This window comes from Rhinoraja longicauda, chromosome 28 (genome assembly GCF_053455715.1).
Source record: "Rhinoraja longicauda isolate Sanriku21f chromosome 28, sRhiLon1.1, whole genome shotgun sequence".
In the NCBI taxonomy this organism is placed as follows: Eukaryota; Metazoa; Chordata; class Chondrichthyes; order Rajiformes; family Arhynchobatidae; genus Rhinoraja; species Rhinoraja longicauda.
The window spans coordinates 11,215,320-11,359,498 of record NC_135980.1 but is presented as its reverse complement, the minus strand read 5'-3'; the positions used below and the strand labels follow the sequence as shown (position 1 = coordinate 11,359,498).

General features: G+C 42.7%; 2 protein-coding genes across 3 annotated transcripts; one reads left to right on the top strand and one right to left on the bottom strand.

Moving 5' to 3' along the window:
- Positions 1-14,331: 14,331 nt before the first annotated feature.
- Positions 14,332-50,380, top strand: mpnd (MPN domain containing). The gene is made up of 13 exons (XM_078423860.1): positions 14,332-14,494; positions 18,920-19,131; positions 22,021-22,254; positions 25,868-26,024; positions 28,748-28,829; positions 30,185-30,281; positions 31,536-31,608; positions 36,408-36,484; positions 40,684-40,852; positions 43,851-43,921; positions 45,753-45,842; positions 48,189-48,281; positions 49,786-50,380. The coding sequence occupies exons 1-13, from the start codon at positions 14,491-14,493 to the stop codon at positions 49,870-49,872; spliced, it is 1,446 nt and encodes a 481-aa protein (XP_078279986.1). The 5' UTR covers positions 14,332-14,490; the 3' UTR covers positions 49,873-50,380.
- A 12,423-nt stretch (positions 50,381-62,803) lies between these two features.
- sh3gl1b (SH3-domain GRB2-like 1b) lies at positions 62,804-140,759 on the bottom strand. 2 transcript variants are annotated; one of them, XM_078424164.1, is made up of 10 exons: positions 140,484-140,759; positions 114,143-114,211; positions 108,261-108,333; positions 103,872-104,015; positions 102,064-102,197; positions 100,946-101,104; positions 98,831-98,934; positions 79,078-79,205; positions 72,896-72,943; positions 62,804-65,891 (listed from the first exon to the last, which is right to left on the bottom strand). In XM_078424164.1, exons 1-10 carry the CDS (start codon positions 140,526-140,528, stop codon positions 65,695-65,697), a joined length of 1,101 nt encoding a protein of 366 aa, XP_078280290.1. In that variant the 5' UTR covers positions 140,529-140,759; the 3' UTR covers positions 62,804-65,694. The 2 variants fall into 2 exon arrangements, with proteins under 2 accessions (XP_078280290.1, XP_078280291.1); XM_078424165.1 differs by lacking the exon at positions 72,896-72,943 and having other exon boundaries at positions 62,806-65,891; positions 140,484-140,758.
- Between the last annotated feature and the right edge of the window lie 3,420 nt (positions 140,760-144,179).

Here is a 144,179-nt window from a genome sequence, read left to right as displayed (position 1 = left end):
CCTGATTAACCTCTGACAAACTCAGCCGACTTTTATTGTATGGGGTATGACTGCGGAATTTGAAGAGTACCGACGAAGATTCATCAAACCAAAATGTTAACTCTGTTTCTCTTTCCACAGGCACCACGTGGCCTGATGAGCGCTCCAGGCATTGACTGTATTGATTTCAGAATTCTAGCATCTTCAGTTTATGTTTTGATTTTTCTTTGAATTGTTTTCCACCGAGGCACATTGATTTCAGTTTTCCTTATCGCTACCTTGATGCCAAGAGCAGCTGTTCCCACCTCACCTCTGGAATTTAGTTCTCTTTAGTCCACGAAAACAAAAGAAATAGAAATAGGAGTAGGCCGCTTGACCCACACCCTCCCTCCCAACCACCGAGATTGCTCCACAATTCGGGTCAAGAAGGCCTTTGGTACATTGGCCTTCATCAGTCAGGGTATTGAGTATAGAAATTGGGATGTTATGTTACACTTGTATAAAACATTAGTGAGGCCCCATTTGAAGTATTGTGTTCAGTTTTGGTCACTCTGCTATAGAACGGTTGTTTCTTCTCCCTCCTACAATTAGTTCAAAGAAGGGTCTCGACCCAAAACATCACCTATCCATGTTCTCCAGAGATGTTGCCTGACCTGCTGAGTTACTCCAGCATTTTGTTTCTATCTCTGGTATAAACCAGCATCTGCAGTTCCTTCTTACTACATTATGGGAAGGATGTGGTTTAGCAGGAAAGAGTGCAGAGAAGATTTATTTTGCCAGGACTTGAAGGCCTGAGCTACTGGGAGAGGTTGGGCAGGCTAGGACTTTATGTCTTATAGTGTAGAAGGATGTTGGATGATCTTAGAATGGTATAGTATTATGAGGGGAATAAATAGGCTGAATGCACAGAGATTTTGACCCAGAGTAGAGGAAATCAAGAACCAGGGGACATCGGTTTGAGATGAGAGGGGAAAGATTTAGTAGGAACCCGAGGGGCAACTTTTTCCACCGACAGGGTGGTGGGTATATGGACCAAGCTGCCATAGGTGGATGTTGAGGGAGGTACTAGAACAATTGAGGGAGGTACTAGAAGACATTTGGGTAGGTACATGGGCAGGAAATGCTTAGAGAGATATAGGCCAAATGCAGTTAGATGGGAATAATATTGATGGGACATCTTGGTCGGCATGAAAAGTTGGGCCGAAGGGTGTTTCTACGCTGTAGGACTCTATAACTCTGTGGTCTTTTACAACAGTGCCACCTTCCTGCAGTAACTTGAGATCATTTGATTCCTTTGCTATCTAAAAATCTATTGATCACTGACTTGATTATAATTAGTGAGCAAGTCTTCATAGCCCTTATTCAGTACTCTGGGTGTATACATTTCTTGTCACCTCAACCCCGAATGGCCAACCCATTGTTTTGAGATTATGACCCATGGTTCTAGACGTAGCATCCAGAGGAAACATCATCCTTGCACCTACTTTGTCAAACCCCATAAGAATTGTGGGATGATATCTCAGTCCTCTATCCCTCGGGATGAAAGCCCCAGTATACCCTAGATCCTGTCAAAGAACAACCCACCTAATTCCTGGAATCATTCTAATTACCTTTTTTTTGTCCTCCAGGATAGCAATTTATCTTTCCATAGAAACAGTGACCATGCCTCTAAAGGGTATACTTGCCACAGTCTCACCATGTTTCTAATAAAAAATGCCCTTACTCTTGCACTCAAATTACTTTGCAAAAAAAGTCCAACAACAGACCGATTGTCCTTCTAACTTCTTATTGTAAATCCATGTTAACCTTCAGAGAGACGTGTAAAAGGATTCATCTGTCCCTCTGAATACAACACCTTTCAGTGCCTCATCTGTTAAAGAAAAAACGCTTTATGTTTCCACATTATATCCCATCTGCCATGTCTGCATCCATCCATTCATCAAGACTGACTTCCCCCTGATATCACTCTACTTTCCCGCATAACTCATATTTTTGTACTACAAGCAAACTTGACTTAACTTCTTCATCTGAGTCATCAATATGGATGGACTTGTACACCGATGGGTTCACAGCATTAAGTCCATGTGGAACCCCACCAGTCATAGCTTCCCAACTCAGAAGTGACCCATCGATTCTTACTCTGTAAACCAATTCTCAGTCCACACGGTACATTAAACCAAATGAAGAAGGGTCTCGACGGCCCTATAGCAGAAGCATCCATGTCGCGGGGCTGGAAACTGGAAGTGGCCTGAGCTAATTCTGCTACCACCATCGCCTTCTGTACAAGTGATGGCTCCCATTGATTGTCGCCAGAAGCTTGCGCCCTTTTCAGGACGGACAATGACAGCGATGTCAACATTTGAAACATGGATGATGGACACGAAAGAAGAAGAAGAAGAAGGGTCTCGACCCAAAACGTCACCCATTCCTTCTCTCCTGAGATGCTGCCTGACCTGCTGAGTTACTCCAGCAGTTTGTGAAACCAAATCACATGTGCTCTAATAAAAATCTAAAACAGAAAGTGCTGCAAACATCAGCTGGTCAGGCCGCATCTGTGAAAAGAGCAATGGAATTAACATTTCAAGTCAAAGATCCATCCACCATTTTCTGTTTTTATTTCCAATATCGAGTCTTTTGATTTTAATTCCCACGTGCTACAGAGGAAATGCGTAAGAAGGAACTGCAGATGCTGGTTTAAACCAAAGATAGACACAAAAAGCTGAAGGGTCTCGACCCAAAACGTCACCCATTCCTTCTCTCCAGAGATGCTGCCTGTCCCGCTGAGTTACTCCAGCTTTTTGTGTTTACCCATGTGCTGCAATTGTGATTAATAACATCTTGTGCAGCACCTTAACAAAGGCCTTCTGAAAGTAGCTGGTGTCTTAATTTGGTTCTTTTTATTTCAAGGATTCCTGTTTTGCGAGTGTTTATTTTCCAGCGTATTTCTCTCTTTTCCCTCTGTCCTAGGTGACGTACATGGGGAGAGAACAAGAAAGCAGTATCATCATGGGCGGCACGGTAGCGCAGCGGTAGAGTTGCTGCTTTACAGCGAATGCAGCGCCGGAGACTCAGGTTCGATCCTGACTACGGGTGCTGCACTGTAAGGAGTTTGTACATTCTCCCCGTGACCTGCGTGGGTTTTCTCCGAGATCTTCGGTTTCCTCCCACACTCCAAAGACGTACAGGTATGTAGGCTAATTGGCTGGGTAAATGTAAAAATTGTCCCTAGTGGGTGTAGGATAGTGTTAATGTACAGGGATCACTGGGCGGCACGGACTTGGTGGGCCGAAAAAAAAGGCCTGTTTCCGGCTGTATATATATGATGATATGATGATGATGATCATCATATCATATCATATCATATATATACAGCCGGAAACAGGCCTTTTCGGCCCACCAAGTCCGTGCCGCCCAGTGATCCCCGTACATTAACACTATCCTACACCCACTAGGGACAATTTTTACATTTACCCAGCCAATTAACCTACATACCTGTAGGAGCCTTGTGCAGAGCTGAGAGCATCCTCTGTTGGCAAGTGAAGCTCACTGCGTGCATGACGAGTTCCAGAGGATTTTCCATACCTGGTCCGAACCAGGCACGACTCAGCTTTCAAGGCAAACCATTTCAGCGAGGCATTTACAACATCATAATCTTTGAAGTTACTTGTTCCAGAAATTATAGTTGCACTTTACCTTCATGAAAGTTGTGCTGAATTGTGTCTCTTTTTACTTAATCTGTTCTATGTTCCTCAGTCACTGCTGCACAGAACAGTGCAGCACAATAACTGTGGGATACAGAACTGTCAGCCACAGAAATGGGCAGAAAAATGGAACAAGTGCAAGGTGTAGCACTTTGGAAGGTCAGGTGTAAGGGGAAAATATACAATTAATGGCAAGACCCTCAACAGCTTTAAGCAGAGGCCTGAACATGTTCCAGACATGATGCCAAGATCATCACTTATCTACCTGCACATAACCCATATCCTTCCATATCCGTATGCCTATCCGAAAGCCTCTTAAATGCCACCATTGTATCTACCACAACCATCACCCCTGGCAGCAGGTTCCAGGCATTCACCATCCTATGTGTACCAAAAGTTGCCCTGCACAACCCCGTTCAACTTAGCTTTCTCACCTTAAAGCTCGGCCCTTTAGTATTTGATTTTTCCATCCTGGGAAAAAAGGTTCTGACTGTCTGCCCTATCTATGCCGCTCATCATTTTATATATATTTCTGTCAGGTCTCCCTGTAACCTTCAGCATTCCAGAGAAAACAATCCAGCCTCTCCCTGTAGCTAATACGCCCTAATCCAGGTAACATTCTGGTAAACCTCCTCTGCACCCATTCAAAAGCCTCCACATCCTTCTTGTAATGGGGCAAGCGGAACTGCAAGCAATATTCCAAATGTGGCCGAACCAAAGTTCTATGAAGCTGTATCATGACATCCTGACCCTTAATGCCCTGACCTATGAAGGCAAGCATACCATATGCTTTCTTTACCATTCTATCTGCTTGTGTTGCCACTTTCAGGGAGCTATGGACTTGGATCCCAAGATCTCTCTGTACATCATTGCTGTTGCTGGTGGAGCAGTGGTCAAGTTGCTACCTAACATCGCTTGCAGCACCAGAGACTCGAGTTCGATCCTGACTACTGGTGCTGTCTGTAAAGAGTTTGTACGTTCTCCCCGTGACCGTGTGGGATTTCTCCGAGATCTTCGGTTTCCTCACACACTCCAAAGACCTACCAGTTTGTAGGTTAATTGGCTTGGTATGGTTGTAAAATTGTCCCTAGTGTGTGTAGGGTAGTGTTAGTGTGCGGGGATCGCTGGTCGGTGTGGACTCGGTGGGCCGAAGGGCCTGTTTCCGCGCTGTATCTCTGAACTAAACTAAACTCCACAGTAAATACAGGCAAGAAGTATTAATAAATCTTCGGATTTCTTTGGTGTTGCTGGTCGTATCCCTCAGATAATGTAGAACTAACAATGGATCATCCTTAATTCATGGCAGCAATTCTCCAATTTCACAGCAGCATCTGTTACAATAATGTATCAAGGTCATATCATTTAGTACATCCAGTTCTCAGCAGTATAGACACACTCAATGTATACTGCAAATATTTAATTCTGGACTTAAAACAATAATTTAAAAGAACATTACAATTATTTATTTGGGCTTGGTTTATGATAACATTTTGGAGATGGAAGAATTGGCAAATATCTGGCCCCAGTGATACACTGAGCTTTGTAGAACAGAAATTGCCAGTTCCCACGTCAGTTCACTGGGTGACTTTCCAGTCGTTCCTTGAGGTGTGACTCGGTACGTCAGCAAGAACTTCAGGATCTTTAGTTCCTGGTCTGATCCTTTTCCTCTCTTCACACCTGCTTTCACCGTCTGTACCCCTCTTTCTGCTAGTCTGTTGCTGGACGGGTGCTTGGGTGATGTCTGAATGTGGCAGATGTTGTTGCTGCTGAGGAACTTGGCAAATTCTTCAGACACAAACTGCGTACCGTTGACTGTGACCACCTTTTCTGGTAACCCATGAGTTGCAAACTACTGCCTCAGGGCAATCACTGTTGTTGCTGCTGTTGCGTGTTTCACTCGAATGGCTTCAATCCATTTGCTGTGAGCATCGACCACAATCAGCACCCCCTCATGGTCGATGCTGGCATAGTCACAGTGAATTAGACTCCACGGTCTCTCAGGGAACTCCCATGGATGGACTGGGGCTGCAACAGGACTATGCTGACTCTGCTGACAGCTTGGACAACTTCTCACTTGTTGTTCCAACTCGTTGTTAATTCCTGGCCACCAGACGTATGATCTTGCCAATGCCTTCATTTTCACAATGACAGGGTGCGTGCTATGAAGTTCTTCAAGGATTCTAGTACTCATCTCCCGATTATCTGGGATAACCACTCGTGGTCCCCACGGGATTATGTCATCCTCAACTGACAGCTCTTCTTTCTTGCTGGCAAAGGGCTTTACTTCTTCTGGAAGATTCCTTGCACTTGGCCGCCCTTCCATGATGTGGTTCTTCACCTTGGAGAGAACTCTGTCCTTCTTGGTGGCTCTCTTCACTTCCTGTGCATCAACAGGGCGTGTGTCCAGATCGGCTAGCATGTTGATGCCTGTCTCTGGTGCTTCATCAAGCTCGGCGAGCTCCGGATGATTCCATGAAGAGTCCTCTTCGTGGATCGGCAAGCGCGACAACGCATCTGCATTTTGGTGTTTCTTGCCTTCTCGATGGACTATCTGGTAACTGTAGGCAGACAGGATCATATGCCATCTTGCTACGCGAACAGAGGCCATCGGGCTGGCCGGCTTGTGGTCTCCAAAGAGTCCCATCAGAGGCTTGTGATCAGTCACAATGGTGAAAGACCTTCCATGTAACTGCTTGTGGAACTTCTTCAGTCCGAAGATTATGGATAAACCTTCCTTTTCATATTGTGCGTAGTTCACTTCGCTGGGCTTGAGAGTGCGTGAAGCGAAAGCTATCGGGCGTTCTTGTCCATCTGATTCAACATGGCTTATCACAGCACCTAAGCCATAGGGGCTTGCATCCGTTTGGAGCAGGATGGGTTTGGCTGGATCGTAATGTGTCAGCACACTGTCACTCTGAAGAAGACGCTTGGATCTCTGGAATGCCTGCTCTTGTTCCTTTCCCCATTTGAACGGGATCAGGCTTGCTGGTTCTCCTCCCACTCTTTGAATCTGTTGACCTGCACTCTGCCTTCAGCATCTGAGTCAATGGTGCAATCTCCTGTATAAACTTCCTGTAATACCCCAGTAAGCCGAGGTATGCCTGGAGTTGGCTTTAGTTCACAGGCCGCTTTGCTTCCCGCACCGCATCAACTTTGTCTTGAAGAGGACGAAGACCATTCTTGCTCAGTCGATGTCCGAGATAGTCGACTGACTCTTGCATCAGTGTACACTTCTCCGTCTTCAGACATAACCCATTGGTCTCTAGTCTTGACAGGACCGCGTCCAGGTTCCTGAAGTGCTCTTTGTCAGTCTTTCCGCTGATGATGATATCATCAAGGTATGGCTTGCACATGGGAATATCGGCTAGCACACTCTCCATTGTTCTCTGGAACATGGCTGGTGCACTGGATATCCCAAAGGGCAGTCTGGTATACTCGAAGAGACCTTTGTGTGTGTTAATCGTGGTGAACTTTCGAGCTTCAGGGTCTAACTCTATCTGATGATAGGCATGGGCGAGGTCTAGTTTAGAGAACTTTTCTCCTCCTTCTAGTTCCTGCAGTAGATCCTCCAAAGTTGGAAGGGGATACTGTTCAACTTTCAGCACCTTATTTGCTGTGAGCTTGTAGTTGCCGCAGACTCTCATTCTCCTATCTGGTTTCGGAAGAGCTATGATCGGGCATGCAAAATCTGCTGTCTTCACAGGTTTGATAATGCCATCCTGCAGCAAGTCATCCAATGCAGCATCAATCTGCTTTCTAGCAGCATATGAAACAGGAGCTGCCTTGTAAAACTGTGCTCCACTGTTTTCGTCTTGTGGATACACCTTGGCTTGGTATCCCTTCATGGTTGCCGTTATCAAACAGTTTGGCGTGTTTGTTGAGTACTGTGTCCATGGCATCTTGCAAACTGTGCATACTACTCGGTGGACTTAATCTTGACTCTGGCGTGTTCTGGCTGGCTAGATTTGACAACAATCCAGGGTACTTCCTTAACCAGTCTTTTCCTATTAGGCTTGCACCTTTCTTTACTACCACTAGGGTCAGTGTTTCTGGCTTACTGTGAGGTTCGAGCTGTACCTGGACCGCTGCTTGTCTGTAGATGTCAACCTTCTCGCCAGTGTAGGATTTCAGCTTGATGCTACTGGGATCTAGTTTAGGGTCGTGACCGAGTTTGCTGAAGACTTCTTCTGGTACGATAGTCCATGGACTTCCCGTGTCAACTTCTAGTTGTACCTCCCTGCAGTTCACTATCAAAGTGGCATTATATGGTTCAGAATTCGTCAACTTGTTGCTTGATTCATCATCCAAGGGGCTCATGGTAGCCTCTGACGAATTTGAAGCTGCCTCCTCCAAGTGGTTTGCTTTTTTCTGAGATTGTCCTCTCCTCCGCTGGTAGGCTCTAACAGCCTCACACTGACCCTTGGTGTGACCCATTCCCGAGCACCTGAAGCACCTGCCATCTCGAAATGTGCACCTCGCTGGCTCGTGGCTGCCACCACATCTCCAGCATTTCTTAGAGTAGTGACCCTCGTCTTTGGGTGTCCTTGGTTGACTCCTTGTCTTCTGTAGTTCAGACGCCTTCCTTTGAAGCTGATTGACGGAGGTAGTATTCTCTTGAGGCCATCCGATCTTCTGGATCTGCTCCACATCTTGTTTGGCCACCTCCATCGCTGTCGCAATATTGACTGCGTTCTCAAAGGTTAATTTTAGTGTACCCAGCAGTTTCCGCTGGATGTTCACGTCTGCACACCCTATCACCAATCTGTCTCTCAGCTTAGTCTCCAGTTCCTTGAAATTACACCCCTCACTTAACTGTCGAAGCTTTGCTATGAACTGAGGGATTGTTTCATTTGCTTGTGTGCAGGTGTAGAATCGATACCTTTGCACTATTTCTGTTGGTTTTGGTGAGAAATGAGCAATTAATGCATCCTTACATTCCTGATACGTTTTACTTGCAGGCTTAGCTGGCTGCAGCAATGCCCGTAGGGTGTGGTAACCCTTACTTCCTAAACCTGTAGGGAACAATGCTCTTTTCTTCTCTTCTGACGTGATATCGTTTGAAGTGAACCAAGCCTCCAAGACTTCAGTCCATTCCTCAAAAGTATAACCAGATTCTAACTGGGGCACATTCCCAACAATTGGATTAGCCATGGTTACTCTATTAATGCTCGGTTTCACAACAACACTATTTGACCGTTATCACCGTCGCTGCTCTGCTCTCGGATACTCGGATACTCGGATACTCAGATACTCGGATACTCGGATACTCGTCGTCGGTGGCGGTTGCTGGTGACAAAATGGCGGCGGCTGGACTTGGGCCTTGGGCTGCACGGCACCTACGTATGGTGGCTTAGTTGGCAAGCGAACACGATTGATGTTCTGCTGGCTATGGCTGCCTCTGTGTGCTGCACTGCACGGCTACAGCACTGCTTGTACGGTAGGTTGCATCGATGGGTGGACTTGCACTCGCGATCGTGCATTCCATATGTTCCAATTACACACCGCGTCATTAACTTCATGTTTGGTCGTTCGACCGCAATCTGTTCCTGTTAGAGGAATCCCATCCTCGTCGCCAAATTGTTATGTATTTGTGCTGTAATCAGACTATGAATAAAACTCGGAACACACAAGTACTTAAACGTGCCGTTGTCATGTTATCGCCATCGTGAGTCTCTCCGCGCATGCGTACAATCGCGCAAGTCATTTCATATTAAATCAGGTTCCCATACCCAACAATCCATATCCCTCCAAACCTGACCAATCCATGTACCTGTCTAACTGTTTTTAAACGTTGGGACAGTCCTCTGGCATCTCGTTCCATACACCCATCTCCCTTTGTGTGAAAAAGTTACCCCTCAGATTCCTATTAAATCTTTTCCCCTTCCCCTTCATCTTAAACCTATCTCCTCTTGTCCTCGATTCACCTGCTCTGGGCAAGAGATTCTGTGCATCTACCCGATCTATTCCTCTCATGATTTTAAAACATTTAGGCAGAGTTCAGGGTTAGCATCCACAGGAAAGGAAGGGAAAAGTTATGAGAATATAAATTGTAACAACAAGCTTTACATGAACCGGCAGAGACTTGGTTATTTTACAAATCAACATTATCAAACATTCCTTCCCATTGCAGACTGACCTTGCGGTCAGCTCACAATCTGCTGCCTTCCTTACACTGTGACCATTTTGTTATTGTCTTAAAGATAAAGCCTTGCTGTGTTTTTTTTGGCGAGCAATACCACATTTCAGGCAGACTCATTGCCAATTTCTGCGTCACACTAGAGGCCTCGGGCAATAATGAAATGAATAGAGTGGTTTTCTGGACTGCATTTGCATGCAAATGTCCCATTTCCCAAAAGTTATTGGCATAAATTCAGTAACTTTGTTTTTATTTGTTGTCAGGTTTAGAGCAGCAGATGTCAAGGATGATCATTCAATATGGAAAGCTCCATAGATGTTCCTTGCTCTGTCCAGATATTATACACTTGCTGCTGTAACTGCTCCATTCAATATGTGTCCATTAAATAGTTCCATGAGTTGAAAGATAGACACAAAAAGCTGGAGTTACTCAGCGAGGACAGGCAGCATCTCTGGAGAGAAGGAATGGGTGACGTTTCGGGTCTAGACCCTTTCTCAGACTGGGCTGTAATGAATTTATCCACCATGTTTGCATTCTCTGCTGACATTCACTGTGGGGGGGGGGGGGATGTAGAGCTGTAGAGAGTCATGGAGTCACACAGCACAGAATCAGGCCCTTCGGCCCACCGTGTTCATGCTGTTCATCGAGTACCCATTTGTATTATTAACATTTACCGGCACTTAAGGGCAACGGCACCAAAACTCGGGAGAAGGGCATGTAAAAATATCTTCATACTTTTCCAGAAGTTAACACTTTTTCTATAGTTTTATTGGAGGATGAGATGGACAGCACAGTGGCATAGATAGTAGAGCAGTGGCCAGGTTCAACCCTGACCTCGGGTGATGGCTGCGTGGAGTTTCCTCCAATACTTTGGCTTCCTCCACATCTCAAATATTTGGGGGTTGGTAGGTTAATAGGCCATGGTAAGTGCCCCCAGAGAGTAACTGAGCAGTAAAATCTGGCAACAGAGATGGAGGTTTGAAGGGAATGTACAGAGAATAAAATGGGTTAAGGTAGGATCTGTGCAAAAGTTCCAAATCTGGGATAGTCGGCATGGATTCAGTAGGCCCAAGGCCTAATTCAGAATCTTTCTATGACTCAATGAGGATCCAGAATATCTCAGACTGAGTTCAACCCATCTGCTGTCTCTGTGCACCCTGTGATCCCAGCCACGGTGGTAAATCTTATTAATATAAACGGGTTTTCGATGATCGGCATGGACAAAATGGGCTGAAGGACCTGTTTCTGTGCTATGTGACTCCATAACTCTCTCTAACTCTACATTTTAGCCTCAGTAAATGACAACAGAGATTATCCCTCTCCACCCTACCACTGACCACTACAACAGGGAGGTGGCTGACAAGGTTTAACTAGGCCTCTAGAATAAGCAGGCCTCAGATGGCCTGCAGCTGAGGTTCAATATCTGAAGGGGCCTGTGAGCCATTGAGTGCACTTGAAGGGAGGTCACTGAAGCTTTATTTTCAAAGAGAGGTAACCTAATTTGATTGTTTCTCATTTGACATAAAGAGGTGGATCAAACACAAGGGTATTCAAAATTGGCAGTAATTTGAGATGCCAATGACTGAACACGAATTAGTTTTCAGGTTCAAGAAGTCAATGCTGCCACGTTGCAAAAATAAAAACCTAAGGTTCTGGAAATACTCAGCAGGTCAGTCATCTTCTCTGGAGAGAGGAGCAGGGATAAGCCATTGGGCCCTTTGAGCCTGCTTCAACATCCCAATCGTGACTGTGGTCTTTCATCTCTATCTTTCAGCAGTATTCCCATATCCTACATTCCCTTCATATTCAGATATCTATTAATCCTTGTTCTAAATAAACTGAATTTCTAAGCCTCCGCAGCCATCTGTTTAAAGATTTCCAGAGATTTGCCACCCACTGAGTGAAGAAATGTTTTCCCATCTCAGCCCTAAAGAGTCCAGCATTATTTTGGGACTGTGGCCCTGGTCCTAGACTTCCCAGACAATGAAAATATCCTCTTTGCATCCAGCCTGCGGAGCTCTGTAAGAATATTGTAACCCGCAATGAGATCACCCTTTTGTATCTCAAGAGATTACAGTGCCATTTTCCTTAATATCTCCTCATACAGTAAATGCACCATCCCTTGAATCAGCCTAGTGAATCTGCACTCCCTGTGTGGTAAGTCTATCCTGTCTTTGGTAAAGTTAGGATATGAAAACTGTACACTAAATTCCTCGCCAAGATGCAGTACGACATATTTTCTCCTCCCATCAAGTCCTCTTATAATAAAGATCGATATATTATTTGCTTTCCTCATGTTTGTTATACCTGCATGTTGGCTCTCAGTGACTTCATAAGTCATAGGAGCAGAATGAGGCCATTCGGCCCATCAAGTCTACTCCGCCATTCAATCATGGCTGATCTATCTTTCCCTCTCAACCCCATTTCCCTGCCTTTTCCCCTTAACCTTTGACATCGTTACTAAACAAGAAGCTGTCAATCTCCGCTTTAAAAATACCCAGAGACTTGGCCTCCACAACCTTATGTGGCAATGAATTCCATAGATTCACCAGCCTCTGGCTAAATCTAGCTGGACACTTGGATTCCTTTGAATATCAACATTTCCCAATCCAGCTATACCAGTCTGAAGAAGGGTCCTGACCCAAAACGTCTCCTATGTACGTTCTCCAGGGATGTTGCCTGACTCGCTAAGTTACTCCAGCACTTTGTGTCTTTTTTTTTGTGAACCAACATCTGTAGTTCCTTGTTTCTAGCAATATTTTAAAATGGTCATGCTCTTCCACCTTACGCATGGAAGTGAATGACTTCATATTTTCCACATCATATTCTACAGGGTAAAGGTGCACCTTGTGGCTTCCCAACAGTGTAAAGGTCACTTGCTTATCATTCTCACACATACCAAGGATGAGGTGCAGAATTTGAATATAGTAAGTGCATTAATAGGGGAACAAACGTTCAGGGGCTGCTGACTAAAGAAGGAAAATGTCTTTCAAGAAGCAGGTGTGCTGTCCCCAGAGCCTAAAAGAAATCTTCGACCTTCCCTGTACCAGTAGAACCTCTTTCTTTCCCTCGTAGACCTGTCCTCTCCAGTGTTAATGTTTGCTCCATGCAAAGATTGTGTTTTCCTCCCATGGTTCTGATATACAGCTTCATCCGTTCTAAATGTTGCACACTGTCCCCAAGGCTGCAGCTTCTTAATACCTGATTGCCCACTGCCCAGCAAATGAAGGGAAAAAAACTCTACCCAGTAAATTCATCCAAATCTTGGTGCCAGTTCTCATATACTTACTTGAGTTTTCATCTTCCTCGCCTCAATGTTTGCTTTAGTTTAGAGATACAGTGTGGAAACAGGCCCGTCGGCCCACTGAGTACACGCCGACCAATGATGACCCATACGCTACTTCTACCCTACAATTTACAAAAGCCGATTAACCTACAAACTTACACGTCTTTGGAAGGTGGGAGGAAACTGGAGCACTCGGAGAAAACCCATGCGGTCGCAGGGAGAACGTGCAAACTCCGGACAGACAGCACCCATAGTCAAGATCGAACCTGGGTCTCTAACGCTGTAAGGCAGCAACTCTACCACTGCACCACTGTGCTGCCCTTCCATAGGTCGATGGACATATCCGATTAGTCATGGGTCAGTGGACATATCCGAATGAAAGGCTAGTGATCTGATATGTTAACAGTTTCCCTCTCTGCAGACATTGCCTGAACTGCTGTGTGCCCCTTTACTCTTCCTATTTTTATTTAAGATTTCCAGTATTTTATGTAACAAAATAAGCCATTCACAGGGCTATAATTTAACAAGAATTGGCATTGACCTATGGAAGGAGAATTTAGTTTAATGATCAACTGCTAATTCAAAGTGAAATTTTAAAAAACGCAGATGCTGGAAATCTGAAATAAAAACAGAAAATGCATGAAAAGGTCATCAGATCGGTAGAAAGAGAAACAGACATTTCAAAATCAAAGGTCTTGGTTAGTGTTTTCAGCATTTTCTGTCTTTATTTCCAGGTATTAAAGAATGTATTGAAAGGGAATTTCAAAAGTTTAGTATTTGGTATTGATGGTATTCCAATGATGGAGCAATTAAAGTTAGGGATGAACGAAAGACCAGAATCAGTAGAAATCAGAAACATTTGTGTGTGTTTGTGTGTGTGTGTGTATGTTTTTGTGTATGTGTGTGTGTGTGTGTTTACGTATGTGTGTGTGTGTATGTTTTTGTGTATGTGTATATGTGTGTGTGTGTGTTTATGTATGTGTGTTTATGTATGTTTGTGTATGTGTGTGTGTATTTGTATGTTTATGTATGTGTTTGTGTGTGTGAGTAATTGTTTGTGTGTGTTTATGTATGTGTTTGTGTGTGTGTGTGTGTGTGTGTGTTTGTGTGTGTGTGTGTGAGTGTGTTTGTGTGTGTATGTGTGAGAGATGAGACACGTGGGATGTTTGGTGTGTGTCCACGTGATGCGGTGGCAGATTGCTGCACATCCTCGGGGCGCCGGGCTGCCACTGCCTCTCTCATTGATAAATCCGCACCAGCAAACGCCAGCGCTACCACGCCTGTCCTGCTTCCCCCTCCTCACCTCACCACAACAAAAACAACACGAAGACAACAACCCCCCTCAAGAACAAAACCAAGCAACAAAAAAAAAAGAGCCTGTGACAAGAATGGGTGAGTCTCATTGAAATATTCATAATTATGATTAATTTTTTTAATTCCCCATCTGCCACTTTATGCCGGGCCGCGTTCTTCTGCGTTGCTTGTATTTTTAATCTTTGCCTTTGACTTTAGGAGCTTTTGGATTTTTTTCCCCCCCCCTCTCCTTAAATTTAAAAGTGAAAGCAACACTAAGCCCAAGTGCTCCTCACTTTGCTACAAAGGGAAGACGCATGGTGCAACCTAACCTGCTGGGTCTGGGGGGGCTAGTAGCAGACGGGCAGCGCCCTCGACCAATTAGCGTGCCGAGCCCGTGATTGTTACTGTGGTTGCGGCCAATGAAGTTTGCTCGGAGGGGCGGGCTTTCCGTCCCCATCAGGTTAGGTTGCGGCGCAGGCAGTGTGGCGTTTGTTCTGGACCTGGTCTTTCGCATAAACCTACTACATGGGTTTCGACTAAAACATGAAACGTGCCATCCTTGGTTAACGTCCTATTATTAAAAAATAATAATTTATTTCGCAGGGACGCAACTTGCATCCTTTTATTTTTTTTAAAAATCAGTCCATTGAAAGCATAACTCAAGTGCAACTGAAAGGTCATCAACCTGAAATATAAAATCTATTCCCCACTCCACAGATGCTGAGTATTTCCAGCATTTTCTGTTTTTTTTAATTTAAAATTTCCACCATCCACTTTTCAGCATCTCAAGCCTGGCTAATTATACCCAAATAATTTTGGAACAAATTATTTGAAGTTCCCCTTCCTCCATTGCGCGTACTCACTTATTCTAACGGATCAAAACAAAAAATTTTAAAGGAAAATTAAGGTAATTTTTAAAAGTTGCAGTTAATTGCGCTCCTCAAAACTTGACGCTTTTGAGTTGAGAGATACAGTACGGAAACGGGCCCTTCGGCCCACCGAGTCCACATTGGCCATCAAGCACCTGTACACTAATTCTATGTTATCATATTTTTGCATCCTACATACTAGGGGCGATTTTTCAGAAGGCAATCAATGTACATACCTCCACGTCTTTGGAGTGTGGGAGAGGCAGGTACATGGATAGGACAGGTTTGGAGGGATATGGACCAAACGTAGGCAGGTGGGACTAGTGTAGCTGGGACATGTTGGCCGGTGTGCAAATTGGGCCAAAGGGCCTGTTTCCAAACTATCATTCTATGACTCTAAAACCAGAGCACCTGGAGAAATCCCACGCCTTCACAAGTTGAACGTTCAAACTGCACGGATGGAACTCAAGGTCAGATCCAACCGGGGTCCCCGGCCGGCATTGTGAGGCAGCAGCTCGAACGCTGTGCCAGTCTACTTATTTGATTATTTTTAAATGTTTCCTTATAACAACTCCTTCAATAACAGCAGCAGTTGATAGAGCATCTTTTGCACTGTTGAAGTGTGTGTGAAAAGATTATGTGGTGTTAAACTATGGTTGTATTTGTTTAGTTCCTTGCCATCTCTGGATGTGGAAGTTATTTTCGAGTCAAGAGGGATTCTTTGTACGTTTAATTTGCAGAGCTCCACTGGTGAATTAAAAAATGGTTTTGCTTATTAGATGCTATATTAAATTACACTTTTTAAAAGAACAAAGTGGTTTTGCTCAGCCGAAAAGCAACTTTTGGATTATAGGTTACTTTGTTGAGATATTCAATATTTTATTATGATGTAGAAAGAGATCACTTCAGTCTAGTCACAGAGCAATCCCTTTTCCCCAGAACTCTGACAGGTTCCATTGGAATTTTGTCCTATTACAGAGACAGGGCTGCAGCTAATCTCTTATCAGAAAATTGACACCTCTGACAATGTTGTCCTCCCTCACCATTGCAGTAGATTTTTGTTGGTTTAAACAATGCATGTTAAAGGGTAATTGACTGGAATGTTGAATCTGTTCTTACTCAGGTCAGGCAATATCTGGAGAATTTCCAGCCTTTTCTGTTTAAGATGAGTTTTGTTCATCTTGGCATCCCTACTTTTACTGAAGGCATTGACTTTCACCAGTTCAATTCCACAAGTCTTTGAACTGACCACTTTTTTTTGTGGGCTGAGCATAGCATTGTGATAGGAGGGTATGGAAGGAGAGCATGTGTATTTGCACTCCTAAATGCAGACACCTTCCCCAACAGATGTTCCTGGGCAAGTTTATTAAACCCATGATAGACACAAAAAGCTGGAGTAACTCAGCAGGACAGGCAGCATCTCTGGAGAGAAGGAATGGGTGATATTTTGGGTCGAGACCCTTCTTCATTTCCAGTCTTGAATGAATGTGATGCCCTTTCATTTCATCTCAGTGGTCCAACACATATTCGTGTTTATTACATCTAAAGCCTATCTAACACAATGATGAATGTGAACATTATTTTTCTTGATTAAATGCTTTTACGTAAGGTTTAGTGGCTACTGGTGCTGTTGATCCTGGTTGTTGGAGCCAATATAATTGGAGCAGGAACGGACCAATTTCTTTTTGCTTTAGATCTTCCTTGTTAGTCAGCCCTTGTTAATTGAACCAACATATTTTGAGGCTGTTGCTGCTTGCGCCAAACCCAGGAACTGCTCAACATATTGCTCAATCTCAGAGAATCAGTTAGTTATTCTCTCAGCTACTTCCACTAAATTCCATCCCCCACCCATCTCGAAATGTTTCACTGACAACAGTAAAGTGTTGTCAGCTTTGTAAATGGGGAAATGAAGTGGTCAATCCATGCACACGATGCCGAGGTCGATTGGATGAGTCCATTTGCTGGCGAGGGATGGCTGGCAAGTGTCGGGGGTTATGTGTGAGTGTATGGGTGTCAGAGGTTATGGGGAGAAGGCAGGAGAATGGGATTAGGAGGGAGAGATAGATCAGCCATGATTGAAAGATGGAGTAGACCTGATGGGCCGAATGGTCTAAATCTGCGCCATTCATTAATGAACATGAAGTGGGGAGGCTTTCAAAAGTGTGATAACGGCACAGTAAATGTACTGGGGCAGCATATTCATGTAACAGTGAAGGGCAAGGCTAGTGAGTTGAGGTAACCCTGATTGATGAGAGATGTTGATGCTCTGGGCATGAAAAAGGAGGTGTACTTCAAGTATAGGCAGTTGGGATCAAGTGAATCCCTTGTTTAGTACAAGAAGTGTATAAGAATACATTTAAAAAGGCAATCGGGAGGACAAGAAGATGAAATGAAATGAATCTGGCAGGTAAGGTGAAGGAAAATCCTAAGACATTCTACAGGTATATTAGCATAGCTGGTTTTGCGTAGAGCCACAAGAGATGAGAGAGAGATTAAATTAATCTTTCTCATTATTTTTTCTGAGGTGGAGTTCATGGAGCTGAGGAATTGATGCATGTGGGTTGTGATGTCTTAAAGCAGATAGGAATTACCAAAGAAGAGTATTGGCGGTTTTAAAGCACATTCGTATTAACAGTTTAAGAATAAGGGGTAGGCCATTTAGAACTTAGATGAGGAAAAACTTTTTCAGTCAGAGAGTTGTGAATCTGTGGAATTCTCTGCCTCAGAAGGCAGTGGAGGCCAATTCTCTGAATGCATTCAAGAGAGAGCTAGATAGAGCTCTTAAGGATAGCGGAGTCAGGGGGTATGGGGAGAAGGCGGGGAGAAGGCAGGAACAGGGTACTGATTGAGAATGATCAGCCATGATCACATTGAATGGCGGTGCTGGCTCGAAGGGCCGAATGGCCTCCTCCTGCACCTATTGTCTATTGTCTAACATCATTTGTTGTTTCATACAATGCAGTGTTGTCACTATTTATCGTAAAACATCTAGATTATTTTAGACTAAGAATAGGGGAAAAAAGTCAGAACTAGTAAATTATAAGGGGCGAATTATGTATTTCAAAGGGAAAGAAGCTGCATTTGTATAGCGTTTTCATGATTTGAGGATGTCAGCAATGACTCTACAACCAACAAGGTTTGTAAGAAAATTAGCACTCAATTTGTGTACTGGATGATGTTTTTGACAGCAGCATTACAGCTTTTCTGTAGAGAGACATTTTAGCCTGATCTCCTCTGCTATTCAAAGTAGCATTGTGGACCGTCATGAGATAGAATCATCCAGCATGGAAACTGGCCCTTCAGCCCATGCCGACCGACATGCCCCATGTACACTAGTCCCACCTGCCTTGACCCACAACTCACTAAACATATCCTATCTATGTTCCTGTCCAAATGTCTCTTAATTGTCGTGATAGTACCTGCCTGAAACATGTCCTTCAGCATCTCATTCTTGTCCAATGCTCAGGAAAGCTTGCTCTCAGTTGATGAGTGAAATGGCAACATTTATGCTGGTGTCCTTGGTGTGCAGATTAAACGTATCATTCCCTTACTCCCCCTCGAATTGCAGCCTGCAATGCATTCATTTGCGTGATCTTCTGACCTACCAAGACTTGGATGATGTTTAACGTTTGTCCATTGTGTTTGGCCTTAGCTTCGGACCCGTCCTCACCGGTGGTGGAAGAGGGAGTTGAAGACGAGGAGGATGAAGTGGACATGAACATGGAAGAGGCTGAGAATGGGACCGCGGGAAAGATCCACACTTCCCGCGGGACCTTGCTCACTCGCCGTGGGATTACGTTGCGCGTGCTCCTGAAAGACAAAGTTATCCAGGCTGGAGAAGGGCTGCTCTCTATTCACTATTTAGTAAGGGACCAAATTTGCCTAAACATACTCTTCCATCCCTGCCCTCACTACTCCCTTGACCCCAGTCTTCTCCTCACCACTCGTGACGGTCTTGACTTTTGAGGTACGGTTCTGCAAATGTTGTGAGCTCTCTCTGGTATCTCACCCAGGTTCCACTTCTAAACCTGAGCTTGGACAAGAGTACCAATGATATTTTTACTTTTGTGGCCTGCTTGGCTGTATCACAGAAGACTGAGCTAGCTGAATTGGATGTCCCTTGAAGATGGTTGCAGGAATTTTGATGCACAGTTAACCCACTCCTTGTGATTCTAGTGCAGCACCGTAGCGACCTTAGTTTAATTTAGTTTATTATTGTCACGTGTCCCGAGGTAAAGTGAAAAGCTTTTTTGTTGCCTGCTATCCAGTCAGCGGAAAGACTATGCATGATTACAATCAAGCCATCCAAGATTCAAGATTAATTGTCACATATACCAATTAAGGTACAGTGAAATTTGAGTTACCATACAGCCATACTAAGTAAAAAGCAACAAGATAAAATAAAATTTTATGTGGCTGTGTGTCTTGTTGCTTTTTACTTAGTATGGCTGTATGGTAACTCAAATCTCACTGTACCTTAATTGGTTAAATAAAATTTAACATAAACATCACTGTGATTGAAGGTAATAAAGTTCCATCATCTTCCCCTTTGTTCCACTAGATACAGGATAAATGGAATAATGTTTTGTGCAAGATAAAGTCCAGTAAAGTCTGATTAAAGATAATCCGAGGTATCACAAAATGCTGGAATAACTCAGCGGGTCAGGCAGCATCTCTGGAGAGAAGGAATGGGTGACGTTTCGGACCGAGACCCTTCTTCAGTCTCGACCCGAAACGTCACCCATTCCTTCTCTCCAGAGATGCTGCCTGACCCGCTGAGTTACTCCAGCATTTTGTGATACCTTCGATTTGTACCAGCATCTGCAGTTATTTTCCTACACAAAGATAATCCGGGGGTCACCAATGAGGTAGAGGGTAAGTCAGGACTGCTCTGGAGTTGGTGAAAGGATAGTTCAGTTGCCTGATCAAACAGTCTCTGAATCTAAAAGTATGCATTTTAACACTTCTGTATCTCTTGCCTGATGGGAGAGGGATGTTTTGCATCAGAATGATTGCAAAACTGGTAGCTTGCATTACCATGGGGGTTCAAAATGGAACTTCCCGCTGCCAGCTAAAGGTAGCTTCCGTTTGCTAATTGGGTAAATGAATCTGACTTGGGAATTACTGAAAACTGACACCAGGTGCAAGAGAGGGACTCCAGAGTTTCAGATACTGCACTGGAGGAGGATCCAAAGAGGAGAAATGTTCTCTCTCTCCACAGGATGGAGGTGGGTGGGTGGTGTTCCAGTGGCTCTGAAGATGTGGGTTTGATCAGGGCTAGGAATCGGAGAGACCAGTGCTAGGAGTCAGGGAGACCAGTGTTGGGGGTAATGGTGATTTGTACGAGAGGTCAGGGAGTTGAAGATGAGGAGGATGAAGTGTGCATGAACCTGGAAGAGGCTGGGAATGGGACCGGTGGAAAAATCCACACTCCCGAGGCACTATATGCTGAGGCTCTATAGGGCGCTGGTCAGGCCGCATTTGGAGTACTGTGAGTAAATTTGGGCCCAATATCGGAGGATGTGCTGGCTCTGGAGAAGGTCCAGAGGAGGTTTACAAGAATGATTCCAGGAATGAGTGGGTTAGCACATGATGAGCACTTGACAGCACTGGGCCTGTACTCGCTGGAGATGAGAAGGTTGAGGGGAGACCTCATTGAAACTTACAGTATAGTGAGAGACTTGGAGTGGATGTGGAAAGGATGTTTCCACTGGTGGGAGAGTCTAGGACCTGACTTCATAGCCTCAGAATTAAAGGGTGCTCTTTTAGAAAGGAGGTGAGGAGGAACTTCTTTATTCAGAGGGTAGTTAATCTGTGGAACTCATTGCCACAGAGGGCTGTGGAGGCCAAGTCAGTGGATATTGTTAAGTCAGAGATAGACAAATTCTTGATTAGAACGGTTGTCAAGGGTTATGGGGAGAAGGCAGGAAAATGGGATTAGGAGGCAGAGAACAGCCATGATTGAATGGCGGAGTGGACTTGATGGGCTGAATGGCCTAATTCTACCCCTATAACTTGTGAACGTGAACACTTCTATCTGCAGAGGGTGCAGGAACTACGTCAATAATCTCGCAAGCTGTCGCATGCAGTGAATCCTATCAATTCTTTCAACAAAAACTTAAGATTTACCTGTTGAAGGGGATTATCTACAGAGAAAGATGAATATGCCCTATATTCTACCAATCACTGACACACTTGGGGCAGTTTACAGCAACTAATTAATGTTCCAATGGGAATACGTTTGGGATGAGGGGGGAACTCGGAGGAACACCGTGAGGTGAGGGGGAGACTGTGCAAAATCCACACCATCGGCACCAGACCAGAGTTGAACCCAGGTAACGAGAACTGGGGGGACCACAGCTCTATTAAATGCACTTGCCAGTTTATGCGAGTTCATGAAGGAAAAAATGGAATGTGGTGCTGATAATCGCAAACCCAGTTAATTAGTTCTTTAAGCTCTATTTCCTTTTGCAGGAACTTGCCCGCATCCTCAGTTTCAGTTTAGTTTATTGTCACATGTACCGAGGTACAGTGAAAGGCCTTTTGTTGCGTGCTAACCAGCCAGTGGAAAGACAGTGCACGATTACAATCGAGCCGTTCGCAGTGTACAGATACACGATGAGGGAAAAACGTTTAGTGCACCGTGAAGCCAGTGAACCCTAAATCTGTCGGCCTTTTCCCGTAAAGTGATGTGAACGTTTGCTGCATCGTGCTCCGCTCCTCTCACTGCCGTCCGTCTTGGTTTCTCCGCAGGGAAAGACATTCGTGGGAGATCTGCTGCCTGATGGGAAGATCAGGTGGCAAGAAACCAACCAGATCTTCAACTCTCCCAGTGCCTGGGCCACACATTGCAAGAAACTCGTCAACCCTGCCAAGAAGTCAGGCTGCGGCTGGGCCTCCGTGAAGTACAAGGGGCAGAAGCTCGATCAGTACAAGACCATGTGGCTGAGGGAACAACAGCAGCAGCCACAGCAGACCATGGAAACAGTATGGCTCGTAAACATAATTTCTCACCTAGCTACAGCTAACATTGAGCTGTTTCCTTTATCATTGTTACCTTTTTGGCATATCTTTCATTCATCTATATACTAAAACTCTCATTTGTTTGTATGTTCCTGAACTACAGCCAAAATGGTACACGATAGTGGGACAATTTTAGCCCCACCTTACTCGCCATCGTCCCATTGGTGCTAATGGAAAAGGTTTCATTGAAATCGGTGTTATACTTTTTAAGTTATTCACATTTTAAAGAATAAATCTATCTCCTAAGTGGGGGAGGAGGGAGGATAAGGGGGGTTGAGGGTGATGGAGTGGGGGGGGGGGGAGGAGGGGAGGGGGAGAGAGAGAGAGGGGAGAGGGGAAAGGAGAGGGTGCTGCACCAATGCAGGAGAGGTTTGGACCCAACAGGTCCACTTGGTCTAGTTTGTTCTATATCTCTCTACATCATCGTCTATATCTTTCTTTTCCATTTCCTGTGACTTTGGGTCTGAAGAAGAGTCTTGACCCGAAACGCCACCCATTCCTTCTCTCCATGGATGCTGCCTGTCTCGCTGAGCTCCTCCAGCATTTTGTGTCTGTCTTCGGTTTAAACCAGCATCTGCAGTTCCCTCCTACACATAAACATAGTTCAATTTGGTGTGGTATTAGTTTATTAGTGTCACGTGGGCCAGATACAATGGAAAACCTTTGCTTTGCATTCTGCCGAGTCAAATCATTACCATACATGAGTACAATCAAGCCATACACAACTACAACAGAGAAAAATAACCAGAGTACAGAATACAGTGTTTCAGCTGGAGAAAAGGTGCAGATAAAAAATGTGCTAGGGCCACAACGAGGTAGGTTGAGGGATCAGGACTTCACCCTTAGCTGACGAATTTAGGATTTACTGACTTTACCTTGCACTAAACATTATTCCCTCATCCCTTAGCTAATGCTTTTATTGTTGGACTGTGGGTGACTGAATTTCGTCCAAAAAAATCGTTTTTTTGGATGACAAATAAAGCTATCTTGAATCTCTTGAATCTTGAATGAGATGTCTGTTCATTAGTCTAGTTTCAGCACCACCACCCCTGGCAATGTGCTCCAGACACCCCCACCGCCCTCTGTGTGTAAAAAAAACAAAAACAAAAACTTGCCCACCCATCTCCTTTAAACTTTACCCCTTTCCTCTCAAAGCTATGCCATTTACTTTATTTCTGCTTAAAAATGCAAATGTTGTGAAGTTAAAATAAAAGTTGTTGAAGTACGGGAAGTCATCGGTACTTGTTGAGGGAGCTCGCACGTTAAGGCTTTAGGCCAGGGCCAATATAGTCACGACATTGTGGATGTGGATTAAACTCTGCACCTTGGGGTGAAAGGGTGGTGGCTAGTTTAAAAAAAAGACTGCTACACCAGTCATTGGATTTTTATTGGTGCCGGAAATAAAAAGAAGTCGACAATGTAAGTCGTTATAAAGCAACTTCCTCACTTCCACAAGTACTTTTTAATGTTTCTGTTAAAATAGCCGAGAGTGAGAAGTTTCATGCAATTATGAGATGGTTGTTATATGCTAAAAGCACTGAGGTGGAGGAAAAATGGTATCTCGGCTTAAAAAAAAAATCATCTTTGTTAGGTCTGGAATTCAATTTGAATGAGATAGTGGATTGGAATGGGAGCAGAGGAAATTGGGTTAATAGACCATGGTGTCACTTAGCTGTGACGTTCTTGTGATAGGAGCAGAAGTAGGCCATTCGGCCCATCAAGTCTACTCTGCCATTGGCTGATCTATCTCTCCCTCCTAACCCCATTCTCTTGCCTTCTCCCCTGACACCTGTACTAATCAGGAATCTATCTATCTGCCTTAAAAATATGACTGGGGAGTGACAAATAGGTTGCAGAAAGCCATCTACTCTCGCTTCAGTAGGAAGCTATTTTTATTTACAGTCGTCAAAAATCCATGGCAAGGAGACAATGACCTCATCCTGTTTATTCGTAGCAGATGCTGCTTTAGAGATTTCCTGGAATGGCATAAATTAAGAATTCTCAAATTAGTCAACGTTCCAAGTCTTTGCGAAATAACTTCAAGTTTTTAGATTGTGCGAATGAGGTAAGCCTTGCAAACGGTCACTTCCAGCCTTTTGTTTGCACCACGGACAGAACAGTGAGGAGATGCATGTTGGCAATTGCACGGGAACAGGATTGTCCAGCTTGTACTTCACGACATTGAGGCTTTGGTGTCTAGTGTAAGAAAATAACTGCAGATGCTGGTACAAATCGAAGGTATTTATTCACAAAATGCTGGAGTAACTCAACAGGTCAGGCAGCACCTCAGGAGAGAAGGAATGGGTGACATTTCAGGTCGAGACCCGAAATGTCACCCATTCCTTCTCTCCTGAGGTGCTGCCTGACCTGCTGAGTTACTCCAGCATTTTGTGAATAAATACCTTTGGTGACCCTTGCGTCTCGACCCGAAACGTCGCCCATTCCTTCTCTCCTGAGATGCTGCCTGACCTGCTGAGTTACTCCAGCATTTTGTGAATAAATACCTTTGGTGACCCTTGGGTCTCGACCCGAATCGTCACCCATTCCTTCTCTCCTGAGATGCTGCCTGACCTGCTGAGTTATTCCAGCATTTTGTGAATAGATACCTTTGGTGTTTAACGATCAGCTTGCACCATTTCACCTTGGAGCATTTGCTTTACTTATTTTTTCTTCTTAAGCTCACTTGCTTTGACACAATCCCTGCAGCTAGGAAGGTTAAGTGGTTCCAAGTTCAGACTCTGGAATTTGACGGGAGAGCTGGCCTCAGTGGGCTGGGCTGGGAACGGGTAAAATTCTCATAACCTCCTGCTGTCGGTTGCTGTTCTGTGCCTTCCTTTCTAACGTACGGATCAGTCTCAAGTGTCCTGTGCACAAGCACCTGCCCCGTGGCTTGCACTCGATGAATAGGACACGGGCTCTCGGAAGGTGCGTTATACAAGTACCAGCCTTCCTTTAGCACGGAAGCAGCCCTTCCCAGGGTGGCAGTGAAGTGGAGAAGAAACCCCCCATCACTTTCATTGAATGCAATGAAATCCGCACTGGTCTTTAGTTTAGTTTAGAGATGCAGCGCGGAAACAGGCCCTTCGGCCCACAGAGTCGATGCCGACCAGCGATCCCCGCACATTAACACAATCCTACACGCACTAGGGACAATTTACAATTATACAAAACCAATTAACCTACAAACCTGTACGTCTTTGGAGTGTGGGGGGAAACTGGAACAGCCGGAGAAAACCCACACAGGTCACGGGGAGAACGTACAAATTCCGTACAGACAGCGCCCGTAGTCAGGATCGAACCCGAGTCCCTGGCGCTATAAGGCAGCAACCCTACTGCTGCGCCACCGTGCCGCCCCTCATTCTGTGTGTAAGCATCTGTCACGTTGCTTGCACTCAATGAATAGGACACGAGCTCTCAGAAGGTGCGTTATACAAGTACCAGCCTTCCTTTAGCACTGAAACATCACTTCCCAGAGTGGCAGTGAAGTGGAGCAGATAGCCCCCGTCACGTTCGTTGAATACAATGCAATCCGTGCTGGTCATTAATGGACTCTTTTGGTTTTCCCCCCAAACCTAAGAATTTGGCCAGTGAAGGAGAAGATGAGGACATCCATGAAGAGGAAGACGTTGAGAACCGTGGCAGAAAGAACTCGAAACTGAACAATCAGGTGAAGAAGGTGGAAGAAGAGAACAAGAAGCTGCAAACGAAAAGCCCTCAGGACTCCGCTCTGAGAGGTACGTACCACCTCTTGTTCCTTGCTTTGCCTCTCGCTGTGTTCCTGAGATCAGTTTAACGAGGCATCAGTTTAACACAGCAGCACTTACAGCAACGCCGACTGGTGCAGTGCACGCTGACTCATTGCAATCTGTGCAGATACAGCTGTGCACCATGTTTACACATCTGACTGTTTGGTCTGCATGGGAGGATGGTGGCTACCCTACCATTTCCTCTTGTGGCTCTTTATTAACCTAAAAAAAAGAATTGGGTGTGCATTTCCACATCCCCTATTGCCCGCGTTGGGAGAAAGCAGGAAGCAGCTTCTTGCTGTCTGGTTCTACTAAATGTCTGGTTATTGCGCAGTAGTGATTAGAATTGTTTATGTTGCAGTTATTTTGATAACATCAGGGCTTTGTAGTAGTTCATTATCACGTCCAATGATTTGTACTGTAACCTTGCACAGCTGCACAGCCACATTGGGTTGGTTTTCATTATATTGCTGATTTTGGCCATGGTTCTCAACGTGTGGGTCAGTCTCAATGCCCCGTGTGTAAGCACCTTCCCAGAATTCATTGTTTGGCATATTTTAGTGACCAGCCCGTCACCTAAGAGTAGTTATTTCTGATATTCTGATTTGTCTTCCTTTCCTCATCTCGTTTGCTGATCCAAAATGTTATTCCCATTTTCCAAGCGGTAATCCATCTCCCCCATTACCCTGTGAGAAGAACACCTGAGTCCTCTTCAGGTGGATGTAATTTGCAAAGCTCGGCAGCCTTTCAGTCTGAAGAAAGGTCTCGACCACCGAAACGTCACCCATTCCTTCTCTCCAGAGATATGGCCACATTTTCTCTGCCTCAGAAGGCAGTGGAGGACAATTCTCTGGATGCTTTCAAGAGAGAGTTAGATAGAGCTCTAAATGATAGCGGAGTCAGGGGGTATGGGGAGAGGGCAGGAACGGGGTACCGATTGTGGATGATCAGTCATGATCACATTGAATGGTGGTGCTGGCTCGAAGGGCCGAATGGCCTACTCCTGCACCGATTGTCTATTGTCTATTTTGTGTCTACCTTCAGTGTACTCCTGCATCTGCAGTTCCTTCCTACACATAAACATAGTTCGGTTCAGTGTGGTATTGGTTTATTAGTGTCATGTGTGCCAAATACAATGGAAAACCTTTGCTTTGCATTCTGTCTGGTCAAATCATCCCATACATGAGTACAATCAAGCCATGCGCAACTACAACAGGTAATGCAAAGAGAAACATAACCAGAGTGCAGAATACAGTGTTTCAGCTAGAGGAAAAGTGCAGATTAAACATGTGCAAGGACCACAATGAGGTATGTTGAGAGATCAGGACGTTAACCTTAGCTGACGGATTTAGGATTTACTGGCTTTACCTTGCACTAAACGTTATTCTCTCATCCCTTAGCTAATGAGATGTCCGTTCATTAGTCTGAAAGAGATGTTGCCTAACACCGCTGAGCTACTCTGGTATTTTCGGTGTAAACCAGCATCTGTATTTCATTCCGACACAGTCTTTCAGTTTAGCAGGACCCCACCCCCTCCCCTGACATCTGTCTGAAGAAGGGTCTCGACCCGAAACGTCACCCATTCCTTCTCTCCCGAGATGCTGCCTGACCCGCTGAGTTACTCCAGCATTTTGTGTCTACCTTTGATTTAAAACAGCATCTGCAGTTCTTTCCTACGCACCCTGAATACTTGACTTTGAGGGAAGCACTGATAATGGTGTGAAAACTGAGGATTGCATGACCAGATCTTAAAATATTACAGAGACTAAAAAACCAATACTGGAATTAGTCAGGAGGCCAGTCATTTTTTTGTGAGCTTTATGTTTTTAGGCTTGGCTCTTGCGATAAATCAATAAAGGTTTCCGACCCAAAACATGTTAAGTGATCAATGTTGCGAGGCACTTCTGGAATTTTCTCTCTTGGTTTAAGGAGTATTTTGATCCCCTTGATGCCATCTGATGAAGTGTATGTGGGAAAGCCTGGTCTATTGATCGTGCTACAATGCACACTTTGAACTCTTCGTTCCAGCTGTGCATCACAGACCGAACCTTTCCCTTCATGTGACCTTTCCTGGCTAAGGACCAGTGTGCAAAGTCATTATCAGAGGTCTCGATGGTTTCAGAAGCACTGGCCCTTCCATTCCTCACTGTGGGTAGAGTGCAAGCAGGGAACTAGATTCTGTAGGAGGGAACTACAGATGCTGGTTTAAACCGGAGATAGGCACAAAAAGCTGGAGTAACTCAGCGAGTCAGGCAACATCTCTTGAGAAAAGGAATAGTTGAAGTTTCGGGTTGAGACCCTTCTTCAGACCGAGCGAGAGTCAGGGGAATGGGAAACAAGAGATATAGACGGTGATATAGAGAGGTATAAAACAAATGAATGACAGATATGCAAAAAAGTAACAATGATAAAGGAAACAGACTCATTGTCTGTCTAACATGTTTTAAAACCTAGTCCTGTTTCCTTTATCATTGTTACTTTTTTGCATATCTTTCATTCATTTGTTTTATACCTCTCTATATCACCGTCTATATCTCTTGTTTCCCTTTCTCCTGACTCAGTCTGAAGAAGGGTCTCAACCCAAAACATGTTGTCTGACCCGCTGTGTTACTCCAGCTTTTTGTGTCGAACTAGATTCTGTAAAATGGTGTGCAACGGAGAAGCACAATTGTACTTTCTGCCTTAACTAAGTTAGCTTTCTCATCCTTAAGATAATGGACACAGCGCGAAGAAACCTGTCAAAGACCTAGGTCCTGTTCGATATTCTGAGATCGGGAGCAGAGATTCTGGAAGGTAGGTGTTACATTTAACCGACGTTTGGATCTTTTAATCTGTTTTCCACAGAATTAAATGCACTTTTGTTTTCTATCTGGGGCACAGCTATGACAGTGCCTCTCCTTCAAATTCTCATTACCTCTGTGCGTAGGACCAAGTGTAGAATTCTGTCGCCATTGAGAAACAGTGTGTACCTGCACAGAGGAGCCTTGGGTAATCTCTCAGGAGGGTTGTAAGGGATCATATGGTCATGTGATAGGAGCAGAATTAGGCCATTCAATCATGGCTGATCTATCTCTCCCTCCTAACCCCATACTCTTGCCTTCTCCCCATAACTCCTGACACGTGTACTAATCAAGAATCTATCTATCTCTGCCTTTAAAATATCCATTTACTTTACTGCCACAGCCTTCATTGGCAATGAATTCCACAGATTCACCAGCCTCTGGCTAAAGAAATTCCTCCTCATCTCTTTCCTAAAGGAACGTCCTTTAATTCTGAGGCTATGCCCTCTAGTTCTAGACTCTCCCACTAGTGGAAACATACTCTCCACATCCACTCCATCCAAGCCTTTCACTATTCAGTAAGTTTCAATGCATCCCCATTCTTCTATTTGGCGGAGCTGGCTCGAAGGGCTGAATGGCCTCCTCCTGCACCTAATGTCTATTGTCTAAACTCCAGCTAGTACAGGCCCAGTGCATCAAACACTGGCAGCAGCATGGTCAAGGAGATGGGATCGAAGAAGCTTTTTAAATCTGAGAAAGGGGGAGTAGTAGAGAGGGTTACAGATGGTAGGGCTGAGGCATCTAGTTGTTCCAATAGACAATAGGTGCAGGAGTAGGCCATTCGGCCCTCCGAGCCAGCACCACCATTCAATGTGATCATGACTGATCATTCTCAACCAGTACCCCGTTCCTGCCTTCTCCCCATACCCTCTGACTGCTATCCGTAAGAGCTCTATCTAGCTCTCTCTTGAATGCATTCAGAGAATTGGCCATTGCATTAGTGGAAAGCCACTTGCAACAGCTACCCTTATTGTATTGTTCTACATAAACCTGCTCTACAAGCGCTCCCCGGATAATGGATGGGTTCCAATTTAAAGAGCTCTGTGAGTCAATTTTGTCCATAATTTGGAAAATGGACAAAAATCACTCCATCTAGTGCAATACCTCCACTGTATTATTATAATGACTTGGATCAAAAGCACATAAGACTGATCAGAAAGAGCAATGACTAAAATTAGGGAGAGTGCGAGAAGAAATTAACTCTGCCAATTTGTGGTAACTTTGGAATTGAATGATATAATGGGACCCCGTTCGTACGTAAGGGTATCCATAAGCTGTGTGGTTGTAACCCCCTTTCTTTTATTTCAGGGATCCTTGCACACTTGTTGAACTTGCGTCGTTCATATCTGTGAACAAGTTCCAGCCTTTCAATGTTGCAATTTCAAGCAACGTGCTACTATTGGTGGTAAGAAATTAAGCAACTGAAATATAACTGTGCAGAATAAATACAGTCCTAAAGTCGTACAGCAGGGAAGGAGGCCCTTCTGGCCAACTTGTCTAGGATGCCCCGTCTAAGTTAGTCCCATTTACCCACATTTGGGCCATGTTCCTCTAAACCTTTTCTACCTACGTGTCTGTCCAAGTATCTTTAATGTTTAGGAAGAAACTGCAGATGCTGTTTACACCAAAGATAGACACAAAATGCTTGAGTAACTCAGCGGGACGGGCAGCATCTCTAGATAGAAGGAATGGGTGACGTTTCGGTTCGAGACCCTTCTTCAGTCTGAACAGGGTCTCGACCCAAAACGTCACCAATTCCTTGTCTCCAGAGATGCTGCCTGTCCCGCTGAGTTACTCCAGCATGTTGTGTCTGTCTTTAATATTTTATGTTTAATTGTTTTATCTTTTCACCTCTCAACCCCAGCTTTACCTTCTTCCACCACCATTCTCTGGCTAGTAGCATTTAATTCCAAAGTCTCAGAAAATGCTTCTCGATTCAATTTGAAACTCATCTTGAATCTAAACAGGATAGCGCAAGGCATAGGTTGGCTGTGGAAGATTGAGAAATTATGTGATAAACTATGGCAGTAAGCATGCAAGTTCTAACCTTTTAAGAATGAATACATATTTTACAAGTAATATATCCCTTTTAAGTAAAAAAAGACTAACATAAGAAATGGTCCACCTGTGGTCATTAGGAAAAGTAAAAATTAGTATTAGATGATTTATTAATTTTGTTTTACAGAATAATCTTGCAAACGGAATTAAATATGCTGTCAGAGGATTTACAGTGAAGTTACATTTAGAATTTTTAAATTTAGATTTAGAGATATAGCGCGGAAACAGGCCCTTCGGCCCACCGAGTCCGCGCCGCCCAGCGATCCCCGCACATTAACATTATCCTACACACACTAGGAACAATTTTTACATTTACCCAGTCAATTAACCTACATACCAGTACGTCTTTGGAGTGTGGGAGGAAACCGAAGATCTCGGAGAAAACTCACGCAGGTAACGGGGAGAATGTACAAACTCCGTACAGACGGCGCACGTAGTCAGGATCGAACCTGAGTCTCCGGCGCTGCATTCGCTGTAAGGCAGCAACTCTACCGCTGCGCCACCGTACCACCCATTAAGCAGGCAGTAAGACTGAAATCTGTTGATTGTGATTCTTGAAATTTGTTAGGCACGCTGGTAAAAAGGTTTTTTGTTCTTTTAGGATTTTCACTGCCACCTGACAACCAGTGAGGTAGTTGGCTACCTTGGAGGAAGGTGGGACACAAGCACACAACGTAAGTCACTTATAATCCATACCTTTATAAAATAAGATTTTGTAGAAAGAGTATTTATGCAGCTATTTTAAGCATGGCACAGTGTAAAGAAAATAATTGGCGCTGCAAACAAAATGAAAAGATTTTGCAATAAAAGTAAGTTATCCATTTATTTCCCTATTTGACTGTTTTATGTAAAACACATTAGTTTGTGGTGGTGTTTAAATCCTCCCAGTCCATCTGCGTCGTCATATTTTGCTAGTTTTTGTTTTCGTTCTTCCTTCTGAAAACATGCCACAACTGCTTGTTGTGGTGTTGAGTTCCAAGTCTAATCCCTCCTTGAATAACGAAACCTCTTCCTATTTCTCAATAGACAATAGGCAATAGGTGCAGGAGCAGGCCATTCGGCCCTTCGAGCCAGCACCGCCATTCAATGTGATCATGGCTGATCATTCTCAATCAGTACCCCGTTCCTGCCTTCTCCCCATACCCCCTGACTCCGCTATCCTTAAGAGCTCTATCAAGCTCTCTCTTGAATGAATTCAGAGAATTGGCCTCCACTGCCTTCTGAGGCAGAGAATTCCACAGATTCACAACTCTCTGACTGAAAAAGTTTTTCCTCATCTTTTTGAATTAGTTAGTAATATCATGCATCTATGGTTTCTGCATGTGTTTTCTCCTTTCAGGACTCGTAGAGTTGCGTGAAACCCAACTTGCTCTCGGCTCTCGCTGATCAAGATACCTAGCTGTGCTATGGTGTGGGAAGGTGCTGGTTTAAACCGAAGATAGACACAAAAAGCTGGAGTAACTCAGCGGGTCAGACAGCATCTCTGGAGAAAAGGAATAGGTGACATTTCGGGTCGAGACCCTTCCTCAGAAGGATCGAGACCCGAAACGTCACCTATTTCTTTTCTCCAGATATGTTGTCTGACCCGCTGAGTTACTCCAGCTTTTCGTGTCTATCTTCAACCTAGCTCTGCTAATTGCTTTAGCCCATGTTAGACCCCTATCCCTCTAATCATTTTCCTATCCAAGTACCTGCCCAAGTGTCTTTTAGATGTTGTCATTGTATCTGCCTCTGTATCGCTTCCTGTGGTAAACTCATTCCATATACTCGTGTGTGTAAAACATGGCCCACAGTTTGATTTAAAATTTCTCCCCTTTCATCTTAGAGTCATTGAGTGATACAGTGTGGAAACAGGCCCTTCGGCCCAACTCGCCCACACCGGCCAACAATGTCCCAGCTACACTAGTCCCACTTGCCTGCGCTTGGTCCATATCCCTCCAAACCTGTCCTATCCATGTACCCGTCTTAACTGTTTCTTAGCCTCAACTACCTCCTTTGACAGCTTGTTCCACACACCCACAATCCTTTGTGTGAAATTTTTATTCTTGGATTCCTATTAAATCTTTTCCCCTTCACCGTGAACCTATGTCTTGTGGTCCTCGATTCCCCTCCTCTGGGCAAAAGACTCTGTGCGTCTAGCCGATCTATTCCTCTCATGACTTTGTATACCTCTATAAGATCTCCCCTCATCCTCCTGTGCTCCATGGAATAGAGACCCAGCCTACTCATACCTTTATAAAATAAGATTTTGTAGAAAGAGTATTTATGCAGCTTTTCAAGCTTGACAATATCTTTCCTATAACATGGTGCTCAGAACACAATATTCTAAAAGTGGTCTCACCAATATCTTATACAACTGCAACATGACCTCCCAACTTCTATACTCAATACTCTGACTGATGAAGGCCAAAGTGCCAAAAGCCTTTTTGACCACCTTATCTACCTGCGATTCGACCTTCAAGGAACCATGCACCTGTACTCCTAGATCCCTCTCCTCTACAACACTTCCCAGAAGCCTACCATTCATCGTGTAGGTCCTGCCCTTGTTCGACGTCCAAAAATGCAACATTTCACACTTCTCTGTATTTAATTCCATCAACCATTCCTCCGCCCACCTGGCCATCCGCCCACTGCTGCAATCGTTCACAACCATCTTCACTATCTGCAAAACCACTAATTTTTGTATCATTAGCAAACTTGCTGCTCTTGCCCTGTATGTTCTCATCCAAATCATTGATGTAGATGACAAACAGTAACGGGCCCAGCACTAGTCACAGGCATCCAGTCTGACCTCCACTCAAAGAAATAGACTGGCTATCTACCATTCCATTCCTCTCATCATTTTATAAATCCCTGTAAGGTCAACACTCAGCTTCGTATCTTCCAGTGAGAATAATCTCAGCCGATCCATTCCCTCTACTCCAGGCAACATTGTGGTGAATCGCTTCTGCATTCTTTCTAATAGAGTCATAGAATGATACAGTGTGGAAGCAGGCCCTTCGGCCCAACTTAGAACTGAGATGAGGAAAAACTTTTTCAGTCAGAGAGTTGTGAACCTGTGGAATTCTCTGCCTCAGAAGGCAGTGGAGGCCAATTCTCTGAATGCATTCAAGAGAGAGCTAGATAGAGCTCTTAAGGATAACGGAGTCAGGGGGTATAGGGAGAAGGCAGGAACGGGGTACTGAGTGAGAATGATCAGCCATGATCACATTGAATGGCGGTGCTGGCTCAAAGGGCTGAATGGCCTCCTCCTGCACCTATTGTCTATTGTCTATTAACTTGCCCACACCGGCCAACATGTCCCTGCTACATATGTCCCACCTGCTGGCGTTTGGTCCATATCCCTCTAAACTTGTCCTATCCATGTACCTGTCTAACTGTTTCTTAAACATTGGGATAGTTCCAGCCTCAACTACCTCCTCTGGCAGCGTGTTCCATGCACCCACCACCCTTTGTGTAAAAAAAAAAGTTACCCCTCAGTTACCCGAAAAAAAATTCACCTGCACCTTGAACCTATGTACTCTGGCCCTCAATTCACCCACTCTGGGCAAGAGATTCTGTGCATCCACCCGATTTATTACTCTCATGATTTTATACATTCTAATACTACCATGTCCTTCCTGTGGTGTAGTGACCAGATCTGAACACAATACTCCAAAATTGACCTAAAAAAATGTTTTGTACAACTGCAACATGACAGCCCAATGCTTCTACTCAAAGCCTCGGCCTGTGCTTTCTTCACGACTCTATCCCCATGTACTGCCACCTTCTGGGAGCTCTGAACTTGACCCCATGGTTTCATGAGTTCATCAGTTCTTGGAGCAGAATTCGGCCATTCGGTCCATCGAGTCTACTCCGCCATTCAATCATGGCTGATCTATCTTTCCCTCAGCAGGGGCTCTGAAACACTTACATCAGCCGTACAGCTTCTAGATGGGCGTAAATCATGATAACGATTTCTTAAACCAAGGATGTTCCAGTCATCTTTGGTTGACATATCATAATATCAAGTTACATGCAATACCCACCTGTGGCAAAAACCCGTTTCTTGGCAATTGCCCCCCATAATCATTCCATCCAACTCATTTCATCGGGGACTCTCCAAATCTTGTTTTGTTCTTAAGAAAATTGCCCTAACCTATTCAATCTTTCCTTATTACTGTAATCTCTGTTTTTGCAAATCTTGGGGGTTTTTTTCCACACTTTATCCAATGTTTCAAAGTCCTTTTTATCGAAGGAAGGCCAAAAATGTACTGTGCTTGCTGAAATCCCTGTGCAAATTGTAACGGCTTCATTAATTTTGAATTCTGTACCCTAAAAAAAAAATGACTTTCAGCTTTTCAATTGCGTTTTAAATGCCTGGTTGACCTGCAAAGCTGCTTTGGATCAATTATTCATTTGTGTCCCAGGATATCTCTACTTGTTTATTGACTGCGCCAGATTAAATGTCCCCATGTTAACAGATGTTTACAACTTAACAGCTCAAGTGACGGGTCTTCTGATGTCCTTACGTGTTGTACCCCATTTTCCCTCTTTAGCTCTGTCCCCCTCCCAGTTTGGTACTATCCACAGATTATGATATTGAGTTGCTTGTTGCCACATCCACGCCATCAATGTAAATTATGAGTAAGTGTGATCATTGTGAAGCATTGCTTTCTGCCTTCTTCTTCTCCGACTAATCAACCTGCACCCACTCCTTCACCTTGCATCTATTGATCTTCTAATCAATTTAATACCCATCCAACTTTAGCTACTCTTGACTCCACTTCCCCTAACTTTAATTGTGACCTATCATGTGATACCTTACTGACGGTCGTACGAAGATCTGAACTTATTTTATTTAAACTCTCAGCCTTTTACAATCGTCTGGGAGTCAAACATGCAAGCCGTACATATTCAGTGGCATCGAGTGCTTTTTAAGCTTTACATTCTGGATAGAGAGTGCCCTTTCCGGATAGATGCAGTCTTGGAGCTCGACAAAAATCCCCCTTTGTGAGAATGTCCCTGTCAGACTCGGATGGAACTGAACATATTTTACGCGCTTGACGATCCCCAAACGTGAAATGAGTGGGGGAAAAAACTTAGCGGAGCAATAACATATCTGATTTATTCCCCTCATGAATGAGGACAGAATGACAGGGATTAAGCCAAGCGAATCTATTCAAACTAACGTTTGCTTGTGTATCACTGTTAAATGCAAAATGTGCGGTTTGCTTTTGTTTCTTGCTCACTGGACCCCCTGCGGCTTGCTCTTGCCCTCGCTCACTAGCGCTTCCCCCCCCCCCAGCTCCCCGCACCTCCCTCTATCTTCCTACCTGTTCTCTCCCTCCCTCCCTCGCGTTGTTCTGTCAGAATGAAGCTAGGGTAAAACGCCCGATTCTGCCACAGTAGACGGACGCTGATGTCTATAATATCTTGTCTTGCCCTCGTTTGGAGTCCAGTTCCCTGCTGACTGATGTGTATGTTTTGACAGTATTGACAATTCTCCGAGCTTTCCCATGTCGAATCCGGCTCTCTGACAAGGATTCTGCCTCTGCAGTTGAAGAAGAGGTAAAGCATTATTTTCCCAGGTTCCCCTGCGTATGCTCCTGAAGGTCGTATCTCTTTAGCAGAGACAGCTATTTGAGTGGCATGTATGATCCAGACACTGCCCCAGTGAGAAATGTGGTGTATTGGCAAACAGCACCACGGTTGAGCCAAATCCTGCCCTTTTCAAGCCAACTGAACACCTGTCCCATTGCCGAAGCTTTACTGAGTAGAGCTCAGAAGCTTTAGTAGAGTTTGTAGAAGCTTTACTGAGTTTGTGAATTTGGTTTAGTTTAGTCCTCCAATTTGTGTGCCCCAGTGGAGCCTAAGAGCACCATAACCTGTGATGACACTTAACTCTTAGTTTATAGAGATAGGGCGCGGAAACAAGCCCTTCGGCCCACCGAGAGCACGCCGACCAACAATCACTCCTACACTAGTTGTATCCTACACACTGGGGACAATTTACATAAGCCAATTAACCCACAAACCTGCAGGTCTTTGGAATGTGGGAGAAAACCGGAGCACCAGGAGAAAACCCATGTGGTCACAGAGAGAACGTGCAAACTCTGTACAGACAAGCACCCTTGGTCAAGAGTGAACCTGGGTCTTTGGCGCTGTCAGGCAGCAATGCTACCACTGTGTCTGTTGCATTAGTCTAGAGGCTGGTCAGTAAATCTGCCTCCATTTACATCCAATGATAGATGTCTGGCCCATTTCCCACCAAGGGTGTAAGGCCAGACTGCTAGATGTCAGGTGTTACTTCTGTCTTTCAACTTTAACTCAGACCAAGGTTTAAAAATATCATCTGCCCCAGTTATCCTCTACTAACCCTGCATCGTTATAACCAGGCTGTAAATGTTAACAACATCTTGTATTTATATAGCGTCTTTATATATCACCTTTAACATTGCAAAACCTCCCAGCACGATGCATATGCATGACATTGAATATTGTGTGCCACATGTTTAGTTTGGTTTAATTTACTGCCAGGTGTACCGAGGTACAGTGAGCAGTTTATGTTGCATTTTACCAGTCAGCGGAAAGACTATACATGAATCGAGCTGTCCACAGTGTACAGATACACGACAAAGGGAATCACATTTAGTGCAAGATTAAAGTCCGGTGAAGTCCGACTAAAGATAGTCTGAGGGTCTCCAGTGAGGTAGATAGTAGCTCAGTACTATTTAGATGTGGATATTTTGATGGTTCATTTACCTGATACCAGCTGGGAAACTGTAGATGTTAGCTCAAATGATCAAAGGTTTCCTCCATGAAGTAGATTTTAAGGAGTGACTTAGAGGAGAGGCAAAGAGGTTCAGAACAGGAATCCAGAATGCAGGGTTTTGCAGCTGAAGTATTTGGCCTGTCATAGAATAATTGAGTTCCAGGATAATTGAGAGCAAATATGTGAGAGGGTTGAGGAATTAAAGTTTACCAAGGTGGTGATGGGCAAAGGCACAAAGGGCTTTGAAAGCAAGAGAAGAATTTAAAAATCATTGGTGCTGCTTTTAGTAGCAATTGTAGATCATCCACGGAGATGATCAGTGAATGGGATTTGGTGGGAGTTAGAGCATGTATTTATGGAGGTCAGAGAGTGATACAGCGTGGAAACAGGCCCTTCAGCCCAACTTGCCCACACCAGCCAACATGCCCCAGCTACACTAGTCCCACCTGCCCGCGTTTGGTCTATATTCCTCCAAACCTCCATGTACCCGTCTAACTGTTCCTAAATGTGGGGATAGTCCCTGCCTCAACTACCTCCTCTGGCAGCTTGTTCCATACACCCACCACCCTTTGTGTGAAAAAGTTACCCCTCAGATTCCTATTAAATCTCTTCCCCTTCACCTTAAACCTACGTCCTCTGGCCCTCGATTCACCTACTCTGGGCAAGAGACTCTGTGCACCTACCCCATCTATTCCTCTCATGATTTTATACACATTGATAAAGGAGGCTATGTAGAAATGTGTTGAGATGGTCAAGAGGAAGTCTGTTTCGTACAAGTTCCTGTGTTTGGAATTATATCTAAATTGGACTTTCAAGCAATTACAGGATGATTATCATGTAAACTAAATTGTTCAGGAGACCAGGCCTCTGATCTCTCGACAGTATTTGCAGCACCCAACTTATCTTTCTGGCCCTCATTAAAGCAGTTTTGTCAATGATTCACTCTCCTTGGATACATTCCTCTCACTCTTAAGAGGTGAACTAAAACATCCTTAACTCCTCTGTTCACATAAACATTGGCCCTTTCTCCAGATCCTTTTCTACTCAAGTCCTTGATTAAACTCGGACAACACAGGCCGGAATCAACTCAGTTCCTGAACTCTATCTTCACTCCTGCCACAGTAGGTAAACTGTTCCTAAAGTTATTTGTGGTGTCCAACGTGACCATGAAAACTATTCTTCATCATCTTTATCAGCCCATCTGTATTCATAATCAGAGTTATACAACACAGATACAGGCTCCTAGGCTCACCATGTCCAGACCCTATCTGCACTAATATTTGGTGTGTAGCCTAGTGTGCCTTGCTGATTCAAGTGCTCAATGGAATTGGTTGCTGCTTCCACCAGTATCACTCATGGACCTGGTCCAGAATTAGGCCATTCGGCCCATCAAGTCTACGCCGTCATTCAATCATAGCTTTTTCATTCTGAGCCCATACCCTCTGGTTCTCGACTCTCCCATTACTGGAAATATCATTTCCACATCCACTCTATCTCGGCCCTTCGTGATCGGGTGTTTTTTTTTAATGAGATCCCCCCCCCCCCCCCCGCTATGTTTGAACGTTTGGGCTTTGCTTTCTCTCTCATTTTTCCCCTCCGATTTCTTTTAAAGTCGTCTCTTAAAATCTACCAATCTGCACGGGTGACTGTTTAACTGTCGAAGTTTGTCTTGAAAGTCAAACAAAAAAAGTGCAGATGCTGGAAATCTGAAATAAAAACTGAAAGTGTTGGGAATCGTCAGCAGGTCACAGAGACAAGCAGGGGGTTTGTGAGATATAGACTACGTGCAGGCGGATGTGCGGTTTAAATCGGCATCACGGCTGGCACGTACATAGAGGGCCGACAGGCCTGTTCCTGCGTTGCACTCTGTCCTGTCCTGTGTGTATGTTCCACATCCGGCCATATATGTTAAAAGAGAAACAGAGTTAACATTTCAGGTTGAAGAAGATCAAGTTTGGAATATTAACTCGGTTTCTCTTCCCACAGATGCGGCCAGACCTGTGGAGTATTTCCAGCATTTTCTGTTTTTTAATATCATCAAAGTTGTCTTCTCACTCTCCTTTGAACCATCTTGGGATCTTTCATTAACTAATCCGGGCGGCACAGTTGGCGTAGCGGTAGAGCTACTGCCTTACAGCACCAGAGGCCCGGGTTAGACCCTGACTACGGGTGCTTGTCTGTATGGAGTTTGTACGTTCTCCCCGTGACCTGCGTGGGTTTTCTCTGAGATCTTCGGTTTCCTCCCACACTCCAAAGACGTACAGGTTGGTAGGTTAATTGGCATGGTACAAATCTGCATGGGTGTCTGTCCCAGGATAGTGTTAATGTGTGGGGAGCGGTGGTCGGTGTGGACTCGGTGAGCCAAAGGGCTTGTTTCCGCGCTCTATCTCTTAACTAAAATTAAACTAAAGGTGCTACATAAAGGTGCTCCAAGGAGTTATTACAATTGAGACCAGCTAGCAACATGCATGTTGGGTGTGCTGGAGTCAACCTTTCCTTTACTTATCGTGGGCATCCCTTCAGATAGTAGGCATTTCATCCTACTTCACATGAGATCAAAACATCAATGTTTTGGCCCTGGAATTGGCCCATGCTGGTAAAATGTTAACAGCTAAGCCCTTGTAGACACGGCCTATACAGCAACTGTAGACACAAGGAACTGCAGGTGCTGGTTTACAAAAACAGACACAAACGTGCTGGAGCAACTCAGCAGGTCGGGTAGCATCTCTGGAGAAGATGAATAGGCGATGTTTCGGGGCAGGACCCTTTGGACTGTAAAAACAGGATGCCGGTTTACAAAGAAAAGGCACAAAGTGTTGGTATAACTCAACGGGGCAGGCAGCATCCATGGAGAACATGGACAGGGGACTTTTCAGGTTGGGACTTCTCTTCAGACTGTGTATATGCAGCAACTGCATGCTTTGGTCTTAGGACAGCCAAGTAGCAGCATGAGAATCTGTATCTTCCCTGAACTAATTATGGTTTGCTTCCTCAGATTTGCCAGAGTCTCTTCCTACGGGGATTATCGCTGGTTGGTTGGTACCACAGTCATCCATACGCAAGACCCCTGCCCTCTCTGCAAGACATCGATTCTCAGATGGACTACCAGTTAAAACTGCAAGGAACCACTAACAGCTTCCAGCCATGTCTAGCACTTATCTGTGGTAAGGGATTCATTGTGTGTGAAATGTCCGAATACTGCAAATAAGTTGGCCTATGATGAATGCAGTGTTATGGTAAAGCAGGCCAACTGTGGGCCCAGGCTGTTGACGAGCAATTCTGCTACTTGTAGTTATTTTCTATTTGCTGGTTGGGCAGTTGGAATATCGTGGGAGATTTGGAAATAAATTGAAGGAGATTAATAGTGCTGTTGGTTCACGGATGAATAAAATGTTGGCTCTGGCAGGAAGAAGTTCCTCGGTGTGCACATCACTGAGGACCTTTCCTGGACACTGCACACGGACACAATAACAAAGAAGGCCCACCAGCGGCTCTTTTTCCTGAGAAGACTGAGGAAGTTTGGCATGAACGCCAGCATCCTCACAAACTTCTACAGATGCACCATCGAGAGCCTGCTGACGGGCTGCGTTACAGTCTGGTACGGGAACTGTTCTGCCCACAGCCACAAATCACTACAGAGAGTTAGTGGTGAAGACGGCACGGCACATCACTGGCAACTCTCCCGGCCATTCAGGACATGTTCTACCGGCGGTGCCTGCGGAAGGCACGCAGCATCATCAAGGACCACAGCCACCCAGCACGCAGGCTGTTCTCCTTGTTACCGTCAGGCAGACGATACAGGAGTATGGCTGCACGTACCACCAGACTTAAGAACAGTTTCTACCATCAGGCCATCAGGCTTCTGAACTCATAAATACATTTCAAATCATATATGTTGATTATTTTTAATATTGACTTTTTACCTAGTTTTAATATCGTCTTTTTACCTTACTAATGTAATCTTTTTTTTAAATTGTATTTATTTATTTATTTTTAATCTTATTTATCCTTGGAATATTACTGCTGAGGTGACCCGTGGTCTTGTCAAATACATTTCATTGTACCGTTGACCCTGTGCCAACCTACATATGACAAATACAATTTATTAGTATTATCATTATTATTATTATAAGATGTTGTTGGTATTAGTAACTTGAGAAGCCAGACAATTATAGAGTGGATGGATCCATACTATAAAAGGGGTTGAGATACTATACTACCAGGGACCAGAGGACATAGGCTTACGGTGAAGGGGAAAAGATTTAATAGGAGTCTGAGGGGTAACCTTTTTCCATAAAGGGTGGTGGGTGTATGGAACAAGCTGCCAGAGGAGGTAGTTGAGGCAGGGACTATCCCAACATTTAAGAAACAGACATGTACATGGATAGGACAGGTTTCGAGGGATATGGACCAAGCACAGGCGGGTGGGAGTAGTGTAGCTGGGACATGTTGGCCGGTGTGGGCATGTTGGGCCGAGGGGCCTGTTTCCACGCTGTATCACTCTTATGACTAGAAAGAGTTTTGACAGCATTGGTTTAAAGGAATTTACCACTTCATAAATTCGAGATTTGCAATCTTTCTGAAGCCCTTGTCCGAGGTTCTGCTGTACTGGGGTTCTTCAGCTGCCAAGCACGGTGCTTGTCCCTTCTGCTCTGGGAAGCTGGCCAACATCCTGGCTCCTCCTGACTGCCTCTTTGCCAAGGCTGTGAATAGATGAGTGTCATTTATTGCCTAGACACACACACAGTGGTGCTGGCAGAGACACTGCCTCACATCTCCAGCGACCCAGTTTCAATCCTGACCTTGGATGGGGTCTACTTTAGTTTTAGTTTAGTCTAGGGACATGGTGTGGGAACAGGCCCTTCGGCCCACCGAGTCAGCACCGACCAGTGATCACGGCACATTAACACTATCCTACACACACACACACACACACACTAGGGACAATTTTACATTTGTCCCAAGCCAATTAACCTATAAACCTGTACGTCTTAGGAGTGTGTGAGGAAACCGGAGATCCCTGAGAAAACCCACGCAGGTCAGGGGGAGAACGTACAAACTCAGTACAGACAGCACCCGGAGTCAAGATAGAATCCCCATCTCTGGTGCTGGATGCAGCAACTCCACCACTGCGCTCCAATCAAATGTCTTTTTTTTTTCTTTCTATGTATTTGATATTTTCACATTCTCTTTTGGTATCCTGATGCTCCCATTTCCTCCCACATCCTAAAGACTTGTAGGTTGATAGGTTAATTGGCCACTGTAAATTGTCCCTGGTGTGCAGGTGAGTGGTAGAATTTTTGGGGAGGGAGGTTTGATGGGCATATATGAAGAATAAATTAAAATTGGTATAGGATTAATGTAAATGGCTGCTTGATATTGCAAGAGGACACGAATGTGCCTTAGGGCCTGCTTCCATACTTAATGACTCTATGACTCCATAAGATGTATCGACCTTCGCAGTTAAGGGTCAGAGTCACCTGGCAGCAACCAAAGTGTAAGCCAGAAAGAATCATCATCTTCAGAGGAACCAGAAGGAAAGTCATTTGGATAGTCCCAGTTAGTAGGTTAATGCCAAAATGATGCTCACGTTTTCTTTCTTGCAAGTGGGCACGAGACAAGATAAAATAAGCAAAACGCAGAGCAACCAGAAGCTGTAAATTGGGGATGAGAGGTAGTTAAAAGTGGAAGACTTACGAGGGCAAGGTGAACTGGAGATACAGAGCGGAAACAGTCCCCTCGGCCAACCAAGTCCGCACCGACCAGCGACCCGCACATTAACACTATCCTACACACTAGGAACAATTTACATTTATACCAAGTCAATTAACCTTTAACCTACATACCTGGACGTTTTTGAAGAGTGGGAGGAAACCGAAGATCTTGGAGAAAAACCACGGGGAGAATGTACAAACTCTGTACAGACAGCGCCCTTAGTCGGGATCAAACCCGGGTCTCTGGCACTGTAAGCGCTGTAAGGCAGCAACTCTACCGCTGCGCCACCGTGCTGTAGTTAATTCACTGAGTTTAAAACAAAGGTGGAATGGTGAAGGATTGTGCTGTGGTTGTTTGTGCTGATAGATGGGTATCTCTGGCTTTGTTGTTTGGTACAAATGCCCAAGGGACAGAGAAACAGTCTAACAACTCTCTGTTTAACTTAAGGTCCTTATCATCAAGGAAGCAGCAATTTGGAATCAAAAATGTCTCCATTTTGGGTTCTTCCTCCGCCAGAGGTAAGTAACCCTGCTCTCCCACCTCATCGCCAAGTGTTGTTATAGAATGGCCAAAAAATGCTGAGGCCATTTCGTTGCCATTGTGTTTCTTCTGCAACCTGTCTGCAGGCATGAATTGTGCTTGCAGATGGTTTGAATGCAGTTTATTGTCACGAGTACCGAGGTACAGTGAAAAGCTTGTGTTGCGGGAAGACATGATTACAATCGAGCCATCCCTAGTGTACAGACACATGATCGAGAGAATAACGTGAAAAACTTTTAGTGCAGGATGAAGTCCAGTTAAGTCTGATCAAAGATAGTACGAAGGTCTCCAATGGGGTAGATAGTAGCTCAGAACTGCTCTCTGGTTGTGGTAGGATGGTTCAGTTGCTTGATAACAGCTGGGAAGAAACTGTCCCTGAATCTGGAAGTCTGCGTATTCACACTTCTATACCTTTTACCCGATGGGAGAGGGGAGAAGAGGGAGTGGCCAGGGTGCGACTCGTCCTTGATTATGCTGCTGGCCTTGCTGAGGCAGCGTGAGGTTCGATGCTTTTAGAATATGAACCCATCCTTACCAGGATTGCACAACTGATCCCATTTGTTATCCTCTATGAATCGATGCCAAGCCAGACCTTTTATCCAACCCTCACTTCCCGGCCAGCCTGTTGACTTTGACCTATGCATCATAGAACTAAAGTTAATGTTTCATTACAATTAGCTAATTCTAATATAGATAGACACAAAATGCTGGAGTAACTCAGCGAGACAGGCAGTCCTGAAGAAGGGTCTCGACCCAAAAGGTCACCCATTCCTTCTCTCAAGAGATGCTGCCTGACCTGCTGAGTTACTCCAGCATTTCTGTGTCTATCTTCGGTGTAAACCAGCATCTCCAGTTCCTTCCAATGCATCATTCTGATATAATCCAGGAAGGCTAATTCTCCAAAATTGTTGAATTCACAGTGAAGTTGTGAGGGTTGTGCTGTGCCACATTGGATGATGAGATGCTGTTCCTCACCTTTCTATGTCTGGAACAGAGTAAGGGCCAAAGACAGGCGTGAGGATGGGAATGGGGCGGAGAATTAAAATGATAAGCAATGGAAAGCTTAGGGCTGCCCTTACAAACTGATCTGCAAAGCGATCATCCCATCAGTGTTTGTTACCCAGTGCAGAAAGAAGCACATTGTGAGCACCGTGAAGTACATGGAATTAAGGGAGATGCAAGTGAATCATGGAAGCAGTGTTTGGTTGTCCCTGATGGCGAGAAGGGAAAAGGTGGAAAGTCAGGAGTTGTATCTCTTACGATAGAATGGGAAGGTGCATTGGGAAGGGGAGTGGGATGTGGTGGAGATGGAAGAGCAGACCATTGAGCTCCCGGAACAGCCTTCTCAGAGTGCGGAGAGCGTAAAGGAAGGCTCGTTATCCAAAGTTGTTGAATTCACTGTGAAGTCGGAGAAGGTACCGGTGGTGGTGGCATCATGTTGAAGGTGGAAGTCGAGAACTTCCCTTGTTCTGAAGGAGAAGGATGTATGGGAGATATTGAATCAAACCAGGATTTAGTTTGGATTTGGCCTCGGCAGCAGTCATCAAGCAGAATGGTGACCTATTCACACTTGCACCTGCTCCAGAGAGTACTAGAATTGTGTGGCCGAGAATTCTATCCTTAGACTGCAGGTAGTGGGTGAAGAGGGAATGTGGACATGTGGTACTTTGGGTTGTTACACGGCAGAGCATTTGACAAAATTTATTGCTGTAGGAAACGGTGGAGTATTTTGGCTGATGTTGCTGAGAGTCTGTGGCCTCTTGTATTGTTGTGGCCTGTATTCTTTTAATCTACTTTATTCTTTTCCAGCAAAAGCCCAACGACTATGGCATGCCCATGGAGGTAGACATGACCTATGTGCAGGATACATTTCTGACCTCTGATGTCCTTCATGAAATGGTACTTCTGTGCTTTTATCTGAGTTTGATTTCTTTCACAACATGAAGGTGCACCTTTGAATGCTTTGGAATACATTGTTGTGGTATAAGTGTGGGGGCGTTGTATACAAGTGTCAGGAAGTCATGTTGCAGCTGTTAAAAAGTTTGGTTAGGCACACTAATTGTAGTTGGAAAAGGTGCAGAGGTTAACCAGAACGTTCAGGGCGGCCAGAATGGCGCAGCAGTAGAGTTGCTGCCACACAGCACCAGAGACCCGAGTTCGATCCTGACTACAGGCATTGTCTGTACAGAGTATGTATGTTCTCCCTGTAATTGCGTGGGGTTTTCTCCGGGTGCTCCAGTCTCCTCCCACTTTCCAAAGACGTGCAAGTTTGTAGGTTAATTGGCTTCTGTAAATTATCCCCATGTATAGGTGAGAGCTAGCCTACAGGTGGTCAGGATATAGGTCAGTTGGAAATTTGGGTGGAGGAATGTCAGATGGACTTTCAGCGGAGGTGCATTTGCAAGAGTACACAGTAAATGGCAGGACCTTTTGGAGCGTTGATTTATAGAGGGATCTTGGGGTGCAAGTCTATACTCGCTGAAAGCAGCAACACAAGTGGATTGAGTGGTAAAGAACGCATACAACACCCTTGCCTTTATCAGTCAGGGCATTGAGTATAAATGCCGGGAAGGCATGTTGCAGCTGTATAAAACATTGGTTAGACCGCATTTGGATTATAGTGCGTAGTTCTCTTGATCGCACCACAGCTGCAATGTGCAGGCTTTGGTGAGGGTGCAGAGGGGTTCACACGAATGATGCCTGGACAGGAGTATATTAACCACAACAAGAGGTCGGACAAACGTGAACTGCTTTCTGTGAAACGTTGGAGGTTGAGGGGCGATCCGACAGTGTTGCATAAAATTATGAGAAGCATGAATAGGGTAGGATGCCAACCAGTCAACGGAAAGACAACACATGGTTGCAATCGAAAAAACAGTCAAGTCTTTTCCCCAGGATACAAATATGAAATACTAGAGGGCATAAGTTTAAGGTGAGAGAGAGAAAGTTGAAAGGAGTTTTATGAGGTGAGTTTTTTTTTCACATAGAGGGTGGTAGGTGCCTGGAACACTCTGCCAGGGGAGGTAGGAGAAGCAGATGTGATAGCAATGATTAGAGGCGTTTAAGCAAACACCTGAACAAGAAGGGAATAGAGAGATCCATACATGTGCAGGCCAACGGAATTAGTTAGATTGGCGCAGAGATGGTGGGCCTGAGGGCCTGTTCCTATCCTCCATGTTCTACCTTCAATGACGATGCCTGGAATGGAGCGGTTTTGTGAAGGCAAGGGACTGGACACGGTGTTTTTCTTTGGAGCAGGGAAGGTTAAGAGAGGACATGATTTACAATTGTAAAATTATGAGGGGGGTATTGATATGGTAGACTGCAAGAAAGATCTCTCCTTATCAGAGGTGAATAAATCTAGAAGATTTAGATGTCGGCTAAAGGGTTAGTAGATTTAGAGGGGTTCTGATGGGGGATATTTTTCACCCAAGAGTATCTGGAATACACTGCAAAGAACTTACCTCATAAAACTCCTTTCAACTTTCTCTCTCTCACCTTAAACTTCACCTCTGATAAGGAGAGATCTTTCTTGCAGTCTACCGTATCTATACCCGCCTCATAATTTTACAATTGTAAATCATGTCCTCTCTTAACCTTCCCTGCTCCAAAAAAATAGGGTAGGATGCCAACCAGTCAACGGAAAGACAATACATGGTTGCAATCGAAAAACCAGTCAAGTCTTTTCCCCAGGATACAAATATTAAGAGAGAGGTGGAAGCAGATGCACTGATAGCATTGAAGAAGTATCTAGAGGAGCACTTCAATCACCCAGACATGGAAGGCAATGGGCCAAGTGCTAGAAGAAAGGATTAATACATGGGTGATTGCTAGTTGGGCTATTTGTTTCCATGCTCTCTGAGAATCTTTTTGATACAATGTTTTTGGGAATCATCCTGATTGATGTTGAAGCCATAAAAAATTTTTTTAAAGTGAGTTGGACAGATAACTTGAGGAGATAAACTTGAGGTTATGGACCAAAATGGGGGTGTAAGGATGAATACAATTGCTCTTACAAAGAGCCAACTAGAAGCCAAAATGGTTGATGTCAGCTGTTAAGTTGCCATGGTTTCAATTTTCAGCCCTATTTGTCCATCAATGTGCACACAGATCCAAATTGTTTCTTTGCATTACTTTACTGATGTTAAGTGACAAAGAAAAAGCACACGTATATAACATGAACGCACTGAACGGGCCAAAGTTAAGGGTGAAGACAGTTTTAATAATGTTAGATTTTCTTGATAGATGCTGCTCCTGGAATATTATAAAACTGCTTCAGACATTGTAAAGTTTAAAGACAAATGGAATGAGCAGACAACATATTTAGACAAAGTTAAAGTAAGTATTTTTCCTTGAATATTCCTTAAATGTATTTAAATTTTTATATTTAGATTTAGAGATACATTGCGGAAACAGGCCCTTCGGCCCACCGAGTCCGCGCCGCCCAGCGATCCCCGCACATTAACACCATCCTACACCCACTAGGGACAATTTTTACATTTACCCAGTCAATTAACCTACATACCTGTAGGTCTTTGGAGTGTGGGAGGAAACCGAAGATCTCGGAGAAAACCCACGCAGGTCACAGGGAGAACGTACAAACTCCGTACAGACGGCGCCCATAGTCAGGATCGAACCTGAGTCTTCGGCGCTGCATTCGCTGTAAGGCAGCAACTCTACCGCTGCGCCACCATGCCGTCTTTGAGGATCTGGATGAGGTATTTGGGTGTATCAAGCAGTTAATATGGATTTAGAATACAATACAATACAATATATCTTTATTGTCATTGTACAGGGTAAACATCTGATGTGGTGTTTTTCATTGTAGAATATCAGTATTGTATGTTGGGCACAGGCTTTGTGCAAGGAATGGTATAGAAAATAGGTGCAGGAGTAGGCCATTTGGCCCTTCAAGTCAGCACCGCCATTCAATATGATCATGGCTGATCATCCAAAATCAGTATCCCATTCCTGCTTTCTCCCCATATCCCTTGATTCCGTTAGCCCTAACAGATATATCTAACTCTCTCTTGAAAACATCCAGTGAATTGGCCTCCACTGCCTTCTGTGGCAGAGAATTCTACAGATCACAACTCTCTGGGTGAAAAAGTTTTTCCTCATCTCAGTCCTAAATGGCCTACCCATTATTCTTAAACTGTGGCCCCTAGTTCTGGACTCCCCCAACAATGGGAACATTTTTCCTGCATCTAGCCTGTCCAATCCCTTAAGAATTTTATATGTTTCTATAAAATCCCCTCATCCTTCTAAATTCCAGTGAATATAATCCCAGTCGATCCATTCTTTCAGAGGAGTGATTATCGCACAGCAAATAAAATGGCCACACATTGTTGAAATGTGGCTTTGCAAGTAACTCCATTCTCTGTACACATCGACATTGGCACGGTGGCACAGCGGTAGAGTTACTGCTTTACAGCGCCAGAGTCCCGGGTTTGATTCTGACTACGGGTGCTGTCTATATGGAGTTTGTACGTTCTCCCCGTGACCTGCGTGGGTTTTCTCCAGGAGCTCCGGTTTCCTCCCACACTCCAAAGACGTACAGGTTTGTAGGTTAATTGGCTTCATAAAATTATAAATTGTCCCTAGTGTGTGTAGGAAAGTGTTAGTGTGCGGAGATCGCTGGTCGGCGTGGACTCGGTGGGCCGAAAGGCCTGTTTCCGCGCTGTATTTCTAAACTAAATAGTAATAAAGGCATGGGTGTTAAAGGGTGCATTTGTATGGCAACTTTAATGTCCTCGAGGTGCTTTAAGATACACATTGCTTTCAATCTTTTATTTCAGTTTAATCTGGTGAATGATTAATGTTTTCATGTTTTGTATTAAAGGGTTCCTTGGCCAATAAAACACCAAAGGACCAAAGCTCTTTTAAAGTTCTGGAACATATTTATAATCAGCTGGAGGCCTGCAGTTAGTTAACCTCAGCTGGACCGTTGGCAACACTGAAAAGGAATAAAACTGGAAAAAAAAGGGCAGGAAATGAGAATGGTGAATGCGGAAAGACATCACCAAATGTGATTGTTTAGTGTTTTCTGTTTTGAATAGTTTTTTTGTGATAGAGGCAGAAAGCGAAGATTGAGGCCAGTTTAAGATTGTGGCCGGTGGGTGTCTAACCACGATGAGAGGATGGTGAGCATTGAGACAACAAAATGCTGGAATCCTCAGTGACACTACAGTCAAGTAATGTATTGTAGAAATATGGGGAGTGACTTATTTAATCCCCGCCCCTCTCGTGCTACCTTCCCGTGCCTTGTACTTCTGCGTGCCTGCAGGGTGAGTTGGAAACACATTGATGAATTGGATGAAGAGGTGAAAGCTCGCTTGTAAAAGGCTGCTGGGGACAGGGCCTGAGCCCCAAGCCAAGATATTTACATAGTAGTAGTTACTGGCACTCACTCGGGTGGGAGGGGCTGGGGAGAATTGCCTGCATTGTTCTAAAAGTTGGAGTGGTAGAATTGTGTAGTATAAAAAAGTTAGACAACTAAGGTTGAATTACATCTACAACTGTCAGAACAGCCAGGAGGGAGTTTTACGATATTTGTTCTTTTGCACATGGGCACGGTTGAGTTCAGGACCTTCTGCAGCTGTGGAGATAAAACACCAGCAATCCACAAAGGGTGACGCCCAAAATATTGTGTGACACTAACCTAAGTCTTCCCAACTACTCCTTGCTCTCCTCTGAGCATGTCAACTTTCTAACTTAATGTGCACTCATTTCATTGACTATTCACGTTCACCGATACAGATTAAATGAGTCCAGAGCATGGTGGGTCGGCACGGTGGCGCAGCGATAGAGCTGCTGCCTCACAGGGCCCGAGACCCCGGTTTGATGCTGACTACAGATGCTGTCCCTTTGGAGATTGGAGATCGTGTGGGCTTTCTCCGGGTGCTCCGGTTTCCACCCACGCTCCAAGGTCGTACAGGTTTGTAGCTTAATTGGCTTTGGAAAAATTGTAAATTGTCCTGAGTGTGTAGGATAGTGTTAGTGTTTGGGGATCGCTGGTCGGCGCAGGCTCGGTGGGCCGAAGGGCCTGTTTCCGCGCTGCACCTCTAAACCAAACTAAACAAAATATTCACACTGCCATGTGGAGAGAGGATGTGTCTTGGAAGCTGCTTCCCTTTTCCTATTGGAACCTCAGCAGATTAGTCATTTTCTAAAAGCTGGAGTTCGTATCCATGAAGCACCCAGCTGAACACAGTGGCTGGGCACTGTTTTCCAGCAGGACAGTGGAAGGAACAAAAGCAACATCATATATGTGGGATGCCAAAAGTTGAGTTTAACAACTGCTGTGCGTAGTATTTTTGGTAAGAGGACAGGAATGTACAGGAAATTGGAGGCACAGATCTGAGTACAGTCAGTATTTGTAGCATACTTGTAATAAAACGCCTGAATCATGTTAAAGTAAAATGAAGTCATATCGTCAAAACTGATGTTCACTCAAAGCTGCTTTAGTCACAAACCCAGCTGGACAAGTATGTAGGAGGAAACCGCAGATGCTGGGTTAAACCCAAGATAGGCCCAAAATGCTGGAGTAACTCAGCCGGACAGGCAGCATCTTGGGAGAGACGGAATGGGTGACAATGCATCAGTCTCGACCCGAAACGTCACCCATTCCTTCTCTCCAGAGATGCTGCCTGTCCCGCTGAGTTACTCCAGCATTTTGTGTCTATCACCAGCTGGACAAATACTTGAACGAAGCCTGTAACTCATAGTTAAAATGATTGCATTCTGGTGAGCCAGATATCTCGTGTGTTTATCTTCAAAGACCTTTAGATGTTTTAAAAAATATAATAATAGGGGACCTCTGTATTGTTGCAAAGATCCTCGGAGGGAGAAAAAAAACAAAACATTTTACCAATATTCAGCAACCCGAGCTGCTTCCTCAGTGTCAGAGGCCCGTGTTCCATCCTGACCTCAGATGCTTTCTGTGTGGAGTTTGCACATTCTCCCTGTGACCACGTGGGTTTCCTTCCAGGTGTTTCGGTTTCCTCTCACATTCCAAAGTTGTGTGGGTTTGTAAATTAATCGGCCTTGTGTGTAGTAGATTGAGCATGTGAACGTGCGATCCTTGGACGTTGAGCCAAAGGGCCTGTTTCCATGCTATATCTTTAAACTAAACTAAATATTATTCTTTCATTGTTGTACTTCTAAGTTAATTGAATGTGGAAGATTTCATGCCGAGTGTTAGAATATTTAACCATTAGATATGTAATATTATACGGACCAGATGAATCCAGGTTTCATCTTGGTCTGCTGATGATCTTAACAAGGGTGGCATTGGTGCTGCAATGCATTGGCCTCAGCACCCTTAGACCCAGCAAATGGAAAGTTCAGCTTTTAGACTTTACTTTAGACTTTAGAAATACAGCACGGAAACAAGGCCTTTGACCCACCGAGTCTGCGCTAATCAGCGATCACCCCATGCACTGGCACTAACCTACACACTAGGGGACACTTTACAATTCTAACACAGACAATTAACCTACAAACCTGTACGTCTTTGGAATTGGTCTCTATCTAAGCAGCTGGATAGACTATTGAGTCCAAATAGCATGTGATATACTGTAGGTGCACATGAAAAATCATCACTTGGAGAAGGTACCTCGTGTGTGCAACAGCACTTTCTTAAGGAGAGCTGGAATCACTAGGATTGGTGGAGAATAAGTCTGATGTATATCTAAACTGGTAATAGCTTGGATGCTACTACAATCTTTACACAAAGACATTGTTGATCAATGCAAATGAGTCTCTGTGTGCCTCAAACTTTTTTTCTGCTGATTCAACTTTAAAATACTGTGACTTCCAGCAGAGCAATCCCATTCCTGGTGGGGGGGGGGGGGGGTTCTGCAACCCTGCAGTTTGATCGTTCTTATGCACCCATCAACTTTCCTTTAATTCTTTTCCCACTTACCTGCCCCCAAAGAGCCAGTTGACCTACCTGCACTTCTTTTAGGACGTGGAAGGAAACCATATGGTCATAGGTTGGAACGAGCAAACTCCAGACAGTTTTCACCCAAGGTTGGGATTGAACCTGAGTCCTTGGCACTGTGAGGCAGCAGCACTAACTGCTGCACCCCAGTCCCGAGACACATGCATTCTCCCAGCATTGTGAAGCAAAATCTACTATCTCACACACTCAATCCATTCAAAATTCTTCTTTTCTTGAAACTGATGAAATATACATAGGGTGTTTTTGTTACAGGATTCTAGTCCCATGGCCACCAACACCAAAAATAACACGTCCCAATGTGAGGGGAAAGCAATTTCTTTGACCACCAGATGGTACTGTTGCACCCAATTGCCTGTTCTGTGGCAGCAATTGAACAGCCTTGCATGCTTTTTTTCAACCAAATTTGATGCCGGAATTGTATTATGTTGAGTAAAAATGAAGAAAGACCTTAAGATGGGATGCCAAAGAGTGAGATATGGCAACCAGGAAACACATGGATGCCACTGCCATCAGTTAACCCATTTAACTGAGGGCTGGTTGGGATTTCGATATGCAGTAATGCGAATATTTGTGTGGGCATTCTTCTAACAGGAGGAAGTTTTTCAAGAACAGATGTGGACCAGAGTTGTTTCAGACTTGTGAATTTTGCTGAAAGGTTGTCAATGCCAGAAATCTGGTAATTACTTGCTTCGGTGAAACCACTTGCCACTAAAGCTGCTGTGCTTTCACAGTGATAATAGATTCCTGGCTGCTTTTGGTCTTTTGCAAATTCCTTCACACCACTTGTTTTTTTCATGTGGAGATTAAGTAAGGGTGGCACGGTGGCGCAGCGCTAGAGTTGCTGACTTACAGCGCCTGGAGGCCCGGTTTCGCTTCCAATTATGGCTGCTGTCTGTACGGAGTTTGTATGTTCTCCTCGTGACCATGTGGGTTTTCTCCGACACTCCAAAGATGTACAGGTTTGTAGGTTAATTGGCTGGTATATGTGTTTAAATTGTCCCCAGTGTGTGTAAAATAGTGTTAATGTAGGGGAATCGCTGGTCGATGCAGGGTCGATGGGCCGAAGGGCCTGTTTCCATGCTGTATCTCTAAACTAAACTAAACATAGAAGAGAACAGCACAGGAACTTATCTTTTGGCCCACCATGTCCGTGCCGAACATGGTGACAAGACCATCTCTTATCTGCCTGCACATAATCCAAATCCCTCCATTCCATGCATATATATCCATGTGCCTATCCAAACGTCTCTTAGATGCCACAACCGTATCAGCCTCCACTGCCACCCTCCGCAGCGTTATAGTTGACACCCGTGTTTAAAAATAAAGTTCACGATAGTTTTGAAACAGTCTGAAGAAGGGTCCTGACCCAAAATGTCATCTGTCCATGTTCTGCAGCCTGACCCGCTGAGTTACACCAGCATTTTGCGTTTAAAAAAAAAAAAATGTAAACCAGCATCTCCAGTTCCTTGTGTCTACAAATTAATTTTGGTACATTACAGTTTACTCAACTCCAACCTTGTGAATGAATTATTCCCGAAATGTGGCCATGGGCTTCAACCAAAATATTAGGATTTACTTAGAAATGATCATCCTCTCACTAGATGTAGTGTTGTGGCCAAGTCTAGTGACCGTATAGGTAGCCATAAACCTAAACAGTTGCATTCTCATGAGTGAACAACATTTTTTGCCAATAGTTCAGTACTTCAAAATTTTGCCACCCATAATGAACTTTGTAAAACTAGTCTTTAAAATGATTTGTCAGACAGACATCGTCATGGTTGACACTTAATCATTACAAGAGAGGAAATTAATAATGAGAGTTTTATTTTCAATCCAGTGAAACTGTTGCACTAATAGAAAATAGCTTAATCTGCCTTTAGTAGTCATAGAGCCTTACAGCTTGGAAACAGACCCTTCGCCCAACTTGCCCACACCGGCCAACACGTCCCATCTACACTAGTCCCACCTGCCTGTGTCCCTCTAAACCTGTCCATGTACCTGTCTAAATGTTTCTTAAACGTTAAGATAGAACCTGCCTCAACTACCTCCTCTGGCAGATTGTTCCATACACTCACCACCCTTTGTGTGAAAACGTTACTCCTCAGGTTCCTATTAAATCTTCCCTCACTTTAAACCTAGTAGTACTTTTAAAAGTTAAGCATAATCTTCCAAAGATCTTCAATGGACTTGAAGATCTGTTAAGCGGAATTAACTTTTGATTGACTTCATGTGGCAACTGCACTGTGTGAAATGTAGCGCAACTGCACGAGTAGTAGATTAATGTGGCATAGCAAACAGAGAATTGTGTGACTATAAAGAACACACCACTGGTTGAAGATTTTATAGATCGTCTCACCTGTATACTTCAGCTGAATCCTGATCAACCATGAATAATGTAACAATTCACAACTATCTATCAGACATGGAATACCTGAGAAATGTTCTGGGTTGTCCAAAATTTCAGTCCACATTGCCAGTGGTGATGGCCTGCCACACAAGGTGGTTTGGATGTTCTTGTGGCACTTTTTAGGGCTGCAGTTTGTTTTACTTGTCAATCTATCAAACATCTGTCTCATTTCAAAGCAGAATGTATTTCAGTTTGATTCATTATGACTATGGTATTAATGGATTTTAACTGGACTGAAACAGGGCACTGTAATAAGGCTAAATACTCACTGAGCAAGACAAACATTAACTGTTCACTCAACTCCAACCTTGTGAGTGGATTAGTCCTGAAATGTGGCCATGGGCTTCAACTATCCATGGATTGGAAGAAGGGTCTCGACCCGAAACGTCCCCCCTTCCTTATCTCCGGAGATGCTGCCTGTCTAGCTGAATTACACCAACTTTTTGTGTCTATCTTAAGACAAACAAGATCTCAATTTAAGTAAGGAGGGGAAGCACTCGAGAGCTTTTAGGTGTCTGTGCCAGAGAATGGGGAAACATTTGTAACTCATCTCTTATCTGCATATTTCATAGTGTGAACATAACAGATATTACTCTCCCAGCATAATAGCAAAGCAATCAGACCACAGTATTAGTAAACATGGGCAGCTTTCCACATTGTTTACTTAGTTTCTTTCTGGAATGTAAGTGGGGTGTGGACTGCCTTTTACTCTCGAGCTACTCCTGTTCTTACCATTTATCGCCATCTTCAGATGTCCTTTAGTGCACTAGGTGTATGATTTAAAACTTAGTGTTCACTCTTAAGTTCATGACTACCTACGACACTTAGTTAAAGATTCCCGTCCCCATTCCACCCTACACACTTGTAGCCAATACCTCAATGAAGAAGCTGAGAAGTACAGAGCCAACTATGCTGTAACAAGAACTTTTTCTAGCCTACCTTAGTCATAAAAAATAAGTCCGAATCATTATCCAGTTACCATTGGTGAAAGGTTTGACGATAGGTGAAAGCAGGAGTGAAACCGGGTATTCATGGTGAGATCTTTATAAAAAGCTGGACATCTTGTTTCTGAGAAGTCATTTAATAGAAATTCAAATATATTTTTTTCAATCCCAGCTACTGGTGAAGCTGATTTACTCGTGCACTCATTAAGAACATACGCAGGTTCAGACCACATTTTGATATCACGTATCCTGACTTCAAAGCGGTAATTCAATTAGAATTTGAGGTGATGTTGCTGTAATAGTAACTTCATGTTGTGGTGAGGCTGGTAGAGTTACTGAAGAAGGGTCTTGACCCAAAACGCCACCCATTCCTTCTATCCAGAGATGCTGTCTGTCCCGCTGAGTTACTCCAGCATTTTGTATCTATCTTCAGTGTAAACCAGCATCTAGTTCCCTCCTATGCGTCTGAGCTACTGTCTGACAGTTCCAGTGACTTGGGTTCAATCTTGACCTCCATTACGGTCTTTGTGGAGTGTGGGCATTCTCCATTACCAAGTGGGTATCCAGCCACACTGCAGAGGCATGCACCCTGGTAGGTTAATTGCCAATGTAAATCAAGCAAGTATTGGAACAGGAGGGGAAAGCAGTGAATACTGATAGCAATGCCAAGAGAATAAAATGTGATTTATGTCAATGCGTGCTTGATGGTGAGCACCAACTCTGCGCCAAATGGTCTATGTCCATGTGTGACTATGTTTAGTTTTAATTGGTTCTAATAGATTTTAGTTTTAGAATAAATTTCAAACTAAAAGAGTGATGCAGTTAAGAAACAAGTTGTGGAAAGGGCACTTGCATTCTGTGTGATTATGCAGCAGATGCCAGGGAACAGACCACTCATGCTAACTTTATGTCACAATGGGAAGTCTGATTCAGGAATCTCGCATTAAGCTGATGTGACAATGTCACACTGGCCCAATGCAGGACTTTGAGATGTCTTACTGGGAAAGGAGTAGCAGTTTTATTCTCAGATGTGTGCGGTTTGGAGTATGATTAATGCTGACTAATGAAAACAGAAAAGATTATAAACATTGTGCCTAGTATTAGCTGCAGAACACCCATTAAAATGCAATGTCTTCGAAGAAACAACAGATCTATTTACACATCTGCCAACACTTCAAGAGTATCTGGCTTAATGTACTTGTACTGAATTGACTGTGAATTTAATGTAAAACTGTTGTAAATATTCATTTAAAAAAATTATGTTGTAGAAAGGATCCAGATGTAGACACGTTTCAAATTTAATTTTTTTTGTAAGTTTTAGTTTTCATTAATAAAATGGTTTTGAAAATCCACACTCCTATCAAGTTACATTTGTAAGAGAGATGCATATGACTATAGTTACACATATTTTGAGCAAATACAGACTAAAAAGATAAGGAGCTCCTGGCCTGCATTTAAACATCGTTTCACAAAACTAGTAAATACTTTCATATCTTTAAATTACTTTTCCTTTTGGATTGGAAATCTGGATTTAATCCAGTTTACTGTTAGCAATTTAGCCCCCAGCTGTCTTTCCTGACTCCTGGAATCTAATGGGAATTCAGCATCGCTCGGCCTTGCAGCCAACGAGAAGTGAAAGAGTGATCCAGTTTTCCCAAGAGTTGCTATTACACATATGGAAAGTCTGAACTTCCACGTAACTGAACTATGGTTCAGTCAGGTTTTTTTTTTAAATGTGGGAGTGGGGCTTGGTTAATGCACTGCTCAAAGTGAAACTGAACTTTGAGATCTTTATTAAGATTACAGGATGAACTGGATGAAAAGGAGAGAACTGGGCAAAGAAGGCAGCTCCCAGGATCGCAGACCTCAAACAAGGCCTCTGTCTGGAAACAGAATAGGCATAGCCAGTGCTGAAACCCTTAACAAAAGAGCTTTGTAATTTAATGATCCAGCAATAAAATCTTTAAAACTGAATTTGTAATACACTGGAAAGTCACAAATTACAAACAAACTATTGTCTTCATGGAAGAGCTTTTTAAACTTCTGGTGAGAGGAGCATTTTTACTATTGCCACTTACAAATACAGTCCACACCCACTCTCCATTCAATCTAGTATGGGCAGAGCTTCAATAAGTTTGAGTCATAAGGCTTATTTATATTCAATTGAGATGGCATGCAAGTGAATGCACGCAGCATTCGAGAGTGAAATTACAATCACCACACAACTGGTCATAGATGTTTAAACCGTCTTCTCCGACCAGGAAGACAAAATTATCTTTGGCTCATGGGTCTTACAGGTCACTACTAATGCTTGCGATTCAAAAGCCGTAAGATCAGGCAATCAATTGGACTTCTCCCAGTGCTTTGCAAGCTCGCTACAGCCAGCCGACCAACCTCAAAACACTGACATGCAGGACTCTGGTCAATTTAAATGTCAGCGATTTCCAAGCTACAATAATAACAAATGACCAATATTTGGACTGATTAAAAATGTTGTGCTAATGCGGGCCTGCATTTGATGTTTTTGATGGAACAGAGATATTTAGGAAAGTAAAGCGTAGCATTTTTCTCTTCTTGGAGTAGTCACTTGGGTACAGTTACTCAAGATCACCAGCAGAATGAAAATATGCATCAAACTCGGACATTATAAATCTCTATCCCAAGGTACAAAAGAAATGATCAAATGCTTTTTGAAAACGTGCCAAATTAATTTATTTCCAGTGATTGCATGCGGTCAAGATAGCACAATTTTTGTTCCCTAAAATGATATGTCCGGAGGTCTATTCCAGAGTAGCTGTTCAGAAGGGTTGGCAGAACCAGTACTGTAATGATGTTCTATCCTTGATTAGTTTAGTTTGGAGATATAGCACAGAAACATGTCCTTCGGCCCACCGATTCCACACCGACCAGCGATCCCCGTACATTAACTCAAGCCTACACACACTAGGGACAATTTACACTTATACCAAATACCCAAGTCAATTAACCTACTAATCTGTACATCTATGGAGTGTGGGAGAAAACCGAAAATCTCGAAGAGAACCCACGCGGTCACGGGGAGAACATACAAACTCCGTATAGACAGCACCCGTAGTCCGGATCGAACCTGGGTCTCCGGCGCTGCAAGCGCTGTAAGGCAGCAACTCTACCACTGAGCCAACCCACATCAGTGATGAATTTGGCATTCATTAATCTATTAATTTTCAATCCACTCTAACCACAGAAGAATAGTACTTGGTATCCCAGAGAAATAATTATTTCGTACTCTGGCTGGGAATAAAAATGGAAAATCAGTGCTAAATAAGTGGTTAGATGTGCCCATACTTGTTTCACTCACAGCCATTAGAAGCAATAGAAGTTAATCGCTGACAGGTCTGATCAATGACAGATCTGATTCTGACTGGAAGCTACTTTGGTGCCAAACACAATTATCCTCTTAAACTGAAGCACACTACATAGAAATGTAGAAAACAGGTACAGGAGTAGGCCATTGGGCCCTTCAAGCCAGCACCACCATTCAGTGTGATCATGGCTGATCATCCACAATCAGTACCCCGTTCCTGCCTTCTCCCCATATCCTTTGATTCCGCTAGCCCGATCTATCTAACTCTCGTTTGAATGCATCCAGGGAATCGGCCTCCACTGCCTTCTGAGGCAGAGAATTCCACAAATTTACAACTCTGGGTGAAAAAGTTTTTCCTCGTCCGTTCTAAATGGCCTACCCCTTATTCTTAAACTGTGGTTCCCTGGTTCTGGGAATATGTTTCCTGCATCTAGTATGTCCAATCCCTTAATAATTTTATATGGTTCTATAAGATCTGCTCTCATCCTTCTAAATTCCAGTGAATACAAGCCCAGTCGTTCCATTCTTTCATCATATGACACTCCCACCATCCCGAGCATTAACCTCATGAACCTAATCTGCACTCCCGCAATTGTAAGAACGTCCTTCCTCAAATTAGGAGACCAAAACTGCACACAATACTCCACGTGTGGTCTTACCAGGGCCCGTACAACTGCAGTAGGACCTCTTTGCTCCTGTACTCAAATCCTCTCGTTATGAAGGTCAACATGCCATTAGCTTTTTTCACTGCCTAATGTACCTGCATGCTTTCTTTCGGTGACTGATGTACAAGGACACCCAGGTCTCGTTGCAATTCCCCTTTTCCTAATCTGACACCATTCAGATAATAATCTGCCTTCTTCTTCTTGCCACCAGTGGATAATCTCACATTTATCCACATTATACTGCATCTGCCAAGCATCTGTCCACTCACCCAACCTATCCAAGTCACCCTGCATCCTCACAGCATCCTCTTCACAGTTCACACTGCCACCCAGTTTGTGTCATCTATAAATTTGCTAATGTTACTATTAATTCCTTCATCTAAATCATTAAGAAATATTGTAAATAGCTGCGGCCCCAGCACCGAGCCTTGCGACACCCCACTAGTCACTACCTGCCATTCTGAAAGGGGCCCATTAATTCCTCTCTTTGTTTCATGTCTTCCAACAAATTTTCTATCCATGTCAATATCCTCCCCCGAATACCATGTGCTCTAATTTTGCCCACTAATCTCCCTGTGTGGGACCTTATCAAAGGCGTTCTGAAAGTCCAGATACACTATATCCACTTGCTCTCCCTTATCCATTTTACTTGTTACATCCTCAAAAAATTCCAGAAGATTAGTCAAGCATGATTTCCCCTTCATAAATCCATGCTGACTTGGGCCAATCCTGTTACTGCTATTCAAATACACCACTGATGTCAGGCTAACTGGTCTATAATTCCCTGCTTTCTCTCTCCCTCCTTTCTTAAAAAGTGGGATAACATTAGCTACCCTCCAATCCACAGGAACTGATCCAGAATCTATAGAACATTGGAGAATGATCACCAATGCGTCCACAATTTCTAGAGCCACCTCCTTGGGTACTCTGGGATGCAGGCCATCAGGCCCTGAGGATTTATCAGCCTTCAGTCCCATCAGTCTATCCAACACCATTTCCTGACTAATGTGAATTTCCTTCAGTTCCTCCGTCACCCGAGGTCCTCTGTCCCCTAGAACATCTGGGAGATTGTTTGTGTCTTCCTTCGTGCAGACAGAACCAAAGTACCTGTTCAACTCGTCTGCCACTTCCTTGCTCCCCATAATAAATTCACCTGTTTCTGTCTTCCAGGGACCCATATTTGTTTTAACTAATCTTTTCCTCTTCACATACCTAAAGAAGCTTTTACTATCCTCCTTTATATTCTTGGCTAGCTTACCTTCGTACTTCATCTTTTCTTCCCATATTGCCTTTTTAGTTACCTTCTGTTGTTCTTTAAAAGTTACCCAATCCTCTGGCTTCCCGCTCATCTTTGCTATGTTATATGTCTTCTCTTTTAGTTTTATACTGTCCTTGACTTCCCTTGTCAGCCACAGTCGCCTATTACTCCCCTTAGAATCTTTCTTCCTCTTCGGTATGAAATGATCCTGCATCTTTTGGATCATTCCCAGAAATTCCTGCCATTGCTGTTCCACTGTCATCCCTGCTGGGGTCCCTTTCCAGCCAACTTTGGCCAGCTCCTCCCTCATGCCTCCATAATCACCTTTGTTCAACTGCATTACTGACACTTCTGGTTTTACCTTCTCCCTCTCAAATTGCAGATTAAAACTTATCATATTATGGTCACTACCTCCTAATGGTTCCTTTACCTTGGAGTTCCCTTATCAAATCCAGTTCATTGCACTGTACAACTGGGCAATTTGTGGGTTCTTAACACTGTAATCAGACCAAGAAGACCGATTTCCCCCTGGACTGGAGCCTCCAATCTGAAACAGCTGTTGCAATTTATATTCACTCCAACCACTTTCATTCATTACAGTAAAACAGCTCTTGGACAATTTTACACTACTTATGTTTTAAACAGCATCCTGTCCATTTTGTATGTGATTTGTGCCTCATGACAAATATTCTAATGTCTTTAAAGGGAGAGCTTGCATTTCCTTGAAACATTACCGCATCTTAAAAGTGCTTTTCAGAAGAAATATCGTGGGGTGCAGTAACTATTGTCAGAGGTTATGGGGAGAAGCCAGGAGAATGGGGTTAGGACGGAGAGATTGATCAGCCACGATTGAAAGGCGGAGTAGACTTGATGGGCCGAATGGCCCAATTCTGCTCCTATCACTTATGACTGTAGAGACATAACAAAAATTAAATAAACAGCAATGAGATAATTACAATGTTTTAGTGTTATTGGTTGAGGGGAATTGCTGGCCATGAATTTGAAGAAGTTGGCTTTCTTTACGTGTAACAGAATTAGAAGACTTGATCTTTCTCTAATATTTTTTGGTAGTCAGCATTTTTAACACAGCGCCCTTTAGCAGATTTAGTAATCCAAAAGAATCTCAACCAGAAGTATCTGCATCCTGGAGTGGGACTGTTTGACGCCGAGATAAACATACTGCTATCTAAAGCCCAATGCAAACTAAACTATGTTTTAATTCCTTTCAAAGTAATTTAATATCAAATATACATTTCATATTTGGATTTCTGTCTAAAGCAACCACTCCAACAACCTCAGAAACAACACCATTGTTGATTTATAGAAATCCAGCTCATGTATCACCTGCTTTTATATTTATTCTTTACATAATTGAAACAAAACAATACATAGTTATTGAGTGTACTAAACATATATCTACATGCAGGATTAAACAGTAAAAAAGATACATATTTTGAGTTATAGCCTATGGCTTTTATAATTATCAAAAGATAGATCAAATTCATAAAGCATTAGTATTGGTACGGTCAAAATCTAAATGTCACGATGAGTTGACAATACTATCAAAAAGTACTAGACAGTTACATGGTACATCATGATTAGTGTTAAGGAGCTAGTGTCAATATGGGATTGCTACAGCATAATATCTCCCAGATACATGCAGCACGTGTTGTACCAGTTCATCAATCAACATCGTGATGGTGAAAATAGGAATTAGTTACTGAAAGCTTGAAATTTGCTCATTAAACACTGAAAGCCAAAAAGTCACAAACATTAAAAATGATAATAGGGACAATTCAAGTCTCACCGAAGACAAAAGTTCATTCCAGTTATCTACACGTTTGCCAAAAGGAGAAAGAAGGACGAGAATTAGGATTTGAACTTGTTACTTTGCATAGCCTTTTCTGAACCAAAACAAAATAGAGGAGTCAGATGCAGCAGCAGCTGGACGAGGGCTCAGGGAAGTTGAAAAGTGTGCAACAGGATCAATCTTACTCAGTCTACACTTCCCTAGAAGACTGAATTGTGTCCCACTTATACTACAGATCCGAGACCATTCCAGATCTGTTTCACTGACACCAATAGGTGGCATTCATAGCACCAGGTTTATGAATGTGCAAATTGTACAAAGGTTATTGATGTACTTTAGCCATTTTAGTTGCAGGGACCCTCCAACCTCAAAGAAAGGTTTTTTTTTTAAACAAACAGTCCAGCAATTTGGAGGTAGGCTACTTTAGTTCAAAGATAGAAGAGAAGAGAAAACAGGGCTGAGGTTCGACCGACCTGCAAACGCATCAAAAGACTGCCAGAGCAACCAGCACTGAGGCAGTCAAGTAGGTGGACATTTCTACCACCTGTAATTAGGTGTACAGAGGCAATAAACCACTTCAAAAAGGTACATCCTGTATCGTCAAATACATATATTCCTGTTCATTTATATTACAGCTATTTACTTATGCTGCAGGACCACCTCTGAAGGCAAAGCATTAAGAAGCTAGAAGGTGGAAGGATCAAGCTGTTGCTCGTTGCCAATTGGTTTCAATGCCTGTTTATTATTGATGCCTTCTATATAAAAGTGGTTGACAGAAACACTTAAACATGTACTTATAAACCAGTTGGTTTAATTATTTATAGCTTTTGAATAACAACTGCAACCCCATTACAATTTGGGAATAGTCCCTAAACATGCAAATGAAATTACTGAGGCTCATCCTAATAACACTGAACAATCTCAACTAACATTGAGAAAAGTGAATTTACAGATAGATTAAACTATTTTGAAAAATACTCCCATTTTTCCACCTATCAAATTGTTGACTCCTGCTGATGTGGGCTCCCATGATAATCAGGTATCCTTGGACACTTCATCCAACTATTCTTCAATCCTGATCGCAGACAATGAGTAAGCTAGTCTTTCTAGTGTGATACTGTTTTGTCCTTCATCTCATTCAATGGGACAGCATTCAAGAGAAAGAATCTTAGCTAGATTTCCCCTCACTAATATAGGGGAATTGTTGATTAATTTGTATAGAACCATAACATTGCCCTGCTAACTAGAGGCGTGCCTGTCACGAACCAGCGGACAGGGCTTTATCATAAAAAGTCTAATGTAAAACAGAGAGGAACAAAAGTCCTTTTTTGATGCACATCTTCAACTCGGGGTCTTCCACAGTGGGTAGTTAATGTAAACATGGACCAGTAGAATGCAGTGGCGGGTTAGATAAAGGAATACAACCAAGGAAGTTCAGACTTAAGACTCCTTGAAAACGTTACATGCATGTTACTAGGTGTACAAGATGTAACATCTTCCATTTCAAAGACCCTCAATCACAAACGTTGGGTACAAAAGAGTGAAACACTGACTCTACCCCTCACTTCACCAAGAGCCCAATTCCTAGTCAGTACCACCTATTGTATCAATGCAACATTTGTCAAATCCCATCCCAGCCATCCTACGAGCCTGTCTGAATGAGACCACCAATTTAGTGCTGTCGAATTAGATTCAACTTGGCTATGCTCATTTTAATTAGGACCCTTTTAGTCTGCAAACAGAGAAAGCTTTCATCCCATCAGTATGTGCTGAATATGTATCCAGATGCCAGAGCTGAGAGGTTGGTGTCCGACTCACTGATCCACCCAATTATTTCAATATAACCCCATCTTAATGTGGTTGGGAACAAAAGCAGTAATTTTAAAAAAATCACTTTTAAAAATTAATGTGTTGCTGATGACATAAGGTCACACGATTCCACCGCAGAAAGTATGCAACAGAAACTATCTTATTGGTGAGCAGTGGAGGATTATCTTACCCACTACCATACGAGGGACAATAACGCCAGCACAGCCACTTCATCTAAAAGGTAAGCGTCAAATTTTAGCCCTTTCACTTTACCAGTACTGGACAGGTCAACAAAGGGATCCAATGACCAAAACGCTGATCTTGCACAACCATACTGCAATACATGCAGACTAAATGGAGCTGCACCTTAAGTTAACACGGAAAAAAAACATTCGTCAACTCAAAATAAAAAAAGGATGATGCTTTGCACAAAATGTAACACTGCACTGTGATAAACAACCCATGGAAGTGGACTAGTGTTTTAAATTGTACAGGAATGTTGATAGTCTCCTTCTCTCCACATCTGCATTCGGTGTCCAGTTCAGCACGTTCACTGAGGTAACGGGACCAGCACATCCACATAGTTGACCGGAAAGAAGCCCGACTGGCCGTGGAGCATCCCTTCATACCAGTTGTCGTCGATCTGATTGGTCAAAGTGATGGTGTCACCTTCCTTGAAGCCGAGTTCCCCTTCATTCTCTGGCTCAAAGTCGTACAGTGCCTTGCAGCACGGTTGGTCTAGGTGGGCTAAAACAGAAAAATGCTCTCTAAGAACAGTGATATAGCACCAACAAAAAAAAAAAAACTCTTCCCCCTTCTGAAAGTAAACTTTCATGTGCAGCTTTCCAGGATAGCAGAATCCCTTTGGTATCGCTCTTAGAATCCAAGTGAAGCCTAAATAACAAACATCTAAGAGTATATTTGACTTTAAATCATTGTATTAATAATAGTAATGATATCCTCTTTCAAAATCTTTCCGGGAGTCACTGGATAACAATCATAGAAACAATGACAATTTTTCCCACTTACTTTGGAGTACCCGAGCAGAGGTCAATGTAAAGGCTCAAGAGAGAGATTACAGTTATCAACTCAATCAGTACAGAAAAACTGTGGGAGGTGAAACTCTCGTCAGATGGTATTCAATGCACCAACTTCCAAGAGCGGATTCTGGCAAGTTACAGATGAGCTTTGTATGATGAAGCAATGCAATATGAACTGAAAGAGGATTTAAAGCGAAGCGATGGGAGCAGGATAATAGTCGCACTGGGGTGCCAACCGTATAAAGCTGCTTGACAAGGATTCATTCAACTCATTTCATTTAGTTCTTAATTTCAAATGTGCCAATTTGATCAGGAAATGAAGACATTCTGTTGAAGAGCAGCACTGATAAACAGCGAGATCAGATCACTTACACTTGGCCAAGGTCAAATAGCAGAATGAGAAAGGAGAAAAACGACACTAAATGCTGGAGTCAATAAGCAGGTCAGGCAGCATCTGCCGGGACATTTCAGGTCCCGGCCCTACTTCACACCGATTGTAGAAGTGGGGAGAAAGCTGGAAGAGAGGCGGGGGCAGGACAAAGTCTGACAAGCGATAGGTGGATACAGGTGAATCTTTGCAGCCATCTCCTGCCTTTGGTGCATTTTGCATCTCGTGGTTTCATACACTCTCACTGACTGAGCAACAAATCATCCACCTCTTCTGCAATCAAGCCCTGACAGTTTTCATTCTTTTCCCTAACTCCCCGACCCAAAACATCGCCTATCCATGCTCGCCAGAGATGGTGCCTGACCTGCAGCGTTACGCCAGCACTTTGTGTCTTTCTCTGTAAACCAACGTCTGCAGTTCCTTGTGTAACCAGGTGCTCTGCACCTTTAAAATTCTCCCAAACATTCCTCCTTTCTGTTCCTCCACATTTTGAGAGTCAACTTGAAGCATTTCATTATACTATAAATCTGCACATAAAACCTGCACGTATAACAGGATGCACATGGTAATCTAAAGACAAAATGCAACGCTCAATCTCCAACATATGCCATATGTAGGGATTCCTGCGCCCAGAAATCCAATGGTTAAATTTAATTATTAGGATTGTAATATTATTTAAGTACAAATTTAAGTCCAATAAATTTGGTTGTATTGTAGGAACATTGTTCTATAATCCAATTTAGGTTTTAAAAAGTTTGTCATGGCAGAATAAAGAATGCATATTGTACCGCAATGGTTTTAAAACTTGAAGTCTGTAGACCTTTAGAAACCAGTCAGTTCATCATGGCAAACTAGGGGACCAAGGATCTAGTGGGAGGGAGGAACTGAAGGGAATCCACACTAGTCAGAAAACTCCTGCACCAATGTTCTCTGTTTATGTTTAAAACTCTGAATTTCAGTCATTAATTGCACCAAGGATTTAAGAACTAATCAATAAGTTGTGCAGTCAAAGCAAGTATGTACTTTTCAAGTCCAGCTTCAAGTTTCTGGGCACTCACATTTCGGAGGACCTAACATGGTCCACTAACACTGCTGTGCTGGTCAAGAAGGCGCAGCAAAGACTGTTCTACCTAAGAACACTGAAAAAGTCTGGTCTACCCCAACAGCTGCTGACGACCTTCTACCGCTGCACCATAGAGAGCATCCTAACACATGGCATCCCTGTGTGGTATCTCAGCTGCACGGAGGCAGAGAGGAAAGCTCTTCAGCGGGTAGTCTATAGAGCTCAGAAGACTATCGGAACACAGCTATCAGCCTTGGAGGGCATCTACAACACACGATGCCTCAGAAAAGCCACCAGCATCCACAAAGACTCCTCACACCCCTGCTACAGTCTATTCGAACTTCTACCATCGGGCAGACGATACAAGGCCTTCTACGCCCGCACCTCCAGACTCAGGAACAGTTTCATCCCTAGGGCCATAGCTGCTATGAACCGGTCCTGCTGAGCCGGATGGTCACATCGCACAGTGAACCGGCACATATCTACTTGCACTTTATTCTGTTTTAAAACTGTTCTAATTTGTTTCATTGGGTTGTTTAAATTAATACTGATTAGCTAATTGATTTATTGCATCGTATGGGAGGCGCATTCCCAATCTCGTTGTACCCCTGTACAATGACAATAAAGATATATTGTATTGTATTGTATTGTGGACCACACCCCCCTACACCTCTGGAAACAAATGTGAGAATTATCCAAAGGACACAAAGTGCTGGAGTAACGCAGTGGGTAAGGCAACATCTCTGGGGCAGGTGACAATTCTCTTAGCGTTCTTTAGTCCTTCATTTTTTTTAATGCTTCATTTCCTGTACACCTTAAATAATGAGACTGATGAAGTTAGGATGAATGTGCCCAGTCTTTGCGCCTTACCATCATATGGCAAGGAAGTCTGGAAGCTTCCAAAGTGCAGAATATGCCAAAGGAGCATTGCGGAGAGCGTTGAATCTCAGATTTCAATCAATGATATCATTGATATTTTTTACTGCACTATCCTCTCAATGACAAATGGTGGGACAAACAGTTTGTCCTTCAACTAGATTTTATTGACATTTATAATTATGCAACTGAACAATTCAAGGAAAAATATTTTTACTCTTGTTTCTGATTAGATAGAAACAGAGAAAATAGGTGCAGGAGTAGGCCATTCAGCCCTTCGAGCCAGCACCACCATTCATTATGATCATGGCTGATCATCTAAAATCAGTACCCCGTTCCTGCTTTTTCCCCATGTCCCTTGATGTCCTTCTTCAAATTAGGAGACCAAAACTACACACAATACTCCAGGTGTGGTTTCACCAGGGCCCTGTACAACTGCAGTAGGAACTCCTTGCTCCTATACTCAAAATCATCTCCCTATGAAGGCCAATATGCCATTTGCTTTCTTCACTGCCTGCTGTACTTACATGCTTACTTTCAGTGACTGATGTACAAGCACACCCAGGTCTCATTGCACCTCCCCTTTTCATAATCTGACATTATTCAGGTAATAATCTGCCTTCTTGTTCTTGCCACCAAAGCGGATAATCTCACATTCATCCCCATTACACTGCATCTGCCATGCATCTGCCCACTCACCCACCCTATCCAAGTCACCCTGCAGCCTCATAACAACATCCTCGCTCACACTGCCAGCCAGCTTTGTGCCATAGAGTCATAGAGTCCTACAGCACAGAAAGAGGCCCTTCGGCCCATCGTGTCCGCGCCGCCCGTTACTAAACACAGTCTAATTTTAATCCCATTTTCCCGCATTTGGACCGTAGCCCTGAATGTTGTAGCATTTCAAGTGCCCATCCAAATGCCTCTTAAACGTTGTGAGTGTTCCCGCCTCCACCACCACCCCAGGCAGTGAGTTCCAGACTCCAACCACCCTCTGGGTGAAAAAGTTCTTTCTCACATCCCCCCGAAACCGCCCTCCCCTTACCCTGTATCTATGTCCCCTCGTTGTTGAACCTTCCACCGGTGGAAGAAGTTCCCCGCCATCTACCTTATCCATGCCCCTCATGATCTTGTACACCTCGATCATGTCCCCTCTCAGCCTTCTCCGCTCCAGGTAAAACAACCCCAGTCTGCCCAGTCTCCCCTCATAGCCGAGGCCCTTCATCCCTGGCAGCATCCTGGTGAATCTCCTCTGCACCCTCTCCAAAGCTATCGCATCCTTTCTATAATGTGGTGACCAGAACTGTACACAATACTCCAGCTGTGGCCTCACCAGTGTTCTGTACAATTCCATCATTACCCCCCTACTTTTATATTCGATGCCCCGGCTAATGAAGGCCAGTAACCCATATGCCTTTTTAACCACCCTATCCACCTGTCCTGCTGCCTTCAAGGACTTGTGTACCTGTACTCCAAGGTCCCTCTGTACCCCTGTCTTCCCTAGGGTCCTTCCATTCATGGTGTACTCCCTCTCCAAGTTATTTCTGCCAAAGTGCATCACCTCGCACTTTTCAGGATTAAATTCCATCTGCCACTGCTCCGCCCATCTGACCATCTCATCTATATCTTCCTGCAGCTTGCAGATCCCTTCTTCGCTATTCACCACCCCCCCCCCCCCCCACCTTTGTGTCATCTGCAAACTTGCTGATCATGCCCTGTACGTTGACATCCAGATCATTTATGTAGATTACAAACAGTAAGGGATCCAACACCGATCCCTGCGGCACCCCACTGGACACCGGCCTCCAGTCACAGAAGCACCCTTCTACCATCACCCTTTGCCTTCTGTCACTAAGCCAGTTTTTTATCCATTTTGCCAAGGTGCCCTGGATCCCATGGGCTCTTACCTTCTTGACTAGTCTCCTGTGTGGGACCTTGTCAAAAGCCTTACTGAAATCCATGTATACCACATCCACTGCACTACCCCCATCTACCTCCTTGGTCACCCCTTCAAAAAATTCAATCAAGTTAGTCAGACACGACCTTCCTCCAAGTGAAGACTGATTCTGTCCCTCAGAATCTTTTCTAGCAGCTTCCCCACCACCGATGTCAGACTCACCGGCCTGTAGTTCCCAGGTTTATCCCTACTGCCCTTTTTAAATAATGGCACCACATTAGCTATCCTCCAGTCCTCCGGTACATCCCCTGTTGCAAGAGAGGCTCTGAAAATTTATGCCAGAGCCCCCGCAATCTCCTCCCTTGCCTCTCTCAGCATCCTGGGATACATCTCGTCAGGGCCCGGAGACTTATCCACTTTTAAGCCTGCCAGAGCCTCCAGCACCGCCTCCCTGTCAATAGCAATATGCTCAAGAACATCACAACCCTCCTGCTCCATTTCTAAGTCTGCATCGCCCTCCTCCCTCGTAAAAACAGATGCAAAAAAAATCATTTAAAACATCTCCTACATCCTCTGGCTCCACACACAGCTTTCCACTATGGTCCCTGATGGGCCCCACTCTTTCCCTCGTTATCCTCTTACCCTTGATATACTTATAGAACACTTTGGGATTTTCTTTTATTTTGCCCACTAGTGCTATCTCATGGCCCCTTTTTGCTCTCCTAATTTCTTTTTTAAGAACCGCCCTACACCTTCTGTATTCCTCTAATGATGTTTGTGCCTTAAGTTCTTTATGCCTTCCAAAAGCCCCCCTTTTTTTTCGAATCAATCCTACTATATCGTTCGACATCCAAGGTTCTTTGGACTTGTTTGTCCCACCCTTGAACTTTAGGGGAACATGCTTCCTCTGTACTTTTTCAATTATTCCTTTGAATGACTCCCACTGTTCTGATGCGGTCCTCCCCACGAGAAGCTGATCCCACTCCACCAAGGCCAACTTCTGCCTTATCAGATTAAAATCGGCCTTGCCCCAATTTAGAAATTTTCCTCTTTCCTCTGGTCCCTCTTTATCCTTTTCCATTACCACCTTAAATATCACTGAATTGTGATCACTGTCACCAAAATGCTCTGCCACTGACACTTCAGCCACCTGTCCGGCCTCATTTCCCAAGATTAAGTCCAATACCGCCCCCTCCCTTGTTGGACTTTCAACATATTGGCTCAAAAAGCCCTCCTGGATGACCCTTAGGAACTCTGCACCCTCAGGGCCCTTGACACTTTGGCTATCCCAATCAATATTCGGGAAGATGAAATCCCCTACTATTACTACCCTGTTGTTTTCACACACCCCCGAGATTTGCCTACAAATATGTTCTTCTATTTCCCTCTGACTGTTTGGGGGTCTGTAGTATACACCCAGTAAGGTGCATGCCCCTTTTCTATTTCTCAATTCCACCCAAATAGCCTCATTTGAGGAACCCGCTAATATGTCATCCCTTCTTACAGCAGAAATAGATTCTTTGATTAATACTGCAACACCCCCTCCCCTTTTTCCCTGCTCTCTGTCTCTCCTGAAGATTCTATATCCTGGAATATTGAGCTGCCAGTCCTGCCCTTCCTTCAACCATGTTTCCGTAATGGCAACAATGTCGTACTCCCATGTGTTCAGTAACACCTTCAATTCATCCCCCTTGCTTCCAATACTCCTTGCATTAAAATAAATGCCGTTCAGACTTGCCCTACCCCATTGTGCTGGGGCATTCTTGTTCTGCCTCCCAATCTGACCAGTTTTTTCCTCTATATTTTCCTTCTCCTCACCCCCTATACTAGCTCCATGCTGTATCCCAACCCCCTGCCAAATTTGGAGATGTTACATTTAATTCCCTCGTCTAAAAAGTTAATATATATATTGTAAATAACTGGGGTCCCAGCACTGAGCCTTGCCTGCCATTCTGAAAAGGACCCGTTAATTCCTACTTTTTCCTTCCTGTCTGCCAACCAGTTCTCTATCCATGTCAATACCATACCCCCAATACCATGTGCTCTAATTTTGCACACTAATCTCTTGTGTGGGACCTTGTCAAAGGCTTTTTGAAAGTCCAGATACACCACATCCACTGGCTCTCCCTTATCCATTCCACTTGTTACATCCACAAAAAAATCCAGAAGAATAGTCAAGCATGATTTTCACTTCATAAATCCATGCTGACTTTGACCGATCCTGTCACTGCTTACCAAGCAACTTCCCCACTGCCGATGTAAGGCTAACTGGTCTATAATTCCCCATTTTTTCCTCTCACACCTTTCTTAAAAAAGTGGGGTTATATTAGCAACCCTCCAGTCCACAGGAACAGATCCAGAGTCAATAGAACATTGCAAAATGATAAACACATGATCATCAAGTCTTACTAAGTTAACAACTCCTGAGGTTGACATTCATTTTTATCCATCAGAACTAAAAAAATGGGCATTAGCTACCCTACTCACAGGGGGATCCGCTGCTTGTCCTAACGGGGTTGTCAGAACGGTAGGAGGCTGTTCATGGAAAAATTAATGCAAATTTTTTTTTAAATGTTGCAATATGCAAGTCTCTGCATTCAGTAAACCAACTACTATTGATTTATGATTAATCTTTTGTTAACTAGCACCAATCACTGATTATGCCTTGCTGTCTTTGCTCTTGCCCAGATATATAATTCCAGCATTCAGAATGACATGGCTTTTTGTTTTGCCTGTACCCTTTTATCGTTTTCTGCTGTTTGCTGTATAATATGCAAGATTGCTCTTATATTCTGTCATTGTTTTCTTCACCACCCACAACAAAAATTAGGGAAAGCCTCTCATTTCCCACAATCAAGGGCTGCTCCACTGAGGAATCTTAGATCCATTCTGCTCCCACATTTTACTAAGTTGCTCCAGATCTCCATTTGAGCTCAAAAGAGTAAAAAAGAAACATACTCTTAGTTATACAAAATGTTTTGAAATAAAAGAATAGTGGAAATTAAAATGCACAACTTGCCTTCATCTGGACTAGTTCTCCCTTCACTTAAAGGGTTGACATACTTAAAGGGTTGACATACTTAAAGAGTTGACAGTGGAGATGCAATGGCAAAGATTTAAAAACCGCGTGGATGAACTCCAGAAATTGATCATCCATTTCTGGCAAAAAAATAAAACTGGGAAGGCAGCTCAACCGTGGCTGACGACAGAAGTCAAGGATAGTGTTAAAGCCAAGGAAGAGGCATATAAATTGGCCAGAAGAAGTGGCAAACCAGAGGACTGGGAGAAATTTAGAACTCAGAGGAGGATAAAGTGGTTAAGTAAGAGGGGGAAAAAAGAGCATGAAAGAAAGCTTGCGGCGAATATTAAAAACTGACTGTAAAAGTTTCTTTAGGGATGTAAAAAGGAAAAGATTAGTGAAGACGAATGTAGGTCCCTTACAGAGACAGGTAAATTTATAATGGGAAACAAGGACATGGCAGAACAGTTAAAGGAGTACTTTAGTTCTATCTTCAATAAGGAGTTAATCTCCAGGAAATACTTGGGGACCGAGGATCTAGTGGGAGGGAGGAACTGAAGGGAATCCACATTAGTCAGAAAATGGTGTCAGGTAAACTGTTGGGACTGAAGGCAGATAAATCCCCAGGGCCTGATGGTCTGCATCCCAGAGTACTCAAGGAGGTGGCCCGAGAAGTCATGGATGCATTGGTGATCATTTTTCAATGTTCTCTCGACTCTGGATCAGTTCCTGTAGACTGGAGGGTACCCAAAGTTACCACTTTTGAAGAAAGGAGGGAGAGTGAAAACAGGTAATTATAGACCAGTTAGCCATACATCGGTAGTAGGGAAGATGTTGGAGTCGATTATTAAATATGTTATAGCAATGCATTTGGAAACCAGTGACGGGATCGGCCAAAGTCAACAATGATGTATGAAGGGAAAATCATGCTTGACTAATATTTTGGAATTATTTGAGGATGTACCAAATAGAATGGATAAGGGAGAGCCAGTGGATGTGGTGTATCTGGACTTTCAAAAAGCCTTTGACAAGGTCCCACACAAGAGATAAGTGTGCAAAATTAGAACACATGGGGTAGGGTATTGACATGGATAAATAACTGGCTGGCTGGCAGACAGGAAGCAAATAGGAATTAACGGGACCTTTTCAGAATGGTAGGCAGTGACTAGTGGGATGCCGGACTGCTCAGTGCTGGGACCCCAGTCATTTACAATATATATTAACTATTTAGATGAGGGAATTAAATGTAACATCTCCACGTTTGTGGATGATACAAAGCTGGGTGGCAATGTGAGCTGCGAGTAGAAAGTAATGAGGCTGCAGGGTGACTTGGATAGGTTGGGTGAGTGGGCAGAAGCATGGCAGGTGCAGTATAATGTGGATAAATGTGGGGTTATCCACTTGGGTGGCAAGAAGTAGGAAGGCAGATTATTATCTGAATGGTGTCAGATTAAGAGACGGGGAGGTGCAACGAGACCTGGTTGTGCTTGTACATCAGTCACTGAAAGTAAGCATGCAGGTACAGCAGGCAATGATGAAAGCCAATGTTAGCCTTTATTGCGAGAGGATTTGAGTTTAGGAGCAAGGAGGTCCTACTGCAGTTGTACAAGGCCCTGGTGAGACCGCACCTGGAGTAAGGCAACTTTGGTCTCCTAATCTGAGGAAGGACATTATTCCTATCGAGGAAGTGCTGCGTAGTTCACCAGGTTAATTCCCGGGAATGGCGGGACTGACGTATGATGAATAAATGGGTCGACTGGGCTTGCATTCGCTGGAATTTAGAAGGATGAGAGGAGATCTTATAGAAACATATTAAATTCTTAGAGGATTGAACAGTGTAGATGCAGGAAAAATGTTCCCGATGTTGGGGGAGTTCAGAACCAGGGGTCACAGCTTAAGAATATGGGGTAGGCCATTTAGGACTGAGATGAGGAAAAACTTTTTCATCCAGAGCGTTGTGAATCTGTGGAATTCTCTGCCACAGAAGGCAGTTGAGGCCAATTCACTGGATGTTTAAGAGAGTTAGATTTAGCTCTTAGTTCTAAGGGAATCAAGGTATATGGGGAAAAAGCCGGAACGGGGTATTGATTTTGGATGATCAGCCATGATCATATTAAATGGCAATGCTGGCTCGAAGGGCCTAATGGCCTACTCCTGCACCTATTTTCTGTGTTTCTATGTTACCTGTTTCGATCCCATCTCCTTTTACTTTCTCCCAGACATGGGAAGAGAGGAAAAAAAGCAGGGAATCTTATAAACTATCTCCATGCATTAATCCTGACTATCAATCTGAAGAAAGTTAATTTATTCACAAAATGCTGGAGTAACTCAGCAGGTCAGGCAGCATCTCGGGAGAGAAGGAATGGGTGACGTTTCGGGTCGAGACCCTTGAAGAAAGTTAATGGCATGTTGGCCTTTATGACAAGAGGAGTTAAGTATAGGAGCAAAGAGGTCCTTCTGCAGTTCTACAGGGCCCTGGTGAGACCACACCTGGAGTACTGTGTGCAGTTTTGGTCTCCAGATTTGAGGAAGGATATTCTTGCTATTGTGGGCGTGCAGCGTAGGTTCACTAGGTTAATTCCCGGAATGGCGAGACTGTCGTATGTTGAAAGACTGGAGCGACTAGGCTTGTATACGATGGAATTTAGACGAATGAGAGGGGATCTTATTGAAACATATAAGATTATTAAGGGATTGGACACGTTAGAGGCAGGAAACATGTTCCCAATGTTGGGGGAGTCCAGAACCAGGGGCCACAGTTTAAGAATAGGGGATAGGCCATTTAGAACGGGGATGAGGAAAAACTTTTTCAGTCAGAGAGTTGGAAATCTGTGGAATTCTCTGCCTCAGAAGGCAGTGGAGGCCAATTCTCTGGACGCTTTCAAGAGAGCTAGATAGAGCTCTTAAAGATAGTGGAGTCAGGGGGTATGGGGAGAAGGTAGGAACGGGGTACTAATTGTGAATGATCAGCCATGATCACATTGAATGGCAGTGCTGGCTCGAAGGGCCGAATGGCCTACCCCTGCACCTATTGTCTTTTGTCTAATCAACAAATACAATTTTTCACATTCAGCCCATGTCTCATGAGAATGTTTTGAGCAAAATAATAGAGGTCAGACTGGTGAGCTGGCAACAAAGCTTTTCACTGTACCTCACTACATGCAATAATAAACTACTGGGTGGCGCCTGTAATGGCTGACTCCAACAGTCTGTCTGTCCCATCCTTCTTCTCGGAGCTCCAACTGTGGCTGTTTTAATATCACGGAGATCGCGGTCTCTGGTTAGAGAACTCCGGGAACTCCAAGCCGCAGCAGCTTCGATCGCCCCGACGCAGGAGCTTCGATTGCTGGCTGCAGGAGCTGCAGGAGCTGCGATCGCCCCAACGGATGGTTCGACTGCCCCGACCGCGGGAGAATAAAGAGGAAGGAGATTGGACTTTTTTGCCTTCCATCACAGTGAGGAATCCGCTGTGGTGGATGTTTATGTTAACTTTTATGTAGTTGTGTGTTTCGTTGCTTTTTTTTCGTATGGCTGTATGGTAATTTGCATATCACTGTACTTTAATTGGCACATGTGACAATAAAAGACCTTTGAAACTAAAGTAAAGTACTGGTGCCTACAGCTCTTTCACTGAGGGTCAGGGCTATTTACAGAAATGAATAATGTGCATCATCCAGGGTGCACATTTGCATCACACATTCTAGGGTAAGTAACTTTTATTCCCAGAGGTGCAGTATTAGTGAGCAGCTAATCTCAGAATGCCTTGCCAAACAATGCAAAATTCCAAGATTGGTCAAATATGGATATCTGCTATCCATAAACAAATTCATTCAAGAATCATTCATTCAATCAAGAAATTTCAACTGATCTAATATTCTGGTTAGAGACTTCAGTTCTTGCTTACTTATATAATTCTCTCCTTTCTCACATGTCTCTACACAGCTCCATGATTTTTCTCTCATACATTACCCATGGCTGTATTTCACGTGCAACTTGAGACAGATAATATTAGCAAATACTTTATTTAATCTATACACAAAGGCCAACATCTCTTGGCTATTTCTAATTATCATTATCCAATTATACATATCCTAAAATGCATTGAACTAAACCTGGTTCTGAGTTCATTGGCATCAACTTCTGCACATTTCAGTGAGAGCATTTTGTTTAAGAATCACAATCAATAACTGTAACCCACAATTACAAGTTGGATTGAGATCTGGAAATGGAGCAGAGTCAGGGATCAAACTTCGGAATATGTAGATTTGCATAGCACAGCTTCAATGGTTTGACATTTGCCACAACAGTAGGTTTCTCTCCAGGATGGAGGTTATGCTGACCTGGAATTGTGTCCCTATTCATCCACTTTCACTGGGTTTAAATACCAGAACTCCCTGCCCAATATTACTCTACGAGCATCTTCACCACCATATCTCGAGCAATTATCATTAAATACTATTGTTGATGATGCAAGCACCACTTAAATCAATAATCAAACAATAATCAACTGCTTACAATGTTATTAAAAAAATAATCTACCGCTTCTCTCGTTTTCTCAAAGCGCAGCTCAAATAAAACAAAGAATTTAGTGAGACAGCACCCGGTGTTTTGGAAAAAATTGTGGGATTAATTTTCTAGTCCATTTTCTATGATCTGGGTGCCACCCACAAGGCCAGCATTTATTAACCAGCGCTAATTACCCATGAGCTGATACTGGAGAGCATCTTCTTCCATTGCTACTGTCCTTCAGCTAAAAGGGCCCTGTAATGCTATAGAGTGCAGAATTATAGGATTTAGACCCAGCAAAGGACAAGCAATATATTGTCAAATGTGACTTGGAAAAGAATCCATGGGTGGTGATGCTTCCATGAGCCTGCTGCCTTTGTCCTTCACGGCAGTAGGTCATGGATATGGGAGAGAGTGAGAGAGCAGCTTGAGCAAGTAATTGCAGCACATTTTTTGGAAAGCATTGTAGCCATTCTATACCAGTACCACAGTGTAGATTGTTTAGAGTGTTTGATGGAGCACTCGATCCATTTGTACAGTTGTCAGGGGTTATGGAGAGAAGGCAAGAGAATGAGGTTGAGAGAAAAAGATAGATCAGCCTTGATTGAATGACAGAGTAGGCGATAGGCCGAACAGCTTAATTCTGCTCGTGTAACTAATGAACTCTCTCCATTATCAAGTGGGCTGTTGTGTCCTGGGTAGTGTTGAGCTTCTTGAGAGCTGTTGGAGCTGTGCTCATCCAGGCAAGTGGAGAATATTCCATCAAGCACCTGACATGTGCCTTGCAGATGGTGGCAGGTAATTAGGATATCAGAAAGTGAGACACTGGTATACAATACAGTCTGTAAACTGCTCTTATGGACATAATATTCATGCGGCTGATCCAGTTGAGTGTCAGGTCGATGATAACCACCAGGATATTGAAGGTAAGAGAGTCGGTAAACGAAATGCCTTAAACTCTTCCTTGTTGGAGATGATCATTGCTTGCCACTTCTGTGACACAATTGTTACTTGTCATATAATACCCACCCATAAATATTCTCTATGACTTGCATGCAAACATGGACATCTTCATTTGCTGAGAAGAACCCATTTTTCTGAGATGTGACTTACTGATCATAGTCAAACTGAAAATAATTCTTACCTTGTGATTTTGTTGACCCACTGAAGGAGAAACCTCCATTGGGATGGTCTGACTCTCCATATTCTGTGTAAGTGCTTCTAGGTTTGGGTTGGTATTCCCGTTTAGGACGACCCGAAGTATCCCTTATTCTGTGTGAGATAATCAGTAGTATCAGACAAGCTCCATGGTAATGAAAACATGAATACACTACAATACATAATGGATTTATAGAGTACATTAGAAGCTACACCATGATTTAGGAACGTTGGGCAAATGCATGACAGATGCAGTTTAATATGTTAGGTTATCCAATTTGATTCTAAAAACAGAAAGACAGGGTATTATATGAATGGTGATAGGGTTGAGATAAACTGATGGCATTGGTCAGAATGGAACTGGGTGAGAGGGGACAGGGTGTTGTGGGAAAGAAAGATCTGGTGGAGGGGGGGCGGGGGGGAAACTGAGGTTGTGGGGGCAGGTTTTAATAACCTTTTGGAGTGGATGAGTGGCAGGTAAGGCCCTAAGGCCTACTCCTGCTGCTGATTTTTATTTTCGTGTATCTTTACAGCTTAAATTACAGCGTGGATAACACAATACTTGATTGTGCCAGATTACGTCATTTTATATTCACCACACCGTTACCCGTCTCAAGAGTGTGGGGAGGATGCTGGAGGATTTCTGAATCCTCAAAACACTCTTAAGTCAGAATGAACACGAGGTAAAGCAGTCATGTGAATTTGCTCAGTTATAAAATTACAGACAATCAATCACTTTCCTGTTGAATGTCTCTATTCCTCAATTTCCCCAGATTTCAAAATTCTCTCAACCTCAGCCTTGAACAAACCCAACAATTGAACAGAAAATTCCAAAGATTCACAACTTTCAGTGTAGAAATTCCTGCTGGTCTTGGTTAAGTAGCCAACTCTTTGTCCCAAGACCTGCACTTCCCCACAAGGGAGGTTATACTTACACCACCTGTAATGTAAATTTCAGAATCTTCCATGTTTCACTTAAATTGCATCTCATTCTTCTCAACTCCAAATATAGACCTAATTATTCAATCTTCCCCCAAAGAGGAATGCTTTCATATCAACCTTGTTAGGCTTTATTACATTCTCCTAGGAGACAAAGACTGTATACAATACTATACAGCTAACACTGAATTGATTTATAGCAAGACTTACTCATTTACTCAAAATCCCTTTCAATAAAAGCCAGCATGCAAGCAGCCTTTCCAATGACTCATTATATCTGTGCACAAACAATTTATGATTCACCTTTGAAGGATCACACACTTCTCCAAATGCCAATACTTAGAGGAAAAACATGATGTTGGAAATGCAAAACAAAAACAAAAAAGGTGGATGGAGTTAGCAGTCTGGCAGCAGCTGTTAAGAGAATTAACAAGACATGAATACCTGAAACAAATAACTTCAGTATCAAGTCCTGGAGGCTGTATTGTGTCCAGACAGAAACATTGTTAGAGCCCTCAGAGTCAATGCAAAATTCAGCAATTTCAGGTAATCCCCAATTTTCATTCTCCCCATGGATGTTTCAGTTTAAATTTATTCCTGAACTGTTGTCTCTAACTGCCTGTGTACAAATAATGGCTATCTTGATAACTTTGGTTTGCACCCTATCAAGAAGGGTCTCGACCCGAAACGTCACCCATTTGAGTCTGTAGAAGGGTCTCAACCCGAACCGTCACCCATTCCTTCTCTCCCGAGATGCTGCCTGACCCGCTGAGTTACTCCAGCATTTTGTGTCTACCAAAGATATTTCCTGTTCTCTCCTTTTCTGGAATTTAACACATTTGTTTTCTCACTTGTTTCCTATGAAAGTTTATTGATCTAAAATGTTAACCACGTTTCTCCCTCTGCTTCATGCCTTTGGCATTTTATTTTTGTTACCAATATTATTCGTTGCTGTCTGTTTAAAATTTGTTTTTTTATTCTTACTACTGTTACCGCACATTTATCATTTATCCTCAATATACACCATCAATTTGCCCTCTCATTTGCCCAAATCCACTGTTTATTTGCACACCTAATTTTATATCAACAGCAAATCTACATATATTACAAAAGATCTCTTCATCCATAAACCAAATCATACGTAATGCCTAAGCTATGATTCTTGCAGCTTGCCAAAAGTTATCTATATTAAAAAAACTTTAATATCTATGATGGTTTCTGTTAACCAATCTTCTTTATACATTACTATCTTGAAACCAATCAACTTTTACTTCTCCCATTGCTAATTGCCTAAAAATGGTTAACACAACAGGGTATACTACATGTACACAGAAAACATATTGCTGACACTCAAACAGCTAAACATTCAAGACAGGTTACTCATCTTGGGACAAGGTGAAGGACCATGACATAGGAACACATAATGTTGAACAGTAAAGCAAGTTCAGACCATTTTAATATAGCCAGGGTAAGAGGAGCCAAGATATGGTAATTCTGCAACTCATAACCAAAGGAAATAAGAGTTTCAATAGCGAATTGAAATCCATCAACTTCTCAAAATCGGCTCAATTGGAACAGAAACATTAGCATGACTAATTGAGTCCAAGTACTCTACTGCATATGCTAAATCTTTCTATATAATGCTAACACAAATACAAGTACAGCATTCTTGAAATAGAAATGATAAAAGGTAGCATACATCAGTTCCCAAAGCCTGCATATCTACCTCTATATGTTTGGTAGCAGTACCCACTTACTCTCAATTTTTTTTCCAACATCTAGACCCAACAGTAGTACATAAATGATTGTTAAGACTACTTTGTTATATGCATCTCAGGCACGATGTGAAAATGTCCACCAAAAAATTGATGGATTTTTAAATTAATTATAAGATTTTTTAAAGAAAGGAGGGAGAGAGAAAACAGGAAATTATAGACCAGTAAGCCTGACATCAGTGGTGGGGAAGCTGCTGGAGTCAATTATAAAAGACGAAATTGCGGAGCATTTGGATATCAATAACAGGATCGTTCTGAGTCAGCATGGATTTACGAAGGGAAATCATGCTGACTAATCTTCTGGAATTTTTTGAGGATGTAACTAGGAAAATTGACAGGGGAGAGCCGGTGGATGTGGTGTACCTCGACTTTCAGAAAGCCTTCGACAAGGTCCCACATAGGAGATTAGTGGGCAAAATTAGAGCACATGGTATTGGGGGTAGGGTACTGACATGGATAGAAAATTGGTTGACAGACAGAAAGCAAAGAGTGGGAATAAATGGGTCCCTTTCAGAATGGCAGGCAGTGACTAGTGGGGTACCGCAAGGCTCGGTGCTGGGACCGCAGCTATATACAATATACATTAATGACTTGGATGAAGGGATTAAAAGTACCATTAGCAAATTTGCAGATGATACAAACTGGGTGGTAGTGTGAACTGTGAGGAAGATGCTATGAGGTTGCAGGGTGACTTGGACAGGTTGTGTGAGTGAGCGGATGCATGGCAGATGCAGTTTAATGTGGATAAGTGTGAGGTTATCCACTTTGGTGGTATGAATAAGAAGGCAGATTATTATCTGAATGGTGTAAAGTTAGGAAAAGGGGAGGTACAACGACATCTGGGTGTCCTAGTGCATCAGTCACTGAAAGGAAGCATGCAGGTACAGCAGGCAGTGAAGAAAGCAAATGGAATGTTGGCCTTCATAACAAGAGGAGTTGAGTATAGGAGCAAAGAGGTCCTTCTGCAGTTGTATAGGGCCCTAGTGAGACCGCACATGTAGTACTGTGTGCAGTTTTGGTCTCCAAATTTGAGGAAGGATATTCTTGCTATTGAGGGCGTGCAACGTAAGTTTACTAGGTTAATTCCCGGAATGGCGGGACTGTCATATGTTGAAAGACTGGAACGGCTAGGCTTGTATACACTGGAATTTAGAAGGATGAGAGGGGATCTTATCGAAACATATAAAATTATTAAGGGGTTGGACACGTTAGAGGCAGGAAACATGTTCCCAATGTTGGGGGAGTCCAGAACCAGGGGTCACAGTTTTAGAATAAGGGGTAGGCCATTTAGAACGGAGATGAGGAAAAACTTTTTCAGTCAGAGAGTTGTAAATCTGTGGCAGTGGAGGCCAATTCTCTGAATGCATTCAAGAGAGAGCTAGATAGAGCTCTTAAGGATAGCGGAGTCAGGGGGTATGGGGAGAAGGCAGGAACGGGGTACTGATTGAGAATGATCAGCCATGATCACATTGAATGGTGGTGCTGGCTCGAAGGGCCGAATGGCCTACTCCTGCACCAATTGTCTATTGTCTATAATTCCAATTATATTGTCTCTAAGCACGTTTCATAAAAAAGCTCCAAGGTGCTTAATTACTGAAGTGCTTTGGTATCGACCAGTAAACTTGCAATTACGTTGTGTAAATGTTCCAAAGGTCAGTAAACAATTTACAAATAAATGGTTTCAGACAATGATGTTTTAAAGGATTAATGCTGGTCAGGATGTTTGGAGAAACCCTTGTTCTACAAATATTGTCATGGGAATTTCAATAAAAGCTAATAAGCGCAGTATCTCTTATCTGAAAAGGAACTTAAACAATGATACACACACACACACACCCTCCTGCAATAAAGAGGGGCGAGTTCAAACCAAATATTTGGAATCTACTACCTTGTTGTCCAGAAATGAGTACACTCTGCTGATGGACGTTGATGGTCTTTAAGTATATATTATATTATGTATTATTGACTATTATTTCTAATTTTTCCAATGTAACCTTCACTAGAAGCAGCCATGAACACGGACATCTGTTGGAGCCAAGAAGAGTTATTTTTGGAACAGATTTAATGGGGCACCATGGCCTCTCTGATCTGTTAATAGAAACTGACTGCAATTACAATGGTGTGGTGATCTCTGCACAACACTTCTATTCTTAGATTAACATGCACTGCAGGACCATATCCAGTGTGGTTTTCTCAATTATATCAAGAAAACATTGTTGGACAGATGTAGAAATGAAGTAAATCTACATGGAAGAAGTGGGCTCTTAAGACCATACAGTTGATCGGTGGCGGTCACTCAAAGCGAGTATAACTGTCCTCTCCATAGGGTCGTCTACTTGTGGGTCAGCAGATGTCTGTAGAGGCCGATCGGTGATCCACACAGCGTGGTGCAACGTGGGCAGGGGAGACTGGCAGTAGTTGGTGGTGGTTGAGCCCCTTCTCTCTCTCCTTGTGGTGCTGTCACTTTGTCTCTGCAGCACAGCGTAGTTCCGATTCATGACGTGCAGCTCCTTCGTGCACGGATTTCCTCCAGAAGTGCCTGTCCAGTGCAATTTGCTCCCAGTTGCTCGATGTGATGTGGAATTTCTTCAGACCGTACTTGATGTTGTCCTTGAAGCGTTTCTTTGGCCTGCTGGGGGCCGCTGACCTTCCTTCAGTTGAGAGTACAGGATCTGTTTAGGGAGACGTGTGTTGGACATGCGGATGACATAGCCAGTCCATCGGAGTTGGTGCTGCATTATTGTGGTGGTGATGGCTGGTCATGTTGGCTTCCTCCACAACGCTGATGTTGGTGCGTTTGTCCTCCCAGCTGATTCTCAGAATCTTTCGTGAGGATCTTTGATGGTGTTATTCCAGAGCTCTCAGGTGCCTGCTGCAGGTAGTCCATGACTCAGCTCCATACAACAGGGTGGGGAGGACAACGGCTCTGTGGACCAGCAGTTTTGTTTGAGCCTTCACGTCTCGGTCTTCAAAGACTCTTTTCCTGAGTCTGGTGTAGACTCCACTGGCGCAACTCAGGTGATGGTTGACCTCAGAGTCGATGTCAGCTTTTGAGGAAAGAATGCTGCCATGGTAGGGGAAGTGGTCAACGTTTTCAAGAGTGGTGTTGTCCACTATTATAGTGGGCTGGGTAGACGGCTGGTTGGGTGGAGGTTGATGTAGGACCTGGGTCTTCTTGATGTTTAAGGCTAGGCCCATGGCTCTGTATGCCTTGGCAAAGGCATTCAGGATGCCCTGGAGGTCTTCTACAGAGTGTGCTGCGATGGCACAGTTGTCCGCGTACTGAAACTCCATGATGACATTGTTGCTGACTTTGCTCTTGGCCTTTGGTGTTATATACCACATAAGCTCATGTAAACATCCAAGGTGTCGCACTAAGATGAAAACCTTTCCATCAGTGATAGTTTCACAATGGGATTTTGGAGACAAACTCATGCAATGTTTGGCTATTTAATGACAACAGAGCAGATGCTTTTTTTTTTTGCACTGTTCTTCTACCTCCCTCTCCCCTTAAACTAAATATATTTGTGATCTAGGATATGACTGCACCGACTAAGCAGCTGTTTTTTACATTTTTAGTTTTAGAGATACAGCGCGGAAGCGGGTCCTTCGGCCGACCGTGTCGGCTGACCAGCTATTCCTACACACTAACACTATCCTACACACACTAGGGACAATTTACAATTTTACCAAGCCAGTTAGCCTACAAACCTTTACGTCTTTGGAATGTGGGCGGAAACCAGAGCTCCCAGAGAAAACCTACATGATCACAGGGAGAACATACAAACTCCATACAGACAGCACCTGTGTCAGGATCGAACCCGGGTCTCTGGCGCTGCAAGGCATCCTCTATCCTGGTTCACCATCCTACAGTTCAACATTCAACATTTTTTCTAAATGGATCATCAGCAAAAAATGTCAACAGTCGCCACTGAGTGTTGGCAGCATTTTTTGCTTTAATTACAATTAGGGGGACACTGTTTACTTCAGTGCTGGAGAAGAACCTGGAGGGTAGAGAAAGATTGTGCTCCATGTGGCAACTAATGACAGTCTGAAGGTCTCGACCCAAAACGTCACCCACTCCTTCTCTCCAGAGATGCTGCCTGTCCCACTGTTACTCCAGCTTTTTGTGTCTATCTACAGAACACAACATTATGGCTCTGCTGAAGGAATGATCAGCTGGAGACAAAATTCAAAAATCTACAAAGGTGCCAATCTCTGAAATACTAATGAGGCTACTTGAAAATCTGCAGAGTACAAAAATAATGAAAAAACTGCATGTCCAGCTGGTAGAATGGTGTGGGGAAAAAAGGGTTTTGATTCATGGACAAAAGCACTAGTGCCAAGGAATAAGGCAAATGCACTGTCAGGTTGTGTTTCAGTTGAATCAGGCTGGGACCAGTGAACAAGCAAATCGAATAACTAGGGCTTTAGATAACTCTTTGAAACGGTTGACAAGGGGTTGGATGGATCCAGTGAAGGGAATATTGTAAACTTGGAGAAAAGAAAGCAAATGTACAGAGTGACAAAATGAGTGATAAATTCATGATGAATTGTCAGTTACAGAAAATCCTACTACAAGTGTAGTAGGACCTTCTTACTCCTACATTCAAATCCTCTCGCAATGAAGGCCAACATGCCATTGGCTTTCTTCACTGCCTGCTGTACCTACATGCTTACTTTCAGTGACTGATGTACAAGCACACCCAGGTCTCGTTGCACCTCCCCTTCTTCTAATCTGACACCATTCAGATAATAATCTGCCTTCCTGATCTTGCCACCAAAGTGGATAACCTCACATTTATCCATATTATACTGCATCTGCCATGCTTCTGCCCACTCACCCAACCTATCCAAGTCACCTTGCAGCCTCATAGCAACCTCCTCACAGCTGACACTGCCACCCAGCTTTGTATCATCCGCAAACTTAGAAATGTTACATTTAATTCCCTCATCTAAATTAATGAATAAATATTGTAAACAACTGGGGTCCCAGCACCGTGCTTTGAGGCACCTCACTAGTCACTGCCTGCCATTCTGAAAAGGACCCGTTAATTCCTACTCTTTGCTTCCTGTCTGCAAACCAGTTCTTTATCCATGTCAATACCCTACCCCCAATACCATATGCTCTAATTTCACACATTTCTCTTGTGTGGGACCTTGTCAAAGGTTTTTTGAAAGTCGAGATACACCACATCCACTGGCTCTCCCTTATCCATTCTACAGGTTACATCCTCAAAAAATTTTCAGAAGATTAGTCAAGCATGATTTCCCCTTCATAAATCCATGTTGACTTTGACCAATTCCGTTACTGTTTTCCAAATGCGCTGCTATATCTTTAATAATCGACTCCAGCATCTTCCCCACTACCGATGTAAGGCTAACTGGTCTATAATTCCACATTTTCTCTCTCCTTCCTTTCTTAAAAAGTAGAGTTACATTGGCTACCCTCCAGTCCACAGGAACTGATCCAGAGTCGAGAGAACATTGAAAAATGATCACCAATGCATCCACGATTTCTAGGGCCACCTCCTTGAGTACTCTGGGATGCAGACCTTCAGGCCCTGGGGATTTATCTGCCTTCAGTCCCAACAGTTTACCTAACACCATTTTCTGACTAATGTGGATTCCTTTCAGTTCCTCCCTCCCACTAGATCCTTGGTCCCCTAGAATTTCCAGGAGATTGTTTGTCTTCCTTAGTGAAGACAGAACCAAAGTACTTGTTTAACTGTTCTGTCATTTCCTTGTTTCCCATTATAAATTCACCTGTCTCTGACTGTAAGGAACCTATATTCGTCTTCGTCTTTTCCTTTTTACATACCTAAAGAAACGTTTAGTCAGTTTTTATATTCCTCGCAAGCTTTCTTTCATGCTCTTTTTTCCCCCTCTTAATTAACCCCTTTGTCCTCCTCTGTTGAGTTCTAAGTTTCTCCCAGTCCTCTGGTTTGCCACCTCTTCTGGCCAATTTATATTCCTCTTCCTTGGATTTAACACACGGTCTTTAAATCTTTGCCAGTGTATCTCCACTGTCAACCCTTTAAGTATAATTTGCCAGTCTATCCTAGCCAATTCCCGTCTCACAGCTTCAAAGTCTCCTTGATTCAAGTTCAGGACACTAGTCTCTGAATTAACCGTGTCACTCTCCATCCTAATGCAGAATTCCACCATATTATGGTCACTGTTGCCATGGGACCTTGCACAACAAGATCACTAACTAATCCTTCCTCATTACACAATACCCAGTCTAGGATGGCCTGCCCTCTAGTCGGTCCCTCGACATATTGGTTTAAAAACCCATCCCGTATACATTCCAGGAAATCCTCCTCCTCAGCACTGTTACCAATTTGGTTGGCCCAATCTATATGTAGATTAAAGTCACCCATAACAACCGCTGCACCTTTGCTACACCATCCCTAATTTCCTGCTTGATGCTATCCCCAACCTCCCTACTGCTGTTTGGTGGTCTGTATACAACTCCACGAGCATTTTCTGCCATTGGCTATTTCCCAGTTCTACCCATACCGATTCTACAGCATCCAAGCTGATGTCTCTCCTTACTATTGCATTAATCTCCTCTTTAACCATGCAATGCCACCCCACCTCCTCTTCCTTTCTGTCTATCCTTCCTGAATATCGAATACCCCTGCATGTTTAGCTCCCAGCCTTGGTCACCCTGGAGCCATGTCTCTGTAATTCCAACTATGTCATATCCCTTAACTACTAACTGCACATTCAATTCAGCCACCTTATTTCGAATGCTCCTTGTATTAAGGCACAAAGCTTTCAGGTTCGTTTTTCTTATCTCCCTTCTACCTTTTGCTTCGGTCCTCCTTTTATGGCCCTCTGTCTCCTTGCATTGGGACTTATCCCCCTGCCCCGTTAGTTTAAAGTTGGTGTTCAGAGGGGCCGGGGAGTTCTTGCACATAAATCAATAAAAGTTAAGTCGGCAATTGGCAGGCAATTGGCAGACAGAGGTAAAAGATCGATACGGTTGTTGAATGCGCTATTTGCAAATTTCTTTTTGTTCTCATGCGCTTTTTAACCACACAAACCAAACAGCAAAGTTAGTTATTCAGTCATAAATGTAAATTCCAAAAGCTATGACATTCACTTCTGCATTATTAAGATCCAATTTGTTTTAGTGCATGAAATATGATATTCCCACATATTTATCACCTTAAAGTCAGTGTCATACAGCACGGTAACAGGCTCTTCGGTCCAACTTGCCCATGTTGACCAAGATACCCCTTCCACACTAGTCCCACCAGCTCGCACTTGGCTCATATCCTTCTAAAATTTCCTAGCCATGTACCTGTCCAAATGTTTTTAAAATGTTGTGGTAGTATCTGCCTCAACTACCTCCTCTGACAAAAACTACTTCCTTGAAAATGTCAAACATAATCTTAACAATTTGCAGTTTATCTGACAATGAAGTCTTCCTAAACAAGCTAGCGTTTAATATTTTACTCAGATTTTCAGTGTGGTTATATCAATTTGAGAAAAGATCAAAGTTCATTGCACAGAACGGTCAACATTTATATAATTATTCTAATTTCACATAAAATATCCTATGGTTTGAATGTAAAAGTCCACATATTCAATAGAAACATATTCTATAGGCTTGATCGATGAAGCTCAATAACTGCCAGTACAAATTAGAACAATAATCAAGTTTAGGCAGTCCAATTTTCTGGCCTCAGTCACAATTGTCCTTTATTTACCAAATGCTCCATGTAAAATAGTGCGATGCCAAATTTATTCAAGGATTATACAATGTTTAACAGGCCGGAGTGATCTTTTTGTTGCTCTTCTTATGACTTAACATATTGGCATACAGTTTCACAGCCTCACAGATATTGGACTGGAAATTCTGTGCACATAAACTTGTAAAATTGGTGCTAGACACTTCGACCATTCTTGTTTTCATAGTCAATCTAACCTTACCCTAACCTGTCGTTCATATCTTTGCAAATATGATCATTAAATGATCAGACTAAAGCACCCCGTTTACTATGGAAATTGAACTGTGTTGGGCTTTTTGTTTAATGCCTCACAAAAAACATCAAGGATATTTCAGAATTGAACTTCAAGGATCAAAAAAATGATTTGTCTCCAAAATATTTTTCATTTTGTTATTTGGCTTTTTAAAGCAAATTCAAATTTGTTCTGCAAAATTAGAAAATATATGCTAAATCCCAAATTACAATAATATATTCAGTGCTGTTCATATACATACAACACTACATGCCACAAGCTCAAGATGCTAACACCCAAAGTACTGAAAATTTCAGCATGCCATGGAAAGTTACATAAAAGTGATTGGAGACCAACTAAAATGTAAGAACGGTAAAAATGAGGAAAGCACTAGAGTAAAAGGGCTTAAAATTCAGATCAATTGATGTGAAAGAAAATGAATAAGCTCCAAAGGAACAATAAATTATTTTGCAAGTTTATTAATAAAAAAATTATTACGCTGAATTAGGACATTAGAAAGAACTGCAAACTAGAAAAGTACTTGCATATAAATCAAAGATGTAAATACACAAAGGAATCAATCTTGACTTGCTTGGAAGAGAATTAAGCAGATTTTACTAAGCTACATAATAATAATAATAATAATACATTTTATTTATATAGCGCTTTTCATATACTCAAAGACGCTTTACAGAGATTTTGAGAACATAGGGAAATTAATAAATAGATAAATAAGTAAATAAATAAATGAACAGAGAAAGGAGACAGTAGGTGAGGTGACCTTCAGTGGTTGAAGGCAGTACTGAACAGGTGAGACTTCAGCGATGTTTTGAATGTGGTGAGTGTGGGGGAGTCTCTAACGGTTTGGGGTAGTGAGTTCCATAGGGTGGGAGCAGCGATGGAGAAAGCCCTGTCCCCCCAGGATCTGAGTTTAGTCCGGATGTGGGGGGATAGGAGATTGGCAGCGGCAGAGCGAAGGGTGCAGGTGGGAGTGTGCCTGTGGAGGAGGTCGGTCAGGTAGGATGGGGCCAGGTTATGGAGGGCTTTGTAGGTTATGAGGAGGATTTTGTACTGGATTCTCTGGGGGATGGGGAGCCAGTGGAGTTTATAAAGGACGGGGGTGATATGGTCACGGATCGAGGTGTGTGTGAGTAGACGGGCAGCGGAGTTTTGAATGTATTGAAGTTTATTGATGATTTTTGAGGGTGCGCCATAGAGGAGGCTGTTGCAGTAGTCCAGACGGGAGGTGATGAAGGCGTGGATGAGGGTTTCTGCAGCTGTGGAGGAGAGGGATGGACGGAGACGGGCAATGTTTTTGAGGTGGAAGAAGGCTGTCTTTGTGATGTGTTTGATGTGTTTGTCGAAGGAGAGGGTTTGATCAAGGATGATTCCAAGATTCCGGATGTGAGGTGAGGTGGATACTGGGAGACCATCAATGTTGAGGATGAAGTTTTGGGTGGATTTGGTGAGCATTTTTGGACCAATGATGATGATTTCAGATTTGTTGCAATTGAGTTTGAGGAAGTTTGATTGAAGCCAAGATTTTATTTCAGTAATGCAGTTTGTCAGTGTAGAGTGTGTGGTGGAGGAGATTGACTTGGTGGAGATGAGGAGCTGGATATCATCGGCGAAGCAGTGGAAGTTGAGACCATGACGGCGGATTAATTGACCAAGGGGGAACAGGTAGAGGATGAAGAGGAGGGGGCCAAGGACTGAGCCTTGGGGGACACCTTGGGGGAGGGGAGCGGTGGGGGATTTACAGTTGTTAATGGAGATGAACTGGTGTCTGTCAGAGAGGTAAGATTTAAACCAGGATAGGGCTGTGCCGGTGATGTTAAGGGAGGTTTCAAGTCGGGTGAGGAGAATGGAGTGATTTATGGTGTCAAAGGCGGCGCTGAGGTCAAGTAGGATGAGGATGTTGAGGTTGCCAGCGTCGGAGGAGAGGAGAATGTCGTTTGTGATTTTGAGGAGCGCAGTTTCAGTACAGTGGTTTGAGCGGAATCCAGATTGGAAAATTTCATACAGGTTATTGGTAGAGAGGTGGTATTTTAGTTGGGAAGCTACAGCACGTTCCAAAACTTTGGACAGAAAGGGTAGGTTGGAGATTGGTCTGAAGTTGTTTGGGGTGTCAGGGTTTAGACCAGGTTTTTTCAGAATGGGGGTGACAACAGCGATTTTGAGGGATGGCGGGACGATGCCAGTGGACAGGGAGGAGTTTATTGTTGCAGTGATAAGTACGGAACATAAGGTACGGAAAGGTACGGAAAGATTAAATTCATTCACCCATAGGAATATACTGGGGCCAGTTGTGCCTGACCCAATCCACTGCCCACACACATGGTTGAACCCCAGCTGCACTTATCCTTTGAGCCACGATGGCCTTAGTTCCACAGCTGGAATGGAATACCAGTAGAATAGACTATAAGTGGTGACCAGGTCTCCAGATAATGCATTCCAAATCCCCCTTTCACAAGATGTCAAAGGTCTGTTTCAATGTCTCTTATTATCAGTTCATTCTGTACTTCTACGCGGGAATGAGAACATTTTTGCACTCTATTGCTAGTTAGCAATTCTCTATGAAAACGCAAGCTAGCCATCAGCAAAATTCAGCCCATGGCAGAATACTTTAAAATTTGGTGGGAAATAATGTTTTTGCAAAAATTCAATTCAAAACTAATGTTGAAATCAACCTGGGATAATAGGTGGATATAAGGATTAACAAAGCATAATGAAGTCAATAGGGAAGTGCCTGGCACGAGGAGATATAAATAAACAAATGCAACTATTTCTACATAGAAATAAAAAACAAATTTCAAGATCATGTTTTTGACTTGAATAACATCAAAGCTATTTCCAGAAGATGAAGAATGCAGGGGATGAGATCATGAATGCAAGCTTCAACATAAAAGATTTATACGAGATGGTTGTCCAGTATTTGGGACAGAAAGTATAGCTTAAATTTTGTTGTAAGTTCTCAACTCTGATCGCAAAGAAATCTCTCCACAAAAATTTAATGAACTGTGTGTTCCTGTTCTTAATTTAATTTTATTCTCTTATCGGTCAGAGAGGATGCCTGCCAATTATGTCGCCAAACAAGCAAAGCAGTCAGCCACAATAAAGAATTCTCATACAGTGAGACTCCATAAGTTTTACAGACTCCATAAGTTTTAAGATTGTTTGAATGAGGATATGTCTGGACCTAGGGAAAATAACTAAATTGGGGTAAGGTAGATTACGCCATTATTAGGCAGGAATTAGGGAGAATAAATTTGTAGCAGCTGTTATTGGGCAAGTCCTCATTCAACATATGGGGTTGCTTCAAGACCAGCTGATTAGAGTTCAGGACTGGCATGTTCCAGTGAGGAGGGATAGAGATGACCAGTTAAGGGAACCTTAGATGACACAGGCTTAAAACGTCAAAGACCAGAGGGCATGACTTTAAGGTCAGAGGTGCAAAGGTTAAAGGAGATGTGCAAGGCAATTTTTTTTCCACAAAGTGGTGGGTTCATGGAACGTGCTGCCAGGGGTGGTAGTGGAATCAGATAGTGGCATTTAGATAGGCACATGGAATGGAGGGATGTGGATCTAATGCAAGTAGAATTGATTAGTTTCACTTAGCATCATGTTCAGCTCTGACATTGTGAGGTGAAAGGACAGTTCCTGTACTAGATCCAAAAGCTCCAATTATTTTCACATTTTTGACCAATTAAAGACTGTCATACATATGAGATCACTAAAGGTCAATTTTGAAAGATTTAAAAGATAATTAACATTATGATTGTAGATTTGCATGAATTAAACACCCTACTTAAATTTAGGTTTTCCAGTGCGTAGAAATGTCCAGCAGTAATCATGGGTTAAAGCACCATTATAATTCCATCTCATTGAAAATCATCTTAATATTACCAAGATTTGTATACTAAAATGTTGACATTCATGTTAGATCACTCATTTCACCAGGAGAGGACATCAACATTGCAGAAACGTGGGGTACTGCAAACAATAAATTATGGATTTTTGCATTTAACTACATATGTGTGGACTTCAGTTCCACACTGTTGGTGAAAAACAACAATTTTGCCATAAAATCCACAAAAATTGGGCCGTTAATATTCAAATTTGATTAAAGAGTTGTCAGAAGAGTAAAGGAATATAGAAACAGTCAATTAATTGGGAATTAGCATAAAAAGAGGCATGGAGGAAACAACCTAATAATAAAACTATTTATTTCAGAATAGTTTCATTTATCTGATAAAATACAAGGTGATTTACTTGGGGAGGAATATAGAAAGATTTGTTTTTAAAGCTTTAAGAGGTTGAACATAGTGCTTAAAAGGACGCTACTGTCCTTGTACATGAGGCATTGCAAGTTGATGTGCAGGTTCAGAAAGCAATTACAAAGTCAAAAAATTAGGTTGACCGTTACTGCAGAAGAATTAGAATACAAAAATAGTTATGAATTGCTCTGTATAAAACCCTGGTGAGAGCACACTGGAATACTGTGAATAGATCTGGCTTTTCCCACCAAAGGAAGGATAAACTTGCAATTGCGGAAGTGCAGTGAAGGTTCACCACATTCCTGGGATGGACGGTTTATCATAAGAGGAGACATGCTGCCCATATTCTTCAGAACTACTAAAGATAAACATTGAAACGAGTAAAATTATTCAGGGCTTGACAGTGTAGGTGTAGAGTTGTTTCCCATGGCTGGGGTGTCTAGAGAAAGAGATAACTGACTCAAAAAAAGGAAAACGTTGGGAAAAAATGTTTTTATCTGAAGGATAGTGAATCTTTTAAATTCCCTGTGTAAGGATTTGTAAATACTCAATCCTTGAGCATATTCAATACTGCTATTGATTAAATTTTAAATATTAAAGTAATCCAAGGATATGGGGCTCATGGAGAAATGTGGCACTGGGGTATAAGATCAGAAATGATTTTATTGAATGGTGGAACAGATTCAGAGATAAATAACCCACTCAATAGACAATAGGTGCAGGAGTAGGCCATTCGGCCCTTCGAGCCAGCACCACCAATCAATGTGATCATGGCTGATCATTCTCAATCAGTACCCCGTTCCTGCCTTCTCCCCATACCCCCTGACTCCGCTATCCTTAAGAGCTCTATCTAGCTCTCTCTTGAATGCATTCAGAGAATTGGCCTCCACTGCCTTCTGAGCCAGAGAATTCCACAGATTTACAACTCTCTGACTGAAAAAGTTTTTCCTCATCTCCGTTTTAAATGGACTACCCCCTATTCTTAAACTGTGGCCCTGGTTCTGGACTCCCCCAACATTGGGAACATGTTTCCTGCCTCTAACGTGTCCAACCCCTTAATAATCTTATATGTTTCGATAAGATCCCCTCTCATCCTTCTAAATTCCAGTGTATACAAGCCTAGTCGCTCCAGTCTTTCAACATATGACAGTCCCGCCATTCCGGGAATTAACCTAGTAAACCTACGCTGCATGCCCTCAATGGCAAGAATATCCTTCCTCAAATCTGGAGACCAGAACTGCACAGTATTCCAGGTGCGGTCTCACTAGGGCCCTGTACAACTGCAGAAGGACCTCTTTGCTCCTATACTCAACTCCTCTTGTTACGAAGGCCAACATTCCATTGGCTTTCTTCACTGCATGTTGTACCTGCATGCTTCCTTTCAGTGACTGATGCACTAGGACACCCAGATCTCGTTGTACGTCCCCTTTTCCTAACTTTACACCATTCAGATAATAATCTGCCTTCCTATTCTTACCACCAAAGTGGATAACCTCACACTTATCCACATTAAACTGCATCTGCCATGGATCCGCCCACTCACACAACCTGTCCAAGTCACCCTGCAACTTCATAGTATCTTCCTCTCAGTTCACACTACCACCCAGCTTTGTATCATCTGCAAATTTGCTAATGGCACTTTTAATCCCTTCATCCAAGTCATTAATGTATATTGTAAATAGCTGCGGTCCCAGCACCGAGCCTTGCGGTACCCCACTAGTCACTGCCTGCCATTCTGAAAGGGACCCATTTATCCCCACTCTTTGCTTTCTGTCTGCCAACCAATTTTCTATCCATGTCAGTACCCTACCCCTAATACCATGTGCTCTAATTTTGCCCACTAATCTTCTATGTGGGACCTTGTCGAAGGCTTTCTGAAAGTCGAGGTACACCACATCCAACCGGCTCTCCCCTGTCAATTTTCCTAGTTACATCCTCAAAAAATTCCAGAAGATTAGTCAAGCATGGTTTCCCCTTCGTAAATCCAAGCTGACTCGGAACGATGCTGTTACTGCTATCCAAATGCTCCGCAATTTCGTCTTTTATAATTGACTCCAGCATCTTCCCCACCACTGATGTCAGACTAACTGGTCTATAATTTCTCGTTTTCTATCTCCCTCCTTTCTTAAAAAGTGGGATAACATTAGCTACCCTCCAATCCACAGGAACTGATCCTGAATCTATAGAACATTGGAAAATGATTACCAATGCTTCCACAATTTCTAGAGCCACCTCCTTAAGTACCCTGGGATGCAGACCATCAGGCCCTGGGGATTTATCAGCCTTCAGTCCCATCAGTCTACCCAACACCATTTCCTGCCTAATGTGAATATCCTTCAGTTCCTCTGTCACACTAGGATCTCTGGCCACTAGAACATCTGGGAGATTTTTTTAAAATCTGCCTTAGTGAAGACAGATCCAAAGTACCGGTTCAACTCGTCTGCCATTTCCTTGTTCCCCATAATAAATTCCCCTGCTTCTATATTCAAGGGACCCACATTTGCCTTGACTATTTTTTTCCTCTTCACATACCTAAAAAAGCTTTTACTATCCTCCTTTATATTATTGGCAAGCTTACCCTCGTACCTCATCTTTTCTCCCCGTATTGCCTTTTTAGTTATCTTCTGTTGCTCTTTAAAAGAGTCCCAATCCTCTGGCTTCCCACTCTTCTTTGCTATGTTATACTTCTTCTCCTTTATTTTTATGCTGTCCTTGACTTCCCTTGTCAGCCACGGGTGCCTCTTACTCACCTTAGAATCTTTCCTCCTCTTTGGGATAAATTGATCCTGCAACTTATTCCCAGGAATACCTGCCATTGCTGTTCCACCGTCTTCCCTGCTAGGGCCTTGTTCCAGTCAAATCTGGCCAGCTCCTGCCTCTGTAATCCCCTTTGCTATACTGTAATACTGACACTTCCGATTTTCCCTTCTCCCTCTCAATTTGTAGAGTAAAACTTATCATATTGTGATCACTGCCTCCTAATGATTCTTTTACCTTGAGTCCCCTTATCAGATCAGGTTCATTACACAACACTAAATCCAGAATTGCCTTCTCCCTGGTAGGCTCCAGTACAAGCTGTTCTAAGAATCCTTCTCGGAGGCACTCCAAACTCTCTTTCCTAGGGTCCATTACCAACCTGATTTTCCCAGTCTACCTGCATGTTGAAATCTCCCATAACCACCGTAGCATTAAATTTGCGACATGCCAATTTTAGCTCTTGATTCAACTTGCACCCTATGTCGAGGCTACTGTTTGGGGGCCTATAGATAACTCCCATTAGGGTCTTTTTAACCCTTACAATTTCTCATTTCCATCCATACTGATTCTACATCTCCTGATTTTTTTTTTGCTTCCGCTTCTTTTGTTATATTTTGTTATGTTCCAAAAGTAAAACTCAAAGTCTTTACATTTCATTTTGACATCCTTGAGGCCCTGAAACATTTCCAAACATGATTCTTAATAAATTTCTGAACTTTGCGTAAGTTCTGGAGAGCTTCAGTGTAATTTGTTCAGGCCTGTTCAAATTCTCAAAATTCTGAAGTTGTTTCAAGTTGGAACCCACAGTTGTGAGGTAATCACACTCTGTCCCTCTAGATTTGGATTTAGAGATACAGCGTGGAAACAGGCCCTTCGGCCCACCGAGTCCGCGCCACCCAGAGATCTCCGCACATTAACACTATCCTACACACACTAGGGACAATTTTTACATTTACCCAGTCAATTTGGAGTGTGGGAGGAAACCGAAGATCTCGGAGAAAACCCACACAGGGAGAAGTCACGGGGAGAACGTACAAACTCCTAACAGACGGTGCCCGTAGTCAGGATCGAACCAGAGTCTCCGGCACTGCATTCGCTGTAAGGCAGCAACTCTACCGCTGCGCCACCGTGCCGCCGCTATCATTAAGCTCATTATTTATCTATCTTCACCATGTTCTCCAGAGATGCTGCTTGACCTGCACAGTGTATTAACGAGTAACTGCAACTTATTGTTTCTATGTAAATGACCAGATACTTGTTCTGAGACTGGAATTCTCAACTCGACTTTTCAGTGGAAGCATTTTCCAAATCAACAGTATCCTTCGTATCTGAAATATTTTACCGAGGTCATCCTTCAAAACACCCCATCCTCACGTTCTGAGATTGGGGGTGGGGTGGGGGGGGGAAGCTGGGGATGGCAGAAAACAGTCTTCTGACTTTAAGCATGCACCTTCATCAGACACAGCAGAAAGTGGGCTGCCACAATACTGACTCATTTGACTGATAACATAAAACATATCATGAGATAAGTGCTAGTTTCAAAATATGCCACCTCTTATTCTGCAAATATTTATCCTGCTTTGCATGAGTGAATACAGTATGCCCAAAATACTTAATTCATAAACCACTTGGCAAGTTCTGGAGTTTTGAAATGTGCATCGCATTTTTTTTTTTACCGTGCATTTTGTTCCCTCAGGCGGAAATAGTAATACTTCCTTACATAAATCAAAGTTAAACAATAAGCTTTCCAAATTCTAAATAGACTCTTCTAATCTGAGTGATTCTGATGGCCCTGACCAACAAATACAATAATGACCTGTGTTAATAAACAATTTTCCCAATATTTCAAGTTCTAAATGTGATATTTAATGTTCTAGTGCCCTAAGCACAGGTTGATTAATATCTACAGCCACTTTCTTTTATAACTGGGCATGATGACAATATCAATATCATTCCTTGTATCTTGAAGTGGGTATGGGAGAAACATCTACATCACAATGAAATAAACATATCTTACCTCTCTTTTAATTTATCAGAGAGCTCTTCCAAAATTTGTACAGCTTGTTTGTGATAATCCAGTTGTGCTTCTACTAGGGCCGACATTTGGCTCACTTGCTCGATCTGCAAAAGGATTTTCCTTTTATTTGCGTCATTTAAAGTATGTGTAAATTACTTATTTCTCCCATAGAAATGTAGCTTCAATCCAAATGGGCCCACATTGTCTAATACCATTTATAGAGCTAGGGTGGATGATACCTAAATTTTCCATACTTACCATTTATTTCTGTTAAACCACTTTAAGAACAAGTTTGGAATCAACACAAATACACAAGGATTCACTGAACCCAGTAGACTATTTTGGGATCGATTTAAAATTGCCTCATTGGGCAATCTGAATCATCAATCTCTATACTAGTACTTCCTTACAAGTGTCCTGTTCAAAATAAATGTACAAAAAAAAAGGTATTTAACATACTAATACTTTACATAATACAAATGCACCCCATGACATTTAAAATACATTTAATTGCAATCATTTGTATTCAGCATTAAGTTGAAGTTCTATCTGGTGATTAAAGATGCTATTATTTATAGGAATTATACAATTGCACTAATTTTAATTCTCTCCTGCTAATCCATCAATTCAAAAATCCCGAGTGGGTTTGTTCCATTGGCATCTTGTTGATGCATCAAGGCTGCAACATTACCAACATAAAATAGACCGCACCAGGTCACAAAAGATTTCTGAGAACTGTTTGTGATCTGAACAGTTTATGTCGGAAATGATCAAAAACAGTTTGTGAAGAGGAATGCACAAACAGCAGTGAAAGGAGAGCGAGTAGGTGTGTGAAGAGCAGCCACCAGCCAGCCTCACTGATTCACTGTGTGAGTGTTTCTGCTCAGGGCATCGACCTCCGTTGAACCCAGCCCCTAATGGTTGCAGCGCATTTGAGTGTACGGGTCTCCATAACCTCGTGAGAGCTAACAGTCACTGCAGTCCCTAAATAGTTTCCATGAGTCAATTATTTTAGCATAAGTCTGCTCCATCTACTGGATTGTGATAGAATATGGTTTAACATACAAAAGGACACAGTTAGGTTCATACGGATGTGATAGAAACAGGGGGAGGATGGGTAGAGCAGATGGGATAATTCAGTGACAGGATTTCAAAAAGTATTATTTAATTTCCAGTAAGCCAACTCCTATTTGGACCAACCCATCCTCAGAACTTCAATTATTTATCATCCTTTCATCAAATTCCTGATTAAAAACTCAGCAGAAATAAATCATTTCAAATCTGAAGGAAAGATTCATTGGCCATGATTAGACACTGAATAATTCAGCACCAAAAATATGATAATTGGTGAGTGCAAATGAAAATATTTTCTTTTACAGAAATTAGTTTGAATTTATTAGACATTTAACCAAACCTTCAATCAGACCTCTAATTTTCTTGATGTGGATAAAGCTTCAGATAGTTATTGTGATGTATCACTCAAATTCACTTTATATTACTTGAATTGGATAACACAACACTTAGGACAATTGCTTCAGTTTCTAAACAAACCAGAAGCACAACTTTAGATGGTGCAAACGGCACATTTGATAAAAATGACATGCAAAACAGAAAATAGAAAGCATTTTAACCTTTCAATCAGAAAGTATTTTGCAAAAATCATTTTGTTCGCCAGAAAAATACATGATGGTAAATTATTTGACCAAGAATATTATAGTTGAATTTGATAAGCACCTTTGTTGAAATTTATGCAGGTACAACCTCAAGCAGATGAAATGCATTATGATTTATTTACTTATTTATCTATTTATTAATTTCCCTATGTTCTCAAAATCTCTGTAAAGCGTCTTTGAGTATATGAAAAGCGCTATATAAATAAAATGTATTATTATTATTATGATCTGGAGCATGAATATGGCTAATGCTCCCATTTTCCCACTTAGCCAAGAAATATTTTTATTTAACTACCAGGAGACTTCCACGTATACACTTGTGTGAAATAAGACCCGAATCACATCATAAGCTTGTCATTTCTAGATTTAGTCTCAAAAACAAATCTAAACATGGACAAATATGAAAGCATAAGTGTAACAAATCTTTTGAAACCACACTTACATCAGTTTCTAAAAGATTGTACATGCTGGTTTCTGCCACATCTTTGGATTCATCAAATTTTTCCAAAGCTTGTCTTATCTCCTCCTCAGGAATTTTTCCCTGCCGTTTCTTCTTGTAGTCGTAGTCGAGGCGGCGACCCTCCAGTTTCTTCAAATGATGCTGCAATGTAAAAATTGTGTGTATAATTCCTAGAGTACACCTTTATATTTTTGGGTTCTGTTATACCCCTCCAACATAATCTTCAGTGACCCTGCCCACCATTATTTGAAACCAGTGTCAGCAAACTATCAGACCTTTGAGAGGTAAAGTCAGTCAGCCAAATCTATTATCACCTGTTACCTCTTCTATATTCCTTCTAGCATGGAATCATAAATTACTAATCAGAAAGAATTTGGGTTTTTTTTCTCTGAGGGGCACATTTTACACCCCAAAAAAACCCATCTTCGGAGAGATCAGGATTGAACCTGCGGCTTCTAGTTCACATAGCATTGTATTATAATACACTCACAGAACATTAAAGGACTGAGTTATAAGCAAGTTTTATTGATTATTAATGTAAGCCTTGATAAATTATATTCGTCCTGCATGTTGTAATAATTCAAATATATTTTAGTAGAGAAAGGAAATGAGTTTGTCATTCAAGAGTGAAAGCAAGTTTATTTTCTTTCAAGTGTGGCCATATTGCAAACATTATTTCTGCCACTTTCATAAGGTGTGTCATGCTATCTTTACTTTGAGCTCCACAGCTAGATCAATATTGAACTATGATCAGTCGATGGGTTAGTCTAGATTGTTATTTTGAGTACTAAGCCTCAGCACCATCACGTTCTCGATCTCAGACTGCTGGGTTTATAGGTATTTGGTTTTTTGTCATGCTTGTTATTTTTTACATTAACCATAAAATTGGAATGACCATTTTAATAATCCAACTATTTTAGAGACTTAATGTGACAGCTTTGATGTGTGACTTCACAGATGGATATCAAAATGCTGCCAAAGCCACATCACACGTGAAGTGGCCATTCCAAAATATGTTGCCATTAAATTTGTTTAAGGAAAGTTGGGGAAACATGAAAAAGTTGCCAACGCATTGTGTTTACCTATAGGTGACCTTTTACCTGAATTTCTTTAAAATCTTTATCGCATAGACTTTGTAATGGATCAATAAAGTTCTGTTTGACTTCGATATCCAGGGAATCTTTAACCTCGGCCATTCGCTTCATTGATTCACCGACATCAATGAGAGCCCCTCCTTAAAACAGAAAATTTGGACACAATAAGGAAACTGAAGATCTTAAAGTTGAAAGGAACACTATTTCAGTGCATGACTAAATCAGTTCTAACCTTGTATTTTAATGCTCTCCCTCCTATTCTTTCTCACTTGGACTCCACGTGGACTTCTTTAACATGTCATTATGCAATTTCTATGTATAATGCCGAAAAATTAGTTGAACTGAGTCATGCTTTAGCTAAACTTTATGTCCCTATTTGACTTACGAATGCATTTACCATCAGGATCTATTGCAACAACAATAAATGAGAGCCAGAATGAATTTTCCCATCTCTTCTGGTGGGGTATTACCACTAACATTAGTGGTAATATTCCTACCTCTATCAGCAAGGTTACTCAACACAACTCAAGAACCTGTCTTGACATAGTTCTTATCTATTAAATCTTAGTTTTCCCACCAAGTATCCCAAACTAGGAGGACTGAATTTATATTAGAGTGAAGTAAGCCAGATCTTCCTCTAAGTACCCCATCCAACATTGGGAGCACAAAACCTCATCCACTTTTCTGGATTGCACTGCCCACCTCATTGGCTTTCTGCATACCAGAATCGCTTGCAGAGATATTTTAAATATATATTTATATTGAAGTGAAATTTAAAAAAAAAACAATATTAAAAGTTAAAAATCCACCAATAAACAACATTAGACTACGGCACAGATAATAAAAAATTATTCACTTGCCCTTTTGTAACCTAACCCTTTGTCCTACAATCCCTCACTAAAATCAATAGGGTCTCAGATGCCATGTAAAAACCCAAGCAGCAATTCCCAATTGCAAAACTGTTGGAAATACTGGCAAGTTCAACTCAGCAGGTGTACTTTATTTGCAGTCCACCAGCAGCACGAATTGACAAGACACAGTCTTCCAAAACTGTAAGTCTCCAGCCTTTTTACTTGGCCATACACATGTCTGGGACTTACTGCTCTTTCAACAGTAGCAGCCCTGAACACCTGCAGCTCCAAAGATAAAGATGAGGTAAGAGCCAGCAAAATCAGCCCCTAACATGTTTTCCTTTAAAATGGGATAGTAAATACATGCTGCCTTCTTTACCTTTTTATTTAATTTCATCAAGCCAAAACAACCACCAGCAAATTGCTGCTGGATTTCATTCAAACCTTTGCAAAGACCAGTAGGTCAGAGTGCATAACTTCCATGATTGTCATGCTACGAAGAATGCAGTGTTAACAAATTAAGGAGAACAACTTTGAGACATAAATTCTAATGAACTGCACTACGAACTAGTTCTTGAATGAAGTATCCCCACAAACAACGTTTTTATTCCCCTACCCCGTTTCAATGATGTCCCTTTGGATAAAGGTTTAGTAAACCAAAATTGGCGACGGTCAACATTCTCAGCCAACTCCTTCCCATTATCTCTGCAAATACTTTGATGGATCGCTCATTTTCAGCCTAACACTTCCCTTGCTCTCTCAAGAATTGATCAATGCAATATTCAAAAATAAAATTTGATACAATTAAATGCAATGAGCTCACAAATTGATTTACAAGCATAACATTATGTAGCAGAAACAACAAAAAATCTATTGCTTGCATCTAAAAGCGTTGGCCAGCCTCTTCAGCCTTCAAAGTGTAGTTCCTATTGAAGTGTTAATTTATCAAAATACTTCACTTACCAAAATTTGACTCTTCACCAAGATCCCTTCCAAATTTAAACATTGATTCTCCAAGAAGTCCTTCTGGTTGAGGGTAGCCCGGGTTTTTTACCTGCCCACGAATCTTTGATACTGTATTCAGCATTGTTAATTTAGCTCTGGATGCTGCGAAAAAACAAAGAAAGTTCATTTTTGACAAATAGGCTTTAGAGTTGTCCATTTTTAACAATTTTCAAATAGTAGGAATAGATATCTGATAATTAACAAATCTAAGTTTTTACATAGTAACACGAGTAACATAGTAACAATTTTAAGACTCTGCTACTTGCATTATTGGTTCACAACACTGGGTCTCTCACATCTGGCAGAAACACCAGTGTAAACTTGTCATTTGCAAAATGCAGCTCACAGCATGGTCCCATTGCAAAACGTGGCCAGGCAAAGGTTACACTTAGAAAGTTTGTACGATTCACAAAAGGTTTGATGTTGGCAGTCCAAGACCCCCACTTTAGTACCACCATGCTGTATTTCTTAACATGAAAAGCTAACAAATACACCAAATCAACTGTTATATGCTTTGACAACAGAACAATGAAATTCTTCTTACAGGCCCGTGAATGCAATACACATAGATAGTCATAGAGCACAGAAAAAGCCCTTCAGCCCAGCCCCATTTGCTCGCATTTGGCCCATAACCCCTCCCCCCCAAACCATTCCTATCCATCTACTTGTCCGGGTTTGTATTAAATCATGTTCCTCTCAGCTTAAACCTACGTCCTCTTGTTTTTGATTCATCGTATTCATCAGCATATGGAATCTCCACAATGTTCCAAGGAAATAGAGGCACTAACAGGCTTTCTTTGACTGCATCAATGTGCTGGGCCCAGGACAGATCTTCAGAGAAATGCACGCACAGAAACTTGACGTGGATGACTTTCTCCACCACCGAACTAATGATTAAGACAGGTTCATGGATCTTCAACTTTACCCTTCTGAAGTCAACAATCAGCTCCTTGTTCTTGCTGACATAGAGAACAAAACTGTTGTTCTGGCACCATTCAATTAGATTTTAAATCTCCTTCCAATACGCTGACTTATCATTGTTATTTAGTCATCCAACAACAGTAAATTTAAAGATGGTGTTGGAACAGTGCCTGGCTTCACAGTTGTGGTTACAGTGTGAGTAGAGCAGGGGCTAACCACACACACTCCTGAAGTGTTTCTTGTGCCAATGGTTATCAAGGAGGAAGTATTGTTGCCAATTCATATTGAATGTGCTGATAAGTCAAGGATCCACTTGCAAAGAATGAGCAGAGACCTAGCTCCCTCAATATGGTGACAAGTTTAGAGGGGACAATGGTGTTGAACGGCAGGTGGTAGTCGATGAACAACCGCCTTATGTGTTTTTGTTGTCCAAATGATCTAGTGCAGAGTGGAGAACCAGAGGTATCACATTCCCCGTTGATCTGTTGTGGCGGTGGGCAAATTGTAGTGGGTCCAGGTCCTTGCTAAGGTAGTTGATATTCATCATAACTAACCTCTCAAAGCACTTAATCACCATGGATCGTAGAGCCACTGGCTGGTAGTCACTGAGGCCTGTCACCTTATTCTCCTTGGGGGCCGTTATTACTGATGCCCTTATAAAGCAGATGGGAACCTCTGACTTTAGTAATGAGAGGTTGGAGATGTCTGCAAAAATTTCAACCAGTTAGTCCACACAGGTTTTAAGAACGTGGCCAAGCACACCATTATTGCTGGATGCTTTCCAAAGGGAACCTTCATGAAACCCAGATCAGGTTTTTTTTCAAAACAAAAGTTGTTGGAAATATTTAGATCAAGCAGCATGTGAGAGAGAAACTAAGTTAATGTTTCCAAGTTGGAGACTCTACATCTGAACTGATACAAGGGTTAGACAAAAGCTTTCAAATGCAATAGAAACTTATGGTTCTGCATTCACGGTACTAAACCTCTACCAGTAATGTGACACAAGGTGCCAATGCCAGTTGAAAATTTAGCACAAGCCCTACTTAATAATGCTCTTGCCTCAACATACGCAGAAGCCAAAACTGCCTAGCAGGCTATTCATATATGGGACCTCATTTAACACTAATTTACCAATATGCTTTCCAGCAGAAGTGATCAGAAATAGGAATGTTGGCAGCATTTTCCTTTTCTAGTTTAAAAGGTACACTCTAGTGTTTGCGAACAAATAAGTCACAGAAAAAGCAATGAATTCAGTATCTTAACATTTCATTATGCAAAAATTGATTTTCCATTTTTGGCATTCATGTTGAAAAGAATAACATACTCACTTGCCAAACTTTTCCCCAAATGCTAAATATATCAGGTCATTAAAGCCTCGGCTGAAGCAGTAGGTACGACATATAATGACATATCTTATTTTGTTATTGCTAACAAGTTGCAATTTCAGTCAATTCATTTAGGTCAGAGGTTGCTCAAAAATCTCACAATATCATGGATTTCATTTTTCAATAACATAGTTAAGAATTTGCTCCGTGGGGGAAAGATACACCAGAGGCACCTCTTCAAATAACAAATATACTTGCTCAAATGTGAATGAAAGTTAAGATAATTTTCATCTGGAATGATTTCCTAGTTTAAAAAACTATGCAATTCTATTAATATATATTTTTAATGGGAATAGACGATATATCTTTTTTATTCATCAGTCATTTGCATTTCTTCATCCTGAAGATATTAACTTGGCTGTACCAGTTTGTCAGCTGCAGTTATTTTAATATCCTGCAAATCCTGATGGTCAATTTGCTATTCACTTTCCTCAGGCATTACATCTAGTATGATTTTGTTCCATCACAAAGTACAACCATTATTTGGATAGTAAATTCAAGGCAATGGCATTCCAATTCGCAAGTGATATTAAAATAGTAGTTGTAAATTATTTTGATAAGCAAATGGAAGCTGAAGAAGATACAAACAAGAAAGTAAAATACATAAAAACACAGCTATTTGAAATCAATTTCAGTAAATAAGGAGAGATATTTTGACAGAGGAGCAGAGTGGGAGAGTTCAGAAAATTTGATAGCTTTTGCAGTATCATGTTAGGCAATCCCACAAATACTTTGTGGTAAAACAGAATTGTCAGTTCGTTGTTTCTACTGCAAAAAAGTGTTGGAATAACTCAGCAGTTCAGATAGGATGTCTCAATGTTTCAGATCAGGACCCATCTGAAGGGTCCCAACCCAAAATGTCGCCTATCCATGTTCTCCAGAGATGCCGCCTGACCTGCTGAGTTACTCCAACACTTGTGTGGGGTTTTTTTTACACCACAAATACTTTACTCAGATGAACAGTTATGTGAGCACAGTCTGTGCTCACAACCCTTATTATCTGGTTTATTCTTAACCTTTTAAACTGAAAGCCAAAATTCTATTCACTATACCTGAACAGCACTGGGGGTACATAATTAATGAGACACCTTCTCACCATCCAGGAATTCAAGAAACATTTTTTGTTTAAATCATGGTGCTGGGCCAAATGGCCTCCTCCTGCACCTATTTTCTATGTGAAAGCATGAAATGCAGGATATCACGTCTAAACGGAGCGAAAAATGACCAGACCTACAGATAATATATTATCATATCATATCATATACAGCCGGAAACAGGCCTTTTCGGCCCTCCAAGTCCGTGCCGCCCAGTGATCCCCGCACATTAACACTATCCTACACCCACTAGGGACAATTTTTTTTTTACATTTACCCAGCCAATTAACCTACATACCTTTACGTCTTTGGAGTGTGGGAGGAAACCGAAGATCTCGGAGAAAACCCACGCAGGTCACGGGGAGAACGTACAAACTCCTTACAGTGCAGCACCCGTAGTCAGGATCGAACCTGAGTCTCCGGCGCTGCATTCGCTGTAAAGCAGCAACTCTACCGCTGCGCTACCGTGCCGCCCTATTGTCTAGATATTAATAGCGTGTAGATATCAAGATAAGAATTAAGATTCAAAGACCACGGTCCTGTGAATGAGCTGGCAATAAGGGATCCAGTTGTCCAGATTACAACGGTGGCAATCCAGAGAGCAGGAAGAGCTTGTGGAACAGTACATTTTTGGATTAGGAGGAACAGAGGTTATTGCAAATATTCACACTAAAATAGCTGATGCATTTCACCCGGCAATGATGCTCTTCATGCAGAAAGCAATTAATGTCTGATCAATGCCAATACATTACACATGAATTGGACAAGAAGTTAGAGAGTGGCTTCCCTCCCCGTAACAGAATTGTTGGCATTACATCTTACCTAAAATGGCTTTTTCTAACTAAATGGCAACTTCAAAAGTAAAAGATAAAACACTGGGGAAATCAAAAAGTAATTAACTTTGAACTATAGATCAATGCCGTCCCAATATTTCAAACGGTGTTTACCTGGATTTGGCTGCAGGTACTCTGTGGTTTTTGTAAGGACGTCAGCCACAGCTTTGCTGGTAATGTCCACTTTCTGAAACCAAGCAACCAGAAAAATTACCTGTTATTATTTCACTTGATCTCATTATGGTCTCCAGAAATCACAACAGATTTATCTGACTTACCAATAACATATCACTGAACAGTTAACATTACTGAACTATCTATCTGCTTAATTGGCCTAGTGCATTCATGTTCAGAGCTTTCTACAGAGCATATTGACCCAAAGTCTACAGTTCAAGAGTCAAAAGAATCAAGAGTGTTTTATTGTCATTTGTACTGAAAACGGAACAATGAAATTCTTACTTACAGGAGCATGACAGGTTTATAAACTTAGTACTTATAGATAACACACACAAAAGTTCAATAAATGTTTTAAAAGTACAGAACAAAAACCTGAAGTCACAAGTTTGTAGTCAAGCTGGTGCCTGTCATGTTCAAAAGCCCGAATGTTGTTCGGAATAAGCTGTGCCTAAACCTAGAGGTCATAGTTATCAGACTTCGTCGATACCTTCTTCCCTGGCAGGAGTGAGAAGTCAAGTCAAGTCAAGTCAAGTCAAGTCAAATTTATTTGTCACATACACATACTCGATGTGCAGTGAAATGAAAGTGGCAATGCCTGCGGGTTGTGCACAAAAAGAATTACAGTTACAGCATATAAATAAAGTTAATAAGTTACTAAACATAGCACAAAAAGTGTCGACAAAAATTTAGTCTCTGGCGTTATCAAAGTTGACAGTCCTGATGGCCTGTGGGAAGAAGCTCCGTCTCATCCTCTCCGTTTTCACAGCGTGACAGCGGAGGCGTTTGCCTGACCGTAGCATCTGGAACAGTCCGTTACTGGGGTGGCAGGGGTCCCTCATGATCTTGCTTGCTCTGGATCTGCACCTCCTGATGTATAGGTCCTGCAGGGGGACGAGTGTAGTTCCCATGGTGCGTTCTGCCGAACGCACTACTCTCTGCAGGGCCATCCTGTCCTGGGCAGAGCTGTTCCCAAACCAGACTGTAATGTTGCCGGACAGGATGCTCTCTACAGCCCCAGAGTAGAAGCAATGAAGGATCCTCAGCGACACTCTGAATTTCCTCAGTGGTCTAAGGTGGTAAAGGCGCTGCTTAGCCTTACCCACCAGTGCGGCAATGTGCGTTGCCCACGTCAGATCCTCTGCGATGCGGACTCCCAAGTATTTGAAACTGCTCACCCTATCCACAATAGACCCATTTATCTCCAGTGGCGTGTACGTCCTTGGATGTTTAGCCCTTCTGAAGTCCACAATCAGCTCCTTTGTTTTAGTGACATTCAAGAGGAGGCTATTGTCCTGACACCAGAGTGCCAGATCAGCCACCTCCTCCCGGTAGGCCTTCTCATCGTTGTTGGAGATCCGGCCCACCACCACAGTGTCATCAGCAAACTTGATGATGGAGTTTGAGCTGAACCTGGCCCTACAGTCATGTGTGTACAGGGAGTACAGTAGGGGGCTAAGGACGCAGCCCTGGGGGGATCCTATGTTCAGGGTGAGGGAGCTAGATGTGTGTTCCCCCATCCTGACCACTTGGGGCCTGGCAGTGAGAAAGTCCAGGACCCAGGCACACAGAGGGGTGCTAAGCCCCAGTTCCAGCAGCTTCTCAACCAGTCTGCTGGGGACTATTGTGTTGAATGCTGAACTAAAGTCAATGAACAGCATCCTCACATAGCCCCCCTGGCTGTCCAGATGAGAGAGAGCGGTGTGTAGAACCTGGGAGACCGCATCATCCGTGGACCTGTTCGGACGGTATGCGAACTGTAGTGGGTCCATGTTGCGAGGAAGGAGGGCGCAGATGTGCTTCTTGACTAGCCTCTCCAAGCATTTCATGACAACCGAGGTGAGGGCCACCGGTCGGTAGTCATTTAAACACGCTGGAGAGGCATTCTTTGGCACCGGTACAATGATGGATCTTTTGAAGCATGCAGGGACCACGGACTTTGCCAAGGAGAGGTTGAATATTGTGGTGAGCACTGGAGCAAGCTGAGTAGCACAAGACTTTAGTACTCGCCCAGATATACCATCTGGGCCTCCAGCTTTCCTCGTGTTCACACGCGTCAGAGCCCACCTCACCTCATGCTCGGACACCGAGAATGTGTGCACATCCCCGGCGGTGGATCCCCCTCCAGCCTCGCTAGCCAGCGCCCCTTTGGTGCTGTTTTTAGACGGCGAGCTGGTGGTGTTACCCGTCTCAAACCGTGCGTAAAAAGAGTTCAGGTCATCAGCTAAGGAGGAGCCGGCACTTCCGGTTGAGGGGGTGCTGGACCTGTAGCTAGTTATAGTCCGTAGCCCCTGCCAAAGGCGCCTGGTGTCCTGCTGCTCCATCTGTGACTCCATCTTGTCCCGGTACCTCTTTTTTGCATCCTTCACTGCCCTTCGCAGTCGGTAGGACTCTCCCTTGTAGTCGTCCATGTTGCCGGATGCCAGGCCGGAGTTGTAAGCAGCGGTGCGAGCATTCAAGGCCACGCGAATAGACCTGTCCACCCAGGGTTTTTGGTTAGGGAAGATACTGACCCTTACCGTGGGGATGATGGTATCAGCTATTGTGGCAATGAAGTCCGTAACCGCTTCCGCAAACTCATTTACGTCTCTGGAACTTTCTTGGAACATGTTCCAGTCGACTTCGCTCAGTGCATCTTGCAGCATGGCCTCTGAATGGTCAGCCCACCGCTTTACGTCCCTCGTCACTGTCACTTCCCGTACTATCCGTTGTTTGTACTCCGGCAGCAGGAAAATGGCAGCGTGGTCAGATTTCCCAAAAGGAGGGAGAGAAACGGCCTTGTAGCCTTTCCTGAACGGCGTGTAGCAGTGGTCCAAAGTTCTTTCCCCCCTGGTGACACACGTGATGTGTTGGTAGAAGTTGGGCATGACCTTTTTGAGATTTCCCCTATTGAAGTCTCCAGCCACCAGCACAGCCGCATCAGGGTTCTTGTTTTGGTGTTGACACAACACATCGTGTAGGGTGGACAGTGCCACGTCGGTGTCCGCATGCGGTGGGATATAGACGGCTGTGATGATCACCGAGCTGAACTCCCGGGGTAGGTAGAATGGTCGGCATGAGATAGTTAGATGTCCCAGGTCCGGCGAGCAGGAACGAGAAAGCGTCTTAATATTCCCAGGATTACACCAGTTATTATTGGTCAAGAAGCAGACTCCTCCGCCCTTGGATTTCCCGGATTCTTCCGTTCTGTCCGCCCGGAAAACAGTGAAGGACTCGGATGGGCAGATCACCAGGTCAGGCACCAGCGGGGTCAGCCATGTTTCAGTCAGACAAAGGATGTTACAGTTCTTTATGTCCCTCTGGAATCTGATCCTTGCCCTCAGATCATCCAGCTTGTTCTCCAGGGACTGGACGTTGGCCAGAAGTATGCTGGGCAGAGGTGGACGTAAGGCTTGGGTTCTCAGCCTGTTCCGAATCCCCCCTCGCTTCCCTCGGTGTTTTTTCCGACTTTCCCACTGACCTGCGTTCCCATTGCTGCTGCCGCGGTGCGCTCCTTTGATGATCTCTATTGGTATATCGGTGAGTAGATTTCTGTTTAATAGTGCTCCTGTAGCGCTCGCGTTTAATTTTACGAGCGTTTCCCGGTCGTACATTGGTTAATGCTAAGTGCTAGCACACGCTAGAGCACTTAGGGATAATTTTAAAGTACACATACCAGTTTAAAACGCACAGTTCCCGCAGAGCTACCACGACGGCGACTGGACTGGACCGCGCCATCTAGGGCTGGCCAGGGTGGTGAGGGCCTTTGAGGATACTAGCTGCCTTTTTGAAGCTGCGCCTAACATATTTCCCTCCATGGTGGGGAGATCAGTAACCATGATAGACCGGCCAATATCCACCACTTTTTGGAATCTCCTACACTCCTGGGTGTTCTCGTTGCCAAAACAGGCCATGATGCAACCAGTCAATATGCTGAACATGCTCGGCCCATGACAGATCTTCAAAGATATACAAACCCAGGAACATGAAATTGTTGAGTCTCTCCACCACTGACGTATCAATGGAGGCAGGCTCATGGAACCTTGGCCCTCCTCTTCTAAAGTCAACCATTGTCTCCTTGGTCTTACTTAAGGGCCTGTCCCACTTAGACGATTTTTTTGGCGACTGTCAAAGTCGTAGCAGATCACCAAAATTTTCTTTTACCCGACGACAATGACCAAGACAATGCCGAGTCAGGTCGAGATTACACCTTCTTTGGAAACATCGCAAAAATTCCCACACTGTCAATGCTTCTCCGGCATCCTGATTTTCACTGAAATCACTGACAAGTCGGTAAGTACTTGAGAGTTTTGAACTATAACACCTTGTATGGGTTACGTGAAAACCAAGCTTCACTGTAGCAAGGAATAAACTGGATTTACTTCCAGTTTACTAATAGCTGTTTTAAAAAATAAAAAAAATTTAAGTGGTTAAGTGGATTTTTGAGAAAAGTGTGTGGGCATTCTTTGAAATTTAAGGGAGATGCACATCTGGTTTCTGGGTTGCATATCTGGGTTTGGAGCCCATTTTAAATGTAATGGCTGATGGCCATAAACATTGTGAAAATTCCCACACTTACCTGACTGTCAAACTGTCACCTCCAATCTACCTGTCAAATGTCCCGACGGTAAATAAATTGGTTAAACACAAGCATTTTATGGTATTTTGAATTGACTTTACTTATTTTAATATTGTGTTCTTCTAAATGCATCTAAGAGAACCTATCAAACCTGGGAACAGCATGCAACAGTGCCCGCAATAAGCAACGATACCTGCCGACAAGCCAGCTGTCGGCGAGAAATTTCAAACTGAATGATTTCTCAGCGACGCGCCGAGATCCACTACGATTTTTGGAAGACTCCTCACGATCATGCCCGCGACACCCCGGCGAACTGTCGGCGACAGCCTAGTCGCCGGCAGTCGCCTTAAGATCGCCTAAGTGGGACAGGCCCTTTACATACTCCCTCCTATACTCTGATTCATCATTACTCATAATTCATCCAACAGTGGGGTTGTTGGCGAATTTAAGGATGGAGTTGGCACTCTATCCGGCTACAGAGTCATGGGTAAAGAGTGATTAGAGCAGGGGACTCAAAACTCAGCCTTGAGGTGCCCCTGTGCTGATGGTTATCAAGGAGGAAGTGTTGCCAATTTATACCGATTGTGGTCTGTTGATGAGGAAGACAAGGATTCAGTTGCAAAGGGATGAGCAGAGACCTAGTTCCTTAAATTTGGTAACAAGTCTGAAGGGGATGGTGTTTAACACTGAGCTGTAGTCAAAGAAACAACAGCCTGATATATGGTGAAACAAGGAATTGCAGGAGTCTGAAGAAAGATCCTGACCCGAAAGTATGTTTTCTTATTGTCCAAGTGGTCCATTACAGTGTGGAGTGCCAGCAAGATCACATCCCCCATTGATCAATTGAGGTGTTAGGCAAATTGTAATGGATCCAGGTTGTTGCTGAAGTAAGACATCTAAATCTAGCTAGTTAGTTAGAATTTAATTCACAACAATTTCATTTGTGAGTTACAAGATAGTGTATAAAATTGCATTCAAAGGCTTGAGGATAAAAGTGTAGACTGATTCTCCTGGTGCAGATGGTCTGCAACCTAGGCTGCTCAAGAAAGCAAGGGAGGAAATTACCATGGTCCTGACTATACTCTTCTAAACATTTTCAGATTCAGGAATGGTACCCAAGGATTGGAAAATTGTAAATGTTACACCCTTGCTCAAAAACAGTTATATGGAGAAACTGACCAAATATAGACTAGTTAGTCCTGCTGCTATATTCTTAGTACCAATGGTTTTATCTGCGTAGTCATAGATCCATTAATTCACCTACCCGTTCCATTTCCTTGAAGTCTTCATCAAGTTTGGTTCCTTCAGCACCACCCACCTTTTCGCTGACAAGCTATGAAGAAAAAAATAACAATCATGAATTTTCAAAATAAGAAAATACATTAGTTACATACAAGTTCCTACAATTTAGATCTTCATCTTATCAGTACACTGGAAACGTTATGACAATCAGATCTTGTCATACAGAAGTTACTTCAACTTCAGTACTGCACCTGGCAAATGTTATTGATCAAAAAGATTGCTTTCACACTGGGTGATGATCCTTTGTGATACTTAGTTGGTTTCCTTCACCTTCTCCTCACAGTTTTGAAAGGGTTTTTTTTAAAATTACACACACAGGAACATCACTGGCAGGCCAACTTATAATGCCCATCTCTAACTGCCTGTCAGAAGTGGTAACCATTCTGAATTGCTGCGGACATTCTGGTACCTAAAATACCATTGAGTATGAGTTCCAAGATTTAGGGACTGTAATACATTTGAGCCAGTGGAAACATATTTCCAAGTCAGATGCTAAGTGTTTTTAGTAAGGAAACAACTGAATATTTCCAGCATTTTCTGTTTGATTTCAGATTTCCAGTACCTGCACCATTTTTGATTAAAAAGCAAACTTGGTAAGTGTTGTGATATTGCTGGGACTACTTTGTGTATCCAAGAACTACTTTGTATGGCTGTGTATATAAGTGATGGGTGTGATTAGGCGGTCACTCTGGATGCAGGTGGCCCATGGAGGTGTGCGGCGACCGGGAGAGCCCCGGAGGAGACCGACACCCACGGAGGTGTGCGGCGACCGGGAGAGCCCCGGGGGAGGCTGACACCCATGGAGCTGTGCGGCGACCGGGAGACCCGACACCCACAGAGGTGTGCGGTGACCGGAAAGACCGGGAGACCCGACACCCACGGAGGTGTGCGGTGACCGGGGAAGACCGACACCCACGGAGGTGTGCGGCGACCGGTAAGACCGACACCCACGGAGGTGTGCGGCGACCGGGGGAGGCTGACACCCACGGAGGTGTGCGGCGACCGGGAGAGCCCTGGAGGAGACCGACACCCACGGAGGTGTGCGGCAACCGGGAGAGCCCCGGAGGAGACCGACACCCACGGAGGTGTGCGGCGACCGGAGGGGGTCGGCGACCGGAGGGACTGACCACCCGCGGAGGTGCGGCGGCCGGTAAGGCCGAGGCACTAAATACTTACCCAGGCGCGTCGACCGTAGAGTCGGGACGGCCCTGGGCCCGAGGCAGCGGCAGCGCGTTCGAATTTGAGCGGCAGCTGCCGGGAGCACCTGTGGGCGGGGCCAGCGGCAGCGCGTTCGAAAAGTTGAACGGCAGCTGCCGGGGAGCACTTGTGGGCGGGGCCAGCGCACCGCGATTACAGCAGTGCCAACCCAGTAGTGGGAGCCCAGCAGTGCCAACCCAGCAGTGGGAGGCCAGCAGTGGCAGGCAAATCATGGTGGTGGAGCATCTAGAGCCTACACTACGTTTGATCTACACAGCACGTCTTCTTGAGGGGAAGATATGGAACAAAATGAATATTTTGTGTTTAATGACCTGTGTAGTGATCTGTGTAATGAAAGCTTAATGTATTATATTTGATGTTTTTGTATAAATGTATATATCTGTGGAGTGACCACCCGGAGATGAGTGACCACACGGAGATGAGTGACCACCCGGAGATGAGTGACCACCCGGAGATGAGTGACCACCCGGAGATGAGTGACCACACGGAGATGAGTGACCACCCGGCGATGAGTGAAATTCCGCAGAGGAATGACCACCATGATGGCGAAAAAAGCAATTGTGTTTAATTGTGTTTAGTTGTTTGCAAAAAGCAATGGTGTTTTGGTTTTATTTGTTAAATATATTTTAGCCCTCGAATGGTAAAGAAAACAATTTTATATAAGACAAGGGGGATGTTGTAATATATAAGACAAGGGGGATGTTGTGATATTGCTGGGACTACTTTGTGTATCCAAGAACTACTTTGTATGGCTGTGTATATAAGTGATGGGTGTGATTAGGCGGTCACTCTGGATGCAGGTGGCCACGGAATAAACAGCCTGGAGTTGAGCTCCAGCAATGGAACCTTTTATACACGTGTACTTGTGGTCCTTCCAGAGTCACTAAAGGTACAACAGGTACCAGACCACGAAGTACAACAGTAAGTTTGTTATATTTAGTATTGGAAGATGTTAGAAAAAGGTTTGTCCTCTGCTGATCTTCAGAGTTCCAATAAAGAAGTCAAGAGTGTTTTACTGTCAAACGTACTGAAATGGAACAAAATTCTTACTTGCAGCAGCACAACATCTTTGTAAACACAGTACTCAGTAGATAATATAAACAAAAAAAGTTCAATTAAAAACCCAATATAGTGCAAAAACAAAACAAAGCCCAAAGTCCCGAGTGCAACCAAAACAGTTCATAGTTAGTTGGAGTTCATAATGTTCAATAGCCTAATGGTTGTTAGGAAGAAGCTGTTCCGGAAACTAGATGTTACAGTTTTCAGCCTCCTACACCTTCTTCCCAATGGCAGGAGTGAAAGGAGTGAAATAATAATGCAAGTCACACACTCAGACAACCCTGCATTAAATGGAGATTAACTGCTTTAAGGAATCAGAATGCTACTCAGCATCAACTTCCAGATGTTCAAATGCACTGGCATAACTATTATTAATCTCTGCATTTGTAGACTGCCCAGATGAATTTCTTGGTGGAAATTAAACTACTTGTGTAGATTGTAGACATGTCAAAGACAATTTAGGATTTCTTCAATCATCTTGTTGCCTTGTACCATGCAAAATAGACGTTGGTTACAAAAGGCATAATGGAGCCAACACTCAAATAATTCTATTTAAACTATATTTATTCTGAGAAAGCTGTTGCAACTTTAATACAAAATAATTATTTCCTCATTACTTTGCCTGATAAAAAGGAGAGCAAAAAATTATTTCCAGCTTGATCAGTATTTTACAACCAAAAACATGAGTGAAGACAATGAGCAGAAGACCAGAAGCAGAAGTTTATCAGTGAAAACCTACAAGAAATGCAGGCGACCATTGAATCAAAATGGTAAGCACCATTTATTTAGTCACTGCAATTACACAGTGGATGCAGACTTCATATCTAATGAACACATGGTGGTTTCCATCATTGTTGCAAGAGTAGAGAGACAAAAAGTTCAAGCCACTTTTAAGTAACAGTGCATCAGTAAATGTATATGGATGCATGACAAGTTCAGGATGTTGGCTCATGATTCTGTACTATCAAACAGCAAACCAAAATACACTATTTGTTTTCACAAGTATTGGTCTCAGTGGCCATTTTACATTTCTTAAAACAGTGTATCAAATCAGCATCTTAATTCAGATATCATTTTTCAAAGATTTTTCACATATACGTTTCAAACAATTCTTTGTATAAATCTTTGCAGAATATAATTGCCATGGAAGGAATGCCATGAAAGTTCACCAGACTGATTCCTTACATGGCAGGACTATTGCGTCACAAGAGATTGGGTTGAGTAGTCTGTATTCACTAGAGTTATGAAGAATGAGAGTGGATCTCATTAAAACATACAAACCTGATGCAGTGAGTGTTTCCCTGGTTGGGAAATCAGGAACAAGAGATCACAGTCGCAAGGATGAAGGCATTTAGGCCCAAGACAATTTTTTTTCTTAGAGGTCAATAAACCCTTCCATCAAAAAAGGCAGTGGAGACTGTTAATGATTAATGATTCATCTAAAATTCTTTTAAACACAAACTATATCAGGGGGAGAGCAGGAATATAGTTTTGAGGCAGAGGATTGGTTATGGTTGTACAGAATTTCAGAACAGGCTTCAAGGCCAAATAACCCATCCTTGCTCCAATTCGCTGTGATTTTTATAGCTTTAAACTAGCATTGCAAATTCTGAAAAAGAAGCAGAAAAGGCTGGGGATACTCCAGTGCTTTTATTTCTGAAGAAGATTAACCTGCCTTCAGAGTTGGAGTGATGATAAATCAGAAGTGCTGAGAGAATAAAGAAAATGACTGTGAAAGGGATGATACCAAGGTTGTCCAGGTACATCTAGAAGAAATATCATAGATCACCTATCTGGATGACTGGGAGTACAGGAAGATGAATTAGAGCACATGGAGGGGAAAATGCATGCTGGAACTTTGAGATGCAAAGCACAGTGACTTTTGGAAATCAGAATTAAAAGAAAATGCTAGAAATACCCAACAGATCAGGAAGGATCTACGGAGAGAGAAACACTATTATAGGTGAATGACTTTTCATTACAACACAATGTGAGGTATACTAATAATCTGAAAATGTTGATTGAGATATCAAGTAAAGAAAATAAGTTGATTTGAACCATATGAAAACGAAAGGAGGGTAGAAACTGGCAGCAAGAATAATGAAATCTGTAATCTATACGAAGCAATATCAATAGTCATCAATGTACTGGTAATAAAAAAGAGGGGTGGAAGGGGGGTGGGGGAGCTTGAGCAAGATTGAAACAAGTACTTTCACTTCATTCCATTAAATGACACGTGTAGTTTATGCTTGTACAGTTATTACCTCAGCCAATTCCAAGGAGAAAATTACTAAGACTTTGGTCAAAGAGCACCAACTTGCAGTTTCTAATCTAAACATGAATAGTGGAAGCAGCAGCTCTCCCAAAACATGTTTAATACTACTAGAATAGGGGCAATGTGCATACTTGTAATCAAAATGCCCAAAGTGTTCTTCTGAAAGGACCATTGGGAGTTTCAGCTAAATGGAAAATTAACACAAGGTCACTGATTTCAGCACAAAGTTAAATTTTGCAGCAAAATCACTGAAGATAATTTAAAAACAAAGTTCTCCTACAAAATCAATCACGGTATTGAAAAATCTTGATGATGCTGAACATCTTATTGCTATATTTCAAAATACAGAAACTCCATTAATCTGGCATGTTTGGTAGTACTGGTTTAGCAGATTAAACAGAAACAACATGTACAGGTTTCAATGTCATAAAAAGCATGATGGTGTAGCAGTAGAGTTGCTGCCTTACAGTTCCAGAGACCCAGGTTCGATTCTGAATACGGCTGCTGTCTGTATAGAGTTTGTACATTCTCCCCGTGACCGTGTGGGATTTTCCGGGCACTCCGGTTTACTCCCACACTCTAAAGATGTACAGGTTTGTAGGTTAATTGACTTCGGTAAAAGTTGTAAATTGTCCCTAGTGTGTAGGATAGTTAGTACTATCACCGGTCAGCGCGTTCTCAGTGGATCAAAGTGCCTGTTTCGGCGCTGTATCTCTAACCTAAATTAAATTAATAAAAGGCAATTATCACCTATCGAACAATCCAGGACCATAAAAGCTTTAGAAAAACTTGATTACGAGTAACATTCATTCTTATTGTATAAGCCTTCAGACATCAAGAATACTGGGAAATATGAAGCATCTTAACTTTCTTGTGAACATATATCCTAAATAACTAGCAAGCCCACAGATGCCTAGATAATAATATTGTAACTAAGTACTTTTAGTTTGATTAGCATCAGGCGGCAACTCTGAATAACGGTTAAGAATTTACAGCAATCTCACAATAACCAGAAAGCCTGCAATAAATAAAAGAGATAAAGATGATAGATGGCATGCAATTTACCACAAAACTGAAAGTGAACAAGGGAGGCAGAAATAAATACGATCGGGGTAGGCTGTGTGGAACAGGCAGGTTCCCTACACAAACATCCATGATCCACCAAAATTCTTAAGATCAGCAAAACTGCTAGCAAGGAAATGAAATACAAATGCAGACAAAAGGGAAAGATCAAGCCTCTTTAGTCAGACTTGCTGACTAAACCAAAAAACATTAAAATGGCAGAATTTGTTATTTCCTTTCAGAATGGGAATTTCATGTGCTCAACAGATAACAGACATTTCCTTTCTGCAACAATGATGAGAAACAGCTATGGTAAAATGTGTTTTTTTTAAGGAATTGAGGGACAGAGATTTTAATGAGGTTAAAACTTGTGCGATTTTTATTTCACAAATGAAACAGGATATCCATTGCGCAAGTCTACCCCAACAAAAAATCCATTTCATTATCCCTCCATCTGCCACGTCCCACTACTGTGCACTCCAAACTATGAAAGAAACAAAATAAATTATTTTTTATTGCCATTGACAGCATTCGCAAATACAAAGCAGATGGTTGCAAATAGGTAACAATGGGGCATAAATCACCACGGCCTGCATTGCAACCTATTTAGGAATAAGGAATATTCAGCCTCGGAAGTAGTTCGTAGCAGTCGATCAATATACTGAACAACCAGAAGCTTCAGCTGTGAATGCAGGTTGAATTTTCTCTCCTTTTTAAATTCACAAGAAGTTAACTAGTTTCAAAACTTTGGTCTGCTAAAATTGTGATGGACTCACCAACTTCCACTTTTGCTTGCAGGTGATGAATATAGATTCGGAATTTGCTCGATTGAGTAAATCAAAGAAAAAAAGTACACTTTCATTGCCATATTTAATTTTATAAATAGCCATACACCATACTATTTAAATTTGTCTTGTATTCAACTTGGATCAACACAAACATACATATTTCAATCAGATATTTGACTACAGCTTTCCTTCCCCCACCCCTACCCCATAGAAGAGTATCACGAATGATGCTCTTGATTATCATAATCATAATCAGTCAAGTATGTTTTGCAACATACAAGGAATTTGATTTGCCATGCAGTCATACCAATAAAAAGCAACAAGACACATAAAATATATTTTAACATAGACATCCACCACAGCGACTCTTCCAAATTCCTCACTGTGATGGAAGGCAAAAAAAAGTTCAATCTCTTTCCTTTGTCCTCCTGCAGTCGGGGGCCTCGAGCCTTCCGTTGACAGTACGATCTTGGCTCCCGTAGCCGGCGGTTGGGCCCTCCGCATCGGGGCGATCAAGGCTTGCATCGGGGGATCTCCCCCACCTCCCCCGCGCCGGGATCAGACCCCAGATCAGGGCTGGTCGAACCTTCTGCAACTTAGAGCTTCCCGACATCAGCCTTTACCCAAGACGGCGAGCTCCTCGATGGTGAAATCCGCAGGCAAGAGATCCCAGGTGAAATCCCAGGTAAGGGATCGCAGGCTCTGATGGCAGGTCTACGGCTCCATGGTGGGGCTCAAAGTCAGTCTCGAGCAAGGCCGCCAGCTCCATGATGTTAGGCTGCAGAGCAACCGGAGATATGATCCGGAAAAGAATCGCATCTCCTGCAAGGTAAGTGATTGAAAAAAAGTTTCCCCTGACCTCCTCCCCCAGCCCCCATTTAAAACAAACCAGAGAAAATTTCCACAAACTTTTTAAAACACACAAAAAATAACAAAAAAGATGAAAAGACAGACAGACCGTTGGCAAGGCTGCCATCGTATAAAATGGTAATGAGAATTTATAATCCAAAGAAACAGTGGCAACTTTTCTTAAAGTCACAAACATGCATAACAGATCCTCTTATGCCATGAGCCACTTATTATTGCAAAATGTTGGAAGGAAATGAGTCCCAAAACATCTTTAAAGGAGGTGACAAAATCAGGCACCTCTGAGTTTTATGAAGAAAAATAACCCTCTTACTTTTATTTAAAAGTGTTCCTCAATGTCTTTTAATTATACCACATCATAGAACAAAAATTTACCAAATAGTTTCTGGCATTTCATTCATTTTCAGTTTGCAACCAGTGATATTCACTTTGAGACACAAAACAAAGGGATTTTTTTCTTATATACAAGTAAAGCAATGCCTGCTTTGAACTCTTTTTAAGAGACACGGTCAGTTCTTTTGGCTCAATAGCAATGCAGGCGAAGAAAAATCACCTGGATATTTTGCACTCAATATCAATCCAATGATGTGTTCGTGTCCATGTTTTTATAGTACTTACTAACATTAAAGTTCTTGCTTGTCATATGCATCCTGTTGTATTACTCTATTAATTTTCACCCAGTTGCATGATAAATTGTGCTCAACAGTTTCAGTTAATATTATTCTTTTATTGAAGCACCTCAAGGTCATTTATTCATGCTAGGTTAACAGGAGTTTCCTACAATGCTTGACAAAAGATAAATAATAATGTGTGGCCAGTTATCAGATTTAGCAGAAACCCATTCCACGTCCTCCAGGATATCCTTGTCATTAGTGTTAATGGAAGTCACATGAAGGATATCTGGTCAGTGATAAACGCTCAAAAATCACTATTCACTGTTTTTGGCCTATCGCTGCATACTTACAATTAAGAACAATAGCCCGCTTGCTACCAGCCACTTTTTTTTGTTATGTCACAATGCCAATTTGTGCTAGGCATGTATCCACCATTTCTCCCAAGAACATCTTTACTGGTAAGCGTGCATAATGAAGCAGGCCACTAATAATCATCAGCAATAATGGCCATTTGGGGAAAGTAAGATAAATAGCTACTGTTACCTCTTAAAGTTGTAATCTTTAAGGTTTTGGGTGTGTGAAGGTCAGGTCAAGACATCATTTTACATTTTGGTAAATCATGCCCTTTTGCCAAGCTTAACCATGCATGATTTTTTTCCTTTCTGAAGCAAAATCATTGCTTCCTTAGGGGAGCCAAACAGAAAGAGAGTGTATAGGAACAGATTGCAAATGCTGGTTTATACCGAAGATAGACGCAAAATGCTGGAGTGACAGCTGGTCAGGCAGTATCTCAGGAAAAAAACAATAGGTGACGTTTCGGGTTGGGTCCGAAGAAGGATTCCGACCTGAAACATCACCTATTCTTTTTCTCCGGAGATGCTGCCCCACCCGCTGAGTTACGCCAGCATTTTGTGTCTACCAAACAAAAAGAGTCAAGTGCTTTCTGGAACTATACACCATGACAAGTCACTATCTTTAGGGAAATGTGTGAAAAATATATTGAAACAAAACATTTACATAATGAAATCAAGAGTACTACAGTGAAACTTTGAGAATGTAACCAAATAAGCTTTGGTCTACCTTGGTTTAAATGTATTCCTAATCATTTCCCCCATCACTGGTTATTTTAATAGGATAAATCCGGAGCATTCTGAAGGCAACATCTCTCGGGATGAGCTCAATGCCTTTTGAGCTAATTTTAGGCAGCCATGCAAACTTCCATCAAGGCACAGACCCCATCAGATGTTCCATACATCTCAGTAGCAGAAGTCAAAATTGTTTTCATGAGAGTAAATTCTCAAAAAGCATCCAGCCTGGATAAAGTCCCTGGACGGGTTCTGAAATCATGTGTCAGTCACCTGGCCACATTCTTTGCTGGCTTCTTCAACCACTCATTCCAATAATCTACTGTCCCCCATCTGCTTCAAGGAAACTTCCATCATTCCATTCCGCAAAATTAAAGTGACTTGTCTCAGTGATGACCACCCAGTAGGTCTAATATTGAGCATCATCAAGTACTTTGATAAACTGGTAATGGCACGCATCAGTGCCAGTTTCCTGGGCAATCTAGACCCCTTGCTATTTGCATAGAGCAAAGAAAGAGAAACGGTCTGTAGAGGATGCCATCTCCCTTGGACTTCAGCTCTGGATCACCATGACAATATGAACACCCATGTCAGAATGCTATTCCTTGACTACAGCTCAGACTTCACCACCATAATACTGAATAAGCTCATCTCTCCCTCCTGGATCGCAGCCTTGGGGCCACCACCCGCAACTGACTTCTGGACTTCCTAACCGGCAGACCTCAAACAATTAGAACTGGCCAAAACATTTCCTCTACCTGGACTTTCAAACGAGGTGGTCCTCGGAAGTTTTGTGCTCGATTCCTGTACTATTCCCTATATACCCATGACCGTGTGGGTAGTCATGGGTGCAAACCTCTATGATTTTTAATGCAATAAAATTGTGACCAATATCTTAAGGAGAGCAATAAAAATAAATGGAATTTAATTAACAAGCTATGTTTTAAGATTGGATTCTAAATCATTTGAACATTAAAAATAGAAAATGCATGAAAGACTCAGCAGTCTCGGAAGTGCTGGTAGAAAGAAAGACAGTTAAGGTTCTTCGACAGAGACCTTCACCAAAACTGGTTTTAATTTGCAAAGAATGTTATGGGAAGGATAAATAATACAAAAGGGAATATCTGGGATAAGCAGGGACAAATCAAATGGATTCATAGGCAAATCAGACTGCAATTAATATTCTTTGACTGTTATATTTGTTAGTAATAGTCGGGTTATTAATGGTACAGAAACATGGAGCCAATATCACAGAAGCATGACATAGAGCAGAAATGTCATAGTTAGAGAGCGATGGAGAATAAAGTAGCAGGCAAGAGGAAGTACAAGGTTACTCCAGTGGACTGAAAGCTGATGCTGTGTAAAGTGATCAGCCAATCTGCATAAGGTCTCTCCAAATCACTGCTTCACCAAGAAAGACTGAATCACTGGATGGTGCAAAGGAAAGAAGCTTAAGGACAGGTGTTGCTCTCCCATGAAACGTTAGCTTCACCCCTCTTTCCACATATTTGCATAATTGGCAGTTCCTTTCATTTGTTGAATGAATTTGTCCCAACTAGCTTTTCTTTCAAACAAATGCATTTCACATTGTATGGCAAAAGATATATTCAGATATTCACAAATTGCAATTATCCATAAATTGCAATTATCACCAGCAGAAGATAATTTGGAGAATCCGTGGATCCATCAAACACAATTGCTGTAGCATGGTAAATAATTGGTGACACTGACTTTCAAGAATGAAAAAAGTATTAATTCCCTGGTATTTATTGTTACATCAATTTAGGATTCAGTACCAGAGATGGTCAAGATAAAGTTTGGATAATAGACTGGATCAAGAAATTCTGGAAAATCCAAAGGGTGACACATTTGCAATTCAGCTGCCTCTGGAGATTTCCCTTGCAGATTCATCAACAGTAGGTATCTAAGAAAAAACTCCTATGTAGGTGACACATTGACCAAAGAATCTGGGAAACTTGTATATGGGAGTTAGTGTTTTGCACAATTGTGAAAGTAGTAGATGGAGGAATGAGCCTTAAATGCGTTCCTTTCATATGATCCACTTCAGTGCAACAACAAGAATATGAATACAAAATATATACATAAATTAACTTGCAAAATCACATTACACCATCAAGTTGAAACCCAAGTAACAGGAAATGTAGAAACTTGATTTTCCAGCTTCAAGGATAACACAGCGAACAACTGACCGATGAGAAATAATTCAGTATTTAAATTATTGACATGGAATTAGGTCGCAGGTGAGCAAGCTGTAATTTTGATTAGGGACTGTTCTTTTTATACATCCAGAATTTATATTACATAGAACATAAAATAGTACAGCACGGGCTCCCGATGTCTGTACCAAACATGATGCCAAGATAAACTAATCTCAACTGCCTGCACATGATCTATACCACTCCATTCCCTGCATATCCATAATTGTACAAGAATTTCTCAGAGGTTTAATATACCACTCATACTAACGCTATCAGGTATATAAAAGGCAACAGAATCAAAAACATCTCCAGCATCTAAAAATGTCTTTTGTTTTTCAAAATGTCTTTACAAGTTGGAAACAACTAAAATATTGTTTTCCAATCCCTTGTGAACAAACTACTAATGGCCACATTCTGATTCCTTGCAATTTGCCAAGAATAAGTTTCATACTTGGTTAATTGTAACTTTTGAAAAGAGATCTTAATCAAACAAAGCATAATGACCATTGAATCTAGTCTCAATAGTGGCATAAAAGCCAATTTCTGTACTCAAATTACATCCTTAATTCCGAATCCAATATAAAACAAAAACTCCCATCATATTTCACTGTACAAATCTGTATAGACATGGTACAGATCATTATGTGCTCTCGAAATCTTAGATTTTCAGAAAGCGTCTAAATTTCTGTCTTGTCTAAATTTCTGTTGATTAGCTAATTAATTTATTGCATCGAATGGAAGTCGCATTACCAATCTTGTTGTACCCCTGTACAATGACAATAAAGATATATTGTATTGTATTGTATCTTGTGAAATTTGTACCATGCTATTTGAGATAAACAGGGAAGGTAAATTACCTTGCATTAATCTAGCATATTTCTGAGTCAGTAATACTACAGTATATAAACATTTAGAAAACCTGAGATACATGTTACCACTGTGAAATATCTGTTCAACAGGAACAATACAAGTTACTTCCTTATAGCCATTTTCCTTCCTCTAATACCATTGTACTCAAAAAATATTGTTGGGCAGCAGAGCAGTTTGCTCTGCTATCCCACAGCTCCGAGGCCCCAGATTCGATCTTGAACTCGCATACCATCTGTGCAGTGTTGCCATCCTCTATCCATTGCAGACTTTCCATAAAAGCACAAAGACACACACACTCAATCTAGGAATTTTGCCCAAACAGATTTCCATGCATTCTTTCAACAGGATCAAGGTTAAGGAAAAACTGAACCATGTCTTTTTTATACATGCAGTGGAGTTAGCAGTGTTATAAATATTAGGCAACAATTATGCAACGAAAGATCCTTGCAGCTTAACTAGTCTGCATATTAAATGCCAACAGTCTGTCTCGTCCTTTTCTTCCTTTGTTGGTTTTCAATATGTGTTAAATGTATGTTTTAGTATTATTTAGCTTTGTTTTATGTGGGGGGGTGGAGGGATTGGGGGAAACTTTTTAAAAATCTCTTGCATCGACAGAGGCGCAATTTTTTCCCGTATCGTATCTTCGTCCGCACTGCGGCCTAACATCGAGGAGCCGGTGGCCTCTTGCCGAGGATCAACTTTGGGAGCTCCAACCGCAGGAGCCTGCGGAATTAACATCTTGAAGCTGGTGATCCCTGTCGGGGATTGACCTTGGAGCTCCAACTGTGGGAGCCTGCAAACTTTAACATCGTGGATGAACTTCGGGAGCCCCACGTCACAGGAGCTTTGACCGCCATGACTGTAGATGGTTCGACTACCCCGACCGCGGGAGAATAAAGTGAAAAGAAGATTAGACTTTATTGCCTTCCATCACGGTGAGGAATGTGGGGAATGCTGTGGTGGATGTTTATGTTAATTTTTATGTAGGTGTGTCTTGTTGCTTTTTTTTGTATGACTTACAGTACATCGGTAGGGATCACTTACAGTAGGGATCACTGAGACATGGCTGCAAGAGGACCAGGGCTAGGAACTGAATATTCAGGGGTACACAACGTATAGAAAAGACAGACAGGTGGGCAGAGGGGGTGGGGTTGCTCTGATGGTGAGGAATGATATTCATTCCCTTGCAAGGGGTGACATAGAATCAGGAGATGTTGAGTCAGTGTGGATAGAGATGAGAAATTCTAAGGGTAAAAAGACCTTAATGGGAGTTATCTATAGGCCCCCAAACAGTAGCCTCGACATAGGGTGCAAGTTGAATCAGGAGATAAAATTGGCGTGTCAAAAATGTAATGCTACGGTGGTTATGGGAGATTTCAACATGCAGGTAGACTGGGAAAATCAGGTTAGAAATGGACCCCAGGAAAGAGAGTTTGTAGAATGCCTTCGAGATGGATTCTTAGAACAGCTTGTACTGGAGCCTACCAGGGAGAAGGCAATTCTGGATTTAGTGTTGTGTAATGATCCTGATCTGATAAGGGGACTAGAGGTAAAAGAGCCATTAGGAGGCAGTGATCACAACATGATAAGTTTTACTCTGCAAATGGAAAGGCAGAAGGGAAAATCGGAAGTGTCGGTATTACAGTATAGCAAAGGGGATTACAGAGGCATGAGGCAGGAGCTGGCCAAAATTGACTGGAAGGAGGCCCTAGCAGGGAAGACGGTAGAACAGCAATGGCAGGTATTCCTGGGAATAATGCAGAGGTTGCAGGATCAATTTATTCCAAAGAGGCGGAAAGACTCTAAGGGGAGTAAGAGACACCTGTGGCTGACAAGGGAAGTCAGGGACAGCATAAAAATTAAGGAGGAAGTATAACATAGCAAGGAAGAGTGGGAAGACAGAGGATTGGGACTCTTTTAAAGAGCAACAAAAGTTAACTAAAAAGGCAATACGGGGAGAAAAGATGAGGTACGAGGGTAAACTAGCCAATAATATAAAGGAGGATAGCAAAAGTTTTTTTAGGTACGTGAAGAGGAAAAAAATAGTCAAGGCAAATGTGGGTCCCTTGAAGACAGAAACAGGGGAATTTATTATGGGGAACAAAGAAATGGCAGACGAGTTAAACCGTTACTTTGGATCTGTCTTCACTGAGGAAGATACACACAATCTCCCAAATGTTCTAGGGGTCGGAGAACCTAGGGTGATGGAGGAACTGAAGGAAATCCACATTAGGCAGGAAATGGTTTTGGGTAGACTGATGGGACTGAAGGCTGATAAATCCCCAGGGCCTGATGGTCTGCATCCCAGGGTACTTAAGGAGGTGGCTCTAGAAATAGTGGAAGCATTGGAGATCATTTTTCAATGTTCTATAGATTCAGGATCAGTTCCGGTGGATTGGAGGATAGCAAATGTTACCCCACTTTTTAAGAAAGGAGGGAGAGAGAAAACGGGTAATTATAGACCAGTTAGTCTGACATCAGTGGTGGGGAAGATGCTGGAGTCAATTATAAAAGACGAAATTGCTGAGCATTTGGATAGCAGTAACGGGATCATTCCGAGTCAGCATGGATTTACGAAGGGGAAATCATGCTTGACAAATCTACTGGAATTTTTTGAGGATGCAACTAGGAAAATTGACAGGGGAGAGTCAGTGGATGTGGTGTACCTCGACTTTCAGAAAGCCTTCGACAAGGTCCCACACAGGAGATTAGTGGGCAAAATTAGGGCACATGGTATTGGGGGTAGGGTACTGACATGGATAGAAAATTGGTTGACAGACAGAAAGCAAAGAGTGGGGATAAATGGGTCCCTTTCGGAATGGGAGGCAGTGACCAGTGGGGTACCGCAAGGTTCGGTGCTGGGACCCCAGCTATTTACGATATACATTAATGACTTAGACGAAGGGATTAAAAGTACCATTAGCAAATTTGCAGATGATACTAAGCTGGGGGGTAGTGTGATTTATGAGGAAGATGCAATAAGGCTGCAGGGTGACTTGGACAGGTTGTGTGAGTGGGCGGATACATGGCAGATGCAGTTTAATGTAGATAAGTGTGAGGTTATTCACTTTGGAAGTAAGAATAGAAAGGCAGATTATTATCTGAATGGTGTCATGTTAGGAGGAGGGGGAGTTCAACGAGATCTGGGTGTCCTAGTGCATCAGTCAATGAAAGGAAGCATGCAGGTACAGCAGGCAGTGAAGAAAGCCAATGGAATGTTGGCCTTCGTAACAAGAGGAGTTGAGTATAGGAGCAAAGATGTCCTTCTACAGTTGTACCGGGCCCTGGTGAGACCGCACCTGGAGTACTGTGTGCAGTTTTGGTCTCCAAATTTGAGGAAGGATATTCTTGCTATGGAGGGCGTGCAGCGTAGGTTCACTAGGTTAATTCCCGGAATGGCGGGACTGTCGTATGTTGAAAGGCTGGAGCGATTGGGCTTGTATACACTGGAATTTAGAAGGATGAGGAGGGATCTTATTGAAACATATAAGATAATTAGGGGATTGGACACATTAGAGGCAGGAAACATGTTTCCAATGTTGGGGGAGTCCAGAACAAGGGGCCACAGTTTAAGAATAAGGGGTAGGCCATTTAGAACGGAGATGAGGAAGAACTTTTTCAGTCAGAGAGTGGTGAAGGTGTGGAATTCTCTGCCTCAGAAGGCAGTGGAGGCCAGTTCGTTGGATGCTTTCAAGAGAGAGCTGGATAGAGCTCTTAAGGATAGCGGAGTGAGGGGGTATGGGGAGAAGGCAGGAACGGGGTACTGATTGAGAGTGATCAGCCATGAACGCATTGAATGGCGGTGCTGGCTCGAAGGGCTGAATGGCCTACTCCTGCACCTATTGTCTATTGTCTATTGTCTTTTGAATTTCACTGTACCTTAATTGGTGCATGTGACAATAAAATACCTTTGAAATCTTGTTTCTACAAAACAAGTGAACATGCCTGCATGCATCTGAAGTATTTTTTTTTCACAAAAACCTTTTCCTCTTGAACTGACTCAAATTTGAATATGTAGAAATGAAAATGTACTTCAAACCAATATAGAAATTCACATCTACAGTGTTTTAAGGGTATGCTTGGATACATTTCTTTCTTCCCTTTACTGACATCCACAGAGTTTTCATAAGTCTTAGACTCTTGCCTCATAACTTAAAGATGTTTTCAACTACCGGAAACATCTGTACTCAATCAAATATTTTTTAGTTAGTCTAGTACTGGCCTGGGTCATAGATGTGCAGACACATTGCCCATCCTTAATTGTCACTGAGGTGGCAGTTAGAAGAACCACAATGGTAAATAAGGAAATGTATATAGCTTCCAATGGAAGATTTTGTTGCCTGAAGGACAGAAGCAAACTAGATTGACTCTAGATTTACAATAATTGGGTATTTTCAATGTCACTATTATCGAGACGGGCTTTCAATTCAAATCTGGTTACGACCACCATTCAGCACAATGGATCAAAGATAATCGAATTGATCCTAATCGTTAAAATGTACATGGGTAAATAGACATTTATTTTCCAATTTGGAGGCAGTAAATAGTTTTGAACATAATGACAATTTCTGCCAGTTGCAAATTGGAATGGCAGAGATGGTCCTAATGTATTTGGGACTAGGCATTTCCTGCTTTTACAAATAAATAACACTGGGAGAAAAAATTACAATTGAGCTGTTCCCAACTTTAAAAAGTAAACAGCAACTAACTAATAGCACACATGTTTGATTTCCCTCAGTATAAAAGTTGTACATCTAATGATGTCTGGAAAGCTTTAATTTCCTATCACAATTCTGCCTGATGGAAAGCGTTTCAAGCACACTCATTATTTTTTCTATATGGTTCCAGTCCCCTTTTTCAAAATATTAAATTCTACTAGTTTATAGCTAAATACTAACTAATGGGGAATTAAGCATGTAAATTTGGTCATCTTAGATATGTTCTTGGTTCTATGAACTGACTTTATCTCAGATTTGTAGAAATACCCTTGGCTAGAAGCGAGAAAAACATTTTCAAACATATTGCACCCAATTACAACACAATTATTTCTCCTCAAAAGAGATCAGGTACTATTGCATTACTGTGCTCGGATCCAAGACCAACAATTACTTCACACACAGCTCCACAGGAGAACTTGGCAGCTGTTGGCCATGGAATCTTCATCAAAATACATGTTAAAGATTTCAGATGAAGGTTCCTTAAAGAGTGAAATTGTTCAGTTATACTAATAAATTAGCTATCTTTCTCCCTCAGACCTTTTTTTTAAACTGTTCATTTTAATTCAATTTTGTTTTATAGCACAAATTAAAATTATCCTACTTTTAAGATCTCCAAATGTTTCCTAGCTGTTCCCAAAATCCTGAATCAACCCATCTGTGTAACATAACCTACCTAAATTCCTGACATGTGCTGCTTGAGTGGAAATACTGCTTTACAAATCCTGGCTCTTTAAAATCTTTTCCAGTTGATCTATTGGAAAAGTTACTGAGTCAGTCAATTTGATTAAATAAAGAGAGATTTGTGGCCATTTTGTATCTGTTAACAATATTTAAAATTGTGTCCCTCCAGAGATTTGGAGGTCAAACTCTAAAAGCTCCCATTGAATTCCTTTTATATTAGTTTCTCAGGCTTATAGACATTTGCCTTGAGAACACACTGATCTACCTGTAAATAAATTCTTTAGTTAACTTCCCCACAACAAATTTTACACATTGCCTTATCAATTTTCTTCCCACATTTCCTGGTGTCACCAACTAAATCCCACTTTTTAACACCATACCCTAATGGACCAACATTTCTAAAACTTCCAGGAGATAACTAGGTAATCACAAATGCATACTTATCAGCACTAAGGGACTATTGCTCATTGAGACTGTGGCCGAATCCCAAACAGTCTTCTCCTGAGAACAAGATTTTATTGAATTCAGTAAAGTTTCTTTCTGCTGTCGCAGCCAATCCAGCCCGGACAAGAGACCATTTGTCAGCATCTGTTAGTTTTTCAGGTGATACAAGAATAATTTGTGAAACAGGAAATATTTTTAAGGCTAACCCAATAATGCACAAACATTTTTTTTGAGGAAGAGCCAGGCAAATTAACAAGCCAAATCGTTGAGCATGAAACATTTTATTTTTCACAACACAACAAATTTAGCATCCAAAATACTTTTTAACTGAAGCTAAACGCAAACAGGAGGAACAACAAATCATATTCAGTTGGGTAGCTTATAACCCAACAATATGAACATTGAATTCTCCAATTTTAGGTAACTAGCCAACAGCCCTTTGCCCATCTACCTATAATCCCTTCCTCTGACTTATTTTCGCACTTCTCTCCTTATCTCAATATTTTGTATTCTTCCCATCTCTAGCCTTTGACCACTAATCATACCATGCATTTTATATAAGTTATACCATGATAGTATACATGAATAATAAACAGTGCTGAATTTGTATTACAACTACAAAGAAAATGCATCTACAAGAAAGGCACAACAACCTAGATTGGAAGATCAGGAAATTCATCTCTAGTATACGAGAGGTCTTTCAAGAGCCCGATATCAGCTGAAAGTAGTTTTTATTGAATCTGGTGGTATAGAACATAGAACAGTGCAACAGAAGATCAGGCCCTTCAGCCCACAATGTCTGTGCCAATAATGATGCCGAGACCATCACTTATCTACCTGCACATAACCCAAATCCCTCCATTCCCTGCATATCCATATACCTATCTAAAAGTAGACACAAAATGCTAGAGTAACTCAGCGGGTCTGAAGAAGGGTCTCGACCCGAAACGTCAGAGATGCTGCCTGACCCGCTGAGTTACTCCAGCATTTTGTGTCTACCTTCGATTTAAACTAGCATCTGCAGTTCTTTCCTACCTATCTAAAAGTATTTTAAATGCTACAAACATATCTGCTTCAACCCATCCAGCTGCCCATTTCAGGCACTCCCAACATACAGTGATGCTCCTGATAGGATGTTTTCTATAGTGCATCTGTAGAAATTGGCAAGAATAATTGGAGACAAGCCAAATTTTCTTAGTCTTCTGAGGAAGTAGAGGTATTGGTGTGTTTTTTTGTCCATAGCAAGAATGTGAATATACCAAGACAAATTGTTGGTGATACCTATACCTCGGAACTTGAAGGTCTGACCATCTGCACTTTAGCCACAGCCAAGGATTGGAGCAGGCTCTTCACCCAATTCCCTGTTGTTTTCTTGACATCATGTTACTAAGCCATCTATCTCATCAATGTTTGAGATCCAGTCCACTACGGTGGCGACATCTGCACACTACGTTGCACAATGGACTGGGCTACATCCACCACTCTCTCCAATTTCTTGTGGTCTTGGGCAGAGCTGTTGCCAAACTAAGCTGCAAGACATCCCAATTTGTTTGGGGTATCAGCAGAAGTTGGTAAATGTCATTGGAGATATGCCAAACTTCCTCAGACTTCTGAGAAATTATAGGCAACGTGTGTGACCAAAATTGTGAAAAATTGTGGAATACATCTCTTCTAATTCTGAAAGCATTACAGATATATTGTTTTGTACTGTATATATGACTTGTATATGTCGAAGTTTATCACGTGACTAAGAATGGCTCGTATGCTTTCTTGGCAGTAGCTTCAATGTGGTTTGTCCAGGACAGAATCCTGGTGACATTTACACTAAATAACTTGAAGCTCTTGACCATCTCTACCTTCGTGCCATTGATGATGACTGGAACATACACGTCACTTCGTTTCCTGAAGTCAATAACTAACTCCTTAGTCTTCCTGACATTGGGGCAGAGGTTGTCATCTTGGATCATTTTTCTGTAGTTATTGGAAACATGCCAGACTTCTTTAGTCTTCCGCAGAAGTAGAGCCATTGGTATGCTTCTTATGCTGTAGCTTCAATGTGGTTGATCCAGAACAGATTTTTAGTAATATTTACACCTAGGATTTGAAGCCTTCAACCATTTCCATTTCAGCACCATTCACCTGAGTGGAGTATGTGCTCCACTACACTTCCTGTAGTCAATAACTCACTTCTTCATCATGCTAACGTTGAGGTTGTTGTCCAAGCTGTTACTTAGCTTATTTCTAGCTACTCTATCTTCTTCCTTCATTTGATTGAGAGTGAAGGTGGGCTAACCCAACATATGGTGCTTTAGCATTTTGCATATCAATGCTGAGGTTGGACCTTTGAGAATTAAGTTTCAAACTGTCTTTTGTTTATCTTTTAGTTGCAGTTTTTATCCAATTAATCTCCATGAAGTGATTCTATTCAGCCACAATTAAGTTTATTCATGGAAGCCTAATGTACCAAGTGGTGGATTGCAGCTCAGGAAAACATTGCAGAATCAAGAGATGAACACGTCTCTCTTTTTTTGTTGAGACTAATCCATACATTACTCATCTGACCATGCAGGCTTAACATCTATACCATTCAGTTAACCAGTGCAGTCTCTAAAAGTAACACCCCATCTCTACACTCTGGTAGAAAAGCAATGAAAATAAAGTAGTTCAAGCAATTTGCAACACACAAAGCCACCTTGGCAAGATGATCAAAACATTTGATTACTAGTTTGGCACATCTCCAGTGATTCAGCAGTTGGATTATACATAATTGATCTAACTGAAACAGAGATGGTGGAGCGAGGCAAAGTGAGGGAAAGCTGTTGGGGTCCCTGCTCCTTATCATTATTTGATGGTTTCACTATGCCCATCAAAGTTGAATATTCAACTCGCTTTACTACTTAATATGTCAAAATTGACCAAATGGAAGTTTGAGTGTTTCTGGGCATTACATCAAGAAAATAGGAGGAAAGAATAATTGAATCAACATCAATGGGACTTTGACATTGAAACCCACAATAGTCTGTAATCTATAAAAACAGCCTTTAGCTGGTTGACTCATCATACAATAAAAGTGTGATCCTTCTTCTCACTAATGGGGTAGAGGGAAGAGAGCAGGTAGAAAGAGGGGAGGGAAAAGGGTGGTGCAAGAACTGGCAAATAGCCACATTTGGGGTATTTTGTTCAGTTTTGGTCATCCTGCTATAGGAATGATGTCATAAGATTCAGGAGCAGAATTAGGCCATTCGGCCCATCAAGTCTACTCTGCCATTCAATCATGGCTGATCTATCTTTCCCTCTGAACCTCATTCTCTTGCCTTCTCCCCATACTCACTGACACCATTACTAATCAAGAATCTGTCAATCTCCAACTAAAAAATATCCATTGACTTAGCCTCCACACCCATCTGTGGCAATGAATTTCACAGATTCACCACCCTCTGTAAATAAATTCCTCCTCATCTCCCTTCTAAAAGTACATCCTTTTATTCTGAGGCTAAGGCCTCTGGTCCTAGATTCTCCCACTAGTGGAAACAGCCTCTCCACATTCACTCTATCCAGGCCTTTCACTATTCGGTAAGTTTCAATAAGGTCTCCCCTCATCTTTGTAAACTCCAGCGAGTGAAGGCCCAGTGCCTTCAAATGCTCATATGTTAACTCAACCATTCCTGTGATCATTCTCGTAAACCTCCTCTGGACCTTTTCTAATGCCAGTACATCCTTCCTCAGAACTGTTCACAATGTCATTAGGTTGGAAAGAGTGCAGAGGAGATTTACTGGGATGTTGTCTGGACTCGAGGACCTGAACTATACGGAATTGGGCTGGCTAGGACCTTATTTCTTGTAGGAGGCCGGGGGGCGTCTTATAGAGGTGTTAAAGATCATGAGAAGAATGATTTTCCGGGTTTTTTATAGGCTAAAGACAGGTTGGCGGGTCTAATGCAGATGGGGCATCTTGGTCGGCATGGGCAAGTTGGGCCAAAGGGCCTTTTTCCATTCTGCCTGGCTGTGTGACTCTAAGTGTTAGGTGGATCCACGTAAGGAAGGGTTGATAATTAACTTGTGGCTCAAGAAACCATTCTCGGAAGACCATTATATTTCAATACAAATTAACAGACATAAAATTGATCCAGCATTATATTTCCGTCTCATCTCTGCCAGTCATGAAGCAGAGCTAAACAAGTTGTAACAAAAATGACAAATAGAAAAGGAATTCTGTCACCTAGTCCTCGAATAACCATTTTAAATGCCTGCTCCTCTTTGACAGAATTTCAATTTGAGCTTTACCTCAAATTTCTCAACCAATCCCCACTCTGAGATATGTGTTCAGCTTCTTACACTGTTCCTCTGAAACCCCAGAGTTTCCAGCTACCTAGCCAAAAAGGACATTATATCATTCTGGACAAATAAAGCTCTGTTATACTGTTATACTGTTATACTGTTATCAAGTTCAACAATTTTAAATTGGTGATTCTAGACTACATATTTCCAGTATTCATATTCTTATCTCTTTCCCTGTTGGTAATTTCACATGTTTTTCTTCATTTTATTACTTCTCCCCCAGGCTTACATTTTGTTAGAGACTAATACCTATAGCCTCTTTCACCCAACTCTGTCATCCTTGTTGACATTTAATCTACTGCCCTCACATCATCACTAACCTTTCTTTTCTTCTCTCCCTCAATTTTTTCCAATGCTGATCCTGAAAGTTTCAGATTTGCTTTCCACAGATGCTGCTGAACTCTAGTATTTCCAGCTTCTATCTTTATTTTCAGATCTCCAGCACTGCAATATTTTCCCGCAAAATAAGACAATCCCAAATGCGGGTTCTTGGATCCGTGAAGCAGCTGTGATAACTAAGCTGCGAATTTCCAACTAAATAGCTTCAATTGGGAATTTAAAACAGAATAAATGATCAAATGCCCAGATTCTAAAATTCCATAAAATGTAACAGAACTAGTGATCAGCATTGTGGATCAGCGCATTATAAAATAATTTAATGTCTGAATTATATAGGGTTAATAGATCTATTTGAAGAACACCATATGAAATTGGACAAACCACGATTGCAAATGACAAGTGTTAATGGATCTTACTCCAATACCACCCCTAATTACTATTAACATGTGTGAGCAGAGCCACAACTATCCTTCAGTTCTGTATCCTTCAGTACTTTATCCAACTGCCAATTATCTATACCCAAACCAATATATTAAAATATATTCTTTATGATAGGTACCATAAACAAAGTATTCAATATAAAACAATTTAGAAACAAGTCTAGAAACAAGGAACTGCCGATGTTGGTTTACAAAAAGGACACAAAGTGCTGGAGTAACTCATCAGGACAGGCAGCATCTCTGGAGAACATGGAAAGGTGATGTTTTGGGTCGGGACCCTACTTCAGACTTATGGGGGGGTGGGGGGGGGGGGGGGAGAGTAAGAAAGCTCCAAGAAATCTTTCCCTTCCCCCACAACCTCCCCCCACCCACAATCAGTCTGAAGAAGGGTCCAACCTGAGACATCACCTATCCGTTTTCCAGAGGTGCTGCCTGACCTATGGAATTACTCTAGCACTTTTACTTCAGTTTCTTATTTTTAGATACAAGCCTGGTGCATTTGTATCTAGGCCATGTGCTCTACAAAACCACATTTCAAAACAATGATTCATAGATAATTAAGAACAGATCTCGTCAGAAAATATTTTTATTCACTCCAACAGGGAAATAATACGAAATACCCTGCATCTACAATACAGAAATACTTCCGAACAGAGGTGCACATCACCCAAACCACAAAATATTTTTTCCTGCTCACAGCACAGATTCCAACACAATCTCCAACATCGCAGCAAGTGCCAGCAACCTAGAAAATCATACTTGTTGCTTTTGTATTCAAATAGATTGAAGTCCAATTTACAATTCTCCAAGGCCAAACTACCCATCAATTATATTTGCAGGAAGGAACTGCGGATGCTAGTTTAAACCGATGATAGACATAAAAAGCTAGAGTAATTCAGTGGGTCAGACAGCATCTCTGGAGAAAAGGAAGAGGTGAAGTTTTGGGTCAAGACCCTCCTTCATTCCTTTTCTCCAGAGATGATGTCTGACCCGCTGAGTTACCCCAGCCTTGTATGTCTTATATCAACTATATATTGTTTTTCTAAACTGACAATTGTCTATAACATGGATGCATAACACATCACTAGAACACATAACATATCCAAATATGCTTAAAAAAGATCTTAAATAAATAAGTTGCCTTTATTTGACTTCCAGAGACAGTCTACTTAGACAACTCCATTCAAACAAATAAAGCTGTCCAATTGAATGTCTTGAGACTTCCTCCCATGCTGTAGATTTATCTTTGTTGATATGAGCAGTCCTACTGCAATGATCATTTCCAAGACTCCAGGTATTAATAGCAATGCCTTAAGCTACCTCTAAAAACCATTTTCATTTTTTTGCAAAACTTGTGCAGATAGAGATTTCCAAATTCATGTTGACCTAGGATGTTAAAAAAAATAGAACTTTAAGATAATTCAAGTCGTTCTTTTCTCTTCAACCTGTCTTGGTAGGTGTTTGATCTATTGTCACCTGTCCAAGAATAATAATTTTCACCTATAAAATATATACCTACAGTACATTTTAGAACCATGGAGATCACACCCATCTTCACTCCTGTTCTCACTCAATCACTGCACACATTTTCCAGTAGCCTCACAGCAACTAGCACAGATATAAACATTTTTAAAATGTCAAATTAAAATCGTAACGTCAATGTAGTAAAATATTTTTTGCGATGTTAAAAAACTAATCGTTTCACGAATAATAGACAATCATAAACCAGAACTATTGTACAAAGTATGAAGATCTGAAGAAAGAACTCGACCCAAAACGTAACCCATTCCTTCTCTCCAGAGATGCTGCCTGTCCCGATGAGTTACTCCAGCTTTTTGCGTTTATCTTTGGTTTAAACCAGGATATGCAGTTCCTTCCTACTCATACATAGTTTAGGTGTATAAGACAATAACCTTAGATGTTGGTACAAATCGAAGGTATTTATTCACAAGTACTGGAGTAACTCAGCAGGTCGGGCAGCATCTCGGGAGAGAAGCAATGGGTGACGTTTTGGGTCGACACCCTTCTTCAGTCTGTCATGTCTATCTGGAGCAACAACTCTATGATTCCCTTCATTCAGAAACACCGCAGCGAACTATATTATTCCGACTGCTGCTCCAGCTTAAGTCAGGAACTAAACCGTATTTATACAGTGTTCCCTTATTTATATATGTTCACTTGGGATTTTTTTTTTTGCTTTGGTCGCCAGTTACTGGTTATGGTCAATTGCTCTGTTTTTTTCATTACCCCAGAGAATTGGCGGATATTTTGTTTGTTAACTTGCTCGTTGCCGAGACGTTCCAAAGGTTGAATATTTAAGTTGTAACAGATGTTCCAACTCCTTATCCAGAAAATCACGAAATACCGAATAACTTTCACTGGATAAACACTCTTTTGGAAACACTTACGAGAAATTCAAGGATAAACATCACAATCAACAGGAAATCGATCGAGCGATTTTCACGTTAATAAAAAGTGCTTCTGCGTGTCAATGTTAAAAATGTTAACATTTCATAAACAATAACTGAAGATCCTGGACAAAATCTCTAAGTTTTCTTTAATCAATATTTTTTTCTTTAAAAAACTGTTACCCATTCTCAAATACCTTTTGCACAGAAAAAGAGAGGGAGAAAAAAAAGTTGCATTCAAATGGAATTTGCTGACTTGTCAAGAGCCGGTTCAAACTCTAACTGAGCCAACAGCAAGGAAAATGTTTGTGCATAGATTTGCTTGCGAGGGAAGAAGTTGTTGGGAGATTTTTTTGTTTACTGGGTCAGCGCGGCCTGTGTTGCTGGCGCTGGTTGAGTGATACCGGGGAGGGCGAGGGGAGTGTCACCGGGGGCACGGGTTTAGTGTTAGCTGCAGCACCGGGGGCGCCAGTTGAGTGTCACTCACCGGGGAGGGTCACCGAGGTACGAGTTGAGTGTCACCGGGGGTGCAAACTCGGTGTTACCAGGGGGGGGGGGGTGCGAGCGATAGCGTTACCGGCAATACCGATGGGCACGGGTTGTGTGTCACCTGCAACACAGAGGGTGCAAGTGAAATGTCACCGGCAACACCGGGTGGGGGGGGGGCGTTAACTGCAACCTGGATGTCGAGGGTAGTGTCACCGGCCGGCTGCACCGGGGGTGGGAGCAGAGCATTCGCTGCAGCACCGGGAGGGGGGGTCGAGGGAAGTAGTGTCACCGGCAGGAGCGGGAGGTTCAGGCCGAACGTTAATTGCAGCACGGGGGGTCATCGGCCCCACCACCCGCGCCCCCAGCCCCAGCCCAGGCCGCCTCCTCACCTGGCTCGCCTTGTAGAACTGCTTCTTCAGCCCCGCCACCGACATCCTCGGGCGCTTTTAACGGAGCGAGGATTTTCAGATTGAAGATATGTGTGTATATATATATGTATGTATATATATTTTAAAGATTGCGACCCCCTCCTCCCACCGACCGTGTTGTTTTAACGACAGTTTCCCTCCGGCTTTCTAACCACAGCGAAGGAAAAATCCCAGCGACAAAACGCTCTGACAGGAATCTTACATGGCAACCGCAGCCACTTCCGGCAGCGCGACACGGAGCGCCCCCCGCCGGCAGGAAGCTGGAGGCGGCCGGTCAGTCCTCCCACGGCAGCGCCACCCGCCGGTCACTGCTCCCACCCGCCAGCTGGAGGCGGCCGGTCAATCCTCCCGCCGCAGCGCCACCCGCCGGTCACTGCTCCCACCGCAGCGCCACCCGCCGGTCACTGCTCCCACGGCAGCGCCACCCGCCGGTCACTGCTCCCACCCGCCAGCTGGAGGCGGCCGGTCAGTCCTCCCGCTGCAGCGCCACCCGCCGGTCACTGCTCCCACCGCAGCGCCACCCGCCGGCTGGAGGCGGCCGGTCAATCCTCCCACCGCAGCGCCACCCGCCGGTCACTGCCCCCACTGCAGCGCCACCCGCCGGCTGGAGGCGGCCGGTCAGTCTTCCCACCACAGCGCCACCTGCCCGCCAGGTCCTCCAACCACAGCGCCACTTATCTCACCGGTCCCAGGCCTGCTGCCACCTGCTGGTCCAGAGGAGCGCGACTCCTCTATTTCGTTCAGTTTACTTTATTGTCAGGTGTACTGAGGTACAGTGAGATGTTTTTGTTGTGTAGACACAAAATGTTGGAGTAACTCAACGGGTCAGGCAGCATCTCAGGAGAGAAGGAATGGGTGACGTTTCAGGGCTGAAGAAGGGTCTCGACCCGTAAACGTCACCCATTCCTTCTCTCCTTAGATGCTGCCTGACCCGCTGAGTTACTCCAGCATTTTGTGTCTATCTTCAATTTAAACCAGCATCTGCAGTTATTTTCCTACACATGTTTTTGTTGTGTGCTAACCAGTCAGCGGACAGACAATACATGATTACAATCAAGCTGTCCACAGTGTACAGATACATGATAAAGGGAATAACGTTTAGTGCAAAGTCCGAAGGTCTCCAATGAGGTAGATGATATTTCAGGACTCTATGGTTCTATGGTTCTTTATTATCCCATGTACCGAGGTACAGTGAAATCCTTTTTTTTTGCATACGGTTCAGTAAATTATTACTATTAGACTTTAGAGATACAGCGTGGAAACAGATCATTCGTCTCACCAAGTCCATGATGACCAGCAATCACCACGTACACTAGCACTATCCTACACACGAGGAACAATTTACAGAAGCCAATTTACAAACCTGTGTGTCTTTTGAGTGCGGGAAGTAACCAGAGCAACCGGAGAAAACCCACACAGTTACGGGGAGAACGTACAGACAACATCCGTAAGCAGGATCGGACCCGGGTCTCTGGTACTGTAAGACAGCTACTCTACTGCTGCATCACTGTGGGGAAGTCCAGAACAAGGGGTCACAGTTTAAGGGTAAGAGGGAAGTCTTTTAGGACCAAGATGAGAACTTTTTTTTCACACAGAGAGTGGTGAATCTGTGGAATTCTCTGCCACAGGGCAAGGGTGCGACCTGAAACGTCACCTTCCATGTTCTTCAGAGATGCTGCTGGACTTGCAGAATTTTTCCACCACTTTGGGTCCTTTAGGGAAGAAACTGCCCCTGAATCTGGATGTATGTGTTTTCAAACCTCTGCAAAAAAACAAAGCAGAACAGAGAAAACAGAGAACACAAAACAAAAAACAGAGACAATGAAAACAAGAGAGAGAAAACAGAATACAGAGAAAACAGAAAACAGAAAGCAGCAACAACTGAAAACAGAAAAAAATAACAGAAAACATAAAAGAACACAGGAAACAGAAACTAGAGAAAACAGAAAAAAACGGAAACAGAAAATTGAAAACAGAGAAATAAGAAAGAAACAGAGATCAGAAAAGAGGGAGAACAGTAAACAGAGCAAACAGTAAACAGAAACAAAATGAAAAGAGTAAACAGAGATATCAGGAATCAGAGAAAACAGAGGGAACTGAAATATAAAACAAAGAAAACAGAACAGAAAATAGTGAATACGGAAAACAAAACAAAAAAACCCAGAAAAACAATAAAAAAGTGAAAACAGAGAAAAGAAAACATAGAGAAATCAGGGATCAGAGAAAACAGGAAACAAGATGGAATAGAAAACAAAGAACAGAGAAAACAAAAAACCGAGATCACAGGAAAAAAACCCCAAGAGAAAACAGATTTTAGTTTAGTTTATTATTGTCATGTACCGAGGTACAGTGAAAAGCTTTTTTGTTGCACGCTATCCAGTCAGCGAAAAGATGATGAACAATTATAATCAGCCTTCCACTGTGCACAGATACGGGATAAAGTGAATAATGTTTAGTGCAAGATAAAGTCCTGTAAAGTCTGATTAAAGATAGTTCAACAATCTCCAATGAGGTAGATGATAGGACAGGACCACTCTCTAGCTGGTGGAAGGATAGTTAATTTGCCTGATAACAGCTGCGAACTGTCCCTGAATCTGGTATGCATTTTCAAACTTCTGTACCTCTTGCTTGATTGGAGAGGGGGAGAAGAGGGAGTGACCGGGGTGGGACTAGATTATTCTGGTGGCCTTGCTGTGAAGTGAGATCAGTTTGCATGATGGTCTGGGCTACGTCCACAACTCTCTTACAATTTCTTGTGGTCTTGGATGGAGCTGTTCCCAAACCATGCTATGATGCATCCCAATAAAAACCTTTCTGTCCTGCCCCTCATCAACTGCCAGTGAGGCCAAACGCAAATTGGAGGAACAGCATCTCATATTTTGCTTGGGCAGTTTACAACCCGGCGATATGAATCTGATTTTTCAAAATGCAAGAAACCCTCGCTTTCCCTCTCTCTCCGTCCTTCCCCACCCTTGTCCTCTAGCTAGTTTCACTGTCCTCCTGATTAAATTTGCTGTTTGTGTGCATCGTTGTCAGCCTCCCCTCAGCCTACATTTCCTTGATCAACGTCTGCTTTGATCTGGCGTTTTCATACCTTACCCTTCCATCTTTCTGGTTTGGTCTTCACCCGAAACGTCGCCCATTCCTTCACTCCGGAGATGCGGCTGAGTCACTCCAGCATTTTGTGTCCATCTACACTTCATTCAGAGCAAGCTTGACATCCGCCTGGGGAGGGATGTAGACTGCTGACAGGAGAGCTGAGGTGAGTTTCCTCAGCAGATAGTACGGATGCCACTTCACAGTCAGATATTCCATGTCCGGGGAGTAGGGCTCACCTAGACCATCATGCTTGAGCACCACAAGATATTGTTTAGAAATCAGACCCCATCGCCTCTAACCTTGCCCGAAGAAGCTATATGTTACACCCGGTGAAGAGAGAAGCCCTCGGGCTGAATGGCATAGTCAAAGTATGTCAGGGGTGAGCCATGTCTCTGTGAAACAGAGCACACAACAGCCTCTCGGTTCTCTAAGATAGGTCAGTATAGCTTTAACCCAGTCTGCTCTCCATGGACTGCACGTTACCCAATATTATGGTAGGGAGGAGTGTCTTCAAACCACATTGTCTCATCCTCACCTGTAGCCCAGAGCGCTTCCCTT

Bases quoted from the DNA above. Each gene is read 5' to 3' on its own strand.
- mpnd (XM_078423860.1), top strand. The intron at 31,609-36,407 runs GTAAGTCACTTA...ATGTTTTGACAG, and splicing joins GTGGGACACAAGCACACAAC to TATTGACAATTCTCCGAGCT. The intron at 45,843-48,188 runs GTACTTCTGTGC...TTTTCTTGATAG, and splicing joins CTGATGTCCTTCATGAAATG to ATGCTGCTCCTGGAATATTA.
- sh3gl1b (XM_078424164.1), bottom strand. From the start codon at position 140,528: ATGTCGGTGGCGGGGCTGAAGAAGCAGTTCTACAAGGCGAGCCAG. The intron at 114,212-140,483 runs GTGAGGAGGCGG...TTTTCTTCATAG, and splicing joins AGTTCTACAAGGCGAGCCAG to CTTGTCAGCGAAAAGGTGGG. The intron at 108,334-114,142 runs GTAGGTGAATTA...GCTTGGTTTCAG, and splicing joins ACTTCAAGGAAATGGAACGG to AAAGTGGACATTACCAGCAA.